This window comes from Haliotis cracherodii, unplaced genomic scaffold (assembly GCF_022045235.1).
Source record: "Haliotis cracherodii isolate W230 unplaced genomic scaffold, xgHalCrac1.p SCAF_10, whole genome shotgun sequence".
Lineage (NCBI taxonomy): Eukaryota > Metazoa > Mollusca > Gastropoda > Lepetellida > Haliotidae > Haliotis > Haliotis cracherodii.
Window position 1 is genome coordinate 8,208,930 of NW_027266265.1, and position 144,179 is coordinate 8,353,108.

The 144,179-nt window shown below is 40.8% G+C and overlaps 4 protein-coding genes and 1 pseudogene across 4 annotated transcripts; 2 read left to right on the plus strand and 3 right to left on the minus strand.

Annotated features, from left to right (window-relative positions):
- Positions 1-14,691: 14,691 nt before the first annotated feature.
- On the minus strand, positions 14,692-31,039 carry LOC139454031 (ras-related protein Rab-2). Its single transcript, XM_071235515.1, has 8 exons — positions 30,942-31,039; positions 27,564-27,635; positions 25,860-25,927; positions 19,521-19,603; positions 18,452-18,544; positions 17,742-17,853; positions 17,513-17,581; positions 14,692-16,746 (listed from the first exon to the last, which is right to left on the minus strand). Exons 1-8 carry the CDS (start codon positions 30,985-30,987, stop codon positions 16,651-16,653), a joined length of 639 nt encoding a protein of 212 aa, XP_071091616.1. The 5' UTR covers positions 30,988-31,039; the 3' UTR covers positions 14,692-16,650.
- Positions 31,040-33,626: 2,587 nt separating this feature from the next.
- LOC139454032 (exocyst complex component 2-like) lies at positions 33,627-73,237 on the plus strand. The gene is made up of 29 exons (XM_071235516.1): positions 33,627-33,700; positions 36,874-37,026; positions 38,308-38,478; positions 38,676-38,811; positions 39,244-39,287; positions 40,086-40,155; positions 41,734-41,858; positions 45,075-45,146; positions 47,313-47,458; positions 49,663-49,744; positions 50,324-50,426; positions 51,008-51,120; positions 54,080-54,157; positions 56,035-56,079; positions 56,896-57,026; positions 58,193-58,243; positions 58,899-59,068; positions 60,264-60,385; positions 61,708-61,781; positions 63,306-63,389; positions 63,871-63,995; positions 64,823-64,895; positions 65,944-66,060; positions 66,756-66,897; positions 68,503-68,558; positions 68,708-68,830; positions 70,848-70,909; positions 71,306-71,362; positions 71,813-73,237. The coding sequence occupies exons 2-29, from the start codon at positions 36,912-36,914 to the stop codon at positions 71,913-71,915; spliced, it is 2,790 nt and encodes a 929-aa protein (XP_071091617.1). The 5' UTR covers positions 33,627-33,700; positions 36,874-36,911; the 3' UTR covers positions 71,916-73,237.
- Positions 73,238-74,420: 1,183 nt separating this feature from the next.
- LOC139454033 (HEAT repeat-containing protein 3-like) lies at positions 74,421-96,391 on the minus strand. Its single transcript, XM_071235518.1, has 17 exons — positions 96,147-96,391; positions 92,984-93,156; positions 91,532-91,619; positions 90,504-90,607; positions 87,640-87,749; positions 86,345-86,485; positions 85,827-85,957; positions 85,227-85,271; positions 84,781-84,877; positions 84,060-84,151; positions 82,185-82,247; positions 81,604-81,686; positions 81,024-81,160; positions 79,479-79,564; positions 78,678-78,827; positions 77,732-77,905; positions 74,421-76,940 (listed from the first exon to the last, which is right to left on the minus strand). Exons 1-17 carry the CDS (start codon positions 96,282-96,284, stop codon positions 76,842-76,844), a joined length of 1,911 nt encoding a protein of 636 aa, XP_071091619.1. The 5' UTR covers positions 96,285-96,391; the 3' UTR covers positions 74,421-76,841.
- Positions 96,392-105,263: 8,872 nt separating this feature from the next.
- Positions 105,264-106,356, plus strand: LOC139447387 (UDP-glucuronosyltransferase 2B4-like; annotated as a pseudogene).
- A 15,059-nt stretch (positions 106,357-121,415) lies between these two features.
- LOC139446103 (proline-rich transmembrane protein 3-like) lies at positions 121,416-129,336 on the minus strand. The gene is made up of 2 exons (XM_071227384.1): positions 128,235-129,336; positions 121,416-121,828 (listed from the first exon to the last, which is right to left on the minus strand). The coding sequence occupies exons 1-2, from the start codon at positions 129,334-129,336 to the stop codon at positions 121,416-121,418; spliced, it is 1,515 nt and encodes a 504-aa protein (XP_071083485.1).
- Positions 129,337-144,179: the final 14,843 nt, after the last annotated feature.

Here is a 144,179-nt window from a genome sequence, read left to right on the forward strand (position 1 = left end):
CGTCATCTGTCCATAAAAATAATCACACTGTCTTTGTTGAATTGTGCGAATATGAGACATACTTACGTTACATCTCTCTATATTATATTTTATACAATTGCTTTTAAAATTACAAGAAACTGTTACATCGTGGTTAAAGATAACCGTTGTCCATTTCAGTTGTTTTCACATTTTGTAAACCCATGCCCAGAAAATTCCAACCCATAAAGGCCTCAGAGCGTGTCATCACACATCCAGTGCCAAGTCCCCAAGCAGTGTGATCCTGGCCACACAAATCCTCGCCTTGCGAAGAGAACAAAAACAACCGTTTCATATCTAATATATTTTGTAAAACTTTATATTTGCTTTATTTTAAGATAGATTTTTCAAGAATTTAAATTAACCTATGACCAACTCTATATAAAATTAAAACATTTATGTTTTCTTCGTAAAATCTCAATGGCTGATTAAATAACAAGATCATTAATATTGAAACTCCCCAAAATTATCGGCTCACCCAAGGGTGAATTGTTTGTGAATACATTTATAAGTGTTTTATATAGCCAACGAAGTAATTATCGAAAAATGAAATTATTACACGTGTATCGCATAACATGTATAGTTGTAGACCCACTTGTAGAATGTTCTATATTTAAAAAAATCTGATATGGCTTATAGTCCATTTGTCTATATTTACGTAAGTGATGACGTTATGCGTTGTTAGAGCTGTTCAGGACGGCAGGACATTGTAATTTGTCAACCACACTTGTGTCCCAATATTCAATTCCATATTTAAAACTGAAACTGTAAACTAGGACACACATTTTGATTAATGAACATAAAACTGTCAATAGTATTATATTCAGACGGATATACTAGTTAAGCACATTGCATATATTGAAATCAGTACCCATTAGGTGTATGGTGGCATGTTGTTTTACGTCGCAGTCGCAATTTTACAGCTATATGACGGGAACTGGTCCACTTCAGGGGCATCTTCCCAAGGCACGAGCTGCCCACTATATCCTATTTATCAAGACCGCCTCCGTGGTCTAGTGGTAGAGCGTCCGTCCGGACAGCGGAAGGTCAGGGGTTCGATCCCTGGTCGCGTCATACCAAAATACGTTAAAATATGGTACTTGTTGTTACCCTGTCTGGCGCTCGGCATTAAGGGGCTAAAACAAAGACTGGTCGGCTCGGAGTCAGAATACTGTGTCTGAGTTGAGTATTCATGGTAAACTGCGGCATGGTATCTCAGTGAGCTGGCACTATAAATCGGCATCAGTCTGGACTAGTACAAGCAGACACACACGCGTGCATGCACGTCGCTATATGAGTGCAATAATCTTGGACCCGATGTTAAACCCAATTTCAACTCACCTCACCTATTTATCAAAGTCTAGCTTCCACTTTGATGGGTAGATGGGTATGGTGTGGTGTGTGTGTGTGTGTGTGTGTGTGTGTGTGTGTGTGTGTGCTAGGCCGTACTAATGCCAATTTTATAGTGCCAATCCACTGAGATACCATGCCGCAGGTTAAGACGGATACCCCACACAGACACCGTATATTGACTCCGTGGGGACCAGACCTTGTTTTATCCCAACCGACAACTAGGACTGAGGGTAACAACAAATACCATCTTTTGACGTCTTTTCGTCGAAGCACCGACCTTCCGCTCCCCGGGGAGACGCTCTATCAACAAGATGCGTACACTAGGGGTTATTTCCCAAAATGACGACTTTAGTCGTGGAAAAGTTAATCTAGCTGAGTATGAATAGTATTTACTTGGCTGTCCTGGTCGAATACTTGAGCATAGGGTGTTGGGTTACCTGCTCCAGATTCGACCTAATGTATACCTTTGTGAGAGTCGTCTGCTCTATTGCGGGGAATGGTAGGCACAGCGGACTATGGTGTGCCGAGTTGTGTCCCTTAGCTTTCAGGATACGCTAATCGTTGGTTCAAATCCGAATTTCTCCCCGGTTATGATCCATGGTAAGTCAGCACCCTACCAGTACATGGACTTCATAAACGTCCTAAATACCACGCCTTGCTACGACTGGGATTACCTACTATATTAAGCTGACACGTCATGAAATATTACTGACACATTTCCTATAGGCTGTGTAAAAACTGTTGACACATACACTGGGATTTATTTGCTGGTTTATTTTGAAACTGGAATTTGAATACTGAAATCTTATGATTTTAAAAATGGTGTCAGCTAGGTGCATAAGTATTGCCACCCACTGTTGTCTAATATCCCGTCGAAAATATGTCATTGTCAGCGATACAGATAAACACACTTTGTGTAGAGGTTATGTTCGCGTACGATGTTGACAGCAATTGTTTGACCCCATTCTACAGTGCGAGGCGTTTTCTGACTGCTTGGGCTCTGCTCACATATCTCTGCCTGAGGCGTTCTGTAACTCAGGATTTTACATCCGCTTCAAATGACACTGTTTCAGTGTCTGTTTTGGGGGTGGGGAGCGACGGTCCCCTTTTAAAATACACACATGGGCCTCAATGGCGAGAAACACATTTTATCTTTGTATTATTGACGAAACAGATGAGGGCATCAGTATCAGTGGTTGCAATAACCAGCCTCACCCTCACCCTCACCCTCACTCCCACCCTCACTCCCACCCCCACCTCACCCGCACCCTCACCCTCACCTCACTCTCATGCACTCCCACCCCAAACCCCAACCAATTCTTGATCCACATCTGAACGACACAGAATTTCATTACTTATTACCGATCAAAAAGATAAATGCTTTAGTTAGATATGTTCTTAGACTGAGGGATATGTATACATGCGAACTATTTTCTTTGGAACACGTTGTAATGCCACAATAACGCAATACACTTTACTGTTTTGATTTAAGGATTGTGATAAACCAAATAATAACTAACTTTTTACTCAAGTTCCATTCACACCACTACCCCTCACCATCCTATGTCCCGACCCCAATTCCACGTCTCTGCAGTGGCCCAGGGAACGTGGCTGATGGGTTGATACAAGGGATCCCTGGGGAGACGATTGGCTGGGCAGAGGCAGGAAATTGGTGAATGGCAATGAAGCTGCTTCAACAGCCCCTAAATAGAAAACTACTCTTTTATTGATATGTTTGGCACTTTATCACGATTATTTCCATAAGCTGTTTTATACAATTCATTTTATTTAACAGCAAATATAGATTACAAATCGCAAACAATCTATATTTCCATTGTTAATTAATAGGCCGTTTCTTTATACACTTTTTACTTATTTACATGGGGATTAACACGCGCGTGGACATCAATCATTCATTCATGTGGCAGATCACAGAGGCTAGTTAGCCGTATCTTTTCTCAGCACAAATCCTACAACTGCTTATTCCTTGCTTCTGTGGATACGTTATACATGGTCCACATATGTGCTGCCCCTCCCCCGTTATGGGTAGTACACACATTCCAATTATCTACGTAGGGTAAGTTAAAGGGAGGCTTTAGGTTCTGGCAAATTGGCAGCCTCAGCTAATTTGATTCAAGTCCAATACAACATTGAGAAAGATATTTCAAGACAGTAATCAGCAGAAATTCTATGGAGCTTGGATGCTGTACCATACACTTTTCAACAATGAGGAGAAGTTTTCACTTTAAATTAGTTTTATGCTTAACACTTTAATGTTTGAGACCATGTACTTTTCTACACTGTTATATAATATATGAGCTTTAATAGTTTATGCATACACGATATATGCAGTATGCTTGCACACTAAACATGCTAGAATGAATGTGGGTGTGGGTGTAGGCGTGGGTGCGGGTGTGGGTGTGGGTGTGGGTGTGGGTGTGAGAAGTATGTTATTTTTTGTAAACAATCTCAAGATGTACTGATAAGTTGTGTAATATTGTTTTCATGTCATGGGCTTTCTAGTAACCCGGACGGAAATCTGTTGTATGTAACTGGTACTTCTTTTTATTAACAATAAAAGAAAAAAAATATTCAAGTCCTTAAACGTCTGATTCCGTCTGTAAACGCACATTTTATGAATTATATGACAAATGCTGCGTCCTTAGTATGACCTTAACTTCTTTGCTCATCGACCCGCGAAGATCCGGGTAGGGAATAGGTCTTCAGCAACCCATGCTTGTGGTAAGAGGTGACTATGCTTGTCATAAAAGGCGACTAACTGGATCGGGTGGTCAGGCTCGCTGACTTGGTTGATGCATGTCATCGTATCCAAATTGCCTAGATTGATCCTCATGATGTCAATCACAGGATTGTCTTGTCCAGACTCGGTTATTCACGTACCACCGTCTTATAGATGTAACATTGCTTAGCGCGGCGTTAAACAACAAACAGACACAATTCTTTGCCCATCCTGATAAAAAAGATTCACACACGTGTGTTTTAGTCTAAACCATATCAGAAGTGTGTAATACTGATCCAATAGGGATTTCTACATGAGTTGCTAGTCCCAATAGGGGTCACTATATGTGTAGCTTACCGGGTAGACCAACACAGATCTCTACATGCGTTGCTAATCCCATTAGGGGTCACTATATGTGTAGCTTACTCCAACACAGATCTCTACATGAATTGCCAGTCCCATTGGGGGTCACTTTATGTGTAGTTTACCGGGTACTCCAACACAGATCTCTACATGAGTTGCTAGTCCCATTAGGGGTGACCATATGTGTAGCTTATTCCAGCACGGATCTCAAGGCGAGGTGCCAGTCCCATTAGGGGTCACTATATGTGTAGCTTACTCCAACATAGATCTCTACATGAGTTGCCAGTCCCATTAGGGGTCACCATATGTGTAGCTTACTCCAACACAGATCTCTACATGAGTTGCTAGTCCCATTAGGGGTCACTATATGTGTAGCTTACTCCAACACTAACCTCTACATGAGTTGCCAGTCCCATTAGGGGTCACTATATGTGTAGCTTACTCCAACACAGATCTCTACATGAGTTGCTAGTCCCATTAGGGGTCACTATATGTGTAGCTTACTCCAACACAGATCTCTACATGAGTTGCTAGTCCCATTAGGGGTCACTATATGTGTAGCTTACTCCAACACAGACCTCTACATGAGTTGCCAGTCCCATTAGGGGTCACTATATGTGTAGCTTACTCCAACACTAACCTCTACATGAGTTGCCAGTCCCATTAGGGGTCACTATATGTGTAGCTTACTCCAACACAGATCTCTACATGAGTTGCTAGTCCCAATAGGGGTCACTATATGTATAGCTTACTCCAACACAGACCTCTACATGAGTTGCCAGTCCAATTAGGGGTCACTATATGTGTAGCTTACTCCAACACAGACCTCTACATGAGTTGCTAGTCCCAAAAAGGGTCACCATATGTGTAGCTTATTCCAGCACGGATCTCAAGGCGAGGTGCCAGTCCCATTAGGGGTCACTATATGTGTAGCTTACTCCAACATAGATCTCTACATGAGTTGCCAGTCCCATTAGGGGTCACTATATGTGTAGCTTATTCCAACACAGACCTCTACATGAGTTGCTAGTCCCATTAGGGGTCACCATATGTGTAGCTTATTCCAACACAGACCTCTACATGAGTTGCCAGTCCCACATTAGGGGTCACTAAATATGTAGCTTATTCCAACACGGATCTCTACATGAGTTGCTAGTCCCATTAGGGGTCACTAAATATGTAGCTTACTCCAACACAGATCTCTACATGAGTTGCTAGTCCCATTAGGGGTCACCATATGTGTAGCTTACCGGTGACTCCAACATAGATCTCTACATGAGTTGCTAATCCCACTTGGGGTCACTATATGTTTAGCTTATTCCAACACAGACCTCTACATGAGTTGCCAGTCCCACATTAGGGGTCACTATATGTGTAGCTTATTTGAACACGGATCTCAAGGCGAGGTGCCAGTCCCATTAGGGGTCACTATATGTGTAGCTTACTCCAACACTGACCTCCAAATGAGTGGCCAGTCCCATTAGGGGTGTGTAGCTTTCTTTAACATGGATCACTACATTTCTTGACAGTCTCTTGCCCCTCAGTTAAAACATATCATAACATCTGATTTAGCATCATAACATTTGATGTAGCATCATAACATTTGATGTAGCATCATAACATCTGATTTAGCATCATAACATTTGATGTAGCATCATAACATTTGATTCAGTATCATAACATCTGAGTTAGCACACAGAGTGGTGTTTTAAGAACTTAAATCAAACTGGCTGGGACTGCCAACTGGCCAGAGCCACATCCCCTTAAACACATCAGTAAACTTTAATTGTAGTATTCATTCTGTATTTACTGAAAAATAGTTTGTATTTTTAGTCAAAGAAAAGGTTTCATAGAAAAGAGTTGCATGTCTTGAACACATATGATTAATTCTATCAACACACACACAGAGCCCTAGTTATAGCAACAGCTTCAGGAATCTCTATGAAACACTGATGGAAATGTGTCAAGTGATTTACCGTATTCGACTTAATAAGCGCCCACGGCGGTATTTGCTAATATAATGGCAAGTGAACAATACCAATTAGCACCCCGATCGATCCGATTGATCAATGTTCACAAGATTTATTTATTCGCGTACATTATGCACACGTTTTATATGCACCCTTAATTATGGGCAATTAAATTCTAGAAAAATATATCTGTCGTACATAAACATTTTAGGCTGTCAGAATAACCCACGAAATTTATCTTTCAACTCTTTTTCACCAAAATAATATTCTAATAAGAGCCCCCTAATTCTAATTTTGAGAGTGCCCTGGGCGCTTATTACGTCGAATATGGTAATATAAAAAGAATCAGAATTGTGAGGACCAAATTAATATTTTTCCTGAACTGTCCCAGGCTCTTAACATTGCAGTGAGGATGTAGTCAAGTTCTTAGTAAGCTATTTTTTAAATGTAGCTTTCATAAACAACATAATACACAAAAATGTTCCTATATTTTAGGTCAAAACATTAGAAATTTTGATCATTTTGGAAACATTTCTATTTTGGATTGTTTATTTTATTTTGTCCATTTCAATATTTCTCGAATGTCAACCCAAATCTATTTAAGTGTAGTCTTTGTTAATAAGATTAAGAAATTCCTAGCAAGATGTGTATCTTATATTAACAGGTATATTATTGTTACATGTTGATTCCCTAATTGAAACAATATGTAAACCCAGAATCTGTATGTAAAAGAAGTTAGTGTCAAACCAACAAACAACCAACAAATGGTATACAATCAACAATTGTATTACAAAATTAACTAGGTTTACAAATCAATAGAAATTACTGCACAGCAATTACAATGGCAGCACACAAGAAGGTGTTGGTACAATATTCAGTGGCAGTAAAATTTGTGAGCGCAGTGGAAATGACAATGACAAGAAAAATAATCATCTCACTGTAACAGTGGTCAAGCTTCAGAGATAGGCCTTGGCTGAACACAAGAGTAAAAAGTGATCTTCACACGAAAGCTGGTCTTGATGTAATGTCAGATGGAATGTGAGATGAGACAGGCACCCACCTGCTCCACTTATATAATCTAACTAGCTTCCAGCACATTCTACACAGTGCTAGACCAGTCCAGTGTAACTAGAACATCACAAAATATTCCAAATGTTTCTATAGCGCTTGACATCCATCCATGCTACTCCAGAAGTTTAAATTCAAGCATCTAAATATAATAACTTCCTCACCACTGATTAACATTACATAATACTTCATTCTGACAACTAATCATTGTACAAATTCAATGCAATGAACTTCTACTGAATCTCAACAGAAACAATGTAATCATTGTTTAACAACACATTACACTGCCATATAACACTCACCCTTCGGAGTAAGAAAGTCTGAACATAGTGAGAACTTGTTTTTCCTGATAAAATTACAAAAACTGCTATGTACAGTAAATAATAGTAAACATCATACATGATAATTATGAAAAATGTTTACAAAAATGCACATCATGTTTGCAGTCAGAACTGATCACATTCAACAAACGCAGCAATAACATTGTCTTTGATACACTTGATGTCCAAATCAAATTCTTGCAAAGACAGGTTCCAGCCCATTAGGCGTTGGTTTTTGTTCTTCATTTTATGAAGAATAGTCAGTGGATTGTGGTCAGTGTACACTTGAATGGGAAACAAAGTCGTACCCAATTCCACTTCAAATTGTTGCAAAGCTAACAATAGAGAAAGAGCTTCTCTTTTAATGGCGGAATACTTTCTCTGATGTTTTGTCAAAAATTTTGAATAATAACAAACAGGATGATCCTAGACTAATGCATCTTCCTGTAACAGGATAGCTCCAGCACCAAAGCCACTGGTGTTTGGAGAACAGGAGAATTCATGAGAATTGCTATAATTTTCCTCAAAAGCTGCCTGACAATTGCACTCCCGAGTAAGTTTCATCTTTTAACCCGGCAAATTAGCGAGAGGGGTTACCACATGTGAGAAATTTTTTACCAAATTTACGGTAGTAACCAGCCATACCCAGAAACGTATAAGTTCTTTCTGGTTTTGTGGAACTTGGATTATTGAAATGGCTTCCACCTTTGCTTGTACAGGCTGACCCTGACCCTGGCCCATGCCATGACCTTTATAGTATACATGTGCCAGTGCAAATTCACATGTCACTAATTTACAGTCAACTTGACTTCAGTGAGTCCATCGAAGAAGGCACGGATCCTCTTCAGGTGTTCGTCCCACTCTGTGGAATGACTGATGACATCGTCAACGTAGGCTTCGACACCCTCAAGATTGGCTGTAATCTCATTGATGAGACTCTGAAAGGCGGCTGGAATGGCATGAGACCAAATGGCATCACTTTGTATTGATAAAGCCCATCTAAAGTCACTAAAGCCGATACCCGCTTGGCAAACTCAGTCAGTGCCAATACCCCTTCAGTAAGTCAAACTTGCTGACATACTTGGTATGCCCAATTCTATCAATGCAGTCATCGATTCTTGGTATTGGGTAAGAGTCAGTTTTAGAAACAGAGTTCACGTTTCAGTACAACATCTGTAACTACCACCAAGCTTTGGCCAGTTGAAACTTGTCACTATGATTTGGTTCAATAATATCATTGTCCAGCATTAGGGCTGGGACGTGTCCAAATTTACTACCCGGCCCTTCCTGGGTACTCACTGCAGGTCTCAAGAGTTGGGAACAAAATGTCTGATTGGGAATTGTTTTATCACAGCCCTGGCCAAGACTATTTAGATACATGTATCAAACGATCAGTACACTAAAGTTGACTGAAGCTTTATCTTTACTCAGATATATACAAGTCAAAAGGAATGTGTGCATTGTCAGAAAAAAATTGCAAACATTAGCGACTTGTGGTGTAATGAGCTATAGTGAGTTTTTGTCATAACTGACTAAACCACGGGTCTGGATAGTCCTGTGGGTACCCGTGTCCTACTCAGGACCCACCCGACCCGAGTACCCGAGTAACCCATCCCAGCCCTATCCAGCATGTACTTAATTTCCTTCTTCAGGGCTTCAAGCTTGATTGGATTCATCCGGAGGGATGTTGTTTCACAGGCACAGAGTCACCTACATCTTCATCATGACACACAATGTCTGTACGGCCAGGTACGTCCATGAACAAGTGAGCTAACTCTTGAATAAGTCGACACTTGAGCCTTTTGCTCAGATGACAAACGACCGTACTTAGCATCCATGTTAGCTGAAATTTCAGAATTGTTTAGCTTTGAGCCTGCATAATCAGCAATGCCATCACACTTGACAAAGTCTCAGTTCTCATCAGTATCACACCCTCATACAATATCCACAGGCTAAACAGGAGCAACACACTCAGTAGGTACATTGTCATTTTTTCATGATACTTTCCAATCATATTGACATGACAAAGCTGTGTCCTTTATGACGGCCTGGTGTTTGTACAACATAGTCAGTATCACTGACTTTTCTGTCAATAACATACGGACCATGGCACCTAGCACGTAATGGTTGACTAGGAATTGGCAAAAACACTTAGACTTTATCACCAGGACTGAAATTTCTATTTTGCGACTTTTTGTCATAAAGTTCTTTCAAGTTGTCCTGGGATTCCTTAGAGTTATCCTCAGCTACTTCACACGGTCTTGACAGCCTAGCCCGAAATGATGAGGCATACTCCATCAAACCCATTTCAACCCTATCATTAAGCCAATGTTCCTCTAAGTGCTTTAAAGGTCCATGAACAGTATGCACAAAGACAAGGTCAAATCCACAAACACCTAGGAACTCCTGAACTGACTCCCTCACAGCAAACAACAAATGAAGAATGACTTCATCCCAAGTCCTTTTCATATTCTTAAGACTCTGATGAAATCTCTCTGAAGCTCCTTGAGATTCAGGATGATAAGCACTAGACTAATCTGAGTTATGCCTAACTGGTGGATAGCCTCTTTAGGGAAAATACCTGACATGAAATTAGAGCCCTGATCTGAATGGATAGTCCTAGGCAAATCAACTATGTTGAAGAACTTTACAGAAGCCTTTATACTAACCTGGGCTGTAATTTTCTGTAAAGGAATAGCCCCTGGAAACCTTGTTGAGCACACATGATAGTAAGCATGTACTGATTTCCTGACTTAGTTTAGGCAAAGGGCCAACACAATCAATGATGACCCTGCTGAAAGGTTCTTCAAAAGCTGGAATGGGTTTCCAAGGTGTGTCTAACATACACATATTACATTATAAGCTGTTTTTATGCTTATTCGGAAAGCAGTACGAGGGGTGTTCATTAAAGATTTCGCCTGACCCACTTCCGATGGACCTAGTGGAATGAAACTTGGCATTGGTATTAGTCTTTCTCCAAATAGGAACCACCAAGAGTTACACACTTCTCCCATCGTTTTATGCACCTATGGAGACCTCACTTGTAAAAGCCCTCATTTTGCGTCTCAAACCAGGCTTGACTTCAGAAATCAGTGTTTCATCATCTGTGAAACGTTTTCCCTTCAAAAATGACTTCATGGTTGGAAAGAGGTGGAAGTCAGATGGTGCAAGGTCAGGAGAGTAGGGAGGATGGGGAAGGATTTCATAGCCACAGGACCGTGCTTCTGTCTGGGCAACATGAGAGTTGTGTACTGGAGCATTGTCTTGCAGGAGACAGCATGCCGAGCCTCTTAAGCTTGATAGCGTCCCGCAATTTCCGCAGCAGTGAAGCATAATAATGTAATTGTGGTACCCTTTGCCAAAAGTCCATCATCACTACTCCGTGCTGGTCCCAAAACACCGTGAGCATGACCTTGCCTGCAGAGGGTTGGACACGTGCCTTCTTTGGGGGTGGTGACTCCACATGCTTCCATTGCATCAACTGAACTTTAGTCTCAGGATTATAGTGATGGACCCATGTTTCATCCTTTGAGCAATTGACTCGTTCCTGCTTTAGGAAAGGTGTGAGCAACCTGGGAATCCATCGTGCAGACACCTTATGCATGTTCAAATTGTCATGGATGATTTTTTCCACAGACCCTACACTGATCTTGACATCTTGTGCTAACTGGCAAACAGTTATACGTCGGTCTGCCAAAATGGCTGTCTCCACTTGATGGATAGTGTCCTCATCAATGGCTGAATGGGGGCGACCAGGAATGGCAGCTGTTTCCACAGATGTCCGACCACACTTGAACTGGCGATGCCAGTGTTTAACAACGTCATATGATGGGGCATCTTCCCCATAAGTTGCTTTCATTTCATCGAAAGTTTCTTTTGGTGTGCGACCTTTCAAATATAAAAACCTGATCACTGCTCGGTATTCTACTGGCTCCATTGTCACACCCTACCCGATCATAACACCTGTAAAAGTGGTAAGATTAATAGTTCGGTGCTGCAAATTCAGACATAACCCATTGATACATGTATCATTACACATGTGAAATTTCAACCAAATATGATAACCCTAAGTGGTTTAGGGGAAATCTTTAATGAACACCCCTCATATGTCAAAAGGTTGATGTGAAGGGTGTTTCTTTTGTAAATGTAATTTGACAAAACAAAAGTTTGCCACCATGGTGATGCCTGGCATAAAAGTTTTCTTGCATTGAAGTGACAAAACTGCAAAAGGTAGAGGATGTTAAGTTCTTGTCCCCTAACATCAGATAAATCACAGCAGTCATGACTGCTTTGTGTTTACTTCCACTGATTTTCTGAACTGGGTAACTGTTAAAAATCCAATGTCAAGGATATTTAAACAAGAGTCATCAGAAAGATGACATATCCCCCCAGCAGCTGTCTGTAAAGTAACCACTTGTTAATGTGCAATTCTCTATGTAATGAGTCAACAGTTGAATGTTCTTTAAGAAGCATACATTGTTTACCCACTGAATGGTTTTCGAATTCTGGCCCGGAAACGAACCCGTTCCCCAAAGGAGTCTAGGTTCAACTTCTTTCCATAAAAATTTTAAAAAATAAAAATTATCAAAAGGCACCACTTCAGTATGTGCCTGATAGTTTTGCCAAGTTTCGATCAAATACACTGAATGGTTTTGGAATTCTGCCCCAGAAACGAACCCCATTCCCAATTGAGTATGTCCAACTTCATTCCATAAAAATTGAAAAAAATAAAAATTCGTAATTTTTTTTTTTATCAAAAGGCACTACTTCAGTATGTGCCTGATAGCTTTGCCAAATTTCGATCAAATACACTGAATGGTTTTCGAATCCTGCCCCGGAAACGAACCCCATCCCCAATTGAGTCTATGTCCAACTTCATTCCATAAAAATTAAAAAAAATAAAAATAAGAAAAATCCCAAAATATCAAAAGGCACCACTTCAGTATATGCCTGACAGATTTGCCAAGTTTCAATCAAATACGCTGAATGGTTTTGGAATTCTGCCCCGGAAACGAACCCTATCCCCAATTGAGTCTATCTCCCACTTCATTCCATAAAAATTTTAAAAAATTAAATTAGAAAAATCCCAAAATATCAAAAGGCGCCACTTCAGCATGTGCCTGATAGATTTGTCAAGTTTCAATCAAATACACTGAATGGTTTTGGAATTCTGCCCCGGAAAAGGAAATGATTACGGACGGACAGACGGACAGACTGGCTGATCGCTATATTCCCCCTGCATTATATGCCGAGGGGATAAAAATCTAACAGTACAAATTTTGCATGAGTCTTCATCAACCAAGGCCCTCTAAATGAAGAAAATGTAAAACATTGTTGATCACTTACCAGGAAAATGCCTCAACATAATGAAGTGGTGAGGAACCTTATATTAATGCTCTACCATGCACACCACCATAGGAAGGGTTTGTGATTGCCCATATACAACAAGTATGGATTACTCCTGGCTGCATGTCTTATGGCGACATATTCCCTACCAAGCTCAGATCCTAACTAATGGACCTTGAGTTTTAGGGTTGGTTTTGTGTTTTTACGCTGCACTCAGCAATATTCCAGCACTATGATGGCGGTCTGTAAATAATTGAGTCTGGACCAGACAATCCAGTGATCGACATCATGAGCATTGATCCACACAATTGAGATGCAATGACATGCATCAACAAAGTCAGCGAGTCTGACCAGCCGATCCCATTAGTCGCCTCTTACAAGTGAGTGAGTTGGGTAAAACACCGCTTTGAGAAGAATTCCCTGAAGAAGCCTGAAGTGATGCTGGTCACAAATGTTTACCACTTTGGTGAAACCCACAAGCACAGATATGGTGCTAACAGACATAGAAACATAATCAGGTTAACCTGGATTCGAACCCACAAAGGTTTCTGGCGAGCCAGTGAGACCCATTTTGTTTGAGGTGGTGAAGGTCAACGACAACAAAAAATCTTCAGCTTATTGTTTGTTAGTTTGTTGTTTAAAACCACACTCAGCAATATTTAACCTATATAACTGCAGTCTGTAAATAATTGAGTCTGGACCAGACAATCCAATGATAGATATCATGAGCATCGATCTTCACATTTGGTATAAGATGACATACATTTACCTGGTCAGCGAGCCTGACCACCCGATCCAGTTAGTCGCCTCTTGTGACAAGCATTATCACCTTTTATGACAAGCATGGGTAGCTGAAGACCTTTTTTAACTCGGATCTCTTCAGCTTATTGTCGTCCAGGGTAACCTGATTGCCCAATTGTCCACAACATTCTGCAGTCCATACCCTTACTTACACAGCAGCTGACCAATGCTTTTTCAGCCAGGCTCATGCCCATTATGAACCAACAGGCAATTAAGATCACTTCACATGAACCAAATAGGGCATTCTAAGGGAACTCAGGTGTCCATTGTCAGCAGAATCTACCATTGAATTACCATTTCACAAGCTTATATCAGTTATATTAATTTCAGTTAGCTGTGTTGTGTCAGCTTGATGTGAGAGGAAAGCCTGAAGTGATGCAGGTCATAGAGGAATACCACTTTAGTGAAAAAACACAGGCATGGTATATTGCCTTGACATGCATGAGAGTCCAAGGCACACACATTGTTTAGTGAAGGTGGCACTGTCTACCTTCAAGGCAACACTAATATCAGTAACATCCAGTTCCATGACTTTAAACATCATGTTCATTAATTAATTGACTTTGACTGAACATTGAGTACAACCATACACTCAAAGTTTAAGTTCTTCAATGCTCAAACTACACATGCCATCACTACATCATTGTATCACTGCATCTGGGTGATGATTCTATCCATACTGCGGTACAAGAAAGAAGACTCAAACAATGAATTCACCAAGGACACCCTTTATTGCCTTCACAACATAGTGCACCACCTATCAGGTTTGGAGGACAGAGTTGTCTCCCTTACCTGCCTACTCGCAGATGTTGTCAGTCTCGGTGCAATCACACAGTTAACGTCAACATACAATAATAATCAGTAAATTACAGGAATACGGGACAATAAATATTGCAGAGTGATCTCCCCTACTTCCTACAGATCTACAAGAATATATGTTGTGCTGGAACTGGTTTTTCTCTCCTCAGGCCTTGCAATTTTTCCATAAACCTTTCTCACAACCAAAGACCTTGTTATTCATAATTTAACAGGGAATAACCATAAGAAAATTTTGGACTTGCATGAAATTCTTAAAGGCATGCTAATAACCCAAAATGTTAAATGATCAAAGATTCAAAATAATTTCTACAAAGGACTACATTTCTTCCTTCGATGAGACAAGAGTAAAGGCCTGAAGAGGGTAGGACCATATTGAGAGCAAAGTGTTTGTTTACATATGCTTAAAGCTTGCCGAGGGCGAACAGGAAGGAAGATTAAGGTATCCACTGGTACATCAAAATTAGCACTTTTCTGGATTTCATGAAATAAATAATCAAATTAATTTGCCTCTTACTATCACCAAAACAAATGATGATAAATAACTTTGCAAAGTTTGCTGCTTTTAGTTGGAGTCTTTGCTAATAACATCTTATATCAAGCATGTTCAAAGCTTGAGGTAAATATGGAAACTAGTTAAAGGTCAGAACTTTCACTTACACCCAAGCAAACAGTTGCATTTGTATGATGAAGCATACTTTTGTTTCCATTCTCAGCAGTTGACAAAGTTCCTTTAAAGTGACTTGATAAATTGTGGTATACATGTTCTAGGTAAATCTTCCATGATCGCTCAGCTGATATTGGAATGCATTGTATACTACATGCTTCAGGCATTCTGTACAGCAAATAGACAAAGCATAGACAAAGCATATACATAAACAGTGTTACAGTCACATAGGCTTGTGACATACTTCCATTGCTGTGACGTCACAACATCGGGAGTGTATCAATCACATTGCAGAAAGAAAAATAGTCTTTAATGTGGAGGGCATGCACACGAGAACAGACATACCTGACATGATAACAGTAATAGTTCTCTTTAAACTGTTTTCCCCTTTAAAGTTATTAAGGTAAGACAAATACATGGCAGTACAAAGGTATCAACTGTCCATCATGACGTTGAAAGAGTGTTTCTTGTTGAATGATTTGCTCCATAGTATTCAACCTGTATTAGTTCAGCAGACAATTGTTTTAGGAGAATGTCCTACAACGACATAATGATTACACTTTGTGCATATACCACAAACACCATAATGTTATCTTGTTAGGTTGCAGAAATGTATTGAAACTCTGCCAGTGCCATCTCAAAAATTTACCATTTGTCAATGAAAAACACAAGATTTCAAAAAAGTGTTAAAATTACTGTAACTTGAAATTCTCAACTCAGTTCTAATAAATATTTGAAATGTTCAGACAATGATGATTACATGTTAGTCCCGTCATGAAGATGTTTGCTAATAGGTTCAAGAGATCGGAAATGATAAAACCATATAACTAAAAAGAGGTACAGAAAACAATGTTAGCAATGAAAGACTTACAAATGAGTTACAAAAACTCGTGAAACCACTAAGCAGTGTTCTTCAAAACACAAATAAAAATGACAGTAACATGCCAGGTGTCACTAACAACAACTGGGTCTATATTCATGACAGAATGAAATATGAAACAAGTTATACTTTAAAAGAAATGCATAACACAAAAGTTGTCTATATATATTTTACAGGCTCAGACATACAGAAATATTTTACAATTATCGAAGATTCAACCATCCCATGGTGACTCAATGATAGGGTGTTGTCTCCCTTTCTTAAATATACTCGTTCGGCAATCAGCTTTGTCCATGTTGTGTTTGTCCTCAGCAGCATCCGCCTCCCTGTCCCCCGCCTCCGCCACTGGAGGGCATACTTTGGTTGGTCGGTGAGTGCTGGGGGCCAATCTTGATACCATTTGCCTGAAAGTGAATAATAATAATTTCACTTAAAATGCATCAAATTCTATTCGCCAAGTGAATGATTATGGCGCTACGTTATTATCCTAGTCAATGGATCAGTGTGCACTCAAATTTTATTCCCAGATCCCTGGTGAGTAAATACCATCTCTTCCTTCCTGTACCCATTCACTGCTGGGTGAACAGAACATCTTTGGAACAAAGTCACTTTCTTAAGGAGACACCACATGTTACAAGTGCCCAAAGCCCTGGAGACATGTGACGATCCGGGGTGGAATAGATCTTCAGCAACCCAAGCTTGCCATAAAAGGCGACTATGCTTGTCGTAAGAGGCGACTAACGGGATTCGGTAGTCAGGCTCGCTGACTTGGTTGTGCATGTCATCGATCCCAATTGCTACCGTCAAATAGCTGGAATATTGCTGAGTGCAGAGTTAAACAACCAACCAAAGCCCTGGATACTACCTGGATACTACCAGGTGTCTTTTTGTTGAACATGGTCACCCATCCACCTACTCTCCACGACTAATGTTACCTTATTGAGCTATATTTGTGACCTGTACGCAGTACACAGGTACATATGCCATCACATCCATAAACATTTAGCATTGAGACCAAGCCGTCACATCCCCATGTAATAGAAATTATGATATATAAATAATTACACATAAAAATTATTCATGGAACATAAATATACTTGGATGAATTTGTTTAGGCCTTTGTTTTGAAAGAGAAATAGCATGATTGGCATATCTTCACAAGACAATTACCTCATTATTAATATCAAAGACACCATCTTGGATTTTCTGATAGATTTCCTTCGCTGTGTTGATGAAAGCCTGAAAAAAGAATACCGTAATTGGATTACTCAAATTTTATGAGCTGAATAAGCAAAGCTTCAAGATAATTTATCAATGCTCCATTCTTCATCTCTGAAATGGATACACAATAAACATTACAATCAAACTTATAAAGAATAGTAATGTGAAATGCACCCACCTCTTCTACATTGGCAGCTGTCTTGGCAGATGTTTCCATGAAGATGAGGCCATGTTCCCGGGCAAATGCTTCACCTTCTTCCTTCTTAACCTCTCGCCTTGCTTCAAGGTCACTGAAATGGGCAGACATTACTTATCATAGCCTACAGTAACTGTGTACCAAACATTGTATGAAAATGACTTATGTTAGGATTAATCATAAGATTTTATCCAGCTGTCAGATTTTGAATATTCACAATGTTCTCTTAGTGTTAAATAATCTGAAGTGTTGCTGTACTTAAATACAAACTTGAAAATTAAGCACGGTTTTCAAAATCTGCTCCAGAAACGAGCGCTATCACCATTTTCAGTCTAAGTCAAAGTTGTTGCCAATGAAACTCGAAAACTTTTTTCAAACCAAACCAAGCCCAAACTATCAATAGGCACCACAAGACCTATCAATGTACCAAGATTACTGAAGAAAAATTGAACAGTTTTCAAGATCTGCTCTTAAATGAGCACTACCATCATTATCAGTGTAAGTTGTTGCAATGGAAACTCGAAAAAATATTTTTGAAAATCCCAAACTATCAAAAGGCATCAGTTCACCACCAGACCCATCTATGTACCAAGATTGGTGAAGAAATGTTGTACAGTTTTCACGATCTGCTCCGGAAACTACATCTTACACGGAGCCCCTGCAAAAAAATGTCTTGAGGAAAGATGCATTACCTTTTGTTTCCTATCAACATGATGACCATATTGGAGTTGGAGTGCTGTCTGGCATCTTCCAACCATGTTGTCAAGTGGTTAAATGTATCACGTCTGTAACAGAGATGGTGAAACACTATATAATACTGTCATATATCAGACCAAGTGACCTATTAATGCCCTTCCGAAGTACCTTGTTCACAAGAGCAGCCCTCATAGAGATATATCCTAATGACTGTAGCCCTTTGTAGGTATGTGGTCTACCATGGTACCAAACATGGTACCCCATGACTGAAGCCTTTAATAAGCATATCATATACCCAAGTAAACCACAAAGATATCCACCAGTTCCTGTATCCCTCTCAAGGCTTTGTAAGGATGTTTAATACCCTGGTACCCAACACAGGTGAGGTGAAATGCAAACATTATTGCACTTTTATAGCATTGTGCATATATGTATTGTGGTGTGTGTGTGTTTGGCTGCTTGTACTTGTCCGGACTAATGCCGATTTTTTAGTCTACTGGGATACCATGCCCCAGTTTGGCATGAATACCCCCTCAGACAGTATACTGACTCTGAGCCGTCCAGTCCTTGTTTTAGTGCCAAACATCAAGACAGGGTAACAAGAAGTACCATCTTTAAATGCCTTTTGATGAGACGTGGCCAATGATCCAACCACCGACCTTCCGCTCTCCAGGCAGACCCTCTACCACTAGACCATGGAGGCAGTAGGGTACCAAATATAGATCTACCCCCACAATGATAGGCCTTTATAAAAGGCTATCTACCATGGTACCCTCATGTAGATCTACCCTAACAAGGATAGCCCACAAGGAAGTAGTGTACCAAGGTTTTACCTTGACCTACAATTAATAATTTCAAGGGTCCTTAGAGGAAATAAGAATCCTGTTAACTTAAGAAATGGTGTAGTGTACGCTAAGAATAAATAATTACTTTAATTACAGGTACTTTATGTTTCTTGCAGAGAATTTGGTACAATGGATATCATTGCGAGTCCCTCGTGACGCAACAAATATCATGTTTGTGCGTACTGGACACACATTTCCGCATTGCGTAAAACAGGTATACCTGGTGATGTCGTAGACTAGCAATGCACCAGCTGCACCTCTGTAGTAAGATCTTGTAATGGACCGGAAGGACTCTTGACCAGCCTGGTAAAATACAAATAATATTAATAATGCTGTGCTCATACACTTAAAATATACAAGCAGGTTTGTTTGTGTGTTGTTTAACGCTGCACTCAGCAATATTCCAGCTAAATGATGGTTGTCTGCAAATAATCGAGCCTGGACCAGATAATTCAGTGATTGACATCATGAGCATCGATCTACCAAATTGTGATACAAAGATATACATCAACCAAGTGACAGAGCCTGTTAGTCGCCTCTTACGACAAGCATAGGTTGCTGAAGACCAATCATAACCCAGATTTTAACGGGTAACAAGCAGGGAAGATAATAGACAACTGCTGTCCTTTTTCTACTACCTAGTGGCTATGATAACCATCAGGATCTTGCATATCATGGTATATAGATATCTTCATCTTGAATCGCAATGCTAGTAAAATCCTAGAGCTGTGTGAAAGCTTGCTGAAGAAGTTGTTCCAACTGGTTGTGTGGCTAATCCCATCACACAGCTCCCAAGTGCCCACAGAAGTAAATAACGTCAAGTATCATCACATTACTGCTAGATGATAACATCTGAAGACATCGTTGGGAGGCAGCTCTGCAATGGGTTGGCCACTTAGGCAAATAAATGCAGGATAAGTATACAAACATGAAAAATACCAAGGATTTTACTAGAATTTTTAACTTATCCTGCATTACTCCTTAATATATATTCATGGTCTGCATCTTCAGACACTCTATAGACTGCACCAATCAGCAACAGCGATGTCCAGCATCAATCGATCATTCCCGTTGGCCAGGAAGGATAGAGTCAGGTATGAGTGATGTCCAGGTATCATCTCAGTAAAATCTAATACTGATATACCGAGCCAATGCGTGCAGCATGTAACCTTCTAGTCTAGGGTGACAAGCACTGGAGAGGTCGAAAGGTCCAGACATGAGGAAGCGTCAGTAGCGTCGTGTTGCGGTGACCTGATGGGTAACCACCTAAGGGCAAAACCTGTGGATGCCTTCCACATCATCAAGGACAACTTTTCGCAGTGAGTGGCTGAAGGCCAGAAGCAGCCTTCCATGATGGCGGGTATGGAGCAGTTGCTATGGTGGAGGTGACCGACCAGATCATACGAGGGTTGTTGGCTTTAGAGGATCCAGTCTTGCGGGCTTGTAGGTTTGAAGGATGAGGACGTGATGCCTCAGGGCGATCGTGTTGCGGCTGACACCGGCCTGCGATTTTGAAGATACAATGTTTTCCCCGGCAATTTTTCGAGTGTCGGACGAAGCATCACACTGCCCGTACCGGACATAGTAGGAGCTCTTGTTCGTCTTCAATCCCAACTATCAAAGATAGAGGCGGGACAGTGAAAGAATCTATCCTGTAAGTCCTGGGAATTAATTCTTGGCAATGGAGTCCCAGCACAGCCCAAGATGAAACAGCTCAAATCTAACCAGGGTGATGTAGTTCACTCACATGTTCTGCTGTTGCCAGAGCCGAGAGGAAGACTGTCGTCTCGGTGAGGTTGTAGTAAGATGCCTCTCAGTAGGTTAAGCATCACATTCAGATCCCACACTGGAGCCTGGATAAGGTGTTTAGGTGCCAGCTGGAAGGACGGGTTCCGCATCCTGGAGACGCCATGAGCGCTGGTGATGTCGTGTAGCTGTGTGTAGGATTAAGTGTGTGTCATGGAGGCACCACTAAGGTCCACTGTGTCATGGAGGCACCACTGAGGTCCACTGAGGCTGGAGATGCTGATAAGCACTGATAAGGCTATAGGCACTGATAAGCACGACTGGAGGCACCAAAGGAGCTGAGAACCGAGGCATGGTTCGTTGGAACATGGACTGAATGTCGTGAAATCATGTTGGATCAACGGAGGGGGTGAGACGCCGGGAGATGCTGCACCAGTGGTGTCGTGGAGAGCTGGTAAGACGCAGGTAGAGGGAAGCTCAGTGCAAACAGTGCCACGCTAGGCATCGCTGTGGAAGATTAAGTGAATATCAGCGAACGTGGATGATGGCACCTGTGATGTATCAACGACGACAGGAAGAGACTGTATCGGTGGGGAGGAGGTGGGGATCATCCCTGAAGAAGATATGGGTGTGGAGGTGAGACCCCGTGCCTGCTGTGTCTGCTGTTTGCGTGATACATGCAGGTGTTTGGAAAAAGCTGTAGGGAATAGGAGCAGACAAACTTTACACCTAAGTGTCTGGGCACAGATGGTGGCGCAAATCAGACAGAGGATGTGGGTCCCACCCTGATAGCAGAGTGTAATCAGTTCCCACCAGATTATGTATGCTATAATCATTATCCAAAACCATGTGGGTTTATGAAAAACAAATTTACGGAAGCAACACAAAAAACACCAGTTTATTAAAGATATCGCTAGAGTAAATAAATTGCAATACCAAGCCCTATAATGAATACAGAATGTATGACACGACAATAAGTGACGAGGTGAATTCAAAATGGTAAACACCACACCAGGCAATAGATATTAATGCTAAAGCATAAATCATATGAAAGATATGAAGTCACAAACCATAGGCACAATAACAATACCCAAGAATTACGATAAGGGTTGAAACACACAAAGGATTCAACAGCATATGCAGAGACTCAAAAACAGGTCTTGTCTCTGGGCTTGACAACGGTAATGTGATGATACGTGACATCATCACTTCCGTAGTCACATGGGAGCTGTGTGATGGGATTAGCCACCAACAACTTCTTCAGCAAGACCTAACACAGCTCTTCTGTCAAGAACAAGCAGTAGATGCATGAAGTATTGATGCAGTTGATAAGTTGAAAAATGTTACAATTTACTAGAGTGGTTATTAGACACAATTATTTTTTTCACACAGGAAAAGATTTCTAATATAACATTCTTAAATGTTGCAAAAGTAATAGACTGATCTAAGACTGCAAAGGTTTTTTTACTTCTTTTGAAAATAAAATGATGTAAAATTGATGAAATATTCTAATATTGTCAGTCAGTAATAGAGGGCTCATTTATGTCTGCAGATCAATACAACTCTAGTATACGCATAATATCCACATATCTTATTTAAAATTAACAGGATTGTCAGACCCACAAAAATAAAAATAAAACAGTCACATTTCATGGCTTACTGTACGAAGGTAAGCACGACTTAGCGCGACAACACAGACCGTGCAATACATCATATCATATCAGCTATTCAGCAGAGCCAGTAATCCCTACAGCCCTACCAATATCAAAATACATCGTAAGTGATCTGGTCATGAATAGGTAGATCAATACCCAATCGGACCAGCATCAGACAAGCTTGGGGAATTCTGAGTGACTCGTCCACTTTATGAAACCTACTACATCTGTCAGTGCATGGTCATTGGGACCAAAAATGTCTTACTACACTGACTCTTCCCCAGTACAAATTCTTATATGATTCAAATCAATGAAACTACATAAAATTCTTAGGAAAAAAAGAATGATTCATGTTAAAAATGATATTTCTCATGTTCCAGGCAGTTTCATCATATTCACATGGAAATATTAGCTGTAGTTTCATGTTTACTGCCATCTTTGACGCTTCAAGAAAACACACCTGTGCCTAATAAACATATGCCAATGTACCACTGACATTACCACGCCTATTAATATCATTTGACACTCCTTAGCCATCATGTTCCATGAATAAACTAGCTGCACATGTTGATTTGTCTCCAAATGAGTCACTGACCTTTCTGTGAGTCATAAGTGTAACAAGTGTCACAAGAAAATATTTATCATAAATGTGGTTGAAAAAGTTGCTTCTAACACATAAAAATACAGTTTGACATTAGAAAAAATATATAAACTTGGTTCAAATCTTTTAATGCCTCTCATCATGCTCATAATAAATCTGTCTATATGTTCCTGTACAACCTCTACATGTCGGAGAAAACAACCACTTTTCACTCAAGTCGTCCAAATAATGATAACCTTAAAATAGAAAGCCATTCAAGAGGGGCAATTTGTGTTTGTTGCGTTTGAAATATATACTAGTACTAATTTCCTTTTAGTGTTAAAAAGATGCCATAGTGTCATGACTTTCACTGATGTTTCCAAACTTCTCATATTGAATCCAACAGTAACTAATATTTTCAACCATGTCTAGAGTTTGTCTTAACAACTGCATCATGGGGTACACAGTTAATTATTGGTCAGGGTCAAAGTATGTATCATGTGTCAGACATCCTGATATAAATTTCATCCTGGCTCGATTACAGGACGTTCAATATCATAATAGTTATGGTGTGAATCTGAAACATGAAATGTGTGCCAAACTGACAAAAAAAAAATGCTACAATTTACTTCCTCCCAGCGAAATGCCAGAATAATTGCTGCCACAGCTCAAAAACATTACTTCACAATACGTCATTATCAACATGTTTATCATACTAAATATGTCATAAATCATAAATTAGGTCTGACAAAAAAGATTGATACTCAGAATTATTGTTGACGAGAAGAAATATTAACGATTGTTGATAGTAAAATTGTCTTTGATAATATCTTAAAAAATATATTGTGATGAAATAAAGTTTAGATTTACCAAAACAGACTTGTTATTGTCAATAATGTTTTAGATTTACCAAAACAGACTTGCTATTGTCAATTATGTTTTTGTTGTCTCTCAAATGTACCCAAAGTAATCCATGCATAAATGTGGCACCACTCACCAATGGGGTGAAATATATTGATTTCTTTCAGATTTTCCCCCGGCATATTTGCTCAAAGTTACTAATCCGATATTTATCCATAATTGATCGCTGTTTAGTTAACAATCTCTATGATCTGTATCAATATCCAGCCCTATTATAATTAAACAAGCATTATTTGGCCACAGAAATTCCAAAGCATGCCCGAAAAGAGAAGATAAGAATTATGAGATCAGGAAAGATGTCTGCCATCCCAGCATCAACAGCTGGGGTGATGTGACAGGTTGAGCGTGAAGTTGACAATGAGGACGTGTGACTATTGATCAATGGATACACATACACACGACACAGTTCAAACTAAGGAACAATCTTGGGTTGAAATATCAGATTAGCAGCAAACACCATGGTTCCTGCGAGTGGCAAGCCATGGCCAAATGACCACCTAAACTCAATACCGTTAACTGCATTGCCACATGCTTGGGGAGTTTTAAAGCATAAAATAATCATGGTAAAATTTGTAGGCAATGTTGTATCCGCCTTTACTTTACGCAGATGGAATATTATGGCAACTTTCAGTCCCATGATATCCACCATCAGTACTCTTGCTTGAGCTATTGCGTATTTACTCATATTTACTCCTTCTAATTCAGTATTTGCATTTTCCTTGGGTAATAAATATATCTTTACTCCCTTGAGTCCAGCTTGAGTGTTTTTTAACCAATGAGTTATAAATCTCCTTCAGATAATTCTGCTTAAAATGCTGACTTGTAATTTGCACCTGTTCACAGGAAGCCATAATGTGCTGTATAAGCTTACAACACCAATACATGCCATTTAATGTTACGCTATTTTGTCTTATTCACTGAGTTGAGTTCACATGTGTTGCTTGCATTCGATCAATATGTATATAAGACTTGTAAAGAAATACTGATACGCAAGCTGAAAAGCTACATTGGGTAATTATGCAGTGTTGTTATACTACAGTACTGGGCTTTATTAAATTGTTCATCGTGTGTACTTGAACACAAGCAGCTCAAAATTGATTAGGTGATGGTGATTGTTTTTCGCATATTTTAAACGGATACACAGCTCATCTTGAGCTCAGAATTATAAACTGAAACTTGACAACATAAATTGACTGACAAGTGGATGCCTAATCATTCATGATGATAATATACTACATCTGGTATAAAAACCTTTAAGACTAAAATTCCAAACTTGTCTCATGGAATCATTTTCAGTAAATTGTGGTGTAAATGGACTAATTTAGATGATCTCACTAACCTACAGACACAAATTTACTTGACTCATGGCCAGCTGATTTCTGTTCTAGGAAGTTAAGGTTAGTAACTTGCACTAAATACTGGTCATTGATCTCTTTTTAAAATTGGCAAACCTAATTAAATCTTACATTTATTTAGTGGAGTGCTTAGGTATATTGAGGTGTTCCTGACCATGTCTTTCTTTACCATGTTTACACAAGCATACATATAACACAAACCAGTTAATAGTCTCATGTTTCCTGTCACCATGTTACAGTTATGGTAATGATGAGACTACAGAATACTGATTGAATCTATACATGCTAAGCATTATACTTACTGTATCCCATATTTGCAATTTGATTTGTTTCCCATCGATGGTAATCATACGAGCACCAAACTCAACACCTATGAAAGAAAAAGACTCTTGAAAATACATGATTCAAATTCAAATGCATGAGAAAACAACAGATTTTCATTAACGTGGAGACACAGAAAACAGGCAAACACGTATTCATCACAATGTGAAATGTAGCAGTGCCAGACTACCACCTACCTGGATCCAAATGACAACACATAAGACCAGTGTTACACCAAGGCCCTTTATTTTTATGTTACAAAAAATGAATATGTACGTAAATGAGTCACTTTTGATGTTGTTTGAGGTCACAAAACAATATTCAAGTCAAAGGTGATCATGTGTAAATAACTGTGGCAGGGCCAATTAAACAAGTGACTGATATCATGAACAATGATCCATGTCATCATGGTATGACAACTAAGTTACCAAGTCTAACCAGCTGATCCATTAAGTTGTGTTGTATGATGCTGTTGTTCTTTTAATTGTTGTTTCACGCCACACTCAGCAATATTCCAGCTTTATGACGGTGGTCTGTAAACAATCGAGTCCGGACCAGACAATCCAGTGATTGACATCATGAACATCAATCCATGCCATTCGGATATGATAACAAGTATCAAGCAAGTCAGTGAGCCTGTTAGTCGCCTCTTACAACAAGCATAGTCGCCTTTTACGGAAAGTATGGGTTGCTCGGCCAATCTCACAATCTTTGCCTTGTCTCGCACATTGCAATGATACAAGTTGATACAAGTTGTTTACCGTTCATATTGTAAAAATATATATCCATTATGTTTTCGCCGTTAACTGTCACATTCAATGTGAATGTAGTCTACTTACATGAAAATATCGATCGATAATGGTAGTAACAGACGCAATGAGAGAAGAGCCAATCACAATTCATTACACAAGTACAGAGTGATTCAGTGGCATTGATTGGTCATGTTGCTTAAAATACGGAAAACGAGAGTTTTGACCAGCACTACGCACATTCATGCAAATATAGATACACATTCAAGCCAGATTAATTGGTTTGATACGGTTACTTGATCCGAATCAAAAGGAATGACCGCCGTGTTGTGACAGCAACTACATGTGAGTTGACAGTCAAATTGGATTGCCCACTAATTAAGAAAATAAACTTCGCTTGTGGTTCTCTTTTATTGCATGCATGCGCTTCTAAGATCAAAGGATGTATAGTGTGAAAAGTTAACTAGTAGAACAATCATATTTCCGGGACTTGCTGCGGATGTTTTCAAACAGATTATTAGAACTCCATTCAGCGATAAACGGTTTATTATGCAATGAAAAGCGTTATGTGCAAATGAACAACGAACAACGAACAACAATACAATCACGGCTGTGTAAAACTCTCAGTATTAAAAGTGTTCATAAATTTTGGGAGCCATGCGACACCGCGCGTAGTAACTGAGGTAGCGCTTTATCGAAGAGCCCAATAGCGAGGGATCTCTGTATAGCAAAATAATCTTCATTTAATAACAAACAGTATGGATTCATGGTACACACACAATGAGGTATGTGTTTGCTTGTATTTCAAAACAGGCTGTTCAGACTGCATTCACTTATCATATAAAACAGAATTTATCAAAGAAATGTTTGCATGAACATGCTCCATGACACTGACTAGTGAGTTCTAGAAAAGTATCAGCAGTGGGATCTGTTTACCTATGGTCAAGTCATGCACAGGCTGGAACCTCTTGTCTGTGAACTGGAGTAACAGGCAGGATTTTCCAACACCTGAAAAGAAATATCAAAAACTTGATTTGACACATTAGTTTTTCCTATGTTGACCTTTTTTACATCTTTCAAAGAAATTAATAGAACATAAATAACCAAAACGTTAAACAAGCAAACTATTAGCATTATACCTTTGTGTATAACGATCTACATTTGATCAGTTATAACAGCATGAATGTACACAATACATATGAATAATTTAATAATACTACAGGGAAATCGTACAAGGAATTCACCAGAACAGGATAAACATCTATGTATGACAATAAAATGGATTCAACATTACCAAATTGGAATGACATCATACAGATCTTTATCATGTTCATCAGAACATGCCCATACAAACAGATAAGCTATAGCTGTACTATCACAGTCAGCACATGGTCAGCAAGCCCAACTTAAAACAGCTGTCCTTATAATGAAAACATGATCACTCACATTACAGATCATATCCAAATCTTCCATACAATATTCTCACTTATATATTACAATATCCACATTGTTCTTCTTTTCCATGCACCTAATGTAAGCTGGCAAAGTGTTTTCATTTCAGTTACGATCTATTTACATTTATCATGACCAGTGCCCGAAATAATTGCCTGCCCATGGCTGATAACTGTTCTGTCGGGCTGCATGTAATTTTCCTCTACCTGCCTCAACTGTCTGACAGATATTTTAAGCCAACTTATGTATTCAGTTTCATTTTAACTCCTTGTAGATTGTCAAGTAACTGTTAGCATTACTAAAACGGAATCAAGACATGATTTGTCTCTTATTTCTTGTGATTTTTTTCATATCTATAATGACTGAATGCGGACAGGTAACTTTGAAGATTGGCAGGCAACATTTATGGTTCACCTGCCATGCGGTCTTGTTGGGTTTTAAAATGATTTCAAACACTGATCATGACGCTTAATATCTATTCACATGGCTGTTTATATTTACAGTATCAGTTTGACAGTGTTAGAAATTAAGAATGATAGTCAAGGGATAATTGTCAATGTCATAACTCTGATGTTAAAAGGCAAAGTTTTCAGGAGTCCCTAGATCAAAATGCCAGTGATAATTCTAGAGTGGGGCCGTGTTCTTTTCGTCCCTAAATTTTAAAAAAGGTCCACATTTTAACATTCTGATGTATGGGCAAGTGTGGGTGTACCTCTGGAACATATGAAAGTTTCACACAAAGGCCCATGTCAGAAAATTCTTAGAGTGAACCCTGAAATACTAAAGCAAGCAAACCTAAAGGACCCCAGAAACCCTTAATTTCTAACAATAACACATATGGCTGATTTTTAATACTACAAAAGTAAATTTTCATTCAAGTTCAATGATTCCTCTTTATACCATGGATTTGCTTCATCATGAATAAAGGACAAATAGATCTTAGCCATTACTAAGCAACCATGAAACATACCTGGTTTTCTCTATCCTAATAAGTATCAAACATGATGTTGACAATGAGCATTATAATAGATGACAACTTCTTTATTATACAGAAATATTTCAGGACTACACAAGAAGTAGCCCTCAAACATTTTTAATCCACAATAATATTCCTTGTCATGATTAATCCAACTTCAAAAAGACTATAAAGACTCTCAAACAAGATTTTGAAAATCCTGAATAACACATTAAGCTTACAATTCAATTTCACACCAATTTGTGACCAACTATGTTAATACAGCAATCTTCATGATTGAAGCAATAGCAAATATCGACTTGATATAATAATAATTTTAAACCAAGAACCATCAGGCCTGACTCTTACAGTAACAACTGTTGTTTTTTTAACTTACTGAATAAATTTATCACTAAACAAGCCTCAAAATCTGACCATAAGCAAATCAATGTAAAACTGTAAAAGGTAAAAACAAGTTATTTTCAGTGAACATTGTAACTACTGCTTGGGATTTGTATATCCACAAACATTAGAGAAGGAAAGTATGACTATGCATGTGCTTGTTTGAGCATGATGACTGGATGGCAATGTCACATCTGTAAACTATAGAGCATGTAACAACAGTTAATAACCATAAAATCAGCTGTCTGTAAAACAGCATGGTGTATACATATGTATACGGTGTAAATAACTTGATAAAATAAGAAATGTTACCAGTATTCTTCTGGTTATCCTTTTTTGTCTCAAATACAGCTGGAAAAACATATAATGCAGTAGCACATAACCACATTTAAATGATTATAGATGTGTTTTATAACTTCACCACCTTGACAACTATTAAACCAAAATATCACACACCATATTCATTAGACATTACAACATGTACAAGGAGATAAGAAGAATATCTGAGGAGTGTCTTTTCCATGATTTTTCTAACCTTTCGCAGTGAGCATATATGTATATTAGAACTTTAATGCAAGCCAAAACAGTGATCTGTTCCCTTAATTACACTCGTCACAGTCATGACACACCTTATGGTTTATAAAAGCAAAGCAACTTTGTTGTAACTGAGATCAGAAAAGGAGGGTCTTTCATGTTGTGATAGAATTTTCTTTCTGAGGTATAGTGTCAATGATATTTGACAAGATATCTGTAAAGAGGAAAACAGTTTACAGACATTCAGAACTGGGAACAAACAAATCATGTTCTAGATATGTGGAAGGATTTATTGTCCTATAAAACAGATCTTGCCTCACATTCAGCCTTTTCCAACTGGTTGTACGATAACTTGTTTACAGTTACCCAGTCGTTTTTGTAACAGTTGACTGAGCACCAGTAAACCACTGGCCACAAAGGATCTACATATTCTGGTTCATCATTGATACATAGGCCTAGACATAGATACACTACCTAAGTAAATCACATTATTAACCCAACACCTAACACAACCTAGTGGAATAGTTGCATACATATTAACCATGTTCAGTGGCACAGTCCATTTTTAACATATGACTCGTTTTCACATGTAGCGATATGACACTTTCTGAACTGTGGTCTGTAGATTGGTCCATATCTCATTATGATCGGCTAATTTGCATTGCTTGGAAAAAGACTTCACGACGCCAAACGAAATAACCAGTTCACTCATTTATTAAAGCACTGTTTCTCAAGTAATAAACAAACGTTTGCATGGCGACATGACGTTAAGTTGAAACGCAATGCGGAAGTTTGTACACATGTCGAAACTGTGAACCAAAACATTACACATCGCCATTTTGGATCATGGATGCTCTGGTAGAGAATATAATCGACGCAGTACAACGCGAACAGAAGCTACAATCAGGAAAATTAGAACGCATATTAGCTGACATATTGCTGTGAAACCAACGATTGAACAAGAGTCTTACCTGTGTCCCCTATAATGATATACTTGAATAAATATGCGTACGACATCTTGGGCGAAATGTAGTGAATGTGTTGATGATGTCAACGCCACGTGACGTCACCAAATCCACCGGAAGTAACATTATCACGTGACACGCGCAGTTGGCATTAATAAATACCTTCGATAGATTGGAGCAATGGATACAATATAAAATTTTATTACTTTTGCAACCAGTGAAATGCGCCATAAGCGTCGATCGAGGCGAGTGTACCAATAACTTCAATTGGTACAAAAAAAACTTGATTTACATACCGATGTATATATAATTACAATATCAACTGTATTCAATGATAGTTAGTTTCTATTATAAAACAGGTGACCATTTAACTCTATTCCACCAAAATGGATGTAACAAAATTATCGACATAATTCTATACATCTTCAAACAACTTTAGTAGGGCATTAAGTTGCATTATTTCAATATGTAGAGCAAACTCAAAATTAAAGTTCAGTGTGTTAAGTAAGTGTTTAGGTTAATTGTGCGAACAGCGTCACTTATATCCCATCCGCAATGATATGTTGATATATGTATGGCAATATTGAATTCTTGCTCAATTTTAACCGGTTAATTTGAAAACGACTTAAGCTCGCCCCACACTCCTACTGTGTAGGTGAACGATCGATTTTTCTAATATTATTAATGAAAGGACATACATGAAATTTGATCTAAGAGTTTTCCTTTACAATCAGGCGGGTTGACAAAAGCAGCACCATGGCAACAGTGAGTGATAATTCACACCGTTGAACCACAATTATGGATTTGAATTTACAAAACGTTATTGCACAAGTAAAACATTCCCAGACAGGTTAAAGTCATGGCCATAATTTTATCTACATCAATGTATTAAAGCTCAGCAAAGTTTCCGCTATACGAGGGCCGTTTGTAAATACTCGAGTCTGGACCAGACAAACCAGTGATTGATATTATGAGCAACCAGATACAATGACCAATCAGCCAAATCTCAGCGCCCAAATTAAGGGTTGTTTTTTCACTGTCGCTTAAGACAGTACCCATGAAAACCCAAAGGTAGAAAAACTTATCAACTTTCAACTTATAGTGAAGCATTGTCGTGGAAAGTATTTGGTTGTGAAATGAACCGTTGCAAGGTGTATGCTACATCTTTAGCAAGAGGATACGGTTGGGGGTGAGCGTGGGCGCGGTATTTTTCAAGTGGGTGCACAGAAGATAGTAGAAGGAATGGACTTAATTCCCGAAACAAATTGTGTCTGTTAGCCATTAATTAGTAAATTAGTTGTTACGTGACACCAAATGATTTAGTTGTATTTGTCTTTTTTATACATCAGCATCATTATTATGTTCATAACGGTAGAGCGTCCGCCCGGAGAGCGGAATGTCCGGGGTTCGATCCCCGACCGCGTCATACCAAAAGACGTTAAAAGCTGGTACTTGTTGTTACCCTGTCTGGCACTCGGCATTAAGGGGCTGAAACAAGGTCTGGTCGGCTCGGAGTCAGTATACTGTGTCTGAGTGGGGTATTCATGTTAAACTGCGGCATGGTATCTCAGTGTGCTAGCACTATAAATCGGCATCAGTCCGGACTAGTACAAACAGCCACACAAACACACACACGTACATGCACGTCGCTATATAAGTGCGATAATCTTGGACGTGACGTTAAACCCCATTTCACCTCACATCACATAACGATGACTGCTATTCACTTTATCTTTGTTACAAAGTCGTTGTACGTTTTATGCATATAAGTAGAGCGAGTGGTGGTTTACACTGCGTTTAGCAATATCCCATGCAGCCATATCACGGCGGGGGGACACCTGAAATCGGCATCACACATTCTAACCATATGCGGAATCGAACTCAGGTTTTTGGTGACGCGCCAACGCATAAGACTCTGCAAGTACTGATGAAAACGGACCAGCTTGAGACTGAAATGCTGCTGCTGTAAAACCACTGGTGTTCAAAATAGTGACACATGGACTGCAGCTTGAGGTTGAAGGCCTTATTTTGTAGTTTCATTGGGTGTGCATTTATCATTATCATGGCCATTTTGACTTTTAACCTGTGACCGTTAAGACTTTTTGTTGGCCATTTTGGCAATGGGTTTGTAGCCGTTTGGAGTTTTTGTGCCCGTCTTGACTTTGAAGTTTGGAGGCCGCCCTGACGTGAGGCCGTTTTGACTAAAACTCCTTCAACATTCCAACGCCGCGTGTTATGGGTTTATGGGCTAATCACACCACGGACCTATATAACGAACAACTGTAAACCATTTTACTCACTTATAAAAGACAACTTTATCCTAAAAAGAAGAAGACATCATCTGAGTATTTACAACGTCTATGTGACGCCACACCTCACGTTTTAGCGCGAGTAGTCGCGATAAACATATACCCTCCCCAAAACATATGATGTCCAAAAACATATATATATATATGATCCGACGATATATAACATGAAGATGTGAGAAATATGTCCGGTTTAGAACTCAACGGCTACGTTTTAGGCTTTAAACTAATGCAGTCTTTGCATCTTGCTGTGAGTAGAACGAACGATATAATTGTTTTGTTTATTTTTGACTGGCAAATTTGTCGAATCGCCTCTGAACGCTGATGCCTTTACGACGTTTCATTCAGTTTGTCTCCACGCACTTGTCGATTTAGAGTTACTCCCCTTCTCATGAGCGCCGCCTACTCCGGACATCGAAGGTGTTGATGTTTCTCTGACAGAAGACACAAGGTGTTATGGTATGCTTATTAATGTGAACGCATGGATATGATATCGCTGTTAGCTATGCCAAAAAATGGGAAGACTTTCGTCCTCGACAATGCCTTAAATTTGCAATGCGATTTATTATCACTCACTTGGATAAATCATATGTATACTATAGGCACAGAGACTTAGATCTATAGTACAGTATCGCATTCTCAGTTGATATTAGAATGTAAATAGCTTTCTCAGACAGACAGATTTTGATTCATTCATGTATATGATTATATTTTCTTCTTTATATTAACTATCACTTTTTTACATTATCACATTGTTTATCTTCATTGGATGAAAATTTAATACAAATATAGTGATGTCAGCCTCCATTTGTATACTGAGTGAGTGAGTTGTGTTTAACACCGCTTTTAACAGTATTCCAGTTATATCACGGTGTGTCAGCTTAATGTGGGAGGAAAGCCTGAAGTGATGCAGGTCTCAGATGTATACCACTATGGTGAAACCCATGAGCACGGGTATGGTGCTGACAAACCTAGAAACATTATTTGGGTGAACCGGATTCGAACCCACAATCATAGGTTTCTGGCGTGCCCAACGCCGAAGACCTGGGTTCGATTCCTGACATGGGTACAATGTGTGAAGCCCATTTCTGGTGTCCCCCGCTGTGATATTGCTGGAATATTGCTAAAAGCGGCGTAAAACCATACTCACTCACTCATTGGCGTGCCCAAGGGACTCAACTCTGCACAACGAATTGCAGCACCCCAGATACCTGTGCCCCCTCATACTGAAGATAGAATCAAAACAATAACCCGATACAATCTAGTAAAGAAATGTTGATTGTATTTATTCTTGTTACATTTTTAGTCGGTCATTCATTAATACAAGTCTGAAATAACATTTGTGTGATACATGCCCAAATTGACATTATTTAATGAATCTATTTAAGAGGAATGTTCTATGCTACACAGTCTGTTGCCCATTCCCAGAACACAGAACCATTTAACTAATATTATATACCTATGTCTGTGAGTTTTTTGGTATAGAATATTAGATACATGTCCTGTGACCAGGCTTTTAGACTGGATGTTCTCAGAAGTGCCATGTCTGAAACTGAGACATTGTCTCTGTGTAGCACCCGACTCCGCTGTAGTTGTTTTGGATGTCTATCTTGATGCAACTCTCAAACTCACCAAACTTAACGGGGCCTAATTAGTATGTTCATGTTAAAAAGTGATGATAACTGGAGCAAAATGCTGGGTAAACCCACTATTTACATGACTACCCTGTCTGGTAACATTAAGGGAGGGAACTCATTTTTGTTGTAGTATTCTGAAATTTGGTCACTACTCATACAGCCATTAAAGTGATAACATTTTCTTCTACTTTAATAACCATATGTACACCCACATCTTAGTTTACACTGAACTGCAACACAGGGATGTGATAGAATCAACATTGATATTCAAACTCAAAACTGAAGATCATTATATTTTTGGCCAAGTCAAACTGGTTATTGACTGTTTTGATTCTATTTAACAGGACATGGTGTATATAGAAATAGAAAAGTTCCAATATTAATGAAGAAATGTTAGAATAAAATTCCTGCACAGCATAATAATTATTTATGTGCCATTCAAGAAACATCAAGAGTCATCTCGATAATGATACCAGTTTCGAGATGTTGATGAATTCCACAAAAAGATTTTTGCCAAGGGGCTTGACTTACTGATTGATATGTCACTCAAACCAAATTTAAAGAGTATTCAAATCTGATTGATGGATAACAGAAAAAGACCTTTACAGGCCAACATGCAGAATTTGGAAGATAGTTGTCACTGACTGGACAGTTTTCCGATATAGATCGATAAATGTGAAAAAAATGTGAGACAAGGAAGGTCATACTAGATTGAGGATATTCTGGAACGTATGTCATAATCTGCATTTATAAATAATCAATAGATATCTTGCAAATAGGTTTCCTAAAAATATACTAGGGTCGAAATAGAGTATGATTGGAAAAACATCAACAGATACAGGTTGTTATACATTATACAGTTTAATTTTACACACTAAGTAGTGTCTTGATAACTTTAAATAAACTGGCTGAGACTGCCAATTTTCCCTAGCCTAGTCCCTCCTAAGATCTAATTGATCTTGGCCAATAAAGTGGTGACTATTTAATGACTTCTGTTGTTAAATAATAATGAAAGGATAACAAGGAAGGTGTTATGTTATGCAGGGTTGAATGTTTTGTTCAGGAGTCCATGGGTACCTTGAAATACTTCACCTTTTTAATAATTGGCTTAACAGTGTTTGAAATTAAGCATGAAATCAAAGGGTCCTTGTCATAAACGTAATGTTGAAAGGTAAAATTTAAGGGGTCCCTAGGTTCCACTACTATTGGAGCAAACCATGGGGACCATAGACTCTCCTTAATTTAAAACAACTCGATTCACCAGTTCAATGATGACATGTCTCGGGAATCAATATCGCGAAATCAAATCAATATCATCTAATACATCTAATGCCCAACTTCTGTCCCAGAAAACATGTTCTCTCCTGACACCATTTCTGTTAATAATTTCTATAAGGAATGCATGTGTCGCCATGATGGTTTGAATTCGCGAGGTCGTAACTATATTAGGAGAGCCCTAGGGCTGTCGTAGATTTAGGGTGATTTTACGACGTAGTGTAAACTAAGAGGTCTTTGTGAAACGGCCTTAAAAGTAATGACATGGTTTACAACGTGGTTTAGGGGGTCGTAGCGCTAAGAGGCTTTTGTGAAACGGCACCCTGTTTATCCAATCTGTCTGACATTGAAATTTCTTTAGAAAGTCACATTTTCATAATGTTACATTATGTTTATCATATTATATTTCATAATGATATCACATAATTATTATTTTAGCAGAGGTCATGTCAGGACCTTGGGACAGGGGTAGTCTGTTCTCTAAGCGCCGCGATTCGCTTTGCAGACTTGTGTCCCTTGATTGAGGGTTCGAATCATGGTTCACCTTGATAATGTTTCTAGGTTTGTCAGCTTTCCTCCCATATTCTTCTGACAGGCAGTGATAAAACTGGAGTACTGTCCAAAGCAGCATTAAATCCAACTCACTCACTCATGTCAGGACCTACATTTTCATAAGAGTTTTTAAAACTGTTTGTTGCCATGCTTTCATTCTTCCTCAAGTGATGAGACAGCAAGGGAGATAATCATTGTCATCAAGCATGCCGGGAGACTCTGCCCCGCTTGTTACGGGGGTTTCCCCAAAGGAGGGTCCCCCAGGAACTCGGATAACCATCAGGGGAGAGAACCTAGGAATTGATCCTAAAGATTTCATCGGTAAGTTTTCTTAAATTTTCCATTTTCCGTAAAACATAAGAAAAAAATAACTGAACACTGCAGTGAGTTCCTGAATGAGGCAGTGTTTGGGTAGACTTGTGGTGGAAGCATTGGCTCACCACACTTCTGACCTTGGTTCAATGTCCAACAAATTGTTTTGTTTCTTGCCTCGATATTGCTGGAATATTGCTGGAAAAAACATCTTCACTCACTCATTCTTTAATAAGGGACCACATTTCATGATTGTGTGTGTGTGTCTTCATACTCTGATTATTATTTTTATGGATCAGTGTTTACATCTTAGACTGCTGGTTTGTCTGCATGAAGTCAGATTTCACTTTATATATTGCTGTTGATTGCTGTTGCAGCAAACAGATTCACACAATCACACTACATTTTAGACATACAAAGTCACTAGGGATCTCTGGGCCGAGATGGTCCTCATTATCCCATAGAGGTGTGCTGTTTGACTGGTATATCTCGATTTGAAATACTAATGAATGCATATCACAGTATGCTTGGAAAATACTGGTATATTGCATTTTTCAAAATCATACTGTTTTCATCTTGTTAGTCAAGTTTACATAAGTGACAATTAAGATGAAAAATTATGTGATTCAGAAATTAGCAACTAATTCATGTGATCAAAAAGTGAAACTTTTCGCCTCCAGCTTCCTGTATATAATGTGTCTTTTAAGCATGCATTGTAACCATAGCAACATTTAACAAAATGGCTGATGAGCGCAGGCAATATATTTTGGTACATATAGCAGTACATGAGTCATTAAGTCAGGCCAACACCCATGACTAAAATTCACACAATCACACTGAATTTAAGACATCCTTCTGAAGGAGAAGGTCCCCAATATACCATGCTTGCTGTAACATCTAATATGAGTGGTGGTTAAAATGTCTGGCTGATTGTATGTTGTTTTCTGGATGCATGGATCATAGCTCATGATGTGACCTCTCCAGACTAGCCTCTTTTCCCCAGTAGAACATATGGGGCAGCTGGGTAGCCAAGTGGTTAAAGCATTCGCTAGTCACGCTGAAGACCTGGGTTTGATTCCTGACATGGGTACAATGTGTGAAGCCCATTTCACTCACTCACCCACCCACTCACCCACCCATCCAACAACCCACCCACTCACTCACTCACTCACTCACTCACTCACTCACTCACTCACTCACTCACTCACTCACTCACTGAACAAGCTGTTGATATTGTGTTGTTGTTCCAAATCCGACTTATTATTACGTGAGCTATGCCTGTTTTCCTAGCTCTGAGGATTTGTGGGATGGATTGCATCCTGTCTGCTGAGTGGAAGACCTCCAGCAAGATCATTGCTCGCACTGGTCCGGGAAAAGGCAAGGGAGATGTGATTGTCGTCACTCGCAGTGGTGGAATTGGTAGCTGTACTGTGGGATTTCGAGGATATTTTTTGCAGACAGGTGAATAACACAGCATTTTTGTTTATTAAAGTGATTCTGTTTGAAAAAAAAAATGAAATATTGGTTCCCAACCAAAAGAAAAAAATATGATGGAGAGTTCTCAAGGCTCAGAAATGGAATTTCCCAGTTAAATTCCTGGTATCGATGACCATATGAACAGGGGTTTCTGGCTACCATAATATTTTGTTTGTTTGAAGGCCCTCTTCAAGAAACGGCACTTTGGACTGATGAATCTCAGACAGTTCCCTCCAATCTCCGTCATGGTCGTGCATCGTCTCCTCTCACAGACCGAGAGGAAGATGATCCCCTTGGCATCTCAGATGAGGGGGAAAGGTACGTAACAATTTTTTAAATTTATTTTTTTAAGCATCAGCAAAACAACTGGAGACTGGAATGAATCGGTCATAATGTGGACAGTGGTCATGATTAATGGATGAATTAACATACAACCACAACTGCTCTTGATACTGTAGGTACAGTGAATATTATTGTGCATCCCTAGGGACGCAGTAAATACTTTTTTTCTGTATCCATTCTCAACATTTGTGCATACTGGAATCACATTTGTGCATCGCGTAAAACCCTTCTGTTATGAAAAAAGTTCATGCCTTTTGTTTCCTTTACATATTTTTGACCCAACCCTCCCTCTATTCTGAAACGTTGTCCCAATTTGTTCACTGGAATGAACGTATGAAGGGCCATACCATCATCAGCTGGAACAAACTCTGAGACTTCCCCACCCACTCACACTTGCATCCATTTCAGAAACAAGATTTCTGAGGAAGACCTGTTGGAGATGTTTCCTGAGGGTGAGTAGCCTATTTTGACTGTGTTCAGAATTGTTTGTCAAGATCTTGCAGGTCATGTCTAGTGCCCATCTTAGCATTAAATTCAGTCTCATATCTTAGGACTCCTGCACTCAGCGTCAAGCCTTCTACATTTTTTGGTATGAGTGAGTGAAGTATTCAGACCAGCATATCTGATTTCTGATTTCAAAAATGAATATAATCTGAAAGTTCCAAATGCAAAAAATAAAGATTCACTATTATATTGTTGTGGATATTGTGTACATCATGTAGTTTCTGAGTGGGATGGCATCTGCACCCAAAAGGTTGTACTAGCAAGTGTATGTTTGATTTCTGTGACAGTTTCTTTCTGCTAAAATCAAAATCTCCGAATCAAGGTGGTAAAGAAATGAAACTGAATTGTTTTAGAAAGCATCCTTCATTTTGATTGGGTGGTTTGGGTCCGCTCAGGGTTCACCAGGGGAAACAATTTGTTTGAATGAGCTTGTCGTGCAGTCAAACTTGGAATATGGCTTGGCTGTATGTGTGTACACTGACAATGGTCATTATCAACCACAGGTTAACTAGCCTAGACACTATTTTTTGCATACAAGGCTGATATTGCTGTAATGTTAGCAATATTGCATACATGTTTTATAGTTTCTTTGCCTTTAATCTTTGTCAGGTCTTTTGAGACAGCATTAATTTCTACTTGCGTATAATCCACATTACTCACACCTGGTTAATATCATTTATAATGCATTTGCATATCCATATATGTTTTTTTTTGACAATTCTATAAAGTTTTTCTTTTCAATTCAGCATCAGGGAATATTTCATTAGAAAACTTTACACCGGAGTGGTACTTGCTGGAAAACCACCAAAATGCAAGGTATTGTTACAGCTATATACATGTAGTATGTTTACTTCAATTCAAAATATAACAATCTTTGTGATATTTACATGTAGACAAGATACATGGTTTGAAAAATAAAATATTTCAAATGATTAATTTCATTTGTTGGAATGTATATTTGGGACCATTTCGATTTCAATATTATGCTTTCTCTTCTTGTCTTATGTTCTATTTATATTTGAGTGGCACAAAAAGGAATTTTCATAAATTACAAAATAAAATTTTATTAAAATTTGAATGGAGGTGAAACACTTTATAAGTTCAAAATATTTCTGACCATAACAAAAGTTGAAACAAATCTCATGCCCACTACACTGGCAGTTTAAACCCTGTAGAAATGTTCATATGAAAATTGTTTGCCACATCGCAAAATAACATTAATTCTGTATTTTTAAGGGGTGTTCGGGTAGCCTAGTTTGCTCGTCACCCCGAAGACCCGGGTTCGATTCCCGACATGGGTACAATGTGTGAAGCCCATTTCCGGTGTCCCCCGCCGTGATATTGCTGGAATATTGCTTAAAGCGGCATAAAACCATACTCGCTCAATCTCTATTTTTTATGCCATCTGGAAATAAAAATGATCATTGAATGTGTTTCATGGTATATATGAAACTGATAAGCTGCAATTAAAAATTATATTGTTTAGATGTCTTCAGCCTGGAATATGTCTGTATTAGGGCTGGGACCATACTCCAACTGTATCATGATACCTTACTCACAATCCCATATGTATCACGATACTAGCATGTGCTCTTATCTTTGGTGCGCAAGCCATCTTTTTCATAGAGAGGATGGTCAAATACCTGGCACACTGATGATTTACAGTTGGCAGTGTGAAGTATGTCACAACAAATGAAAATATGTATGTTTTCACAATTAGCATTTAGTGGAACAGTTATTAAAGCGAACATATAAGGTCAGAATCGATATTTTTCACTTAGTGTGCAACTGTGAAAAATGGTGATCCACTGATGCATTGGTGTATCTTCCCACCACTAGTCTGTAGATGTGTATACTAGATGTGTATGTACTAGGGCTGGGACAGGTTACTCGGGTACCCGGGTCGGATGGGTACTGAGTAGGACCCGGGTACCCACAGGACTACCCGGACCCGTGATTAGTCATGTGATCTATTGTTTAATGACAGAAAATATCTAAATTCTATGGTTACACTACAAGTCACAAATGTTTGCATTTCTTTCTGACTATGCACCATTTTTTCTGACTTTTCATATCTTTTAATAAAGATATAACTTGAGTCAACTTCAGTGCATAACCAGAATGTTTAATACATGTATCTAAATATGTTTTGCCAGTGCTCTGTTAAAAAATACCCAATCAGACATTTTGTACTTATCTCTTGAGACCTACAGTGGGTACCCGGGTAGGGTCGGGTAATAGGGGTGTGGGTACCCGGATAGGGTCGGGTAATAGGGTGGGTGGGTACCCGGGTAGGGTCGGGTAATAGGGGGGTGGGTACCCGGGTAGTAAATTCGGACTCGTCCCAGCCCTAGTATGTACAGTAAAGAATATGTGTGTATCTTTCCTTGTTAGTTTTGAAGACCTGAAGGCAGGGCTAGCTCATATGCAGCGTAAAGCTAGCCAGCGATCTGAGGGGCCAATTGCAATTGTGCGATCCAACCTTACAGCCATCTTAGATTGCCTTGAAAGTTTGTCATGTAAGTTGGTAAGAATATAACTGAACCTTTTGTGAGGTCCTATGCTTTCATATAAGCAGAGTTTACCCTGGCGTCTCAGGTAGCACGCTTTACTTGATTTAATTTCCAAGAATGTCACTACTGTCATATAGCAAGGTAGACACAATTTTATGGATAACAACTTCTTTAATACTGTAAAAAGCGACATTTCAGTATAGATCCTTATACTGTTGCAACGGTATAAGGATCAAAACCGAAACGTCGCTTTTTACAGTATTATAGAAGTTGTTATCCATAAAATTGTGTCTACCTTGTCATCCGTCAACTTCTAAGTAATGCCTATCAAACAATTTACCGTCATATAATTGCCTTAAATCTAATACAGCTTTAGTCTACAATTTGCTGTTTCACAGGACTCAATGTTAATCATTTGCCTCCAGTCAGTTTGAATGCATGAAGGACGTAATACCTGGTGTCCCTGTACAACTGGGTATCACAATGCCCTCTGGGAGGCCTTTGTTGAACAGGCCCCATGCTTGCTGTGGTAGGCGATTAGGATGGGCGTTAGAAGGCTGACCAGCTGAATATTGATATCACCTGGAGCAGTGGCCACCTGGTCAGACCATCTGTCAGGTGTGGCCAGTCCACTGTGTGGTCTTTGTTACACCTGTATAATGCACAATGCAAATGCAATCAGCCATTGATCTACCTGCCTCACACCTGGTTATGAAATGCAGTTCCAAATAAAGCTGGTAATGAGATGGGGAAATTATGTAGTTCATACATGTTTTGTTTTGGTTATTCTGTGTCCAGGTAAAATCCCGTACTGTCAACTTCCCACACTGTCAAATCCCAACATGACCTTTCCCTGCGAAAAGTGAGAAATACCCCACCACTCACATGGTTTACTGTTTTTCACAGAGTTGTCTGTTTCTCGTTGTTGTGGGCAAATATTGATCTTGACTGCGTGGGGTAATGTCCGTGAGGGGAAGTGTTAATGTCGGTATATGACAGCGTGGGGTTATGTCTGTGAGGGGGAGTGGTGATGTCGGTATATGACAGCGTGGGGTTATGTCCATGAGGGGGAGTGTTGATGTCGGTATATGACAGTGTGGGGTTATGTCTGTGAGGGGGAGTGTTGATGTCGGTATATGACAGCGTGGGGTTATGTCTGTGAGGGGGAGTGTTGATGTCGGTTTATGACAGTGTGGGGTTATGTCTGTGAGGGGGAGAGTTGATGTCGGTATATGACAGTGTGGGGTTATGTCTGTGAGGGGGAGTGTTGATGTCGGTATATGACAGTGTGGGGTTATGTCTGTGAGGGGGAGAGTTGATGTCGGTATATGACAGTGTGGGGTTATGTCTGTGAGGGGGAGTGTTGATGTCGGTATATGACAGCGCGGGGTTATGTCTGTGAGGGGGAGTGTCGATGTCGGTATATGACAGTGTGGGGTTATGTCTGTGAGGGGGAGAGTTGATGTCGGTATATGACAGTGTGGGGTTATGTCTGTGAGGGGGAGTGTTGATGTTGGTCTGTGACAGTGTGGGGTTGTGTCTGTGTGGGGAAGTGTCAGTGTCAGTATAGGGATATATCCAAGTGGGTGAACGGGAATTTGTCCAGCCTTGCTTAAAGGACGATATTCGGCCTAAAATCTACATCAATTCTTGTTGCTATTGTCATAACTAATATTATGTGGACAGATGTTGAGGAAGATGCTTTCATGTTTAGTTTGACAATATTGTATTGGGTGTCATGTCAAATTACCTCTGTAATAATAAGATAAGAAATGTAAGAGAATCCCAATTTTGAACAAAATAATGATTTTTTTCTCGAATTTGCCTGCCAAGGGCAATTACTTTGGAATTGTAGATACAGTAGTTCCCTGGGAAATGTCGATGTTGGTCCTTGTCTTTCCTCTGTCAAAAACCTATGCGTTTGCTGCATGTAAATGTATTTTGGAATTGTTTTCAGTATATTTTATTCTTAGTAATCTGATTATGCAGAGTTTGGACTAGTGGATAAAAGGCGCAGACTGTTTTAGTGTGAGGTATTGTTTTGAGTGGGGAAATGTCAATGTGTTCGTGTGAGGTGATGTCTGAGTGGGGAAATGTCAATGTGGGTACATGTTCGTGTGAGTTGATGTCTGAGTGGGGAAATGTGGGTACATGTTCGTGTGAGGTGATGTCTGAGTAGGGAAATGTCAATGTGGGTACATGTTCGTGTGAGTTGATGTCTGAGTGGGGAAATGTGGGTACATGTTAGTGTGAGGTGATGTCTGAGTGGGGAAATGTCAATGTGGGTACATGTTTGTGTGAGTTGATGTCTGAGTGGGGAAATGTGGTACATGTTTGTTTGAGGTGATGTCTGAGAGGGGAAATGTGGGTACATGTTAGTGTGAGGTGATGTCTGAGTGGGGAAATGTGGGTACATGTTAGTGTGAGGTGATGTCTGAGTGGGGAAATGTGGGTACATGTTAGTGTGAGGTGATGTCTGAGTGGGGAAATGTGGGTCCATGTTAGTGTGAGGTGATGTCTGAGTGGGGAAATGTCAATGTGGGTACATGTTCGTGTGAGTTGATGTCTGAGTGGGGAAATGTGGGTACATGTTTGTTTGAGGTGATGTCTGAGTGGTGAAATGTGGGTACATGTTTGTGTGAAGTGATGTCTGAGTGGGGAAATGTGGGTACATGTTAGTGTGAGGTGATGTCTGAGTGGGGAAATGTGGGTACATGTTAGTGTGAGGTGATGTCAGTGGGGAAATGTCAATGTGGGTACATGTTAGTGTGATGTGATGTCTGAGTGGGGAAATTTGGGTACATGTTCGTGTGAAGTGATGTCTGAGTGGGGAAATGTGGGTACACGTTAGTTTGAGGTGATGTCAGTGGGGAAATGTCAATGTGGGTACATGTTCGTGTGAAGTGATGTCTGAGTGGGGAAATGTGGGTACATGTTAGTGTGAGGTGATGTCAGTGGGGAAATGTCAATGTGGGTACATGTTAGTGTGAGGTGATGTCTGAGTGGGGAAATGTGGGTACATGTTCGTGTGAGGTGATGTCTGAGTGGGGATATGGCAGACTGGGCAAATACCTCTGCTGCACTCAGTAATTCTATATGATGCACTTATGAGTGATTTAATTATATAATAATTGGTTAGTGTTTGTTGAGAAATAAGCTGAAAAATTAGAAGACTGTAAGAACCCTCAGTATTAGACTAATAAGGGCCACATTATGTTTCAGCTATGTATGAGAAATTCTCCACAGATGATATTCGTGGTGACTGCATGAACTCCTATGCCGTGCTGCTGATGCGTGAGTACTTCATTCAGATAAGTCTTGTGTGGATTCCAGGCTAAATAGGTCCCCAGCAACCTAGGCTTGTCTCCCTGTGGGGATTCCAAGCTAGACTAGGTCCCCAGCAACCCAGGCTTGTCTCCCTGTGGAGATTCCAGGCTAAATAAGTCATTAGCAACCTAGTCTTGTCTCCCTGTGTGGATTCCAGGCTAAATAGGTCCCCGGCAACCTAGGCTTGTCTCCCTGTGTGGATTCCAGGCTAAATAGGTCCTGAGCAACCTAGGCTTGTCTCCCTGTGAGAATTCCAGGCTAAATAGGTCCCCAGCAACCTAGGCTTGGTCCCTGTTGGGATTCCAGGCTAAATAGGTCCTGAGAAACCTTGGCTTGTCTCCCTGTGGGGATTCCAGGCTAAATAGGTCCCCGGCAACCTAGGCTTGTCTCCCTGTTGGGATTCCAGGCTAAGTAGGTCCTGAGCAACCTTGGCTTGTCTCCCTGTGAGGATTCCAGGCTAAATAGGTCCTGAGCAACCTTGGCTTGTCTCCCTGTTGGGATTCCAGGCTAAATAGGTCCCCAGCAACCTTGGCTTGTCTCCCTATGTGGATTCCAGGCTAAATAGGTCCCCGGCAACCTAGGCTTGTCTCCCTGTGAGGATTCCAGGCTAAATAGGTCCTGAGCAACCTTGGCTTGTCTCCCTGTTGGGATTCCAGGCTAAATAGGTCCCCGGCAACCTAGGCTTGTCTCCCTGTTGGGATTCCAGGCTAAGTAGGTCCTGAGCAACCTTGGCTTGTCTCCCTGTGAGGATTCCAGGCTAAATAGGTCCTGAGCAACCTTGGCTTGTCTCCCTGTTGGGATTCCAGGCTAAATAGGTCCCCAGCAACCTTGGCTTGTCTCCCTATGTGGATTCCAGGCTAAATAGGTCCCCGGCAACCTAGGCTTGTCTCCCTGTGAGGATTCCAGGCTAAATAGGTCCTGAGCAACCTTGGCTTGTCTCCCTGTTGGGATTCCAGGCTAAATAGGTCCCCGGCAACCTAGGCTTGTCTCCCTGTTGGGATTCCAGTCTAAATAGGTCCTGAGCAACCTTGGCTTGTCTCCCTGTGAGGATTCCAGCCTAAATAGGTCCCCAGCAACTTTGGCTTGTGTCCCTGTGACGATTCCAGACTAAATAGGTCCCAGAAAATCTCGGCTTGTCTCCCTGTGAGGATTCCAGCCTAAATAGGTCCCAGACAATCTCAGCTTGTCTCCCTGTGGGGATTTTGGGGTAAATAAATCCCCAATCTTGTTTATTAACTGGCTGCTGTCATGTTGCTGGAATGTTGCAGTGTGACGTACAAATCACTGGATTGTCTGGTCCATACTTGATTATTAACAGAAGTGTTTTTTTTCTTTTCGTCAGGACTTTGAGTAATGGTTTAAATATTGTGACAGTTTTCAAATTTCCTTCTCCAAAACAAACACTTGTTACTTGGTGCAGATTTACTAGTCTTAAGAAATAGAGAAATAAATTTATGCCTGCTTGTCATCATATTTTGATGGTGGTATTATTTTGGCAATTAGTTAATTCCGCCTCTAGCAACCAATTCATTGTTCACAAAGAAAGTATTTTGACAGGCATTTTTGAGGCTCTTTTTTAATACATCAAAGTGCCTGCCATAGCGTGCAACATTTAAATAATCAAGTCTGACTAGACAAACCAGTGATTGATATTACATGCAATCAGCCAAGTCCACTGAACCACTTGATCCTCTTCTGACAAGCATAGATTTCTGGGGACCTATTCAAACTGGGATTTCCCACAGGTTTGAAAATTCTAGACAGACCAAAGACGTTCTGTAACAGTTGACCTCTGTTTGGATTCTGTAATGTTGCAGACATCAACCTTAAACAATACTCAACCCGTGAAGACTCGAGGTAGAATAGGTCTTCATAAGGCGACTATGCTTGTTGTAAGAGGTAACTAACATGTTCGTGTGGTCAGGCTCGCTGACTTGGTTGATGCATGTCATCGTATCGCAATTTCGTGGATCGGTGCTCATGATGTCAATCACAGGATTGTCTTGTCCAGACTCGATTACTTTTCAGACCGCCGTCATATAGCTGGAATATTGTTTAGTGCAGCGTTAAACAACAAATAAACAAACAACTAAAACAATACTCACTGCTATGACTGTTGATGTTTGACACCAGAGGCCAAGTCGTGTGCGGACGGGCTGTTCCAGGAGGTGCTGGGGAGGAAGGACAAGGCCGACTCCACCAGGAGCGCCCTCAGCGTCCTGCAGAAGTTCAAGTTCCTCTTCTACCTGCCTCTCAACATGGAGAGAAACATACAGAGGGTGGGTGTTCACGATGTACCATACACTAGTGCACCTACCAGAAACCAGGATTTATGAAAACAAAACATGCTCTTCTTTTTTCTTTATATGTCAAAAAGTGTTTTGTATTGTCTTGATCATTTTATGGATGGTTACCATGAAAACACAGGCATGATTTCTCCCAGGGCAACACAGGCAGTGATAAGATGACTGCCGAATTTTCTTGAGTATAGTGCGCACCCATGTATAATGTGCACCCCCCTCTAGCGGGTTCAATATTTTTGAAAAAAAGAAATTTGAATATTATGCGCAGAAAATAATTACACCGTACCCCTTCAACGAAGTCCTGCAAACGAACGGGTGATGAGAAACTTCTTCAGTACAAATTCGAAATTTGAGATTAAAAATCACCAGACATGTTGATTTACCGTTTAAATTGTATTTTTTGTTCAGCTAGGCATTGTTTTATATCTTGGGATTAAGATTACCTTGTGTATTTTCTCGTAAACTAAACCGGACACAGCAATCAGCTGTACACACGTTTTCTTGGAATCTACTGGTGATTCGGTCAAGACACACCCAATGATATAACTTTACAGTATTTTAATGCAAGGATCAGCAAAAGTTGTATCTGAAACTATTTTTTTATCAGGAATAATATATTCCAATATCTTGTTAATTTAGATGCAGCTTTTACTAAACATATTTCAAATAATCATAACCCTAAGCGAAGCAGCTGATCGCTATTGCCGGGTATTATTTTTTTATACCAGTCACTGTCAAGGCTCCCGTGCACGTGATCGTGTGATCGCGAGAACTATGTGTTGACATAGAATCGTCCAACAAAAACAAATATGACTTTTAACGAATTAAAGTATAGCATTTATGATATATATATCCATTCTCTGTCAACTAAAGTTCGTTTCAAGGCGTCATTAGCGGTAATCTGACCGTGGTTGCTGTTGATAATGGTGAGTTGTGCGATCTTCCGATCGCTTCACACACGATTTCGCCGAAATTGATTAAAACAATATTTTAAGGAATTTTGAATAAAATTAATGAAATATGTTACAAACACAAGTCCAGATATACAAAGAACACTTATCATAGCCAGACAGTGAATAATTTGCAGTGACATGAATAATTTGCAAACTTCTGTATGGATTTGTTGACATGGTATTTCCGGTGTTACATGCTCACGGTAATGTCTTTCCATGGAGGGAAAAAACATCAAAACTCATTAATTCTTGTATAATGTGCACCCCCTTCTACACAGCTGTGTTTTTTGGATAAAAAGTGTGCACTATACTCAAGAAAATACGGTAGTAAGATTTCTCCCAGGGCGACACAGGCAGTGATAAGATGACTAGTAGGATTTCTCCCAGGACGACACAGGCAGTGACAAGATGACTAGTAGGATTTCTCCCAGGACGACACAGGCAGTGATAAGATGACTAGTAGGATTTCTCCCAGGACGACACAGGCAGTGATAAGATGACTAGTAGGATTTCTCCCAGGACGACACAGGCAGTGATAAGATGACTAGTAGGGTTTCTCCCAGGACGACACAGGCAGTGATAAGATGACTAGTAGGATTTCTCCCAGGACGACACAGGCAGTGACAAGGTGACTAGTAGGGTTTCTCCCAGGACAACACAGGCAGTGACAAGGTGACTAGTAGGATTTCTCCCAGGACGACACAGGCAGTGACAGGGTGACTAGTAGGATTTCTCCCAGGACGACACAGGCAGTGACAAGGTGACTAGTAGGGTTTCTCCCAGGACAACACAGGCAGTGACAAGGTGACTAGTAGGGTTTCTCCCAGGACAACACAGGCAGTGACAAGGTGACTAGTAGGGTTTCTCCCAGGACAACACAGGCAGTGATAAGATGACTAGTAGGATTTCTCCCAGGACAACACAGGCAGTGACAAGGTGACTAGTAGGATTTCTCCCAGGACAACACAGGCAGTGACAAGGTGACTAGTAGGATTTCTCCCAGGACGACACAGGCAGTGACAAGGTGACTAGTAGGATTTCTCCCAGGACGACACAGGCAGTGACAAGGTGACTAGTAGGATTTCTCCCAGGACAACACAGGCAGTGACAAGGTGACTAGTAGGATTTCTCCCAGGACGACACAGGCAGTGACAAGGTGACTAGTAGGATTTCTCCCAGGACAACACAGGCAGTGATAAGATCAACAGTTAATGTTTTTGGTTTCAGGGCGACTACAACATTGTGATCAACGACTACGAGAAGGCTAAATCTCTGTTTGCAGACACTGAAGTTGGTGTGTTTAAGAAAGGTAAGGTTCCTATTCTGTATCAATTGTGTGTCACATTTGGGCTAGAATTGGTTCTGTAAATAGATGTGCTGTTATACAAAACTGTTCTATGTTCTGCAGTGTACACCGAGTCTGTTCTATGTTCTGCAGTGCACACCTAGTCTGTTCTATGTTCTGCAGTGTACACCTAGTCTGTTCTATGTTCTGCAGTGTACACCGAGTCTGTTCTATGTTCTGCAGTGTACACCGAGTCTGTTCTATGTTCTGCAGTGTACACCTAGTCTGTTCTATGTTCTGCAGTGTACACCAAGTCTGTTCTATGTTCTGCAGTGTACACCTAGTCTGTTCTATGTTCTGCAGTGTACACCTAGTCTGTTCTATGTTCTGCAGTGTACACCTAGTCTGTTCTATGTTCTGCAGTGTACACCTAGTCTGTTCTATGTTCTGCAGTGTACACCTAGTCTGTTCTATGTTCTGCAGTGTACACCTAGTCTGTTCTATGTTCTGCAGTGTACACCTAGTCTGTTCTATGTTCTGCAGTGTACACCTAGTCTGTTCTATGTTCTGCAGTGTACACCTAGTCTGTTCTTTGTTCTGCAGTGTACCAGCAGGTGGAGAAGAGGATCAGTGAGTTCCGAAAGATGCTGCACAGCAAGCTGCTGGAGCCGACCATCAGCCTGGAGGAGCAGAAGAAACTCATCAGGTCAGCCCATACATCCTCCCACACCTGGAGTAGCTCATGGTTGGGGTGGGTGTTGGAGGTGGATGTTTGAGAGATGGGGGGATGGGGATGGGTATAGTCTGTCCTCTTACCTGATGCTGGTCTTTGTCAGGATTCAGGGGAATAGTAGATCCCCTTAAGTGATGCTTGTCTCTCTCTGGGAATTCAGGTATAGTAGATCCCCTTACGTGATGCTTGTCTCTCTGTGGGTATTTAGGGGAATAGTCTGTCCCCTCACCTCAAGCCTGTCCCAGTGCCTTTATGTTAAGCATACTGAATCTTCATACATTTGAAAAGGTGATTGGGCATACTAAATGAGAACATATTACAACAGTTTGACAAAATTATTTACTGAATACAAATTGCCAAATTACAAGATGTACCCCAACTTTTCCAAAAAGCTGTATCCATGCTTGAGCATGTGTGCCACTGACAATTACCCTATAGTGAAAGGACTGCCTGGTCTGTGTATTACTTGCGAGAGCTGGTTTTTGTGGTCTAAGGTTGGAGAGAGGGGAGTTGTTATGTGGTGGATAGCTACTTATGCAGAACCTATACTACAGATACCTGATCAGCCTAGAGTATAATGGAGACCCGGCCTGGGAGTGTCTGATGAAGCAGCAGAACTGGTTGATCGGACTGCTGCATGAGTGTAAGGAGGACCACCTAGAGGCAGGTAGGTACCTCACTGTCCAAGCCTGCCCTTGTGTCTGTATACTGGGGCCACACTGCTATAAGCCTGTCCTTGTGTCTGTATACTGGGGCCACACTGGTATAAGCCTGCCCTTGTGTCTGTATACTGGGGCCACACTGTTGTAAGCCTGTCCTTGTGTCTGTATACTGGGGCCACACTGGTATAAGCCTGTCCTTGTGTCTGTATACTGGGGCCACACTGGTATAAGCCTGTCCTTGTGTCTGTATACTGGGGCCACACTGCTATAAGCCTGTCCTTTTGTCTGTATACTGGGGCCACACTGGTATAAGCCTGTCCTTGTGTCTGTATACTGGGGCCACACTGGTATAAGCCTGTCCCTGTGTCTGTATACTGGGGCCACACTGGTATAAGCCTGTCCTTGTGTCTGTATACTGAGGCCACACTGCTATAAGCCTGTCCTTGTGTCTGTATACTGGGGCCACACTGGTATAAGCCTGTCCTTTTGTCTGTATACTGGGGCCACACTGGTATAAGCCTGTCCTTGTGTCTGTATACTGGGGCCACACTGGTATAAGCCTGTCCTTGTGTCTGTATACTGGGGCCACACTGGTATAAGCCTGTCCTTGTGTCTGTATACTGGGGCCACACTGGTATAAGCCTGTCCTTGTGTCTGTATACTGGGGCCACACTGGTATAAGCCTGTCCTTGTGTCTGTATACTGGGGCCACACTGGTATAAGCCTGTTCTTGTGTCTGTATACTGGGGCCACACTGGTATAAGCCTGTCCTTGTGTCTGTATACTGGGGCCACACTGCTATAAGCCTGTCCTTGTGTCTGTATACTGGGGCCACACTGGTATAAGCCTGTCCCTGTGTCTGTATACTGGGGCCACACTGGTATAAGCCTGTCCTTGTATGTGAATACTGGGGCCACACTGGTATAAGCCTGCCCTTGTATCTAAATACTGGGGCCACACTGCTATAAGCCTGTCCTTGTATCTAAATACTGAGGCCACACTGGTATAAGCTTGTCCTTGTATCTAAATACTGGGGCCACACTGGTATAAGCCTGTCCTTGTATCTGTATACTGGGACCACACTGGTATAAGCCTGTCCTTGTGTCTGAATACTGGGACCACACTGGTATAAGCCTGTCCTTGTATCTAAATACTGGGGCCTGACATAAGCCTGTCCTTGTGTCTAAATACTGGGGCCACACTGCTATAAGCCTGTCCTTGTATGTGAATACTAGGGCCACACTGCTATAAGCCTGTCCTTGTATCTGAATACTGGGGTAACACTGGTATAAGCCTGCCCTTGTATCTTAATACTGGGGTCTGACATAAGCCTGTCCTTGTATCTAAATACTGGGGCCACACTGCTATAAGCCTGTCCTTGTATCTGAATACTGGGACCACACTGGTATAAGCCTGTCCTTGTATCTAAATACTGGGGCCTCACATAAGCCTGTCCTTGTATCTAAATACTGGGGCCACACTGGTATAAGCCTGTCCTTGTATCTAAATACTGGGGCCTCACATAAGCCTGTCCTTGTATCTAAATACTGGGGCCACACTGGTATAAGCCTGTCCTTGTATCTGAATACTGGGGCCACACTGGTATAAGCCCGTCCTTGTATCTGAATACTGGGGCCACACTGGTATAAGCCCGTCCTTGTATCTGAATACTGGGGCCACACTGGTATAAGCCTGTCCTTGTATCTGAATACTGGGGCCACACTGTTATAAGCCTGTCCTTGTATCTAAATACTGGGGCCACACTGGTATAAGCCTGTCCTTGTATCTAAATACTGAGGCCTCACATAAGCCTGTCCTTGTATCTAAATACTGGGGCCTCACATAAGCCTGTCCTTGTATCTAAATACTGGGCCCACACTGGTATAAGCCTGTCCTTGTATCTGAATACTGGGGCCACACTGGTATAAGCCCGTCCTTGTATATGTATACTGGGGTAACACTGGTATAAGCCTGTCCTTGTATCTAAATACTGGGGCCACACTGGTATAAGCCCGTCCTTGTATATGTATACTGGGGTAACACTGGTATAAGCCTGTCCTTGTATCTAAATACTGAGGCCTCACATAAGCCTGTCCTTGTATCTAAATACTGGGGCCTCACATAAGCCTGTCCTTGTATCTAAATACTGGGGCCACACTGGTATAAGCCTGTCCTTGTATCTAAATACTGGGGCCACACTGGTATAAGCCTGTCCTTGTATCTAAATACTGGGGCCTGACATAAGCCTGTTATTTTTCAGTTTCAGTGACTGTTTCATTGAATTTGACTTGGGGGCTTCTGATTTAGAATAGGTCCCCAACAACTTATGCTGGACATATGAGGCAACCAGATGGATCGGGTGGTCAGATCGGGTGGTCAGACACAGTGATTTGGAGGATTATGTGTCATCGTATCCCGACGACGTTGCTCACAACATCGTTCAATGGATTGTCTGGTCTAAGCTTGATTTTATATTGTTGGAATATTGTGGGCATTAACCAAAAATAAACAAAAGCAAGATTAAATAAGTCGGCTGAATTGTTTTGCTGTGATTTTCAATTAGAATCTCAAATCATTGGCAGAATAATGTTCACCTCGTCTACAGAAATTATTCTTTTTTGTTCATAAGATGTCACATACTCATTACAGGAAGCACTAAAAACGTGGAATTGTGGGATTGACTTTTGATATCACATTTCAATTATTTTAACCTTGAATGTAATGAGTATTTTTACCTAATGGCCACCCATCCTACAACAGAAATCTAGCGGGTGGTTAACTGTCTTATAGGTATTCATGTTAAACTGCGGCATGATATCTCAGTGGGCTGGCACTATAAATCGGCAATATAAGTGCGACGTTAAACATTTCACCTCACCTTAACTGACGTATAATTATCATTTATAATAAAGGTGGCTATGACAAGCAAAGTGGTGTGGAGATATCTGTATTTGTATCCTTCAGACAAGGCCTCTGACTGGGACATGGATATGGCATCTGGCAGACTGCGAGTTCCTCTCGGTACATCCAACTTCAAGTCCAGTAAGTTATGAGGTGCCTTCTACCCAGCCATTGCTACTCAGTTAATGATGGTACGATGCAGCATATTTGCTGGGTATCAGGGAAATGTTAGGCACACGACCACTCACTCAAACACTCTGCCCAACGTTAACGATGTATGGCAAGTAGCTATTTTCCTGTTTGAAACAGTGTGAGTTAACTGTCACCATTTGTTTGAATGCTTTGTAATACAAGTCATTTTCCCAGAAGTGTTCGAAAAATAAAGTGATGCACTAACAAGGAGATAAGAATCATGTGTGCTCAGATTTGTGTTTTTTTCAGTATTGATGACCCGTAATTTGTTAGTTAGAGGTTTCAAATGTTAAACTCTCTGGGCATCAAATTCTCAATAAAACCTATAAATCTGAAATATTTATCATCACTGTAAATTTAAGAAGTTATCAGTCATTTTCTGAAGCACTCTCTTTCAATGGAAACTGTCATGTTTGTGAGACAGACATAACATCACTCTGGAATGCTATGACATCACCATGGAATGTGATGACATCACTCTGGAATGCTATGACATCACCATGGAATGCTATGACATCACCATGGAATGTGATGACATCACCATGGAATGTGATGACATCACTCTGGAATGCTATGACATCACCATGGAATGCTATGACATCATGATACAGTGGATGACATCACATGCTTCTGTAATAACTGAACTCTGCTGACTAGCAGAATTTGAGAAAAATCCAACTAAATTGAAGTAGTTCTGATAAATACTGATCCAACCTATTACATGTATTTAATTACCAGTAATGTGGTATTCATTTTGCCAAGCCGAATGGCATGTTTTCTGATATGGTATTGAGAAACAGGTTACTTGTCCAGGAATGTATTCATAAGCAGAGGAAAGTGCAAAAGATGACCAGGCTTCGAATCCCGTTTAATGAAAGTTTCAACCAATCAGATTGCAGCACACACGTCCCTTGATTTCACACTAAAATCTATGCTGTCAGATGTGCAGATGCATCCTCCATTGTCCACGGTAGCATATCTCCATTCTTTGATGATACATGACCTGGACCCATCTTCCTAATCACTAACCTCGCACAGAATTTCTTTTGCTCTTAAGTTTGAAATCAACAGCCAATCAAATGGACTCTTCTGAAAGCAGACCGCCACCATGGTCTAATGGTAGAGCAGACAGTCTGGGGTTCGATCCCCGGCCGTGTCATACCAAAAGATGTTAAAAAGATGGTACTTGTTGTTACCCTGTCTGGTGCTCGGATTAAGGGGATAAAACAAGAACTGGTCGGCTCGGCTTGGTATCTGATCTCAGTGGGCTAGCAATATAAAATCGGCATTAGTCCGGACTAGTACAAGCAGCTACACACACACGTGCATGCAAGTCACTATATCAGTGCAATAATCTTGAACACGTTGTTAGACCCCATTTCACCTCACCCACCTCTGTATTTGAGATGGTATGCCCCCAGTGAAGATCCGATTAGCATTGGTCTTTGGTGGTCAGAGTCCCTTTTTGGTTGATGCATGTCATCGTATCCCAATTGCGTATATTGATACTCATATTATCAATCACTGGATTGTGGTGTCCAGATTCAGTTATTTACAGACCGCCATCATTTAGCTGGAAATTTGTTGAGTGCAGCGTTAAACAAAAAAACCCAACAACAAACAAACAAGATTGCATATCAGGTCCTCTAAACTTCTTCTTTCCAAAATGAACAAACACTAATATGATTGAATGGCTATTTAGCAAAGTGTCCATCGAATCAGGCTCAAAATTGGGATGAATGGGTCAAAGGTATAAGAATATGGAATTTGGAGATAAGATTGCTGAGGATGCTGTGATGCTGTGATGATGTGATGATGTGTTGCAGGCGTGTCCAGGGAATCAAGTTTCACTTCCTCATCTGATCAACCAGGTAAGGCTTGTGTCAAAAGTTAAATTAGTTAAAATTGATTTAGTTTTAATTTTGAACACACAAATATTTCAAACTTTTCATATAGAATCATAGCATTATTGTGCCATCAATCTATCCATCCATCCATCCATCTCAGACTTGAGGCAGGATAAGCCACATAGATTTTGATAGGCTAAGTTACATGATGAAACTGATGCATGGCTGTTACAGTGAGCACAAGCCTGATGTGTGTTATGGTTGATAAAGTCCTGATGTATTACGTCTAGGGGTGTAACACTGAACAAACCACTGATGCCTTGTAACTGTTTGTGGTCCAATACTAATATATCAGTACAAGTGTGAATAAATCTACAATTGTTGCAACAGTATGGTGATAGTACAATTGCTGCAACAGTATGGTGATAGTACAAGTGTTGCAACAATATGGTGATAGTACAAGTGTTGCAACAGTATGGTGATAGTACAATTGCTGCAACAGTATGGTGATAGTACAAGTGTTGCAACAATATGGTGATAGTACAAGTGTTGCAACAATATGGTGATAGTACAAGTGTTGCAAGAGTATGGTGATAGTACAATTGTTGCAACAATATGGTGATAGTACAAGTGTTGCAACAGTATGGTGATGGTACAATTGTTGCAACAGCATGGTGATAGTGTTATGACCTATTGCACATAGTTGTACAACGTTTGATCCAGGGTCAGTGTTTGACCAGTGTCGACCTCACTGACCACCTCACTGACCACCTCACTGACCACCTCACTGACCACCTCACTGACCACCTCACTGACCATGCAGACCTTGCCTTTTGTCAGGGGTCAAGTTCCGGACCCCCCAGAAAGTGTTGTACATCGAGGACCTCACAGACATCATGATGGACAACTTCCCCGACTTCTGGAAACTGGGACAGGCATACTTCACAGGGGACTTTATGCTGAAACTTGAGGTAGGAATATAACCAACAGATGCAGTTATAGAAGTCCATTGCTTTCATTGTTCCCCATGTTCTACATACATACCTATATTTAATCGGCATATGGTCTCTTATATGGTGTACGAAAGTGCTGCTTGTTAGTTTTGCGTATGTTCTGCCCTGTTCTAAGTAGGTTAGTTACATATCACTGCATATTGCAATGTAGTCACTGTGTATATTACCATATGACTTATTAAATGGTACTCCGTGGTAGAGGGCCTCAGGTGGCCTAATCATCATAGGTGCCACAAGTTGCTGTGCAGAGTTGTTGCCCTTAAGCATGCCAGGACCCTATGATTGAGGTTTCAAATCTGAGATTCCTCTTAGATTACCGGTAGATTTCTAAGTTTGTCAGCACCATTACAATGGGGTTTCATCAAAGTGGTAAGTGTCTAAGATCTGCATCACTTCAGGTTTTCTTCCCACATTATGTTGACATGCTGTGATGTGACTAAAATACTGCTCAAAGCAGCATTAATGAAACTCACTTGTCTGTAGTAGACACTAGAGATGATATAACAAATTGATGGTTATTCTTTGATGATTTTTCTGTTTGATTGAATATTGCCCAGGGTTTCAACCATGTCTTGAAATTGTTAAATATTAGTAGTACTTTGCAATTGTTCTTGTACAAGTTGAAGTTCTCATTACCTGCTGCAGACCTAGTTAGAATAGGTCCCAGTACTCAGCTGCATGTCATGCTTATCATAGAGACCCCTGAAAATCTGGATTAGAATTGTTCTTCAGCAACCCATGTTTATTGTAAGAAGCGACTAACGGGATCGGATGGTCAGACTCGCTGACTTGGTTGATGCATGTCATCGTATCCTAATTGTATAGATTGGTGCTCACTATGTCAATCACTGGATTGTCTAGTCAGACTTGATATTTGCAGACCTCCATCATACAGCTGAGATATTGCTGAGTGCAGTGTTAAACAACAAACAAATCCCGAACCCTTATCACAAGAGACAACAAAATTGTTTAGGTACTTAGGATCTGAGAGGTGGTAGATTGTATGTCATCGTTACCCAGCAGGGAGGGACTTAACATGCCGCCATCATATTGTTGTAATATTGTTGACTGCAGCATTAAACAAACAAAATACAAGTCTTATCATGCTTATGAATCTATTTCAGAGCTCTGAGAAGGGGTTTAAGATAGATACAAGTAAACATTCAAAATTAAAGGTAAGTTTACAATAAGTCTGTTATGTATAAGCACATGTCAATTATTATAGCCAAGCAAATGAGCCAGTGTTAAGGTCAGATGTCATTTGGGCTTAAAAAAGAAGAAGAAAGAATTGGTTCTCAGGCAATGACTTTTGAATATATAGTGCGGGCGGCAGTGTTGTCTTTGTTTGTTCGAACTAGTATGTACCCAGATAAACACATGTGTAACCAAATAAACAGGTGTGTACAGTCAACCTTGGAAAGGGCCTCCCTACATAAATGTATTCCTTGATGAGTAAAATACAGGAATACAGTATTTGACAACTTTTGGAATTTTTTTCCTTAAAAAAAAAAAAAAAAAAAATGGAAATAAAAATGAAACATGTGGCGAACTTTATGATGATGCGGGCAGTGCCTGAGAAAAGGCTTAAATGTGCTTTGATTCTTGTTTTGAGTTCATGACTTTGACTAGTATTGATGAATTTAGACATATATGTCCATAATTCACCAGTTAAGCTTGTGGAAAGGATTTTCCTTTGACATTTTACAGATACAAAAAAGGCTCATTACCTGAAATCCATTCAACCTGTCAGTCTGTTGTGTAATGGGGCACAGGTGGCCCAGTCATCTATTGAAGAAACAGATTACAGGTGATGACTTCCTGTTTTTGCAGCAAATGATTGCAGAAATTATTGGCTTGTTTGCCAACCTTGTCCGAGCTGCCTTCCTGCCTGGGTCGCTGGAGAATATTGGCAAGACAGAGAGGGAGACATTGGGGGTGTGGTCAGTCACGCCTCTTGATGTCCCAGGGGCATGGCTGCCCCACAGTGTCAGGCAAATCAGGTAGCCAAGACATTTTATGTATTAATCAATGCCAAGGAAAGTGTATTTGTAATAAATGCAGTACCAATGGAACAATATCAGTTTAAAGACATTTTTCAGTATTGACATTCTGGATTTTGGTGTTGGTAGATGGTTTCACTGTACCTGTTTCACACTGTGTCCGAGTGTGTCTGACTGTGTCACACTGTGTCCAACTGTGTCACACTGTATCTGTGTCACTCTGTGTCCGACTGTGTCACACTGTGTCCAACTGTGTCACACTGTGTCCAACTGCGTCACACTGTATCTTTGTCACTCTGTGTCCGACTGTGTCACACTGTGTCCGACTGTGTCACACTGTGTCCGACTGTGTCCAACTGTGTCACACTGTATCTTTGTCACTCTGTGTCCGACTGTGTCACTCTGTGTCCGACTGTGTCACACTGTGTCCGACTGTGTCACACTGTGCCCAACTGTGTCCAACTGTGTCACACTGTATCTTTGTCACTCTGTGTCCGACTGTGTCACACTGTGTCCAACTGTGTCCAACTGCGTCACACTGTATCTTTGTCACTCTGTGTCCGACTGTGTCACACTGTGTCACACTGTGTCACACTGTGTCCAACTGTGTCCAACTGTGTCACACTGTATCTGTGTCACTCTGTGTCTGACTGTGTCCATCTGTGTCCGACTGTACCTGTGTCACTCTGTGTCCGACTGTGTCTGACTGTTTACACACTGTACCTGACTGTCACACTGTATCCAACTGTGACACCTGTGTCCAACTGTGTCACACTGTATCTGACTGTCACACTGTGTCCGACTGTGTCACACTATCGTCATGATATGGCTGAAATATTGCCGATGTGACGTAAAGCATAAACTCACTCACTCACTGTGTCCCACTGTATCTGACTGTCACACACTGTGTCTAACTGTGTCCCACTGTATCTGACTGTGACACACTGTATCTGACTGTGTCACACTGTATCTTACTGTGTCACACTGTGTCTGTCTGTGTCACACGGTGTCTATCTGTGTCCCACTGTATCTGACTGTGACACACTGTATCTGACTGTGTCACACTGTATCTGACTGTGTCATGCTGTATCTGACTGTGTCACACTGTATCTGACTGTGTCATGCTGTATCTGACTGTGTCACGCTGTATCTGACTGTGTCACATGGTATCTGACTGTTTCACTGTCTGTTTCAGATCCTGTGCATCATCTCTCTCCAACCTGGACACACTCGGCAACTCGATGAACTCACTACAGGAACTGGCCTTTGACCTCCGCACCAACTGCATGTTCACCCTCCTTAAACAGGCGATATCAGGTGTGTGTGTGTGTTTGAGTGTGGGTCTGTGTCTGTGTCTGTGTCTGTGTCTGTGTCTGTGTCTGTGTCTGTGTGTTTAGTGTGTCAGGATTAACTGGAAGGGAGGGACTTGTTTATCATCAATATTTTCTGATGGTGTTTACTAGTTGTGGACAAAGCCTGACTAATGTGGATCAGGTAGAAGCAATGTCCGGGAACTGAGCGTTGAGCCCATTCTTGAAGTCCCTAATTTATACCTGTGTCTGTTTCTGTTACATTCTTCTTCATCATATAGGCTAAATACAGTATGGTACAAGTTATTATTGCATGACCTGTGAAGTGTTTCCCACTGTGATGTTGTGGGAATATTGCTAAAAGTGGCATATTGTTTGATCACCCATGGGGATTCCTGGTTACAATTGGTCCCCAGCAACCTATGCTGGTTGTAAGAGGCGACCAAATGGATTGGTTGGAAAGACTCGGTGTCTTGGCTGATGGCTTACCCCAATGGTGTGGATAGTTGTTCACAATATATATCACTAGATGTTTTGGTCCAGACTTGATTATTTACTGGCAACCGTGATAGGGCTGGAACATTGCTGAGTGCAGAGTTAGACAACAACCGGGGTAGATGTTTTTTTTATGCATCCCTTGTTAGGTTTTATACCATGAGCCAAACCCGTCTACAAGGAATTTATCTTACCAACATATTTAATATGACATTGTTAAAGAATTTAGCAAATTCAAAATTGATAGAAAACAGCTGTTTGATTAAGCTGAGGTTAAATTGTGCTATGTCACGTGACTTCCATTGACTTGGAAAAGGCGCGCCGGAGGCTCATGGTATAAAACATAACGAGGGAAGCATAAAACCCCATGTACCCCGAGTGATCCTGCTACAATGAATTTATCTTACTGACATGTTTTAACAGGACATTTTAAAAGAATAAACACAAATTCAAATTTGATAGACAACAGCTGTTTGATTGAGCTGAGGTTATTTTGTGCTATGTCACGTGACTTCCATTGACTTGGAAAAAGCGTGCAGCTTTTAGCTTTGAAGCCGGGTATAAGGGATTTATTCTGCCTCTCAGAAATCCTAATGCAGCCTGACTTGTTTGTGGTGGGGTATAAGGGATTTATTCTGCCTCTCAGATATCCTAATGCAGCCTGACTTGTTTGTGGTGGGGTATAAGGGATTTATTCTCCCGCTGAGAAATTTATTCCCCTCCATGGCGGAATACATAGTACAATGTATTTTATCAAGATCATGTGGATGCACGTGATTATGTTCGTGAACTTCTAGAATGCCACTGAAAGACCTCTCCACCCACATGTTACAGATGTGAAGTTGCTACACACGAAGGAGGTGTGGGCAGTGGACACAGACGATGAGTACGGCGGCACAACCCAATTGGTAAGGAGAAAACATACCTGTCAACTCTCACGCATCTCGCGTGAGTCTCACGCATTTATCTCGCTCACACGCAAGGTTAGGAAATTCTTACGCATTCATATAAAATTCAAAAACAGTTTTCGCCCCCTCCCCCCCCCCCCCCCAAGGCTTAGTCCTGGACACAGCGGAGCTTGCAGCTCCTGTACCTTGGCTTCTCACGCATTTAGACATCCAGGGGTTGACAGCTATGAGAAAAACATTTTGTCAGGAGAGTGTATCAAGTTTATTACACATTACTAACCGCATGGCTTCAGGGGGCAATATGTCAGCTCTGCATTGGTCATTATCCTGCGTCTGATTGTAACCCAGAGCAGCCTGGTTCCAGGACTCTTAGTGATATGTGGGGAGGTGGGGTAGCCTAGTGGTTAAAGTGTTCTCTTGTCACACTGAAGGCCTGGGTTTGATTCCCCACAAGGGTACAATAATGGTACATGTCTGGTGAACCAAGCTGTGATACTGCTGGAATATTGTAAATACAGTCTAAGTCCAAACTCTGTCACTTAGTGATGTGTTTAAGCCTATGTTCAGGAAGGACAACTCTACCAGCAGAACCATTGAGGGCATTGGTGGATTGACAGATGTGTGATTGTCACAGTGTGGAAACACATTAATACAGTACAGTAGAACATGGATATAACAAACTACAAGGGATCATAGAAATCAGTTCGTTATATACGTTGTTCGTTATATATACGTTTTCGCTCAGAAACGTCCGTCGTCTTGGCTAAAACAAAATAAATACACATACACATTTATACATGTTTCCTCCCGCATCTACCGGTGATTCAGTTAAAAAGTACCAAAATTGTAATGCAATGGTTGGAAGAAATTGTATCTGAAGTTATTTTATCAGAATAATATATTCCAATATCAATGAAATTAATGTAAACATTATTGAATGAAATTTGTTTGTTTTACAGAGCAGATTAGTCCAATTACATGGACAATTAAGATTAACATAATGCAAGTTTAACAAGGTTGGTCCGTCACCGCTGATTGTGTTGATTCACCGCGATTGTGTTGATTCGCGTCTGATTGCTTACAGCCAATTGTCAGTGACAGTTGACACTGAGTGAGATTTCTCAGTTTGCTATACACGTCACTTATTAGTGGTAGATTGGCTTGTTGGGGATCAGATATAAGTTCGCTATATCCGTTAGTTTGCTGTAGAGAGTTCGTTATGTACATAAATTATATATGATAATATATAGGAGATTAATTGGGGATGTTTTAACAGTTCATTGTATCCGTTTGTTCGCTCTATCTGTGTTCTACTGTACTTGGTCTGTTGTTCATACACTATATGTAAATCTCATAACAGGAGCCTGATGCTTTGACTATTCTGTTATACTGTGTGTAACTACTTCAACACAAATATTGTCCATATCTGTATCAGTTAACATGAAATATTTTATGAGTTGAAATGAATCGGTCTATTTTTCAAAGGGACACAGATTAGTACCAGGTGTGCAATGTTTGTTTCAGCCTGCATTGTTTGAGAACATTGTGAATGAGGCGGTGCAGCATCTACACGAGGTGGTCGTTCTCAACAAGCCGGGGGAACCAGAGGTAGGCATGTCTAGCCATGCAGGGGATAAGTACATCACATACAGGATAAGTACATTACATACAGGATAAGTACATCACATACAGGATAAGTACATCACATACAGCCTTTCTGTTACGGTTTTAGACAAGTTGAGCCAAGCAACTTAAAACAGAAATGATTTAGATTTATTTGCCTGGGCCCCATTCCACAAAGCGATCTTACAGCTAAGGTGATCGTAACTCCCATACTTCATCATAGGCCTACGATCAACATAGCACTAAGATCACTTTGAACGGGGCCCTGATCTTTTTCATTAGCAAAAGATTATTAAACCATAAATATATAAGTGTGACCTAATGCTTCCTGGGAGTACCAAGAAGATGGTGGAAGAGATGTTGGAAACTAGGGATGCAGTCCATTTTCTATATGAACGGGGTCTTAAGGTGAAGATTACACTTTTTCCCTCACTTGGTGGGGTAATGCCTGGTGTTGGTGTTGTAGATATTCAGTCAGCGGCCAATCCAGAAGGAAGCAACCTCCCTGTGCACTCAGCTGCTGCAGGCCTTCTCCCAGTGTATGGAGCAGCTCGCATTCAGCCCCCCACTGCACAAGATGGAGACTCACAGGTGGGTCTTAGTGGAGAGGTCAAATGTGAGTCAATTGTCTGAACATCGTGTGAGTGTGAGTCACAATGATGGTGGAGAGTGCAAACGTTAGTCAGCGTCTCAACATCGTGAATACACACACAAGTCCTAGTGATGGTGGAGAGGTCAAATGTGAGTCAATTGTCTCAACATTGTGTGAGTGTGAGTCACAATGATGGTGGAGAGTGCAAACGTTAGTCAGCGTCTCAACATCGTGAATACACACACAAGTCCTAGTGATGGTGGAGAGGTCAAATGTGAGTCAATTGTCTCAACATTGTGTGAGTGTGAGTCACAATGATGGTGGAGAGTGCAAACGTTAGTCAGCGTCTCAACATCGTGAATACACACACAAGTCCTAGTGATGGTGGAGAGCTTCAACGTGAGTCAGTGTCTCAACATTGTGGACACACACGTGTGTCCTAGTGATGGTGGAGAGATTTAAGGAGTCAACGAAGACATGTGAGTCGTTGTCACAGTCCCTCATAACGATCCTGGTTAGAATTGGTCTTCATGCTTCTCATAACAGATTAAAGGGATCAGGTGGAGAGACTCGTTGATTTGGATGATGGATGTCATTATATCCCAACTGAGTAGATCATTACTCATGATGTCAGTCACTGGATTGTCTGGTCCAGACTCAAATATTTACAGGCTGCTGTCATATAGCTGGAGTTTTGCTGAGTGAGGCATTACACAACAAACAAACAAACAAACAAACAAACAAACAAACAAACAAACAAACATACATACATACACAACATTGCTGCAGTCATGTTTGACCATGACAGTGTGTTCTCATCCAACAGTGTTACATCGATGAGGAATGCGACTGGCCTGGACTTGATGATGGACCAGTTTGAAGATCCAATCCCATCATTAGTGAGTGGATTCTTTCTGACAGTGTCAAATTGATGTAATCCTTTCCAATATATATCTCAGATAATAATAACACTCCCAAATTAAAAATTACTTATTTAGACTCATACTGATCATACTGCTAAGTAGAAAAATATTCAGATGTTTCTAACAAGATCACCTGAAGACAAGCAAGCAATGTGAAAGTCAGCTTATATTTGTTAGTCACATCCCAGTGGTTATAAGTAGCCAAAATGAAACCCAAGAAAGTGTTTGCTATCTAAGTCATAGTGGAGGTGACCTGTGAAGATCCAGGTTAGAATTGGTCTTCAGCAACCCATGTTTGTCGTAAGAGGCGACTAACGACATCAGGTAGTCATCATATCTCAAGTGCGTAGGTCGTTGCTCATGGATCAGTCAAGGTATGGTCTGGTCCAAACTTGATTATTTACAGACTGCTGTCACAGAGCTGGAATATTGCTGAGACTGGCATTAAAGAAACAAAAAACATAATGAAGGCAAAGTTTCTTACCTGACACAATTTTGCCATACTGTCTGTGTACCAGTACTACATTTAATACTACACCAGCGAGACTGTCTATGGTCTCCAGCGAGGTATGTTAATGCTCACCTTTCTGCTGAATATCGTATTCAGTTATCAGTGTTACATAATGTGTATGTGGTATGAGTAAGTAATTTATCGTATTTCAACACTTTTCTTTAAATGTTTGTGTTTTGTATCCTAGAAATGTTAAAGGTTCCTACAGCTGGTTGTAAACCATTGCTTCTTTAAGAAAAGGTTAACTTCAAGCCCAATGCAAGCTGATTTGTTTAGTCTGTCTGTTATGGATTGGTGTTGCAGGACATAGGCTGTTATAGACAGTGAGACTGTTGTTGGCTGTGCGAGAGTCTGTTATGGAATGGTGTTGCAGGACATAGACTGTTATAGACAGTGAGACTGTTGTTGGCAGTGCAAGAGTCTGTTATGGAATGGTGTTGCAGGACATAGACTGTTATAGACAGTGAGACTGTTGTTGGCTGTGTGAGAGTCTGTTATGGAATCGTGTTGCAGGACAAGCGCCTGGTGATCATGCTGAGCAACTGCATCCACACCTGTGAACGGGTCATTCCCCGGATCACCGAGAACCTCAACAAGCATGGCTATGTGGAAATGGAGAAGGCCTCGAAGGTAGGATGGCTGTCTTGATACACTCCTGGTGGACATACATGCAATGATGCATCAGTGTCAACACCTAGATCGGGATGTGTGCAGGCAGGGTATATGTACTTATGATAGGGTTAATCAGATATGCAGACAATGTATCCCAACGAAATGCGAGTAGCATAGTGTACATAGATGTGATACTGTTGCAGTGCACTCTCTTCCCTCAAAGAAGACCACTTTTGTGGTCGGGTGGTGAAGCATCTGCCCTAAGGCTGGGGTTCGATCCCTGTCTGCGTCATACCAAAAGATGTCAAAAGATAGTATTTGTTGTTACCATGCCTGATGCTTGGCATTAAGGGGCCAAAACAAGGACTGGTTGCCTTGGAGTCAGTATACTGTGTCCCAGTTGGATATTCATGTTAAACTGCAGCATGGTGTCTCGGTGAGCTAGCACTATTAATGTAGTCAGGACTAGTACAAGCAGCCACACACACACCTTCATTCACTTCACTATCTAAGTGCAATAATATTGAATGCAATGTTAAACCCCATTTCACCTCATCTCACCTCCCTGATTCATTGTGGTCACATTGCAGGTTTTGTCATTGATTCTGTATTGTTGACTACTTGTTTATCTGTTGCAGACCTGAGCACAGTTGTTGGTACTTGTGTTATAATAACAAGGAATATATGATCTGATGCTGTGTGTGATGTTGCAGGCTGCACAGGAAACGTATCGCGATCTGGACAGGAAGCTGTTCGAGGCGTACATCGAGCAGAAGTCTGACCCTATTGTGGGAGCTATGGAACCAAACATGTACCGCGGGGGCTTTGAGTGGAAGCATTGGAAAAAGCCAACAGGTTTGTCAGTGATATGTAGAGGATATAGTATTCATGTGCTTTTGAATTGAACTGGTTGACATACATTACACGTACATGAGTTACTCTGCACCTTGAAAACTTTGAAGGACTGGTTGCCTTGGAATCAGCATGCTGTGTCTGAGTGGCATATCCATGTTAAACTGCGGAAGTTGCTATGGAAGTGCAGCAATCTTGAACCCCATATTAAACCTGTCACCTCACCTTTTGGGGATGGAAAACAAGGTCACCAAGAACAAAGATGCTGTCCAACACAGTTTGCACCTGTCAAAACAGCTTGATCAACCTGTGTAGACTAACTGACCACACTTGATACGGAACTTGGTGGGAAGCACTGTCTAAACCTTTCACTAAATTACATGATTATTGACCTGGTTGAAAAAATGGGGGGATATAGAGATCACCATGTTAGGCAGCCGTCCGTCAGCCGTCAGTTTTCCGATTCTGGAGCAGAACTCCAAAACTGTTAGATCCGTGAAGATCCGGGGTAGAATAGGTCTTCAGCAACCCATGCTTGCCGTAAAAGGTGACTATGCTTGTCGTAAGAGGCGACTAATGGGATTGGGTTGTCAGGATGGCTGACTTGGTTGATGCATGTCATTGTATCCCAATTGTGTGGATCGATGCTCATGATATCAATCACTGGATTGCCTTGTCCAGACCCGATTATTTACAGACCTTCATCATATAGCTTGATAATTGCTGGGTGTGACGTTAAACAACAAACCACACCAAAACCAAAACTGTTAAATATATTTTGTTGAAAGAATCTATACAGATCAGACTAGTGGGGGAGTGGTGCCTTTTGATGATTTGGGATTTAAAACAAAACAAAATAATTTCCCCTTTGAGAAGTTGGAATTATACTGATAATGAGGATAGTGCTCCTTTACGGAGCAGAACTGCAAAACCATTGAATATTTCTTGTTGAAACTTGCACTACAGATCAATCTAGATGTGAACTGGTGCCTTTTGATAATTTGTGATTTTGAAAATACTGAAAAGCATTATTCTTTTCTTTACTGATCTGAATGTATCCAATGGCAATGAACCCGAAGTGGGGTAACCAAACTCCATTTCCGAATTGCCTCAGACCAGGGGGATATGCCATGTGTTGATGACTCTTTTTTATTGGGAGTTTTGTTATGTATGTCATTATTTCCGCCCATATGCAGTGAACCCCACAATATACTCCAATGTGTCCAGATAAGAATAAGTCACTGTATTAATGTGAGCAAGGGGGCGGTCGGGTAGCCTAGTGGTTAAAGCCTTCGCTCGTCACGCCGAAGACCCGGGTTCGAATCCCGACATGGGTACAATGTGTGAAGCCCATTTCTGGTGTCCCCCCGCCATGATATTGCTGGAATATTGCTAAAAGCGGCGTAAAACCAAACTCACTCACTGAATGTGAGCAGGTGAGACTCACAAATTTTTTGCATTAATTTCATGATTTACAGTGTAACATGTTCCAAGTTCCGACAAGTGGAATGCTTATATTGTTTCTGCCAGGTCAACATGTGGCAATGATATATAGAGATTGTCATAGAGGTTCTGTCCGCTGTTCAGGTGTCTGTGATTGTGTTACAGGTGTGAGGCATTACCTGAAGGAAATCCTAATGAGTATGATTGAAGTGCATGCAGAGGTAAGTAACCATTGAGATACCTGATACTGCCTCGAACATAACTTATGTTCTTACAGTGACTGTGATAAAGCTGTCAATATCTATACAGGAATTTTGTCTGAAATGATTAAGACAAGTAAACTGACCCCACACATTGTCTTGTTGGGCAGGTGTTCAGCATATCTCCGATATTTGTGGTGCGAGTGATGACAAAGATCGCAGAGTCTGTGTGCGAGGAGATGTCCCGTCTCATCCACTGCAGCCCGGGCTTCAACAACAACGGCGCTATACAGGTAACCATGGTTACTGTGCTTGTGAAAGAAGGAAGGGAGGAGCGAAGGATGAATTAATCAAGCTGTCAGCTGTCACTACCTGGCTGTATCACTGAGGCCTGCAGTCTGGACCAGGCAAATCAGCTAAATGGCATCAGCAGCTTGAGGCCTATTATTGTTATCCCCTGGCATATAATGTGGGGGGATACAGTCGAGGCCTTGTCTGTCTGTCTATCCGTCTGTCTGTCCGTCCATAATCATTTCGTTTCTGGAGTGTAACCTGAAAACAGTTCGATATTTTTCAACAAAAATTGGTAGATATATCAAACAGATCCTGAAGTGGTGCCTTTTCCTATTTGCGGATTTTTGGCATTTATATTTTTCTTGATTTCCATGGAAACAATTTGGACTTAGTTTTATAAAAGGGGCAGATTTGTTTCCGGAGCGCAACTTGAAAAAACTTTCATTTTGTTTCAACCTGTAACAGAGGCAGGTGTTGTTTCCGGCCCAAAACTAAAACACTAGGTATTCAACATTTTTCATCAAACTTGGTACATGTATTAATAAATGGCTGAAGTGTTGCCTTTTGCTATTTAGGAATTTTAAAAAAAAGAAGTTTTTCCAGTTATCAAGGCAACTAGTTTGACTTTGACTCTTTTATAGTGGTGTGTTTGTCCAGACCATATCTCTAAAACTAATAGGTACTCTTTCTTGAAACTGTGCACACTCAGAGACCATGCTGTCAACTGGTTCCTTTTGCTATATAGGGAGTTTTAGAATTTATATTTTTTCTGTGTCCATGGCAACAACTTTGATTTTGACTCTGTTCATAGTGGTGTGTACCTGACATAGAAATACAAAGTTAGGAATCCCAATTCCATCGTATTGTTTTGATAGTTCAGTAACTAGATCTACACTTGTTTAGGGACAGACACATACCAGTAAGTTAGAAATTCTCTTATCAAGTTGGATGACTTTTGTGGGGGCTGGGGGGATTTGTCATCTTCTGATGACTCTTTTTTTTGTTATTGGTACAATATTTTTTCTTCTAAAATTCAATGTAGGTGGTCAGAAACTCAAAAAAGAATACTTCAACTTCTTGATTCCTGCCGCTACAGAATGTAAATAAACAAGCAGTTGTAACATGAAAAGATACCGAAAGATGACTCATTGGTTTTTTTTGGTTAGAATGTTTACTTTTATGTATTATTCGCCATTTTTATGAACAGCGGGATGAAATCTTGTGGGTTATTCATTTGACCTAATTGTAAAACTGTTGACAGATTTTCTTTTTTCTGATCATGTTCTTTTTAGTTGGTTGGTCTCATAAACCAACAGAAAATAATATCCGGCCTTATCTGATATTGCCTGAACCCTGTGGGAATGTGGGTTAGCATAGTTCCAACTCTGAGACTAATGATTGGGTCAGGTGGCCATTGTACGGCAGTGTGGGAGGATGCTCACAATGTCAACCACTGGTCCAGACACAATTACTTACAGGCCGCCATCATATAGCTGGAATAGTGCTGAGTGGTGTGTTAGCAACAAACAAATTGGACTGCATTGTAGAAATTTGGTTATATGATTATAATTAGACTCCAGATCGAGATTTGTGATTTAAAAATATTGTGCAGACCGGCAGTGTTTTTTTGTTTTTTGATGTTGTTCAAATGGGTATGTAACCAAGCTTTGCTTACAATAATCTTGGTGAAATCATGGTGTTCTTAAGTATTGTAGCATGTCACTGCCAGGTGCATGTGTTCAAGATTGGGAATAGTAAGATTTTTTTATTTAAAAAAAATATGGAAATAAAAACGAAATGTGAGTTGACTTTATGATGATGGGGACGGTGAGTGAGAACCAAGATTATATTTTTTTTAGCCTTATGTTTTTACTTTATTGATGGTATTATTCAAGCTTTCACTTTTTTCTTATCTTAGTTTTTGTATATGGCAGCTTTTTCTGTCTATTAGCTGTGACATGTATATATCATTTAGAAGTGTCTGCAGTCCATCAAGATAATACGAACCTGTTTCAGGCAAGACTGGAGTTATATGCACTTCAAGACACAGTGGATGTTTACAAGACGGACAAAATCAGGTAGGTGATCATCCCATGTTGCCACAGATTACAGATATGCTGACATAACTCTGTCAACGAATTTAACACTCAACCTGTGTGTTCACACAGCAAGCAGGAAAAGAATACATATCCATCACTATAGCAATGATATCGATGTATAGAGAATCTCACGTAAGTGACTTTTCATAATAAAAATATCAACATGAGTCAGTAAGTGTTTAAAAGTGTTTAGAGATTAGTGATTAACGTGTATGAAAACAGTCACCCCCATCTCATTTGTAGCATCCTATATTCAGCTCCTTTTCAGGGACTTAAGGGCTCCCTTATAGTTGTTTTTTATTCAACTTTATACGTAACTTTATTTTATGGGAAGATATGTCAGTCTGAACATTGCCTTTTTCTAACTCCCAACAGCAAGAGTTTCAAGGAGGCCCTTGCCTGTGTTCCCCAGCTGTCTGGACAAGACAAGCAGTGAGTGATGTGTCACATTATGATGTTAATGACCGTTTGTTTGTTGTTTAATGTCACACTCAGAAATATTCCGGCTGTATGATGCAGTATGTAAAAAATTGTGTCTGGACCAGACATTCTAGTGATTGACATCATGAGCGTCAATCTATGCAATTGGGATATGTTGACAAGTCTGCAAGCCTGACCACCTCTTACGACAAGCTGAAGACGAATTTTAACCTGGATCTGTAGGGGTGTTGATGAGCGGTCAGACTTGGTACAAGTTCAATTCATTTCACACAACCAGCACTTTGTCTTCCAACTCTAACTTTACGACAAATGCCAGAGGCTATATGCTCATCAGAATTTTATCCCCTACATACTGAAGTTAAGAATTCAAAATTTTGATTCCTCTTAGAAACCCTTGATCCTCATATGATTGTCCTTCTCCAAAATGTATTTCTGTTGCAGATTCATGGAACAACTTCTGAACAAATTCAAATCCCACATGAAGTTCCAGCTGATGTGTTTTCAAAATGAAAGTACAGTGGGGTCCACTGTGATCAATGATTGAAGTGAGCTGGGACAAAGTTGAACTTTCAAGAGACAAGAATAATTTGATGAGCCACTCACAAGACACAATCCACACAGAACTAAGACATACTGGTCGCAACCTATACGGGAACAAAATAGAATGGGAAGAACTTGTTTCTTACACATTGTGGGTCTATCCTGAATGTGCCAATGTGGTGATACAGCAAATACAACCCTTGGGCTTCAAAAAATAAATAGATTGGTTCTCAGGCAATGGCTTTTGAATATATAGTGGGGGTGTGTGTTTTGTTGTTGTTGAAACTAGTATTTGACCAAATAAACAGTAGTGTACCATCAACCACAGAAAGGGCCTCCCTACATAACTTTATTCCTTGATGAATAAATACTGGAATACAGTATTTGACTAGCGTTGGACTTTAGGATTGTTATTTTTTTGGAAACAGAAATAAAAAAGAAACATGTAGCAAACTTTATGATGAGTGCCTGAGAACCAACACTTTATTTTTTTAAGTCTTGTGTGATCATTTTATGGTGGCATGCAGTACAAGTGGTTTATTTACTGTAACAGTAATTCCTTGTTCCCTAAGCCGCACTGTTTATATTTTATGGTTTACAGATTCTTCAATTAACATGGGTGGCATATTCGCCATATTACGTGCCCTGCTCCAATCAGTGCCCTCTCCACCCCCTCCCTTCGTGTCCAACAAACGCGGGGCGGTCGGGTAGCCTAGTGATTAAAGCGTTCGCTCGTCACGCCGAAGACCCGGGTTCGATTCCCGACATGGGTACAATGTGTGAAGCCCATTTCTGGTGTCCCCCGCCGTGATATTGCTGGAATATTGCTGAAAGCGGCGTAAAACCAAACTCACTCACTCAAACAAATGTTTCAAGTTTGTTGCTTGGGTCACAAGGTATTCAATAGAGTAAGATGTATGGATGTCCACAAAGGCCTTCTTCCCATATGCAGTGCATTTGACCAATTACAGATGGCAAACAAAATAAATCCTAAATTATTTGACCGTATGGTTGAATCTGAAAAAAATTAAAAAATTAAAAGTGTGGCATGATGATAATGTGCAGTTTTATAAGCCTGAATCTGCTACATTGATGGAAGGGATGCTTGTGTCAGTGGTCTGAAACTGTGAGACTCACATTCCAATGTCATGTGCACTGCTTCCCAGGATACGTTCCTCTCCTAGGACAACTGTTGTGATGGTGGTCATAGCTGAATGTCCTCATCTCGTACTTCACGCTGCCATAACTTGTTGAATTGGATCCAAAATGTAAATATATCATGTCAGTGTGGATATGTGCAATATCAAAATCATAAATAAAACATTCATACACACATTTTGTTTTCAGTGTTCCCTCTGGGGCCTACATGCCATGAGGTATCTTATTGTTTAAGGCCACACTTAGCAGTGATCCAGCAGTGGCCTGTATATAATCAAGTCTGGACCAGACACCGGTAATTTGGAGTATTTTTAATATATTTGTTTCTTTGTTGTTTAAGGCCACACTCAGTAATATTCCAGCGGTCTGTAAATAATGGCCCAGAGAATCTAGTGATTGATATCATGAGCATCAATCAACGCAATGGGGATACGATGACATGCATCAACCAAGTCGACAAGCCTGACCACCCGATCTTAGTCGCCTGTAACTGCAAGCACAGGTTGCTGAAGACTTGTTGCTGATCAGTGAAGGATGAAACAAGATATGACCATATCACTGCATTATGCACTTAGCAACATCCCACCTATGATGGCGGCCTGTAAATAATCAAGTCTGGACCAGACTTTACAGTGATTGATATTATGGGCAACAATCCAAGCTGTAAGGTACAATGATAATCAACCAAATCACCGAGCCTGACCACACTACTCATTAAGTCGCCTCTTATGACCAGCATAGGTTGCTAGGAGCTAGTCTAACCCAGAATCCCTACAGGTGCTGGCAGATAGTAAATTAAGAATTTATATAGCGCATTTCCCAATTAACAGCTGCTCAAATGTGCTTAGATCATGACTGATCTAGTCAAAGGCTCTCTTGAAGAGACAGGTTTTGAGTGTCTTTTAAAGTGTGTCAGATTTCTGTTTCTTGGATTTCTTGTGGCAGGTTGTTCCCTAGCAATGGGTCAACATGTTGAAATGACCTATCGTCATGTTTGGTATGTAATGGTGTGTTCACTAACTGGGGTCAATTTGAAATCCTCCCATCCCATTGTTAATGAGACAATACAAAACACATTGGGAAAGGTCATCAATATGTCCATGAGACAATACAAAACACATTGGGAAAGATCATCAATATGTCCATGAGACAATACAAAACACATTGGGAAAGATCATCAATATGTCCATGAGACAATACAAAACACATTGGGAAAGATCATCAATATGTCCATGAGACAATACAAAACACATTGGGAAAGATCATCAATATGTCCATGAGACAATACAAAACACATTGAGAAAGATCATCAATATGTCCATGAGACAATACAAAACACATTGGGAAAGGTTTTATTGCATTCACAAAACAATTCCTATACATGGTTCATGTACAAAGGATCCAGTGTAATGCTTCCCAAGGGAATGGCAACATCCTTACCCCTCGAGTTAACTGAACTGTCAACCTTAAATTGCATCCTTAAAGCAGGCACGCAGTCTGTAAATACCACTGGCTCGTACATGCTGCATGAGACACTCGTAGCATGCCCCCAGTCTGTAAATACCACTGAAAATTATGGAGAACATGCAAGTCGTGATCTATGATTTCTTGGTTTACAGTTAAAAAAAATATAGTCCCGTTTGGTAGGATAAAAAATAGAATTCAAGAACACTGTTAGTTAAGCTTGTCTCGTCGGTCTTGCTGTTTAACCTCTTGTTCATCACACAAGTAAATTTTCAAAAAACAACGCGCCTAATCATGCTAATTAGGTTTCAGAGCTTGATCAGTTTTGACTTAGCTGATAGACCCTAAGGCATTACCAGTACCTCAAATCACATTACGAGTGTATGCGTAAAAACAATGCTAACAAGATAAAATTGTAAAACCATCAATCCATACTGTAATAATACATTCGTTGAAGATTATCAACTGCAAGGCCATTTCATAAAAGAGATTATTTTCAGAATAATGCTAACGATTAATGCCCTTCCTGTACAAGTATGGAGACATGCGGTGCCAACGGTCCCTGACATAACACGAATCAAAGACAAATAAAATTGGTGGCCTGAATTGTCCAGCTCCGTTTCCCTGACCAGAATGTAAGGCAACAGTGGACAATTATGACGATTCTGTACACAGAGTGGCATAGGGTTGATTCCCTCTGAATGGACCGCCTCGGTGTGCCGGTGGATAGCATCTGCCCAGAGAAAAGGTTGGTGGTTCAATCGCCTGTCCGCATCATACCAAATGATGTTAATAGATGTATTTGTTACCCTGCCTTTTGCTTGGCCTTAAGGTGATTAAACAATGATTGGTCAGGTTGGAGTTGGTATACTGGGTCTGAGAAGGGTTTGCATGTTAAACTGCACCATGGTATCTCAAGAATGCTAGCACTTTGAAACCAGCTTTAGTCTGGGCTAGTACAAGCAGCCATACAGACACATCCATGCATGTTCTTCTAGAAGTTAATTAATCTTAAATGCGATATTAACCCCCATTTCAGCTCAACCACCATGAAGGACTTGTCATTCAGATAGGTCTAGAAACATTTACCACAATCCCCCAAATCTTGAAGGTCTAGCTCTCGTTCCACAAAGCAAGGACTGTCAACGGTAACATATTATGCATACCTGTCAGTTGGACGATCAGAAAATACACTACACCTCTAAATACACATGGTCCTATGTCAATACTTGGTTGGGTCTTAAGTAAATCACTATTTCTTATACTAAATGAAAACACTATTTATGCACAGACCCTAACATGACTGACATGACTGAGATCATTTCATGACTTCATGACTTTCGTCCTTTTATAGAAAACAACCATATGAAACATAGATTAGCAGATATTCAGGTTCACACTTTCCCTTAAAAATAAATATTTCAATGCAAATATGCAGCCACTGAAGTGATTAATCATTTTCCATTATGTGCAGAGCGAGCAAATCGTTACTTTCAGCACTTACTATAAAAAAGCCATAGCCTTAATGGGATGTTTTTACAGTAAGTTTTCACAAAGAATAATTACAGAAGTGATGAAAATGTCGGCATCAGAAATGAAATAATGGGTCATGGTTACCGGACACACAAGTACTTGTTTGTCTGAAGACTACTTTTTTGGAGTCATCACAACCTATTACTGGATCAGGTCTATCATTGACATTTACAGGTTGTCATGGAGACACAAGTTATAGGCACTTCAACCCCTGTATTGCTTTTCCTCAACATTTCAAGGCAACCTCATTAAGATAGATGGACAAGAAGTATAACTGATATATTGTGTAGAAAGTGAGCAAGTGTGAACAGTATTTCAGTTATATCACAGCATGTCCCATTGGTGCGAGAATAACGCCCGAAGTGATGCAGGTCTCAGGCGTTTACCACTTTGGTGAAACCCATGAGCACGGGTATGGTGATGACACACCCAGCAACATTATCAGGGAAGACTTGGATTCGAATCCACGATCGTAATTTCCTGGCACACTTATACCTTAAGAACACAGAAGAAAAATCAATATATCTGGTGTCTATCTGCTGATGGATCCTACAGTACCCTCAGTGAGGTATTCATGAATGTATAGTTTATATGTTTGTTTGTTAAACACAGCACTGAGCAATATTCCAGCTACAAGATGGTATAGTTAATAAGACAATCCTGTGTCTGTGAAAGACTCTCTCCACAGGGAATCTTAGCATACTTTTTAAATGATATTAGTAAGATTCTGCAATAAGTTTTGTCATGCATCAATAGATTTGACTGTGGTGATGTTTCAGCGTGAGGCCTTGTAGTCGATGAATCGTTTCAGATTGGTACGGACCATGCTGATGAGAGCCTGGTGTTCTCCAAGTCTCCCTCGTTCGCTGTTGATCTGCAGCAGAAAAAGAAATGGATGACCAAGAACACAACTTCATAACAGCTCTCAACACACATAGTTCCACATTTGCATACATCTTTGTTTCTTGTTTAACACCACACTCAGCAACATTCCAACAAAATTAAGATGTCCTGTAAATAATCGAATCTGGACCAGACAATCCAGTGATTATATTGTGAACAACGATCCACACTGTCGGAGTACAATGACATGCCATCATCCAAGTCGCCGAGCCTGTCCACCCAATCCATTTGGTCGCTTTTCTTGACAATGATACATTGCTGGGGATCAAATCTAACCAGGATTCCTCCAAGGGGTGCATATTATGAATCATTAATGATGATAGGTACGTTAACAAGCAAGTGAGTTAGTGAGAGATTTAACCCCACTTTGAGCATATCAGCTAGATGTTGGAGGAAAGCCTAAAGTGATGCAGGTCTAGGGTATTTACCACCATTTTGCTGACCAACCTAGAAACATGGTCAGACTGAATCTGGGAATGATCATAGGATTCTGGCGTGCATAAGGGACATAACTCTGACCGTCAATTGAAATGTCAGAGATGACAGACCTGGAAAGTACTTTAACAAATAATACATCCACAGCGGAGCTGAACCAGTTGGATGTGAACTGGGAATCAGATTATTCGCAAGATCAACCAGAGCAACATCCAAAGCTAACCAGGGGTTCCAAGTGGTTTTGTTTTGTTTTATTAATGTTGCACTCAGCAATATTCCAGCTATATAATCAAGTCGGGTTTGATTGTGTATTCATTGTATATTCACCCGTGATGTCAGCATAGGTCTGAAGTTCCTCAGCTTTTCAACCAGGGCTATCTCCCGGACGATAGGGTCAATATGATCCTCTGCAAAGACGTCAAATACCGAGTCCAAGGCCTCCGCCACTACCCAGAGTTCCAAGTCACGTCCAATCACCTCCAACAGGAAATGTCCTATGTCCTGGCAATCGCAATGTTCAGTCATACAGTCAAATGTGTTTTGTCCGAGGTGGGTAAGTGAGGGAATGAGTGGATATTGTTTAACACCAAATTCAGCAATACGCCAGCCATTTCAAGGTCTGGTTTGAAATTAACATAAATCCGCTAGTCCGCAACAAGGAAGGACTTGGGACTACCACTCTAATCAATAGGTAGATGGCAACTCTGTCCAGATCATTGACGCAGACTAGTGAAACTAAATTTATCAATTTCTAACCCAAATAAGATATTCCATCACTGACCAGATAAACCAGTGGTTGAAAGAATGAGAAACATTTGAAGCCCCACGATAAAGCAAATGGCCATGAAGGCCTTTTCTGCCCTGTAATATGCATAATAACTCCCCCAACCCTCCCTTACCCAGATATACAAACATCTGAGTACCCCTTTTCCTTGACAGAAGAATATGGTGTCAGCACTATGTCCACTAATGCATCCCCATTGGTCTAAAAAGTTGGATATCTGTTATTTAAAGGGTGACTGGGCCTTTAACTGTTTGAGAGTCTCAGCAAATTCTGATTCAAGAGCCTTTAACTCCACTTTGTCTCCCAGTTCAGGAAAGAGGCCAAGACCATGGTCCACAAACTGATTGTAGCGACTTAAAGTCGGTCTTAAAGTGTGGATTGTGATGATCGTCTTAGCGCCATGATTGCTCTGTGTAAGGGCCCCTGGACCCACTTGAACGTTAAGGTATGGGAGTTGAGATCATCTCAGTGCAAGTGGGTTCGTCCTACCTTCAGCAGAGGGTGTGGTGATGTTAGTTTGGCCAGAAGTCCGCCAATAGTGGCCACGCAGCGAACAGCGTTCACCCGGACATTGGCGTTCCCGTCCTGGTGGCTCAGGGCGAACAGGAACTGCAGGTCAGCAATTGTTATCTCAGAGAACTGAAACAAGAATGAGTAAGTGAGTGAGTTAGTGGAGCTTCTTCAAAGCCAGTCAGCAATATTCTAGCTGCATCATCACCATCATCATCATCATCATCATCATCATCATCATCAATGTAACTGTTCAATAAATGAGTCATACATTTCATACTGCATACATGACCAGTGTCTGAAACTCAGCAGATAAAACTGAGAGCCTTAAGGGCCAGCACATTTAAAAAAACTGTAGGCCCAAACATGTCAGCTGAAGCAGGGAGACATACCCTTGCAATATAAATTACAAAACACAAGTCCACCAGAAGCTTTTACTGCTATCACACCAAGTTCCCAGAGACGCTGTGGTGATAGATGAAGCCTACATTTATCAGGAAATTATCAGCTTGTTAAGCATCTTTACGACTACATATCAATTGAAAGGTCTAATCCTACTGTTTATAAAAATGAAAGTAATATTTATCACATTACTTAAATAATGCTTAATAAATAAATACTGAAATAAACTGCAGGGTGTAAGGGCCTGCTGAAATTTAAAACTATCAGCCTGAGAACAAATCTGTCGGCCTTGAGCCTACGGGCCGATGTCTATTTTGAACACTGTACATGACACAAGCAGCCATTAACACCGAATGTGAAGACTATCCCTGCCATCACCTTGGGAGAGTGAAGCTGGGCCAGTTTCTGCATGACTGCTCTCATGGCACTGGTCACTGCTTCCAGTAGGTCAAGGTGAGACTTGGCTGAAACAGAGGGTGTGATCTATCACACATCATTCAATACAGGTGATGTCAAATGGGATTTATCACTGGTGTGCGTGTGTGTGTGCGTGCGCGTGTGTGCATTTTTCATTCATTATAGGCAGCATAATACAAGAGTAAGAAAACATACAACTTTATGGACATCAACTTCTGGCTTATTGCATTAGCCATGTTGAAATGTAGAATCTACATCGAAACGTTGCTAATGCAACAAGAGTTTGCCACTAACGTGGCTATATCCCCCGCCCCTGTTGCAGAATTTATGACATAATTAAATCTTAACAAACCTAAACAAATCTTAAGTCCATCTTGTTGCCATGGAAACGGAAAAAATAAAAATTTCTAAAATTTCTAAATAGCAAAAGGCACCAGTTCAGCATGTACTTAACAGACCTGCAAAGTTTCATGAAAAAATATTGAACGATTTCTGAGTTATGCTACGGAAGCGAAATGTGACAGACGGACAGACGGAGCCTGTTTCTATATCCCCAGCCAACTTTGTTGGACGGGGGACAACAAACCAGAAGTTGTCATCCACAACATTGTATGTTATCTCATTTACTCACCAACTTCAAGAGTAGCAAACAAACAGTTGGCTGTTCATTATCACTGTCTTAATTACTTGTTTCGCAGTTTTGTTGTTTTGTACTTTGGACCAGACCAACCTGTGATTGATATAATGAGCACTGTCCCATACGGTAGAGGAATGATGACACGCAATCAACAAAGTCACTGAGACTGAGAGTTGATCCATTTCGTCCCCATTTAACCAGAAGTGAGGGAAATAAATACTTCTTAGCATACAGGGAGGTAGGTTCTACATCTCTTTCAGCAGAATTCCAGAAAATGATGGACTGGCACAAGCTAACACGTTAACCACTAGGCGACCCCTCCATGTAGCAATAACCACCTTGTGTTGAGTTGTAGAGCTGCCCAACCACGTACCCTCCACCAAGAACCACCTTGTGCTGAGTTGGAGATCTGCCCCACCAGGAACCCTCCACCAAGAACCACCTGGTTGTGCTACCCACCTTGTGTTGAGTCGGAGAGCTGCACCACCAAGAACCACCTGGTTGTGCTACCTACCTTGTGCTGAAATGGAGAGCTGCACCAACTCGTACCCTCCACCAAGAACCACCTGGTTGTGCTACCTACCTTGTGCTGAAATGGAGAGCTGCACCACCTCGTACCCTCCATATAGAGCCACCCGGTTGTGCTACCCACCTTGTGCTGAGTTGGAGAGCTGCACCACCAAGAACCACCTGGTTGTGCTACCCACCTTGTGCTGAGTAGGAGAGCTGCACCACCAAGAACCACCTGGTTGTGTACCCACCTTGTGCTGAGTTGGAGAGCTGCACCACCAAGAACCACCTGGTTGTGTACCCACCTTGTGCTGAGTTGGAGAGCTGCACCACCAAGAACCACCTGGTTGTGTACCCACCTTGTGCTGAGTTGGAGAGCTGCACCAGCCCGTCCCACATCTTGTGCAGTGGCAGCAGCCCACCCAGAGCATCGTCGGACATGGTGTTTAGGATGTTGTTGACACACAGCAGCGCATGGGTCTGGACTCGCAGCAGACTACACAAACACCACACTCACTTATATTTATTTACACATCTTTAATTGAGATGGATAATGATATCATTCACAGTTGCTGACTGAAAATAATGAACTTGGCTGAAACGGGATATCTGACAAAAATATTTTCTTCTGTTGGTTGGTTGGTTTGTTGTTTTTATGCCACACTCAGCAATATTCCAGCTATATGACGGCGGTCTGTAAATAATCAAGTCTGGACCAGACAATCCAGTGATTGATATCATGAGCATCGATCCACACAATTGGGATCGATGACATGCTTCAACCAAATCAGCAAGCGTGACCACCCGATCCCGTTAGTCACCTCTTACGACAAGCATAGTCGCCTTTTACAGCAAGCGTGGGTTTCTGAAGACCTATTCTATCCCGAATCTTCACATGTCAGAATATAAAGAATGTTGCAAAATCATTCGTTTATCTACCTGTTAGCTATTTTCTTGCCCCCGACACAGTTGTTGAGCACAAGCTGTTTGCTCTCCTCTACAGGTTGGGCCTTGTTCAAAACCTGAGAGATTAACATCAACACATTTATTTAATTAGTAATAACATTAAAATACTAATACAATCATAATTATCATCAAAAGATCTATTCCATTGTCACCATAATCACCAACACTGAAGACGACCATGTTGTTATTCTAAGGACAAGGTCACTGCTATCCCGCACAATGGTAAATACTTGTGAATACATCAACCCATTTTCAGTCTAAGACAGAGTTGTTGCCATGGAAACTCGAAAAATATATTTGTAAAACCCCCAACCTATCAAAAGGCACCAGTTCAGCACAAGACCTATCTATGTGCCATGCTTAGTGAAGAAATATTGTATGGTTTTCAAGATCTGCACGGAAACGACATCTTGCATGGACAGTGTCCATTTTATACAACCTGCCAACCCCCAGCCTACAAAATAGGATCAGTACCATCCTTGACCTTCAAATCACTTAGATGTTATGTTATTGCAAGGTACAAATGGAGGGAGAGGCTCCAAGGGAATGCTTACCTTCGTGAGGATATCGTTGTTCAGCAGGGCGCCCTGAATCTCAGTTGGCACGCACAGAGGGCTCTGACACAAACAATACATGCACATATAACCTTTCTATCCTGTGGGAAATTTATTGTCTTTGCTGATCTCAGTTTAATTGTAATGTTTTTGATATCAACACACAACAGTACATAATGATATGGGTATATTACAAGCAGGGCTTCAACTGAGTATTTGAAGAAGTGTTAGTTTCAAGACTCAAGTCCCAAGCTCCTCACAGTGATAGTCCGTTCGGGGGTGCTCTCTACACTATCACTGCCACCAGTCAAAACTACCCACTGTGATAGGTGGCCCCAACCATGCTTGGAGTTGAACTCGTAACCGAATGACCGTTATGTTCACAATCAAGTGACGACAGTCGTGATGCTGAATACACTTACCGCTGATAAATTACTTTCTTTGTTTGTCAATGTGAATTTCTATTTCATTAAAAGTATCATCTTTAACTGATATAGTAAGAATGTAAGGGAGAAGTTGGTTGATTTTCCCTTAGTCTGCAATCTCGAACCAATCTGATCATTAAAACAACAAAGTAAATTCATCTGGAAAACATGGTCAGTCGTAAACCTTTTCAAAATGAAATATGATAGCATTCTCAAAGACATAAATAAAAGTATAAATGTTACTAATATGGGGTTAGAGGGCAAATTTCAAGATTCTTGTAATGGCCGCGCCCACACTGGTGACAGTGATGTTACCAAGAGTGTAACGAAGGTGTCAGGCACTGGGAAGGAGCTTGCTCAAGTCCTAGTCAAGGGGAGATCACTCTAACTGCATATTTATGTTTAAGAACATGTAACAGATACATGTTATACATGTGTGGTGTTTGTTGTTTTTATCTTGTCTCTCTTCATATTGAATTGGACCACCTCAGTGTATAGTATATCCCTGGAGAGTGAATGCCAGGTCGGTGGTTTGATCCCATGGCCACGTCATTTTTAGATGTAAAAACAGAACTCCCTGCCTGGTGCTTGGCATAAGGGGATGAAAGAATTATTGGTTGGCTCACAGTCAGTATACTGTATCTGAGTCGGGTATCCATGTTAAACTGTGGCATGATATCTCTGTGGGCTCGCACAAAAAACAACGGCATGAGTCTGGATTAGGATAAGCAGTCACACTCACACCTGCTCGCATGTTGCTATATAAGTGCAATAATCTTGCTATTATTGCTATATACTGGCATGTGTTTGAAAGCTCAAATATCAATTGCATTTCAAGTTAAGAGGGTTCATTAATGCATTGTATCTCTTCTTTGCATATTTCACATTTTACTGCTCAGTCCTTTAGTCAACTGTTCAAACTGAATTTTGTTCAAGAAATATTAACTTAAAAATTAAGAAATACTTTAACCAATATTTAAAAGTAGTAGTTGAGCAGAATATTTAGACATGTGAGATCTATGTAAATACTACTAAATTGCATATGTAACCTAAAAAATCCTTTCTGTTATGCAATTTCATTGGATTGACTGTTCTGTCTTTAACCAATCAAATAAGAGCTTGGATTCACAGTAAACCTCCTGCAGCAAACCTATGTCATATCAATCCATCAGCTTTGTCTCGGGAGTCAACCAGTTTCAAAAACACTGACTGCAGCAAGAATTTTGCCAAAGTAGATAAAACGATTGTATTTGTTGCAAGTAATAGTTGATTATGTCAGTGATGGCTTCATAATAGCCTACCAAGCCTAACAATAGCACATACCAATGGCTGTAACAAGTCATAACACATGTGTTTAATAACAGCTTATCTAATATTTGATATACATATTATTGATATACATGAGATAAAGTAGAATTAGTAAATAAAGGTGAATATCTTCTGTACTTACACATTCCTCACTGGCGTCTTCCCCCATGCTGATGTCAACCGCCATCTCATCAGAGGAGCCAGAGTCGATGCTGACGTCCTCCCAGTCATCATCTGTGACAGACACAACTTTGAGCAATGTATTGCTTGGAAAATGATGCTGGGACTACTTTGCTGGGAAAGACCCTGGGAACACCACCCTGGAAACACGACCCTGTGAACACGACCCTGTGAACACGACCCTGGAAACACGATCCTGGGAACACGATCCTGGGAACACGACCCTGGATACACAAATCTGGGAACAAGACCCTGGGAACACATATCTGGGCACACAAATAGGGAAACATGACCCTAGGAACACAACCCTGGGAACACAAATCTGGGAACAAGACGATGGGAACACGACCCTTGGAACACAACCCTGTGAAAGCGACCCTTCGAAAACGACCCTGGGAAGACAATGCTGGCAACACATTGCTGGCAACACAATACTTGCAACACAATACTAGCAACACAATACTTGATCAGAAAGCTGCAACACAACCCTGAGAACATGATGTTGAGAAGACAATGCTTGGAACACAATGATGAGCAACACAATTTATTATCCCACAGAAATGATATAATATCATTTAAATAGCTTTCTGATGCATTCAAAGATTTATCTGGAAACTGAAACCAACCTATCCCTGCAGACACAGCTAACCTGGAACAACCCTTCCCGTCTAGACAAGACTTACCCCCAGCACAGCACAGGTTGGCGATGATCTCGAGGCTTGTCTGCTGAGCTGAGAGGATCTGGTCGACCTCCTTCAGTTTACCTCGAGGCTCAGCGCCCTGACAACAGACACAACGTGCTAGATTATCACCTCACTACATTCAACAATATACTACCTGCCAAATTATAGTTTTGAATTGCACATACCAGTTTAGGCTGAGATGTCTGAATCATGTTGATTTCTGTATCATAATACTGAATGTTGATATTAGGTATCAAATTTACTAACATAGCCTCCCCCCCTGGGAATTCTGAGTTAGAAATGGGCCCTAGCAATCCATGCTGGATAGAGACAGACAGACAGACAGACAGACAGACAGACAGACAGACAGAGAGACACAGATACAGACAGACAAATAGTGTGTTTCAATCATTCCTTATAACCACAAATAATATATTGCTAGTTACCCTTTGGTGTGCAATACTGGCCTCATCACTACTCCCAGCACCATTCTGCAATATGAGAACATGCAACACACGATAAATATTAAATGCATGTTACCATGGTTACAACTTAGTTTGAAATAGTCACACAGACATACCTTTTCACATCCCTTGGGACTCGCAGTGCAAATGTATTTATGTCCACTTTATCTCTTTATGCATACTGGACATAATATTTTGCATCTGGTGAAGCCCTGTCTGAGTGTCCTTATGCTACCAGGCATTCAAAGTTGTATTTGAAACAGTATGGAACAAGACAAGTCACGTACAAAACATGGGACATATTTTGACGCTTCTTGAAAGAACCCTGAAACTGACTGTCATTCAAACTGGAACATATGAGCAAGTGAGTTGGGTTTAACCCCGCTATTAACACTATTCCAGTTATATCATGGTGTGTCAGCTTAATGTGGGAGGAAAGCCCGAAGTGATGCAGGTCTCGGACGTTTACCACTGCCCCCTGGAACATATGAACATTGGTGACCAATGGGTCCAGGGTATATCTCCATATTTATGAGTAGACAATCAAGGATTTGAACCACACACAGAAACACCATCTCCTACCATACAGCCATTCTGTGTTGCCTCCCCGATGAGGTTGGTGACGTCCACTGCCAGAACAGTGGCTAGTGTGTGGACGAGGGTCGCCATCGGAGTCTGGGGCTGCAGTGGGTTGCTGACATTGATCAGGATCCCTGCAAGGTTTCATACAGATCTGCATCACTGGGAACTAATTACAACAGGGTGAGACACAGCCATTACTGTTACATGTCTCCAAAAGTCTAGTTTTAACATTTTGTCTGAACACATTCAGGTGTCATTACTGGCGGGAACAAGCATGTGAAGTTTCAGCTTGACTGGTCTAGTGGTTTCAGAGGAAGAAGTTTACTGTGCAGGGAAATGTATTTAGAAAGAATTTCCAGGTCCAGGTTGTCAAAGGAGGACGTATTGGCCCAGGGCAGGAAAATGCAGCAGGCGAAAGTCACAGTTTTAATTATCTTTTTCATCACATTTTCAACAAAAATGGCTGAGGAGTGGCCATAATCAGCTTTTTCAATTGGGCTGCCTGGATATCCACCCACCTGTCACAAGTGTGCTTAGCTGGATACTATCTGCTGATTCAACCGGTGTCATCAACTGGCTGAGCAGTGCTAATGTACCCCCCGTCTGACAATACTCGGCAGCCATCTTGTTGTTTTCTGTCACTGCATGGAGACATTGAGCTGAAAACCCAACCATATCATCATCATCATCATCATCATATGAGCATGGGTAAGTTCTGGTGTCATGGATGTGTATGAGTGTGTGTGTTTGTACTCAATGCATACACTGATAACTAATAATCTTCCTGACATCGGTCCTGTACCTACTGCTATGACTGACATAGACCATGTACCTACCTACTGCTATGGCTGACATAGGCCATGTACCTACCTACTGCTATGACTGACATAGACCATGTACCTACCTACTGCTATGACTGACATAGACCATGTACCTACCTACTGCTATGACTGACATAGACCATGTACCTACCTACTGCTATGACTGACATAGACCATGTACCTACCTACTGCTATGGCTGACATAGGCCATGTACCTATCTACTGCTATGACTGACATAGACCATGTACCTACCTACTGCTATGACTGACATAGACCATGTACCTACCTACTGCTATGACTGACATAGACCATGTACCTCTCTACTGCTATGGCTGACATAGACCATGTACCTACCTACTGCTATGACTGACATAGACCATGTACCTACCTACTGCTATGACTGACATAGACCATGTACCTACCTACTGCTATGGCTGACATTGACCATGTACCAATCTACTACTATGACTGACATAGACCATGTACCTACCTACTGCTATGACTGACATAGACCATGTACCTACCTACTGCTATGGCTGACATAGGCCATGTACCTATCTACTATGGCTGACATAGACCATGTACCTATCTACCATGGCTGACATAGACCATGTACCTACCTACTATGGCTGACATAGACCATGTACCTCTCTACTGCTATGGCTGACATAGACCATGTACCTACCTACTGCTATGGCTGACAAAGACCATGTACCTACCGACTGCTATGGCTGACATAGACCATGTACCTACCGACTGCTATGGCTGACAAAGACCATGTACCTACCAACTGCTATGACTGACATAGACCATGTACCTACCTACAGCTATGGCTGACATAGACCATGTACCTACCAACTGCTATGGCTGACATAGACCATGTACCTACCTACTGCTATGGCTGACAAAGACCATGTACCTACCAACTGCTATGACTGACATAGACCATGTACCTACCTACTGCTATGGCTGACATAGACCATGTACCTACCAACTGCTATGGCTGTAGAGAAGCCATATAGCTGATGCTGCAGGCAAGGCAACAGGTACTGCACCAAGGTTTCCTTGTTGAACACACTCACTGCTAGGTCACTGCTCTCACTGCAACACAAGCCATCCTCCTCACAACATCAATCTGGGACAATACAGTCAGGATCATGAACACATGATTCCAGAGATGCCAACCGTTAATGAAGCTCTGGAGTAATCAGAGGGTCAAAAAGTACATTTTCATGTGAAAAACAGAAATGATAACAGTACCATGATGCAGGTTTTCGCTTTGATATTTTTGTTAGATCTACACATAAGTGAAACATGTGTAAATAGTGTAAACTTAGTCCCAATATCATAACAATTACACCAAAATCATAATGGTTGGCCTCTCTGTGATTGATTCATTTGGTACATTAGAAGTCATAATAGTTAGTCGAGGGACAATGTTTACAGAACAGTTTAGAATGATACATGATGTATATATTTGGTTTCAATGATCTCATTGTTTGCTAAATAGCATAAAATGTGACCCAGGAGTTGAAAAATTATTAAAAATGTTACTTGACCAAGGGCAAGTATGACCAACATTCTCACTTGCCCTATTTTAAAATGGACTAGCCCCAAATCAAGCTAATAAATTCAGTAAAATGTTACTGCTGCAGGACTGAGTATAAAATTCTGAAATTTGAACATCCATCAATAAACATTCTCTTGCGATTGCAAGCGTGTATGTTTGGGTACTTGGAACAAATGGTGCACTTCATGACTTTCGCTGTGTCATCATACGCAACCCAAGGAAACTGGTCTTTCCACCCAGCGATGAATGTTCGTTTTCGTTAACATTCGTCATACTTCTTATTCTTCATAACAATTACACCAAAGAAGTCATAATAGTTAGTCGAGGGACAATGTTTACAGAACAGTTTAGAATGATACATGATGTATATATTTGGTTTCAATGATCTCATTGTTTGCTAAATAGCATAAAATGTGACCCAGGGGTTGAAAAATTATTAAAAATGTTACTTGACCAAGGGCAAGTATGACCAACATTCTCACTTGCCCTATTTTAAAATGGACTAGCCCCAAATCAAGCTAATAAATTCAGTAAAATGTTACTGCTGCAGGACTGAGTATAAAATTCTGAAATTTGAACATCCATCAATAAACATTCTCTTGCGATTGCAAGCGTGTATGTTTGGGTACTTGGAACAAATGGTGCACTTCATGACTTTCGCTGTGTCATCATACGCAACCCAAGGAAACTGGTCTTTCCACCCAGCGATGAATGTTCATTTTCGTTAACATTCGTCATACTTCTTATTCTTTGCCGATGTACAACTTTCGGAATTTCCCTCTGCCTTCCTTTTAAGTTGGTCCCCACCGCCAAAGAAACTTAAAATAGACCGCTGAGACATGATCGGCCATGTGCGGTACTGGCAATATATATTGTTATTGCAGATACCCCTCTGGGTGCTAATGAGGCAAAGGGAGGCTACTCTGTCCTTTACTAGCTTACTCATTTGAAACAACAGATTTACGACAGTGATCCCTCGCTATTGCACTCTTCAATATAGCGCTAACTCGGTTATTGTGTGCGGTAACACGTGGTTCCAAAAACTTATATACACTTTTAGTAAACTCAAGTCACTGACACGATGTCATTTCCCCATCGCAAAAACATTACCACCTGCACGCAACACCGGAAATACCAATCAACAAATTCCGCAATTAAATCCTATTATTACTATCTGGTTATAAAAAAAACACGTTTGTACCTTGACATATGTTTGTAGCATAATTTATTAATTTTATTTAAAATTTCATTCAATACAGTTTAGATCAATTTTGCCGAAATCGTGCGTAAAGGGGTCGATAGATCGCACAACTTGCCGTTATTTACAGCAACCACAGTCAGCGCCTCGAATGAACTTTAGTTGACAACGAAAAGAAACACATATTAAATAAATGCCATACTTTCACTCGTTAAAAGTCCCGTTTGTTGTAGTTCGACAAAATTATATTTCATCAAAGCTAGGCCTAACGAAGCATCTAAAGTCGGAAAATGTTTCAACGTTGCGTTACAATTTCCAAGAAATTCCATTTCCAAGAAACATGTGCCATATATGGAAGTGTTACTACGATTTAACAATGAAACAAGCCTGGTTCTCGTTGTTGACCTGCCTGACATCGAAATGTATTAATCCCATTGGTTCACTGGCGTAGCTGTATGCAAATTACATTGTCAGTCTCGGACACTAACAAAATATTAGCCAATCAAATACCGTAACATGATCACATGATTACATTCGCGTGAAACTTGACCCAGTTCATTTTGTGTGTTCTACTTGTCCACGGGCATGCTAGAAAACGTATATTACACGCCCGACATCTAAACCTTACTTGGCACGGGCGTCGGGCAATGGTATTTTTCAAGCCCTGTGACCGCATGAACCAGGCCCTGATGTCATACTACACCTGGAGCAAACAGTGAGTGAGTGAGTGAGTGAGTATGGTTTTACACCGCTTTTAGCAATATTCCAGCAATATCACGGCTGGGGACACCAGAAATGGGCTTCACACATTGTGCCCATGTCAGGATTCGAACCCGGGTCTTCGGCATGGCGTGCGAACGCTTTAATCACTAGGCTACCCAACCGCCCCCCTGGAGCAAACAAATATGGGGAGGTAGGTAGGGAATATATATACCATTCTAAATATAACTGATGTCCTGACAACTACTTACAGACATAATAAACATTTAAGGGTCACAGGTAGCATGATGGGTTCACTGAACTATTGGAAACACGCATCCTTTTTGGCCTTACTTTCAAATTAGACTCCAACGGACAGGCATCTTACCAAATATTCCACAGCAGGTGCACTGCCTCTGCAAAGATGTTCTCAGATGTGTCATCATGTTTCACAGTCTTCTCCTTCTTGTCTGGAAGCCAGCCTACACCATACTGAAGACAGACATCTGTGTGTACTAGTGGAACATATTCAAACACATTCTCATACATGTCATAAGCATGGATGCAAGGATCAGATCACGGGATCATGTTTTGGTTATTGTTTACGCCACACTCAGCAATATTCCAGCAGTATGACTCTGGTCTATAAATAATCAAGTTTAGACCAGACAATCCGGTGACTGACATCACAAGCATCATTCTACGCTATTGGAATATGATAACATGCATCAACAAAGCCAGAGAGTCTGACCAACGGATCCGGTTAGCTGCATCTTAGAACAACCATGGGTTGCTGAAGATCAATTCTAACCTGGATCTCCACGGGTCAGGCATCATGCCCTGTGTGTTACCCCTGTGATGAAGGTAGTCATATTTCAGGAAGGTACTAGTAATGTTGCTTATATATGTACAGTACGGTATGTAAACATGTGTGATCGACTTAACACAAAAACTGATGTTTAGGGGGCCTTGGGCTAAAGACTTAATATGGTCAGAAATTGTAACTGCATGAGTGACCTAAGAATGTAAACATGACCACATCAAACATGACCACATCAAACCTGACCATCTTCCATCCATAGTGCCAGTACTGCCTTGGATTTGTTTGCTTGTTTGTTTGTTGTTTACCACCGCACTCTGCAATATTCCTGCTATATGATGGTAGTCTGCAAATAATCAAGTCTGGGCCAGACAATCCAGTGACTGATATCATGAGCATCGATCTACACATCTAGGAAATGATGACATGCATCAACCAAAACCGTGAGTCTGACCCACGATCCCATTAGTCGCCTCTTACGACACTTTTTACGGCAAGCATGGGTTGCTAAGACCTATTCTACCCCGGAATCTTCACGGGTGGAGGGGCCTTGGATGAAACGTTGGGGAGTACATAATGACCGAAGTCTGGCTCACCTTCTGGAAGAGAAGGACAAGAGGCGTCAGGACGTCCTTCTGCACCATCTCCTCGCAGACCTCATGGCCGCCGCTTACACTCAGGTTTCTGCAGACACATGAAAGATCAAAACAGTTGCCTCATCATTTTCTGTGCGTGTAAAAGTGTACTACCAAGCTGCATTGAGGAGTTTTAAGTTTGTATCTTCAAGGATAATAAAATGTTATGCAAAGTTCTTTTACTAAAAATCAATTATTCGACTGTAACCATGGCAACATGTCATTCCGTGTCTCAGACTAATGGACCCTTAGCTGTGTATAAAACTTCTAGTGACACATGTCTCATCTCAAAACTTCTAGCGACACATGTCTCAACTCAAAACTTCTAGCGACACATGTCTTACCTCAAAGCTCCTAGCAACACATGTCTTAGCTCAAAGCTCCTTGCGACACATGTCTTACCTCAAAGCTCCTAGCAACACATGTCTTAGCTCAAAGCTCCTTGCGACACATGTCTTACCTCAAAGCTCCTAGCGACACATGTCTTACCTTAAAGCTCCTAGCGACACATGTCTCATCTCAAAACTTCTAGCGACAAATGTCTCAACTCAAAGCTCCTATTGACACATGTCTTACCTCAAAGCTCCTTGCGACAAATGTCTCAACTCAAAGCTCCTATCGACACATGTCTTATCTCAAAGCTCCTAGCAACACATGTCTTACCTCAAAGCTCCTTGCGACACATGTCTCACCTCAAAGCTCCTATCAACACATGTCTCACCTCAAAACTTCTAGCGACACGTCTCACCTCAAAACTTCTAGCGACACGTCTCACCTCAAAACTTCTAGTGACACATGTCTTATCTCAAAGCTCCTAGCGACACATGTCTCACCTCAAAACTTCTAGCGACACATGTCTCATCACAAAACTTCTAGCAACACATGTCTCATCTCAAAGCTTCTATCGACAGATGTCTTATCTCAAAACTTCTAGCGACACATGTCTCATCTCAAAACTTCTAGCGACAAATGTCTCAACTCAAAGCTCCTATCGACACATGTCTTACCTCAAAGCTCCTTGCGACAAATGTCTCAACTCAAAGCTCCTATCGACACATGTCTCATCTCAAAGCTCCTAGCAACACATGTCTTACCTCAAAGCTCCTAGCGACACATGTCTCACCTCAAAACTTCTAGCGACACATGTCTCACCTCAAAACTTCTAGCGACACATGTCTTACCTCAAAGCTCCTAGCGACACATGTCTCAACTCAAAGCTCCTAGCGACACATGTCTCACCTCAAAGCTCCTAGCGACACATGTCTCACCTCAAAGCTCCTAGCGACACATGTCTCACCTCAAAACTTCTAGCGACACATGTCTTACCTCAAAGCTCCTAGCAACACATGTCTTAGCTCAAAGCTCCTTGCGACACATGTCTTACCTCAAAGCTCCTAGCGACACATGTCTTACCTCAAAGCTCCTAGCGACACATGTCTGATATGGGGACTAGGATCGACAATCAAAGGAGCGACAATCTTGACAATGTTGTGTTGTAGTAGTAGAGGTATAACTTCCGGCTGGCTGACCAGGTTGGCTAGGGTGGAACAGCCACACTCCCGGGTCTCCACGTTCACACTCTGAAGCTGCAACAACCAATATTGTATGAATAAACAGGCAAACATTCAGACCAACAAATGTTCCCTGAGAGTCTAGCTAGGTACTCAGATAAAGTGCTCTGGTCAGGAATGTCACAGAGGGGAGATAACTCTATAGACAGATGCATATCGCTTTAATCCAGCAGAGAACATGAGTGAGTTTTTGCTGCCTTTCGCAATATTCTTGCCGTGTCATGATGGTGGACACTTTACACATTTTACCCATGTGGAGAATTAAACCCTGCTCTTTGCTGCGATGTGACAATGACTAACCACTGGGATGCCCTGCTATAATCTAGTTAAAAACAAGGAAGACACTGATCATAATCAGTTGATATTTCCATGAAACTGTGATAATTTTCAATTTTAAACAATATGTTCGGAAAAATGAGAATTTACCGATATCCCCTTCCCTATAATTAGGAACACAACATTGTGGAGTACATGCTTACTCTTTCATCAGGTGAAGGAGATGAAGGAGATGAAGGAGTAGGCATTATAAAGAAGTTGACATCCATAAATTCTCTCTCTTTTGTGTATCACTTCTAAATGCTATTCAAATACTTAATATGGTCTGAAATTGTAACTGCATGAGTGACCTAAGAATGTGAACATGACCACATCAAACCTGACCAGCTTCCATCCATAGTGCCAGTAGTGCCTTGGAATTGTTTGGTTGTTTGTTTATACTTTAATTGTTTATTTGTTTGTTGTTTAATGCCGCCCTCAGGAATATTCCAGCTATATGACAGTAGCCTGTAAATAATCAAGTCTGGACCAGACAATCCAGGGATTGACATCATGTGCATCGGGCCACGAATTTGGGATACCATAACATGCATCAACCAAGTCAGCAAGCCGGACCAACCGATCCTGTTAGTTGCCACCTTATGACAAGCATAGTCACCTTTCACAGCAAGCATGGGCTGCTGAAGACCTATTCTACCCCGGATCTTTTACGGGTCTACTACCCTGGAAATCATGTTCAAGCAGTCGGGTGAACAGCAAGCCATGTGGACAGATAACCCTTCAGTATGAACGACACAAGCATCTACTACACAGTCTAGACACTGGCAGAAGGGTGCTAACCTGTATTCTATCGCTTTCAATTCTCTTTTTTTCAACTAACCCCTCCAACCCAAACAGATTTATGCAAATTAACAAGTCTTGACTGCTGAACAAGAAATGGCAACGTGTTATTAATTTGAGTAACCAGTACTGATATCATATCATGACGTTAAATTCCTTGTGTTTTTTTTTCATGGTTGGAAAGATGGTACCCATTTCCTTTCTGCCCCTTCATATACCTTGTAAGGATTGGGAAGGAAATTAGTATTATGATATTATTTACAAAATGTCTTTAATACTATGGGCCCAAAATCGAACAATTCTTCATACCTTCAACATGTTCAAACCACCTAATATCTGACGCAATGAGGTCTATTTAATTTAAAACCATTAACATTCTGAAACATGCTTCATTAATTTGATTATATTCAACAATTATTTGATAGTGACAAGCAAACTAATTATTTCTTCTAAAACAACTTAAGTTGAAGGCTTCATCATGTTCATATTTTGTTGTTTCATGATGAAAAAGGTTTTGTGGAAAATAAATTTATGGACTTTTTTAAAAAGCCTGATTACGAAAAGAAATACTCTAAAGTCTAGATTAGGCTGTGGACTGGCAGCAAATCTCCTTAGACCCCACGACACTCCTTCCTTCTGACTCTACCCCCTCAATACATCGTCAGTCACTTTTGTAACATGTTGATGACGGTTGGAATTTATTAACAATGAGGTATTTGCAAACATCCTCAGGTCCGTCTCGTGTTCATCCAGGGTATCTATGTCTAAAAACAACCGGGATATTCAACAAAACTAAGAAATGATTCAAAAATGAAATATTGCAAATTAGTTGGGATATGATATACACAATGAATAAAACTTTGACTGGCGGATTATATCCCGATGTGCGGTTATACTTGACCAGCTATACTTTATTGTTTAATGCAGCTCTCTGAAATATTCAATATATATGTTCCCCTACCCTGATAGCCAACTGTCAATAACATAGGGTATGGTTGGGAGGGGAGGGGTTTCAGGGATTGACTTTTCTAGCTTATATGCTAAAAAGAAGGACTGTAAACAATCGCTTCTAGATCAGACAATTCAGTGAAGTATATACGTCTTTAGGATAACGAACTATGCCATTGGGGTAAGACGACATGCAATCAAACAAGTCGGCCAGTCTGACCAATTTTTTAACCGACCCATAGAGTCTGTTCTAACACCCAGCACAGATTTCTAGACTCTGTTCTAATCAGGAGACCACCTCCATGGTCTAGTGGTAGAGCGTCCGCCTGGAGAGCGGAAGGTCCCAGGTTCGATCCCCAGCCGTGGTCTAGTGGTTGAGTGTCTGGCTGTGTCATACCAAAAGACATTAAAAGATGGTACTTGTTCAGTTGTTGTTACCCTGTCTGGCGCTCGGCATTAAGGGCTAAAACAAGAACATGTCGGCTTGGAGTCAGTGTACTGTGTCTGAGTGGGATATTCATGTTAAACTGGTGCATGGTTTCCCGTTAGCTAGCACTATAAATCGGCATCAGTCCGGACTAGTACAAGCAGCCACACAAACACACACACGTACATGCACGTCGCTATATAAGTGCAATAATCTTGGAAGCGACGTTAACCCCATTTCACCTCACCTCTAATCAGGAATCCCCATGAGATTTCTTGACCTGAGCCGAGAGACGCGATGGCGTTCAACAGTCAAAGACATGACCCTATATTACGGCCAACCTCCAGCACACCAACCTTCATAAATCCTATTTAGACTTTGGTGGTCAATTACCCCTCGTGTTTTCCTCCGACCTTGGCATTGCATCCTATTTACCGACTGTGTCATGGTTGATTGCTGAAAACCAAAACAATGTCTACGCGTAATGGCAGAATTCTTTTACTTAGTTACTCACCTGCTCGATGACATCAGAAACAGTGCCATGTGCATTCGGAACAAAATTCTCAATTTCCGTTTCAATCTCCTTCACACTTGTTAATCCCGTTGGTTCAGCCTTAGCAGCTCTGAATTTCTTTTTCTTCGACTTGCCCATTTTCAATATGATCAGAAATTTGCATGACAGGGTTGAGAAAATCTCCAAGTGTCATTTCATGTTTATAAACAACCACATGGACAGCTGGTCGCCGCCATCTTCCCGACGTAAAAGGACCGTCATGTAAAGCGGGACTTCCGTAAACAAGCCGCAGTTTAGTACTAGACTTCCTTCCAGTTTTAAACTGGTTACACTGTTTGCATGCGCAGATAGCCATGCGAAAAGAATTACCAGTCGATGTCAATTTCTAAAATTATCTTTTACAATATCTCTTTCGGCACGCAAATACTCTTTTTGATAGTGATGTCTTTTTTCATTAATTTGTTTGACAATATCACTACTGCTTGTATGTATTGCCCATGTGCCTGTAGTGATATCAGTACTGCTTGTATTTATAGCTCATGTGCCTGTAGTGATATCAATACTGCATGTATTTATAACACACGTGCCTGTAGTGATATCAGAACTGTATGTATTTATAACACATGTGCCTGTAGTGGTATCAATACTGCATGTTTTTATAACTCATGTGTCTGCAGTGATATCAATACTGTATGTCTTTATAGATCATGTGTCTGCAGTGATATCAGTACTGCTTGTATTTATAACTCATGCGTCTGCAGTGATATCAGTACTGCATGTCTTTCTAGCTCATGTGTCTGTAGTGATATCAGTACTGCATGTCTTTATAGTTCATGTGTCTGCAGTGATATCAGTACTGCGTGTCTTTATAGCTCATGTGTCTTCCGTGATATCAGAACTGCGTGTCTTTATAGCTCATGTGTCTGCAGTGATATCAGCACTGTATGTCTTTCTAGCTCATGTGTCTTCAGCGATATCAGTACTGCATGTCTTTATAGCTCATGTGTCTGCAGTGATATTAGTACTGTATGTCTTTATAGCTCATGTGTCTGCAGTGATATCAGTACTGCATGTCTTTATAGCTCATGTGCATTTAGTGATATCAGTACTGTATGTCTTTCTAGCTCATGTGTCTGCAGTGATATATATACTGTAAGTCTTTCTAGCTCATGTGTCTGCAGTGATATCAGTACTGTAAGTCTTTGTAGCTCATGTGTCTGCAGTGATATCAGTACTGTAAGTCTTTATAGCTCATGTGTCTGCAGTGATATCAGTACTGTAAGTCTTTATAGCTCATGTGTCTGCAGTGATATCAGTACTGCATGTATTTATGGCTCATGTGTCTGTAGTGATATAAGTACTGCATGTATTTATAGCTAATGTGTAGTGATAACATTACGCTCAGGCGTATGAAGTTATATCGGACCACGAGTTGCCGAGCTGTCTAATGCGTTGCACAGATCTGAGCTTCGAAGGCGTGCCAAACGTCCACGATCACAGGTTCGAATCCCAGTTGTTTCTGGGTTTGTCAGCATCAGACCGTGCTTGTGGGTTTCTTCGTGGAAGTAAACCTCTATCAAATTAATCACTTCAGGATTTCCTCCCACATAAAGCTGATACGTCGTGAAAAAGCATATTGTTAAAAGCAGCGATGGTAATATGATTTCTGTCAATGTTTTCTCTCTCACGTGTCTGTAGTAAGGTGCAAGTACCAATAGATAATTTTTACATGTTCGGCTTGGTCTTTGTTTTGTTAAAAAATCTTTGGTTTAAGTTTAATAATTCAAAGACACTGATTAGTACCGACTTCTTATTTTACGTGCGCTTCGTCCATTATTTCTGTCGAAGTGTAAAATATTCCTTATTTTCTTATCTGCCCTCGCTTATTTTACAGGAGTGAGTGAGTGAGCGAGTGGCATGTATGGAGCAGATCAATAATTACTATTTGAATATGAGGGATCAAATCCGGGATTTGAAACCATAATCAGTCGCTCCTGACAGCCAAGGGCACTGATCTAACGCCATTCCCCGGACTGGTTGTTGCCTTTGTTATTGTTTTTTCCCCTTGAGTACCCGGATGATACGCAACGCAACTGAGCGTGACCAGATACTGGGCTACCGTCTGCAAGGACTGCTAAATAAACTGGAGGCAAGATTTGTTTTACGCATTTTTGGACACTGATTGGTTAACTGTGATCTATAAAGATTTCGACAAAGGGCGCATGTTAATTAATTTCTTCAGCCTAAACAAACAGACAAAAAGAACGGCGGAGCTCATCGGATGTCGTCATTTGGAAATACCCCAGATGGTTATAGTTTAATACTAAAAAATAGTATCCATGCAGTGAAAGCATTTTCGGATTTCGGATTGCGTCGATAATACGAGTACTACTCCCTTGTTGTCATCCACGTTTTCTGGTATAACCCTACACTTGTGTATTTGTCGTCATTCACTTGATGCTCAGTTAATGAATTTATTACAGGTACAATTAGTGGTAGCACCACTTAGATAACCTGACAAAGGTTCCCATTTGGCATTTATTCTGTCTAGGGTACTTATTCAATCTAAATCCAGGTTTGAAGTGAGGTGAAATGTGTGCTATGTAATATGCACGTGGCAGACCAGCAAGAGGTGAATGATCAATTGATTTACTTTTTTTGTAAATCAACGGATCGTTCCAAGTCATCAAAGGATTAACAGTAAATACGTTGATTGATTAATCACTGTTATCTTGCACAGTGGATATGTCAAAAGTGAGTGTTTACATGTCTAGGTTTACTAAAACAAAGGGAATACACTCATGTCATGGCGTGAAGTGCCGATGTAAAAACAACATACTTTGTTCAAAGGGTTAACTGATAATACGTTAATTGATTGCTCACTGTTATCTATCGCTCAATGGATTTTTTAGGAACCGTGGACGTTATGAAAATTGTTGTCACGTCGGCTTTCTCAGCCGACCCTTGAGACTTGACACCGATGTGAAACACCTGAAACAATCTAAGTGATCAGCTGAGAAACGAACACGGGTTATAATATCCCGAAACGATATATATCTTTTAAAATATTTGATTGTTACAGAGACACGTGACATCGAATAAGTTTCTTTGTACAGCTGCAGACAAGTGGGATATTGGTCCTTTGTGTGGATATTCACGGATACATTCCTCGAACAAGGAAGCTGCCTAAAATTTATACACATAAATTTGGTAGGTTGTAATTATGATATTTGCATTTTGTTTTCATTCATTTGCTGTAGCATTGAACCGATTCGTTCTTGTTCCTCTACGTCTTGGTTGAGAAATTCTTCAATGCGCGATAGACGTTGTTTTCAGAAGTCTTTTCCTTTGTGAGCGTGTATATATTACCGTCAATTTGTAAAATGTGATTCTCTCAGGCAATTTATAAGATGTATAAATATTTCAGTCAATTTGACTGAAACATCTGTCCAGATTGACTAAAATTGATTAAGACGATCAAAAGGGCCTAAAAACATCACAACAGATTATTATGTAGGATTAGAAGCCAAACAACATAGAAATGTACATTTTAACGTAACATTTTCAGTCTCTTGGTGATGACATTAAACATCAAAATGTTTGGAATTCGTTATCATAATAATACAGATAGAAATGTTTTTCAGTCACTTTGTAAAATAACTGAATATTGAGGCGTTTAGTAAATTTTAAAACGTTACACATTTTGACTGTAAAAAAATATACACACTATAAAAAAAACAATGCTCAGGTGAAATATATACTTTGTGTTGCAAGTAAAAATAGTGTAAACGAAAATCGCAAAATTACCAAGCAAGTGACTTATCAAAACTTCGTCACCATTACTGATGCTACCCACAAATATACATACATTTCCTTATTATCTCGAAAAGTGTATTTCATTTTGTTGATCAATGTGACCATACGCCCTTATTACCACCCATAAAAGTGACTAATGCGCTTACGAATGGCGCAGCAGAGGTCGCGAACTAGTCTAGATTTCTGCTATACATCCGGGTACTCACTGGGAAAAAACAATAACAAAGGCAACAATCATTCCCGGGGAATTGCTTTAGATCAGTGCCCCTTTAAGCACGAAACAGCCATTCCACCACACAGGCGCCAGTAAACTCAGCTCTGCATCTCAAATCTGTACCTGATGTACTTGTACATTTCAAGGCTGAAGATAACGTCTTCTATCAAGGAACAACTTTGGTGGCACGCGTGTACAACGCACAGGTCACACGTCCGGTGAAGTTAAGCACGTCGGTCGCGGAGAGTAGGTGGATGGGTGGCCGTGTTCGGCAGCCGGACTCCTGAGAGATTATTGGGCTTCGCCCCACACTGAAGCACATGTTTGTCCATAGGCAAGTGACTTTATTCGAAGAATGAAATGAAAATGTGACTGATAACTGACGCCTCACAGGCAACTTCGACTGAATACTCCCCAGGGAGCTGAGAATGAAACTCGCGTGACACTGATCTATTGCCCGGGGTAATAATCATGCATCTCTTGCGGGGTGAGGCTTTACTAAGCGGTGAAAATCTCATAAACGATTGTAAATAGTGAACTCCATATTCTGGTTTTATATTTGATGTCATATAATTGCTTTCGTATATGTTACTTACTATACTCTCCAAAAAATAAAAGTAGTAAATTCGTAAATGTCGGACAGTTATGCCGACATCTATACAAAATTAATACCAAATATGAACTGGTCATTTTTGCATGGATTAGGATTGATTTGTGGAAAAATTAGGTATTGCAGACCTTTGGTGAAAAGATGGAAATGTCGAAAAAATACAACCACGCAGCACAGATTCATACGAGACTTACGTGACCACCCCGGCCACCTCTACAACTACGGCAAATACCAGGATTGCGTAGGATGTCAGCTCAGACAGTGAGGAAACGTTTACGCGCTGAAGGTATTCGCACTCGATGACCAGTTCGAGGTGTCCTTTGACGAACCTGCATCGTGGGCTGCGACGTCAGTGGTGTCAAGGTCACAGAGTATGGCCACAACTGCGTTGGTTACAAGTTTATTCAGTGACGAGTCACGTTTTATGCGCCGCCTTGCGGATGGCAGACGCGCTTACATGCAACATGGGCAACGTTAAGCAGGGAACTGCATTCAGGAAGTGAACAGATTTGGTAGTGGTAGTGCGATGATGTGGGCGGAAATCTCCTACACTGGTCGAACAGGCTTGGTGCAAGCTCGGGGGAATTAAACGGCACAACCTTACACGAATAAAATTCTTCGGTGGTACGTCCTTCCCATTATGCAACTAGTGAACGGCATCACAAGGCAAGACTGACAAACAGGATTTTTCAGGAATCAGAACATCCATGTCCCGCCACTATCCCCTCAGGTCTTCAGATTTAAACCCAATCAACATTTATGGGATGCACTGGATCAACGACTGCGAGCACATCAGCAACGTTTACTACCACAGAACCCTCGACAGTTGGCACAAGCACTGCAGGCAGAGCGGGTGAACATTCCCCAGGCAACAATTCGGGATCTGATTGCTTCCAAGTTTTGGATTCTGATGGTGGCTATACAGGATATTGTGGACAGATAACCTTCACCTTGAAAGTCTACTGTTCCATATGAGCCATATGCACCTGAGTTAATGACAATGTGTGCCAATTTTGGACAATCGAGTACCATCTGTAGATTTATATGATATATAAGATATACATCTAAAATTACCTTTGTGGTATATTTACTATGTACTATATTGCAACAAAGCTGAACATATGTTTTATATCTAAAATCATATATATGATTTATAAAGGTTTTGGGGAATAGAAGACCATAGATGTGTAAATTCATAAAAACATATATGTTTTCAAGCAATGAGATAACTTCACTTCCGAACTTCCGCGTTGTAGGAATATCCTTATAGGCATCCCGGACGTTCAGAATGAACCGGTTGTTAATACAGTTACAGTTATACTTGCCTGTGGAAACAAAGGTTCAAGATTCTGTACCTTGCCTCTGCATATTTTACCAAGGTTGGAAAGAAGATGAGATTTGAATTTTCTGAGCCTGTTTAAGAGGCATTGTTCCTTGTCCCGTATACACAAAATGACACCATAAATCCATGAGTATTAATAACGAAGGAGGGTAAAACATATTCACCCTCCCAAAAACACATTACTGTTTATCATTTCCAATAACCATACACACAGTAATAGGCAAACAGTTGATACATTACACTGACGGACAAGAGAAACCAATTGTAACTTTCACTTTAGGTGATCTTAGATGTTGCTTCTCTGAGTTTAAGCTTCACACATTTAAAAACAACTTCGTTCTAATTGAGGTACCAGTCACTTGTAAAGTGGTGAACTTTCACAAAATGTTGACACACCCGTGTGCGAGTGTATTTTATATTATTTGTTTGATGTCCTATGGGTGGAATAGTGAGAAACATTTTCACAACAGACAAATCCCTGCACACCGTCCAGGGAGCTGATAATGAAAATCTTATCCCTTCACAACCTCCAGGGCACTGAAAATGCTAATCTTATCCCTACACAATCTCCAGGGCACTGAAAATGCAAATCTTATCCCTACACAATCTCCAGGGCACTGAAAATACAAATCTCATCCCAACACAATCTCCAGGGCACTGAGAATGCAAATGTTATTAATAATCTTCAGGGCACTGAGAATGCTAATCTTATCCCTACACAATCTCCAGGGCACTGAAAATACAAATCTCATCCCAACACAATCTCCAGGGCACTGAGAATGCTAATGTTATTAATAATCTCCAGGGCACTGAAAATGCAAATCTTATCCCAACACAATCTCCAGGGCACTGAAAATGCAAATCTTATCCCTTCACAATCTCCAGGGCACTGAGAATGCTAATGTTATCCCTACACAATCTCCAGGGCACTGAAAATACAAATCTCATCCCAACACAATCTCCAGGGCACTGAAAATGCAAATCTTATCCCTACACAATCTCCAGGGCACTGAAAATGCAAATCTTATCCCTTCACAATCTCCAGGGCACTGAATATGCAAATCTGATCCCTACACAATCTCCAGGGCACTGAAAATGCAAACGTTATCCTTACGTGATCTCCAGGGCACTGAGAATGCTAATGTTATCCCTACACAATCTCCAGGGCACTGAAAATACAAATCTCATCCCAACACAATCTCCAGGGCACTGAAAATGCAAATCTTATCCCTACACAATCTCCAGGGCACTGAAAATGCAAATCTTATCCCTTCACAATCTCCAGGGCACTGAATATGCAAATCTCATCCCAACACAAATCTCCAGGGCACTCAAAATGCAAATGTTATTAATAATCTCTAGGGCACTGAGAATGCAAATGTTATCCCTACACAATCTCCAGGGCACTGAAAATGCAAATCTTATCCCTAAACAATCGTCAGGGAGCTGAAAATACAAATCTGATCCCTACACAATCTCCAGGGCACTGAGAATGCTAATCTTATCCCTACACACTCTCCAGGGCACTGAAAATACAAATCTCATCCCAACACAATCTCCAGGGCACTGAGAATACTAATGTTATTAATAATCTCCAGGGCACTGAAAATGCAAATCTTATCCCTACACAATCTCCAGGGCACTGGCAATGCAAATCTTATCCCAACACAATCTCCAGGGCACTGAGAATGCTAATGTTATCCCTTCACAATCTCCAGGTCACTGAGAATGCAATCTTATACGACACACTCTCCAGGGCACCGAGGATGAAATCTAATCCCTACACAATCTCCAGGGCACGGAGCTGAGATATTGTCTCTACACCACCTCCAGGTTACTGAAAATGCAGATTATATCCTTACGCATGCTCCCGAGAGCTAAGAATGCAAGTCTTACCCTACACACTCTCCGGGTAGCTGAGAATGCGATTTGAATATTTACTGATCTCTTGTGCGGGTAATAAATAATTATATGGAACATTTAAAGACATTTATTATTTTCATAATTATAATTGTTATTAAAGACCATTTTTCGACTCCCATGATGCTTAATACGATGGCATCACCAACCTTCACGTCCTTTGTTAACTGGATGCAAATAACAGTCAGGTCTATTTTGAAAGGCAACACATTTATTACAATTATCAGGTTTGCAATTTTCCCATCGTCATAATATGTCCCTTAATTAACTAGCTAGTTCACAATGTTCATTATAACCTACTGATAGTAGTGAGAGTGTCATTAAAATTGTAACCAACATTTACTTATTGATATCAGCGACAACCATTCACATTATTTGAAACATTTCATTACCACACATTTAATAAACGATGCTTTGTTTGACTGTGATGACCGCATGTATCTGGCTACAGACAATATTGAAAGTGCTACATGCGCCTGGTTCACCATGACATATTCAAATGACAATAAGACGCCTATTGTTGAATAGAAGCGGACTGCGGTATCTCATAATGACTACGGTCAGTGAAAGCTGTCAGTGACAGCTCACGTGCTTCAAAAGTATCGTCCTTGCTTCAAAGGTAAGTTGTGTTGGGAGGCAATGTTTTGTTGTAGCGTGGGTCGAGGGTGTGTTCTCCGTCGTTGTGTGAGGCAGACTGTTGTAGCGTTATGTGTGTGTGTGTGTGTGTGCGCGCGCGTGCGTGTGCGTGTTTGTGTGCGTGCGTGTGCGCGTGTGCGCGTGTGCGTCTGTGTACCGTCCAAACCCGGATACGTGGACTATAGTTCCACTCTATCCTTTCAAATTCGAGCAAACATGTATGTGTTTACCATCATTGGCAATGGACATGTACTGTGATCGTTACCGTGCTGTTCAAAGATCTTCAAATGATGGTTAAGGTGAAATACATGCTGTGGCGTACCGATGTTCTTGTTTCCTTTGCCTGTTCTCCATGTATGCTTACTATTGTTTGACTTCTGTATATTAGCTGAAATGGTTTCTCAATAGTTGTAGAACACATTCATACAGTTTCTTTTAATCTACACCTGTTATCCTTTCTGTTGTCTCTGCAGTTAATTTCCGAAATTATTTAATGCGTTTAAAATACACCAGTATTTTAAAAAAAATATTATATACATTTATATAACATTTATTTTCTTTGTATTTTCAGGGATAACAATGGACATCACCTTGTTATGCTTACTCTTGGCAGTGCAGCTGTGCTCATTATCGATGTGGAACGGGGTCAAAGATCCTCTATCTCCCTTTCCCGTTATACAGCCATGTTAAGCTTGGGCAATGGTTGACTGACGATCTCCACAAATATGGCCATGAACTATGGACAGCCTACCCCAAATATCTCAAGTCACTTGGTGTACCCCAGGACAAAAAGTACAACCTAATTCAATTAGAAAAACTTGGTGATGAAGACGTTGGGGAGACACTACGTAAAGTAAATGAAAAAAGTCTTACTAACAAAACTATACTTGAGAAATTCTTGCACACTGTTGAGAGTATTATTCCACCGGTTCATGAACAGTTGCGAGAAATAAATTCCAAAATGATGAAGGATGACGAGTTCCTTCAGGTCTTGAAAAGGCAACATTTTGACCTAGTGCTGGTCGGGGGAACCATGAGAGGAATGGAACTGCATCTGATTCCATACCATCTTGGCATTCCTTTCTGTTTCCTCAGCACAGACATCGACCCTTGGAGATCCGGCCTCCCTGTCAACCCATCACATACACCAATAACTGGATCGGAATTCACAGACAGGATGGATTTCTTTCAGCGTGTGCAGAACACATTGATGTATATGAGTCTGATGTTCGACAAGGACCTTTTCTTTGGCGACGACAGAGACAACTTTAAAGGCCCCGACGGTCACGCCGTTACTCCGGGCAGCGTCATGAGTCAAGCAAAGCTATGGCTAATTCAACATGATGTTTTGTTGGACTATCCTCGACCTAGCATGCCAAATGTCAAGTACATAGGCGATCTCTCTCTACGAAAAGCACAACCTTTAGCAAGGCAGTTTAAACAGTTTTATAATAGATCAATTAATGGTGTTGTTGTTATTTCGTTTGGAAGCTTTGTGAATCTAGAGCAGCCGCTTGTTCAAAAGCTCTTTACCGGTCTTTTGAAAACTCCTTATTCATATGTGATACGATTAAACGTTACTTCACCTGACAAACATAAATTTTTAACATCCTCTTTAACATCCTGCGATATCACACATATATACTTTTCCGTATCCGACTTCAAACAGTGAGTTAGTGAGTTGATTCTATTTAACGCCACACTCAGCATTGTTATATATGCTGTATATATGCGATATATGTTTATAACGAACTACGGTTATAACGAACTAAAATTTGTGGTCCCTTTGAGTTCGTTATAACCGTAGTTTACCGTTCACGCACGCACGCACGCACGCACACACGCACACACACATACACACATACACACACATTTTAGAGTTAAAAGTGAGAAAACAGATGTAAGAGAAGATCATTCTACATTACGAAGCGCTCGTAATATATATGTACACCTGCCTGAAATCAGAATTGCGCCCTGAACATGCACAAGAGTAGTATACTACTCAAAAGACGTTAAGGATCACCCGATTCTTTCATATTGGTAATGTTAATCCTTAACTTCTTTTGAGTAGTATATATACCAATGGTTATGTGAGTGTTGTGAGTTGTAAGGAGGAAATCCCGAAGTATCGCCTGTTTCAGATGTTTACCACGTACAAGGTCCTGGTGCCCACAGAAAAAAGGGTAATAAATTTGAATTTCAAACCAGTGATCAGCGCATCCTGGTACAGGTAAGGGAAATAATAAAATACCCTGCACACAGACCACCTAAGACCACTGAATTAGCCATGGTGAACCAACTAGAAGCGGTCCTTTTTTTCAAACATGACTTTAAAAGGATATAAAAGATCCGAGATAAACATGTATTTTTCCCTTGTCCATGGTGTGGGATTACAGTTTCTGATGGTTACAGTTTCTGATGGCTACAGTTTCTGATGGTTACAGTTCCTTGTGTTCGTGATGGTTACAGTTCGTGATGGTTACAGTTCGTGCTGGTCACAGTTTCTGATGGTTACAGTTTCTGATGGTTACAGTTCCTTGTGTTCGTGATGGTTACAGTTCCTTGTGTTCGTGATGGTTACAGTTCGTGATGGTTACAGTTTCTGATGGTCACAGTTTCTGATGGTTACAGATTCTGATGGTCACAGTTCCCGATGTCACACAGTGGCGACCTCTGACCTCCTGTTAAGTAGCTGGGTTGGTTCCCGGACCCCCCCTGGACTCCTGTGGCGGTAAACGGCTTCTCCGTCATCCTAACCTGCTCCTCTTCGAGGTGAAACATAACATGTTCAATCCTATCCAAGGCCAACGTGGTATGAAGTTCAATACGAGTACTGGAATATTCTGTGTCTCAAACAGACATATAACAGTAATAGGTAACTCCACCTTAGTGTTTATCTCAAACCAACTTGTAATGTACCAATATTTTCACTTCACAATCCCTTCGCCCATGACGTCAGGAATATCTTATTCATGATCATTTCAACACTATATGCTCATAAGCCAACACATGGCAATCTATACCAACATAAACTCAATTACTTCTATCATCATCATATTCTATTTCTTACATACAAAATAGCATACACATAATACAACCTTCAATATACTCTAATACATCATATATAAACTAATTATGCACTGAAGATAAAGAGTATAACAGAGTTCTTTGAACTACATTTAAAAGTGATACACATAAGGAAGAGAATATATGGATGTCAACTTCTTTATTATGAGGAACATAACATTTCAAGTAAATGAATGCCATGATACAGAGAGCATATATATGTACATATAAGGACAACAAAATTAATACGATAACACACTAACCAAGGGTGGAAACTAACAAAGGGTGGAAACTAACACAAGGTGGAAACTAACTCAAGGTGGAAACTAACACAAGGTGGAAACTAACAAGGGAAGTAGAAGTAGAAATAAGTAGAAATTAAAATGACCAAATGCCAGCTACAACCATTATATTGAAGGACATTTTGAACCAGGTAATGTTTACCTATATGTCGCAACAACACAATTCTGGCATGTTTAGTAATTACAGATTAGCTGACATATGCTGTTGCTATGCTGTTGCTATAAGGGAGTAACCGTCAAACTGTAAGGGAGTAACCGTCAAACTGTAAGGGAGTAACCGTCAAACTGTAAGGGAGTAACCGTCAAACTGTAAGGGAGTAACTGTCAAACTATAAGGGAGTAACTGTCAAACTGTTAGGGAGTAACTGTAAGCTAATCTACATCTCCTAGTATCTGCATACGAAGCAATCAGTTTCTTTATGGGAACATTATAACACGTTATAAAAAGTTTCTTATTTCTGTACGTTACGCCGGTTCAAAAGGTTATGGAAGAAATGTTTGGTTATTTTGTAGTGGAATTCGACCATATTGTTACAGCCTTGCATTATTCCGAGATAAAAGAAATATATCAAAAGTATATTTTAATTTTTTTCGGTACAAATAAATAAAGCCTCCCGTTCAACGAATGTTAAACAATTACTGTAATTTCAGGTAAAAGTATCATGTGTCGAAGACGTTTACATTAATATATTTCTCAAAACGAAAATTTGAGTGTCGCCTTAAAAATACATATAGTCGACCCTTTACAATGGTATCCACACTGAATACTTTACCCGAAAAAGTAAAATGTATATATACATTTATGTAATCTGTCTGTCTGTCTGTCTGTCTGTCTGTCTGTAATCTAACTAAAGTAAACAAAAGTTGATATGCATGTATCTTTCTAGTCAAATAAACAATATATGAGTTATTTGTGTCTAAAATATATCTTATAGGCAACATTGGCAAATATTCTCATTGTAAATTATTTCAGTCTTGCATTGCACATTTTCGTCATACACCGATAATTCAATACAATAATCTATACAACTATACACGTATATACAAGTACAGTATTACACTGCCGTACGTACACATGAAAACAATGTAATGTAATCACCTGTCTGAACTTTTTTCGTTAATGATAGCCACACCTGTCATTATTCACGGAAATATCAATGTATTATTTGTTCAAACACAATATCTTAAATCTTCTTTAAGGAAAGATGTTAATTATAAAAAGTCTGATAGAAGCTCTTTGCTCATACATTCTTTAAAGTATAAACAGCGACGTATTACTATATCACTGCCTGTTGTATTGACAAAGGAACGCAAACCTATTATTTGTCTCAGCTAAAAAGGCATTGTTAATGAAGACTTCGGTAAAAAAACATATCATATTTGGTAAGCGATACGACACCACTCCCAATATTATTCACAGAAACTGTCTGAGACACACGGTTCTAATATAGAACCATCATCAATCATATTGGATAGAAATTCTCATCGCAGGCGCATGGTCAATACTTATGCCACTGCCTCATCATTAATTCAATTAGGTCGTCAAAGAACATCTTTGAACGATGAGAAAGCTCGAAGAAATAATCACGGTTACAATATATATATTATTTGTTATTGTACTGATCAGGTTACTAGAGTACTCCGTGGTCAATGACAGCATACATATGTTATTGTCCTGGGCCAACTTGCACAAAACGATCTTAGCGCTAAGACTATTGTAAGCCTATGTTAAAGTATGGGAGTTAATATCATCTTAGCACTAAGATCGCTTTGTGCACGTGGGCCCTGATCAGGTTACTAGAGAAGTCCATGGTCTATGACAGTTTACATGTGTTATTGTCCTGATCAGGTTACTAGAGTACTGCGTGGTCAATGACAGTAAACATGTGTTATTGTCCTGATCAGGTTACTAGAGTACTGCCTGGTCTATGACAGTAAACATGTGTTATTGTCCTGATCAGGTTACTAGAGTACTCCGTGGTCTATGACAGTAAACATGTGTTATTGTCCTGATCAGGTTACTACAGTACTGCGTGGTCAATGACAGTTTACATGTGTTATTGTCCTGATCAGGTTACTAGTGAGTGAGTGAGTAAATGTTGCTTTAAGCCGCATCAGCAATATTCCAGCTATTCGCGGCTAGAAGATCAGGTTACTAGAGTACTCCGTGGTCTATGACAGTTTACATGTGTTATTGTCCTGATCAGGTTACTAGAATACTCTGTGGTCTATGACAGTATACATATGTTATTGTCCTGGTCAGGTTACTAGAGTACTCCGTGGTCTATGACAGTTTACATGTGTTATTGTCCTGGTCAGGTTACTAGAGTACACTGTGGTCTATGACAGTATACATGTGTTATTGTCCTGATCAGGTTACTAGAGTACTCCGTGGTCTATGACAGTTTACATGTGTTATTGTCCTGATCAGGTTACTAGAGTACTCCGTGGTCTATGACAGTATACATGTGTTATTGTCCTGGTCAGGTTACTAGAGTACACTGTGGTCTATGACAGTATACATGTGTTATTGTCCTGATCAGGTTACTAGAGACTTGGTGGTCTATGACAGTTTACATGTGTTATTGTCCTGATCAGGTTACTAGAGTTCTCCGTGGTCTATGACAGTTTACATGTGTTATTGTCCTGATCAGGTTACTAGAGTACTCTGTGGTCTATGACAGTTTACATGTGTTATTGTCCTGATCAGGTTACTAGAGTACTCCGTGGTCTATGACAGTTTACATGTGTTATTGTCCTGATCAGGTTACTAGAGTACTATGTGGTCTATGACAGTATACATGTGTTATTGTCCTGATCAGTTACTAGAGTACTCCGTGGTCTATGACAGTATACATATGTTATTGTCCTGATCAGGTTACTAGAGTACTGCGTGGTCTATGACAGTATACATGTGTTATTGTCCTGATCAGGTTACTAGAGACTTTGTGGTCTATGACAGTTTACATGTGTTATTGTCCTGATCAGGTTACTAGAGTACTCTGTGGTCTATGACAGTTTACATGTGTTATTGTCCTGATCAGTTACTAGAGTACTGCGTGGTCTATGACAGTATACCTGTGTTATTGTCCTGATCAGGTTACTAGAGTACTGCGTGGTCTATGACAGTATACATGTGTTATTGTCCTGATCAGGTTACTAGAGACTTTGTGGTCTATGACAGTTTACATGTGTTATTGTCCTGATCAGGTTACTAGAGTACTCTGTGGTCTATGACAGTTTACATGTGTTATTGTCCTGATCAGGTTACTAGAGTACTATGTGGTCTATGACAGTATACATGTGTTATTGTCCTGATCAGTTACTAGAGTACTGCGTGGTCTATGACAGTATACATATGTTATTGTCCTGATCAGGTTACTAGAGTACTGCGTGGTCTATGACAGTATACATGTGTTATTGTCCTGATCAGGTTACTAGAGACTTTGTGGTCTATGACAGTTTACATGTGTTATTGTCCTGATCAGGTTACTAGAGTACTGCGTGGTCTATGACAGTATACATGTGTTATTGTCCTGATCAGGTTACTAGAGTACTCTGTGGTCTATGACAGTTTACATGTGTTATTGTCCTGATCAGGTTACTAGAGAAGTCCATGGTCTATGATAGTTTACATATGTTATTGTCCTGATCAGGTTACTAGAGTACTCCGTGGTCTATGACAGTTTACATGTGTTATTGTCCTGATCAGGTTATTAGAGTACTGCGTGGTCTATGACAGTATACATATGTTATTGTCCTGGTCAGGTTACTAGAGTACTCCGTGGTCTATGACAGTTTACATGTGTTATTGTCCTGATCAGGTTACTAGAGAAGTCCATGGTCTATGACAGTTTACATGTGTTATTGTCCTGATCAGGTTACTAGAGTACTCTGTGGTCTATGACAGTTTACATGTGTTATTGTCCTGATCAGGTTACTAGAGAAGTCCATGGTCTATGATAGTTTACATATGTTATTGTCCTGATCAGGTTACTAGAGTACTCCGTGGTCTATGACAGTTTACATGTGTTATTGTCCTGATCAGGTTATTAGAGTACTGCGTGGTCTATGACAGTATACATATGTTATTGTCCTGGTCAGGTTACTAGAGTACTACGTGGTCTATGACAGTTTACATGTGTTATTGTCCTGATCAGGTTACTAGAGAAGTCCATGGTCTATGACAGTTTACATGTGTTATTGTCCTGATCAGGTTACTAGAGTACTCCGTGGTCTATGACAGTATACATATGTTATCGTCCTGATCAGGTTACTAGAGTACTCCGTGGTCTATGACAGTTTACATGTGTTATTGTCCTGATCAGGTTACTAGAGTACTCTGTGGTCTATGACAGTATACATGTGTCATTGTCCTGATCAGGTTACTACAGTACTGCGTGGTCGTTGACAGTATTCCTGTGTTATTGTCCTGATCAGGTTTCTAGAGTACTCTGTGGTCTATGACAGTATACATGTGTTATTGTCCTGATCAGGTTACTAGAGAAGTCCATGGTCTATGACAGTATACATGTGTTATTGTCCTGATCAGTTACTAGAGTACTGCGTGGTCTATGACAGTATACATGTGTCATTGTCCTGATCAGGTTACTAGAGAACTCCGTGGTCTATGACAGTATACATGTGTTATTGTCCTGATCAGTTACTAGAGTACTGCGTGGTCTATGACAGTATACATGTGTTATTGTCCTGATCAGTTACTAGAGTACTGCGTGGTCTATGACAGTATACATGTGTCATTGTCCTGATCAGTTACTAGAGTACTGCGTGGTCTATGACAGTATACATGTGTTATTGTCCTGATCAGGTTACTAGAGTACTGCGTGGTCTATGACAGTATACCTGTGTTATTGTCCTGATCAGGTTACTAGAGTACTCTGTGGTCTATGACAGTTTACATGTGTTAATGTCCTGATCAGGTTACTAGAGTACTCTGTGGTCTATGACAGTTTACATGTGTTATTGTCCTGATCAGGTTACTAGAGTACACTGTGGTCTATGACAGTATACATGTGTTAATGTCCTGATCAGGTTACTAGAGTACTCTGTGGTCTATGACAGTTTACATGTGTTATTGTCCTGATCAGGTTACTAGAGTACACTGTGGTCTATGACAGTATACATGTGTTATTGTCCTGATCAGGTTACTAGAGTACTGCGTGGTCTATGACAGTATACATGTGTTATTGTCCTGATCAGGTTACTAGAGTACTCCGTGGTCTAGTGGAAGAGCGTCTGCCCGGAGAAAGGGAGGTCAATGTTTCGATCCCCTGTCTGTGCCATAACAATAGTGAGTGAGTGAGTGAGTGAGTTGGGTTTAACGCCGTTTTTAACAGTATTCCAGTTACATCACGGCGTGTCAGCTCAATGTGGCAGGAAAGCCCGAGGTGATGCAGGTCTCAGACGTTTACCACTTCGGTGAAACCCACGAGCACGGGCATTGTGCTGACAACCCTAGAAACATAATCAGAGCGAACCGGGGTTCGAACCCACAATCATAGGTTTCTGGCGTGCCCAAGGGACGCAACTCTGCACAGCGAATCGCGGCGCCTCAGACGACTGGGCCACCCGTGTCCCCGGTTGAAGATGAAACAAACAAGAAATGGTTATTCGATGGTGATCTATTTGATACCGGTGTCATTGTTGAGTTTTGGATCTTTGGGTTTACAGCGTTTCGGCGACTGTTTTCAGCCGAGTAACGTTTTGATAACGTTCGTATTGTTTTGGTCAAATCCAATTTTCAAGTGTATACTTTCTTTTGCGCGGCAGTGTAGTTACCATACAGGGAGACAATCAAAATTATAATTTATATAAATAATTCACGCTAATATCAATGCACGTAATATCAATGAAGTATCACATCCTACTGATCTGAACAGCGAAGTCTCGGAGATGAGGGAGGTGGGATTAGCGAGCACGGTGTCTAAGCTCATGGTGGGATGGTAGCCTGCTGAGACCCAGGTTGTAGATGTGTAGCCATACCAAGACACTTGACCAGCGGATCCTGCTCCACAAAGAGACATTATTCTGCACAGGAACTGCGCTACATTAAACTACTTGGCAATTGAGTAAGTTTTCCCAAACGCCGCTTCCAACAGTATTCCGCTTATATTACGCCTCGTCAGCTTAAAGTGGGATGATAGCCCGAGGTGATGCAGGTCTCAGATATTTGCCATTTAGTGAAACCAACAAGCACGGATATGGTGCTGACAAACCTAGAAACATCGTCGGGGCAAACCGGAATTCGAACCCACAATCGTAAGATCTTGCGTACCTAAGGGATGCAACTCTGCACAGTGAATTGCGGCACCTGAGGCGACTGGGTCACCCGTGCCTCATGTTCTAAAGGTATGGTTTGTGATATAAATGGTCAAATAGCAAAGAGAAGATTCACCGAATAACATCACCTGTAAAATATTACTACATAATACAAACGAGGTCTTCTTGATCGACAGCAAACGAGCCTTTTAATACGTTCATGCAGAAACTCGTCCTGTTACCCCTCTCGGCGGATGATTGGTTGTGTCGTTGTTTGTTTGTGTTTGTTTGTTTAACGCCGCACTCAGCTATAATCCAACGATATGACGGCGGTCTGCAAATAATCGATATAATTGGACAAGACAATCCAGTGATTGATACCATGAGTAGCGATCCACGCAATCGGGACACGATGACATGCATCATCCAAGTTTGCGAGCCTGGCCACCCGATCCCGTTAGTCGCCTCTTACGGCAAGCATGCTGAAGTTGTTGAAGATCTATTCTGTACCCGGACCTTCACGGGTCTTTAGTTTGTATTTAAGAAATATACGTTTCGTGGTCGTTGTTTATCGTACAATAAAACAGTGCAGGGAGAATAAACCATGAGGGTCGCAGCCCCGAGTGGTTTATTCTCCCTGCGTTATTTTATTGTACGATAAACAACGACCGCGAGTCGTTTATGTTTTAGATGAGATATAAACATTATTTACAGCCTTATGGTTGACGGAATCTGGGGCTACCAAAGAAGGGAAAGCGTAGAAAGTGCCCACCGCAAGTTTTGTAAATTGTTGTTACATATTGGATATAGATCATCTAATGCTGCTGTCTATGGCGAATGCCTATTTTGTAAGAACTACAAATATTGGTCAAGATTGCTTCATATGGACTTTAACAGCTATCCACATAATCGTTATGAACACACAATGCCATTTAGAAATTGGTCAAATGTAACAAATGTATATTTGTGATAACACTTTCTTTGTAAAGTACTGATGCTCGTACTTTCTAAATGGCATTGTGTGTTCATAGCTTTCGGCCATGGGAGCAGTACCAATTTACAATAATTATTGTCAGAGGGGTACACAAAGTACGTGATCTAGACTACAAGTTGTCGGAATTTAGTTTTTGTGGAAGCCTTGGTGGCTGAGTGGGTTAGGTCGCTAACTTTGTGTAATGGCGATTAGGTGCCTCACTCTGGCAGCGTGGGTTCAAATCCCGGACGGGACTCAACCCCAAAAAGTGCGAGAACCTGTACTTTACAAAGAAAGTGTTAACCCAAATATAACATGTGTTACACATAATTGTTATCTCTTTTTATTAGGTAATGTTGACAGGAAACGCCTCAATTGGGCCACACAATATTATTATTTAACTACAGTTGTGGTATCGCTTGGATTTCACAGGATGTTGGTGATCCAAAGCTATTTATCACCCAGTTGAAAGAAAGAGTATACAACTATTCTTTTCAAGAATGGCACGCGTCCATAGACTTTTTATAAGACTCAGAAATCATTGTTAGATTGTGATAAATAATTGTCTCTTCAAATGCCCTGGGAGTACAAACGTCTTGGAACAAAGGTTAGAATTGGCTGTAATTCTTTGGGTGTGCAGCAACTACGTAGGGGTGTATCAACAATGACTGATGATAATGTTCTGTGTAAACAATGTAATGCAACTGAAGATGAAATTCATGTTGTATATGTCTGTGAACATTATGAAGATGAGCTGAAACTGTTATTACCAAAATTGTCAAATAAGTAGTATTATTCACTTAAAAGCCTTTATACCTCGTCAGATATTAATGTTTTATTGCCATTTACCAAGTCCTTAACACTTGTCTTTTTAAGAACTATTCCTCTTAATAAGTAATTTTGATAATTTAAGTCTGTTTGGCAACTAAAACTATGAAGTAAAAACTTATGTTCTTCAGGTCATGTGACCTTTGATGCAAATAAACCTGTCTGTCTGTCTTAGAGGATGGTGATAAAAAGTGCAAGCTTCAAAAATATTTACCCAAAATTTAATAATGATGACTCCCTCAACAATAGAATCCGATCTCGGCAATGTCGGACAAGTCCATTTTTATGCACAAGTGGGTATTTCCCGCATATTCTCACAATACTCGCGTCGATTACATGTAACCATTGTTCATTCTTCATTATTCTTTGCAATTTATCGCGCAGCTATCTTATATAAAGTAATATAGAACGAAGCGTGTTTATATTCACGATACACCATTGTTCTATAATGACGTCATTTCTGGAGATTCGAAAATGCAACTTGATGACGTCATATATTGGACGACGTTATTTTTTAGAGGGGAGTGTATAGTAAGTTGTTACTCATAGATTTAGCTGGGCCACGCAGCTAAACGCAGTGGCCGAACGATCGCATCCAAAAGCGGGAGAAATATGACAATCGGTGTTAGGAGAAAGGGTACAGATAATCGATGTGAGAACTGTGAGAATATGCGGGAAGTACCAAGCGTAACCCACCTGTTCGTAAAATGGACTTGTCCGACATTTCCGAGGTCGGATTCTATTCAGGGGGTTATCATTATTAACATGTGGGTAAATATTTGTTAAACTTGTACAATTTATTAAAATCCTTAATGAGACTGTACATAATGTTTATATCTCACATAAGAAATACGACTCGTGGTCGTTGTTTATCGTACAATATAACACTGTAGAGAGATTAAACCACTCGTCTTTTATTTCTTAAATTGAGGTCTTGTGTAAATCTCACAAATATAACAGTCTTGGCGTATATATTCTCATGATCACATGAGAAAAATAAAAAACATATTTTGGAAACTAAAACTGAAATTATAATACTTCATAGTCACAACGGTAGATTGGAAATTGCTGTCTTCCCCGAAGGCTAATATTTTGGCAAAATTGTGGAATATGGAAGTCGCACTATATAATAATTCAATAATTCGTTGTTGATCAAAACTTGAAATATCTAACTTAGCTAGTCTAATTAACATTGCAAACCTGATGGGATCACAACCGGTTTCACGGTCGGGCCTTTATGTTTTAAATACAAACCCTGATCGAGGATTTGTATCATATCAAATGACATCAGTGGTATAGTGAACAGCATATAAGTATATATACACGAATACAAATGTACATACATGTGAAACATATAACATATTAGTACAAATAAATAAATAAATAAATAAATAAATAAATAAATAAATAAATAAATAAACAAACAAACAAACAAACAAACAAACAAACAAACAAACAAATAAATAAATAAATAAATACTGACAAATATACATATCAACAACAACCATCAATTACATATAGCATGGGTAGGTTTTCATAGTATTGTCAACTTTCAATCACATTATTCGCTATTTCTGTCTGTAGCATCTCTGTCATCGTCAGTGTTCAACGTTGAACTAAACTGTCGGGCAAAAGAAAGTATCCACTTGAACATTGGATTTGACCAAAACATTACAAACGTTATCAAAACGTTATAAGACGGAGAAAACACTGTAAACGTAAGGGTCAAAACACATCTATGATACCCGTATCAAATATATCACATCATATAACATTTCTTATCTGATTCATGTTTAGCCACCATCGAACATGGGTGTATACTTTGAAATTGCCTGGGCGTTTTTAACAAAATATAGTTCATAGAATATTATATCTCTTCTCAAACTAAATCGCAACATGTGTATAATATCTATGTATAAGTGTTACCAGTTTAACGTTCGTGAAAAGTTTGTGAAGTGTAGCTATTTATCACATTTCACGAACAAATAGTTCATGGTATATTTGTAATATCTCCCGCCTGCAGGATCAAAGGTATAAGCTTTTGAAATGGTGTATGTTTTCTAGGCATGGTCTAAATTCTCAAACTATCGGGGTTAAAACTGAATGCGCATGCTTGTATTCAAGGAGCCTAAAACAAAAATATTGCAAAATCTGGAATGGCCGGAAACACTCGTACAATCTCATACAAGTCCATTTGTGTTCGTGGCTGACAAGGGTCGGTGGAAAAGTTCTCACTGAGGTGCTTTGCCTCCACGAGGGAGTATCCATTTAATTTCTATGGGGAGGGAGATTTGTGTAATGAATACAGTATACTACGGTTATAACGAACTCAAATGGACCACTTAGTTCGTTATAACCGTAGTTCGTTATAGGCATATATACAACATCTGTACAGCAAATGGCCGTGACCAAAAATTAAGTTCGTAATATCCGTCAGTTCGTTATAACCGTAGTTCGTTATAGGCATATATACATCATCTATACAGCAAATGGCCGTGACCAAAAATTAAGTTCGTAATATCCGTCAGTTCGTTATAACCGTAGTTCGTTATAGGCTTATATACAACATCTATACGGCAAATGGCCGTGACCAAAAATTAAGTTCGTAATATCCGTCAGTTGGTTATAATTTTACTGTAATTTGTTCAGAAATAAGCCCAAAGTAAATAGTTTGTTGGCATTGGTGGAAAAAAATGAATGATTGGTATTGGGGAGAATACCCCAAAGTAAACGTTGTGTTAACAGTACAAATGAATAAATCGTTTGATGGTGCTCAGTAGGTATGTAGTTTGCTGGATGCCGCATGGGGAAACAAGAGATTGTTCTCATTTCCCACCCACTCCATACAAATCAAAGGGATCCCTTCCATGTCACCGTACCAGGCATGTGTGCATGCATCAGGCTTAACTATAGTTGCCCAAGGCGCCCTTGACCATCATTGGTATAAGTTTGTGTAAATATTAGTATGGTAATAAAACAAAATGGCTTCACTTTAATTAATAGTGGAAGCATTGATAGTAATTTCGAACCGCCTCTGTGTTACGTTAGGTTTCAATCTACTTCTTGTTATTCGTGGATTTGACCAAACCTAACAAACATGATCCAATCGCTACTAGGCTGAAAGACCTGTGAAGATCCAGGGAAGAATTGGTCTTCAGCAACCCACGCTTGCCGTAAAAGGCGACTATGCTTGTCGTAAGAGGCGACTAACGGGATCGGGGGATCAGGCTTGCTGCCTTGGTTGATGCATGTCATCGATCTCATTTGCGTGGATCGATGCTCACGATGTCAATCACTGGATTGTCCAGACTCGATTATCTGCAGACCGCCGTCATATAGCTGTAATATTGCTGAGTGCGGCGTTCAACAACAAAGAAAAACAAATCATGATGACAATCAGTGGATTGTCTGGTCCAGACTCGATTATTTACAGACCACCGTCATATAGCTGTAATATTGCTGAGTGCGGCGTTAAACAACAAAGAAAAACAAATCATGATGACAATCAGTGGATTGTCTGGTCCAGACTCGATTATTTACACACCGCCGTCATATAGCTGAAATATTGCTGAGTCCGGCGTTAAACAAAATAAAACAAAAAAAACTAGGCTGAAAACAGTCGACGAAACAGGGCAAACATAAGGTCAAATACATAACCACCGAACAACCATTTCGTTTTTGCTTAATCTTTAGCCACTATCAAACATGGGTGTATTGGCCTACTTTCTTTTGCCCAGCAGTTTATTTTGGATGGAATAACATTTGTCACCAACGCCCGACCAATACACATAGCTGTCAACCCAGATGTGACTTGTGTGAATTAACTGACGGAAATATATTTACATTCATGATCAACATTCGTCACAAACCCGTACTGGGGTGTGCTGATAACATGCATGTGCAACAGATATTAATCACCTAAACATGAATCTATCTCGGCACACCCTGCCCGTGTGAGCACATATGCTGTTGGTGATTTTGGGACAGAGTTGGAGTAGCTTTCTGGTACGTTCCTGTAGCACAGCGGTCCTACAACATATACATCTCACCGGCAAAAATCACCCACTTAGCATTACTCTTCTGGAAGGTAGGCTTGACACTGCTGATAGTTCTGATAGTCATAAACCAATCGTGGCGCTACGGTTGTCTCATTCTCATTAACGTCAAATATTTTGCTCCGATATCAAAACTGAGATACCTGAGAAATCATCCACCAAAGGCCCTGCTCTTTAACACTACGCGAATTTTACCGCTCAATGTACGTGGAAGGTAAGTGGGTTCTTGAGCCAAGCAGATGTCAGCTTTTTTTAAATTTCAGTTTCATTTCTGTACCACTTCCAATCAGAATTTCGATTTATGAAAACCCCCACGCAACACAAAATTTAAAATATTCCTTTGGTAGTATACAACTTTGGTTGTAGTTGTCATGGCGCTCAGAAACGACAGGGTGTATGTAATATTAACGATATATCATAGCGCGGCCTTTATTGTGTCCATTCGGTTCTGACCTTTCATGTTCGTTCTTGAGAAAAAGAAATATGACGTGCTGCTCTGTATGGTCTGCTCGTTCGTGTTGAGAATGTAGAATTCTCGGCGTAGATTGGTTGATCAGAAAGTTGACCGAACACGACCTCATATAGTTCGTCAGATCATTACACAGAGGGGTAGCGCATCAGAATAGGAAAATTATAACTTAACTAGATTGTGGCTGACGTAGGAATGAATATGAGTGTGTTCGTGGATATAAATCTAATCTCCAAACATACCAACATACATCTTGCCGTGGCAAAGGCGTTAACTATAGTCCAGTTTCTACCCTTGCCGATCTAAACTGGAATTTCCAGGCTCGATCGTAGTGCCACCAGTGGCTATTATCAGAGTTATGTCCCTTCTATGTCCCTCCTACTGACCAATCAGATACCGATTCTCATATCACTTGCAATTGCTTCAAACAAAATGGCGGCGCACAGTCAAGACGATCTGATCGGTAATGGAGATCTATATTTTAATGAAACGGGCCTTATCTCACGAAGTCCATCAAATCACTTTGCAATTCTTTCAGTCGACCGAGATCTGCACGTTGAAATCCATGTTGTTTACGAACCGGATGTCTAGTGCGTCACGCGATTTTGATTGGACTATGCATAGACTCATTAGTCCAGCCAAAATGTAACTCCGGAATTCCAGCCTAGTTCGGCGATGGTGGAAACTGGACTTTTACAGTCAGCTAACGCATTTGCCTCGGGAAGATGACCAACATAAGATACCAACTCAGATGTAGACTCAACAATTCTCGTCGCGAAGCCGATCAGTATCTGTTGTCGATACCCAGGCCACGTTTTTCGGTGCATGTGTGGTCGTCTCCGTCCACTGGGGATCGGAGATCTCCTTCCCATGTGGAGAAGTGTTGATGCTGTTGGACTTCCTGGGACACAGATGGGAGAAGTAGCCAATGAGTGTCTTCGTCGGCGAAGTCTTTATGAAGATGGTCAGCACCACCAGGGATGCCGCTATCTCCTCCAACCTGAGGACTGTTTGCAACCCCCACCACGGCCATGACTCGACGAAGCTCTTGGTGCTGAAGACGCCAAAGTCGGAGACGGCGGAGTAGAGGTTAGTGACACAGATGGAGAAAGAGATGAAGGCGGAGATGTAGATTGTCTTGGTCAGTCGCAGAAGTCGCAGGGTTTGTTCGTCTGAAACGCAAATATAACATATCAATGAACATCTTATACGGATTTTCGATTAATATTATCTGTTTGTATTTAATGGCAGAACCCTTTTGAGCAGCTCATTACGGATCAACTGATGGAAAATGGCATGAATATCAGAAAATAGTTCTTAGTGGTGGACGATGTGATCCGAATGTCGGCAAAAAGGTGTATGTGTTACAGTCCCATCAGCAGTGGAAGATAATTGTTACTACGCTATCAGCAGTGGAAGATAATTGTTACTACGCCATCAACAGTGGAAGATAATTGTTACTACACCATCAGCAGTGGGAGATAATTGTTACTACGCTATCAGCAGTGGAAGATAATTGTTACTACGCCATCAACAGTGGAAGATAATTGTTACTACGCCATCAGCAGTGGGAGATAATTGTTACTACGCCATCAACAGTGGAAGATAATTGTTACTACGCCATCAACAGTGGAAGATAATTGTTACAACTGCATCAACAGTAGGAGATAATTGTTACTACGTCATACACAATGGAAGATAATTGTTACTACACCATCAACACTGGAAGATAATTGTCACTACACCACCAACAGTGGAAGATAATTGTTACTACGCCATCAACACTGGAAGACAATTGTTACTACGTCATCAACACTGGAAGATAATTGTTACTACGCCATCAACACTGGAAGATAATTGTTATAGTCTGTATGTTTGTGTGTGTGTAACGTTGGGGGGTGGGGGGGGGGGGGGGGGGCGTATAGAGTGAACGAAAGTTCTCTCAAACTGCTCTGTACCGCCAGGGTGAACACGGCGTTACAGTCTGTATGTGTGTTCATCCTGTCAGTACAGTGCAGTGTCAGAGAACTTTCGTTCACTCTATACGGGCCCTCTACACACATACAGACAATAACGCAAGACAGATAATCCCTTTTAATTCGTGCTGAGCTCCGGGTAGGTGAGGTAATCCAGTGATCTCACGTCGGTCCTGATCAGTCTTTACAGATACATGTATTGTAATCCTCAGACAAACACGATACCCCGCCGAAAGCATACATCACGCTTTGTGTGTTGTCCAAGAAAAACCGATGTGCAAACTTTTGTAAGAATCCGCTACGCGGACCCATACAGTTTGCATGCTGGCTTTTCGATTCATACCTCAATCAACCGAAAAAAATACACAGTCAATCCTTAAATGAAGAACTGATGAACTTCCTGGCCTCATTTACCCAGGCCGTGTCGTGCCAGAGATGAATATAGTGCCCCAGTGGAGAATGAGTGTTCCGAGTTGTACAGTTGCTGTGCTTTATGGTATATGGTTCCTGGTTCAAACGAACTATTTCTTTCAACACAACTGCAACAGAGCAACGGTCAGAACGTATCTGACATAATATCAATCAAAACACTAGCAGACGTGAGAGTCCGATAAAAATAATATCAATCACGAGCGGGTGTGGAAATCCGATAAGAACCATTCCTGGTAACCGGATAGATTTCAGGTCTAAGATCTTTGGACCGTGAAGATAGATCTTCAGCAACCCATGCTTGCCGTAAAAGGCGACGAACGGGATCGGGTGGTCAGGCTCGCTGACTTGGTTGATGCATTTCATAGTATCCAAATTGCGTGGATCGATGCTCATGATGTCAATCACTGGATCGTCTTGTCCAGACTCGATTATTTACAGACCGCCGTCATACAATATCATGAAAATCAGATCTTAGTACTCGCTATCTCTAAACATAGATCTGAGGACATCCCATTACGGGTCACGTCAGAACAACCTTTCATCCAACCAATCAGAGCGTCGCTTACAAGATCACAAAAGTAACAGTCGGAATGTATTTTCTAAGCATGCAATTATACCCATAGAAACTAGGCCATCTACAAGCCATTCCAGAATGTTCTTTTTATCAGTTTTAAATTATTAATCGAGAATACGTCAAAATATGTTTCAAAGCGTAGTCGCCAGTGTGAAACTAGTGCCATAAAGCTCGAGAAAGCTGTCTTATGATTGGCTAATGTCGATTTCTTGTCAGTCATTTCATTGGTCGGTCAAAGTTTGCGAAAGGTCTTTCTGACGTGACCCGTAATGGGATGTCCTTATAGTCCTCGGTAGCCTAAGATCTGATTTTAATGAGATTGGCCGTCATATTGCTGAGTGCGGCGTTAACCAACATTCAAACAAATCTAAGGTCTGTGGTTAGAATCCAACCACGAGTTTGAAAATGTTCTGTCTGCTTACGGTCATCCTCTGCGACCAAGGTTCAGATATCAGCCCTATCACAATCCTTTTCTACCCGAAATTAGGACACGTTTGGCCAAGTTGTCTTAGGCGTCGCAAATCTCTCAGCACAGGTGTACCTGATTCATGGTTCAAATCAAGATTCGCACCGATTCTTACCCTTGGTTTGGACGCAACATTCTCGTGCTATATAGTACTAAGTTCGTATGTTACACTGAAGAGAATGTCTATGTCAGTTTGTCTCTAACCTCTAAACCTCATTGATTGACGAGTGGTGATACATTTGATATCAAAAGACACGAGGGTAAGATTCTTTTTACCATCCAGCATCATTCATCACTCATTTGGTGATACATTTGGATCAAAATAACCCGTTAACTAAAAATACCTTTTCGAAATTACAAAATGTCTCTTCTCCAAAACCAGGGCACAAATCAGTACATCGTGGCTTACATATAGGCTAGATTTTTGTCTTCACAATGCGTCTTATATAAAGCGGAGATAATCATATCTATATTATCTCACCGCCTTACGGGATAAATGTCCGGATAACGCATTGCTTATTTAAAACGTCCTACATTGTCATGCATGCATTTATTCACACGATATGCGGATCGCCTGATGGATAATCAACTTTCGCTCACTGTAACTTCTTGAGAATTGAATCACGCCATGCTAACGTTTCACAATCCCCGCTCCCTCGCGGTCACGGATGTACCAACACGCCACCTAGTGAGTAAAAATGTTACAACGCGCCACCTGGTGGGAAGGAACAATAATCTTCATTGCCCACTTTGAATGTTTCGGCGGTAGGGTCACATAATGTTGGCGATTGTCGTAACATCTGACCGCGGTTGCGTCTCATTTTGCCGCAGGGGTCTACGACTGGTAACATTAGGGACATACGTTGGGTTTATTGAATGTTAAGCAGCATAAACATCCTCGTTGCAGTCGAAGTTGTTGTATGTCTGACAGGAACTTGATCCGATTTATTGCAAAACCAGGGGGTAGGTGTCAGCCATGATGGATTAGGCACGTGACCATGACGTAATACGTGGATATAGTTATCTGTTGATATACATAATACCTCAACTTCCACTCTGATTCTTACCGCATTGTCTCATTTGTCGAGAACCGGCATACGCTTAAACACATACATGTAGTTATATCAATGACGAAGCGTTTATGATGAATAATTCATCGATGCAAATGTGTCCCAGAAATAAAGTTACCTCACTTAGAAACATAATATATTTAACAAACATAAATAAAATCCAAAAGGAGCCCAGAACAAAGTCTAGAGCTGAGATAGATCTAGACTTGCCAAATCATTCTAGACGAGATGGACTCGTTTTGCAGTTTATTTTCTAGGGTCTGGGAGACCCAAGACTAGTGAACTGCGATAGTAAAAGAAATGCGTTAGGCTTAATACCTGTTTATTCAGATGACTGAAGATTTAAACTGAAATTTTCATTTTTTATATATGAATGATAAAATGAAAATTTCAATCATCTGAATACATCTTACACAATCAAAGTATATTAGTTTTCTCTCATTACAATTGTGTCAAAGTATCTCTCTTGAACCCGAAAGTACATTATTAATTTAGATATAGGTGCTAAGAGTCGTCTGTAAATTAAGATTTTCATTACATAATCTTAAATCTTAAGGTAAATACGGGACTTGACTGTAAGTCTCGGAAATGTTGGACAACGGAATATTCATCTTCACTATTTCAAATTGTAACTTGGGGGTCTTGATGATGGATTTGCAGTCAGCACTACAGGACTTAAAATTATGAATTATAGAATTAAAAACCGAATAATCATCAGTGATACCCACACAGGTTTCTCTCGTGATGTTTGCATAAACAAGGTATGTCTTGTCAGGAGCGAGGTATCTACCACATTATGATTACTGTATCTTGGGAATATGAGGCACAATGTTGTCGAATGGGTCTTCTCAGCAATGTTGTTGCTTACTGTTTCACCATGTTTTCTCTTCCGTGATTGAGGTGAATGAATAATATATAGTTCTACAACGAGAGATCTACAATAGCACATGTACGCCCACGTGACACGGCGATGTTTGTTTGTTGTTTAATGCCGCACTCAGCACTATTCCAGCTATATGACGGCGGTCTGTAAATAATCGAGTCTGGACCAGACAATCCAGGGATTGATATAATGAACATCGATCCGTGCGATTTAGATATGATGACATGCATCAACCAAGTCAGCGAGCTTGACCACCCGATCCCGTTAGTTGCCTCTTACGAAAAGCATAGTCGCCTCTTACGACAAGCATGGGTCGCCGAAGACCAATTATCTCCCGGATCTACACAGGTTCTATACGGCGATGGACACAGGTGGTCATCATTGGCACTGTCCAGTAACACCTTATATATGTTACTCGTTCATTTTCCTGATCTGTAGACCTTGACCATTGTGTATATTCATGAAATTACTGCCGTTAAATTTTATTATTGCCATGTAGACACGTAACAGAAAATTATTGTTTGATAACACCATATGACTTTGCGAATTTATGTTGTAGTTTGAATCAGCTGGCTGTCGATATCACAATGACTTGTTCCCTACAATATACACGCTCTAGTGCTGTAAAACAGTGCTTCCAATCAACAGTCATCTTAAAGTACCGCTCTAAAATGTGAAGAGCAATGTAGTTGCTTGGCTGCATGGCGATAGAATGTTGACGTAACAGCTGGACGTAACATAAAGACGCTGGTCAAGTGGTCCACGATTCATTGCTTTCGTAATTAAATACTGATCAACCCTCTCATGTTTTGGTACATAGCGGTAGAGGGCTATTGTCTGTCAATAAGGGGGGTGGGTGGGGTGGTTGGGTGGGTGGGTGGGTGGGGGGGGGGGGGGGGGGGAGTGTAACAGGCAATTCGAACTTAAAATAATGTATTTTACTTGGCATTGCTAAAAAAAAGTATATACCACGAACGATGTACAAAACCGCACTGAAAACTGTATCTTCACTCCAGCTTGATAAGGGTGTAAGAATCTACATCGAAACGTCACTATATGCAATAAACCAGAAGGTCTTATCCATAATGTTGTACGTTTTCTTACTTCTTCACGGAAAAGTTTATTAATTTTACTGGTACCCTAACTATGACTATTATCATCACCGATATGCTGAGTGTGGCGTTGTACGAAAAACAAACTGTGACTATTGCTTTTACCGCAATTGACGTGGGGTAAACTAGTGGCCTACGTATTCGCTCGTCACCCGTCGTTATATGGCTAGAACATTGCTAAAGTGGGGTATGAAACGTATGTAGCTGTTTCCTTAGTTGTAGCATTGATAATCCATCACATTTTCTTATATTTATCGAACACACGTTATCATTTCGATTGGGAACATGGATAATAAGTAATTGGCAAGTAGACCAGAGATGGGCATTTCTTGGTGCCTTCTTATATCTGCCCAATGACACTCTCGTGTGACCAACAAGTGAAGCTTTGTTTGTTTGTTTGTTGTTTTACGCCGCACTCAGCAATTTTCCAGCTATATGACGGCGGTCTGTAAATAATCGCGTCTGGACCAGACAATCCAGTGATTGACATCATGCGCATCGATCCACGCAATTAAGATACGATGACATGCATCAACCAAGTCAGCGAACCTGACCACCCGATCCCGTTAGTCGTCTCTTACGACAAGCATAGTCGCCTTTAACGGCAAGCATGGGTTATTGAAGACCTATTCTACCCCGGATCTTCACGGGTCACAAGTGAAGCGTTGGATGAGGAACATTAGGTTGGCCGGACACTTGAGTAACATGCTCCGTGTGCTCACCTTTTCCAGACAATGCCTGACATTGTGATCAGATTGTTGTGACCTATCAGTGATTGAGTTAATCAATTTGGTTTAAGACCGTTTTGAACAGTATTTCATTCATAGCATTGTGTGTCAGCTTAAGCCCAAGTGATGCAGGATGTTTACCACTGGACGAACCCACGAGCACGGGTATGGTGCTGACAAACCTAGAAACATAATCAGAGCGAAACGGGATTCGAACCCACGATCATTGGTTTCTCGTGACCCTAAGGGATGCAACTCTGCACAACGAATAGTGACGCCTAAGACGACTGGGCCACCAGTGCCCCCAATGTGACCTATCAGACTACCCAAGACTTACCTTTAACTCCATCAGACGCGCTGAGATTCCTCTTGATCATGTAACCTGCATAGGTGAATCCTATAGCCAGGGCCAGGCCATAGATGACGAACAGAATCTGACAGAACACAAGAAGAGCCTTGACCTGGGCGCCGAAAAACATGACGAGGACGTCAACGACGGATACGATCATGAGGTGGAGGGTCGTGATGAGGATGATGTTACTGAGCTTCTGAAATTTCGGGGGAGCGATGTCCATCTTTGTAGTGTCTAACAGGATGAGGAGCACTATACTAAACGACGCGGTCAGTCCAGGAAATCCCACTGACCAAAGCATGTGTGAAAGGAGGAAAGGGACTGATTTCGTAGAAGAATAAGGGTCCATGAATAGAGTCAGTGCTCGAGTTCCTCCAAAGAAACTGATCATCGCATTCAGAGCAATGGTTGTCTTGCTTCTACGCTGACCCTTGTTACCCGCGAACATCGCGGAGATTAGGAGTATACCGAATAACATCAGAAGTATGTACATGAGTCCGAAGATGTATACATGCAGAGGCCATGCCTCGCCCCAATCCTGGTATGACTGTTGCCAGTTCGGGCCCGGTTCGGGCCATACTTCTGCCTCAGCTACTGGCTCGGTGTATGGTTCGGGACTGGTCAATTCTGATTCTGGAATGGTGAACTCTGATTCTGGTGTATAGAATTCAGAAAACGGTTCTGACGTCGAGTTAAATTCTGGTTCAGGACGGAAAAGCTCCGAGAATGGTTCCGATGAGACATTGTATTCTGGTTCAGGGCTCAGATATTCCGACAAAGGTTCAGATGTGGAATTGTACTCTGGTTCCGGGGTCAGATATTCTGACAAAGGTTCAGATGTGGAATTGTATTCTGGTTCCGGGCTCAGATATTCCGACAAAGGTTCAGATGTGGAACTGTACTCTGGTTCAGGGCTCAGATATTCCGACAAAGGTTCAGATGTGGAATTGTATTCTGGTTCCGGACTGAGATATTCAGACTCGGGTTCTGGTGAAGAACTTATGTATTCTGACACTGATTCCGGTTCCGACGTTGTTTCAGATTCCGGAGTAGAGGAATACTCGCTTTCGGGCTCCGGAGAGGTCATTTTGGTTATTTGATTAAGAATAGACGAATAATGTCCGAGTGATCACTCCAAACAGGGCGGCCCTTTACTTGATAAGTCAAACGGAATCAACACGATAGTAATATTGTGTTTTTGTCAGAATTCCCTATTCAATCACACCACTTCCAACACAAGGATTATGTCTATTATGTTCTCGCCAAGCGTAACTATTCACAAATCCTAATCCTTTTCCTTATTCCTTGGCTCCCTCCTGCTTCTGTTCGTCTTCCGAAGACAAGAGCTACACAAGTCAACGTAAGTCAATGCAGATATAGATGCACCAATACATCGCAACTTAGTCTGTTAACTATCCGCATGTCCCCATTCAGTGAAATTGTTTTCAAATCACACGGAGTCGACCTCGTAACGTTGCAACACTGGCAGATGACACCATGGGAGGTTATGCGAAGGGTCTGACAGACAATGACAGTTCCTTATGAATACAGATCATGAACTGTCTGTATATGTTCCAGAAGTACTTTACATCATATTACAAGCGGTAACACTGGCCGCGTGATGCAGTCGGTGCACTCACAAGCTCTGTCCTATCAGAATATGACGCACATTGTTTGCTGAGATTTATGGGTCTGTCAATGAGGCTTCCTTTCTTGTCCAGTCACTGATGTGACGCTGTTGAAGTAACATTCGGTAACATTCCTAGAAAGTACATCCGTTCCACTGTTCGCCTTCAAGCTCTCCGCCGACAATCCATCGTTCCTCTGAATACTCGGCACCTGAAATTAGATTATTTCAGCCATTTAAGAAGTTGTTTGTTCTTAAATCTACCGTAATCGTATACTAAATAAACAAATGAATAATGAAGAATATTGTCTGCAGTACGATATGGTGAATGAAATTCGTTGTTAATGGATTATTATGACAAAATTAAAAATCAGTTTTCTGACTTCACCTGATAATAAACATAGTGTCATTGTTAATAATATCACATGTCAACAAGGCTATGTCGGTGATGGACGGAGCAGTAGTCTGGTGGTCAAGGTGTTCGCTCGAAAGCCCGAGTTCGATTCCACCTTGTATCATCACTGTTTGATACTGATTCAGAAGCACATGGTAATGATCTGGTCGGAGTAGGACTCTGCTTCTATCGACATTCTTACATACACAGAGGTCTGTTCCCTCTAACATTAACTGACCCGTGAAGATCCGGGGTTGAATAGGTCTTCGGCAACCCATGCTTGCCGTAAAAGGCGACTTTGCTTGTGGTAGGAGTCGACTAACGGGATCGGGTGGTCACACTTGGTTGATGCATGTCATCGTATCCAAATTGCATGGATCGATGCTCATGATGTCAATCACTAGATTGTCTGGCCGATTATTTACAGACTGTCGTCATATAGCTGGAATATTGCTGAGTGCGGCGTTAAACAACAAACAAACAAATCTTACATTAACTTAAAACTGAAGACATAATCGGTCTACAAATTCTAACTACCCTTTCCCAACGCCACAACAAAATGGACACCACGCAGTCGTACCTGCACTTGATATTCTGGATGATTGTTTGCCCAGGCAGATGAACCATGACTGAAAATTGTCTCCGTAGAATAAAATACCCAAGGGACTGATAGTGGGTTTTATATTGAAGACGTGTTATATTCTTCGATTTCATTGGTCCAGAGGGCGTCCATGTGACCAATCCTAAGCGCGCCTTGGGACAAGATTGACTTCTACATTGATTACGTCGACTGACGCTTCACGACATCAAGCAGTGCCGGGGACCGGGGACATAGATCAGGGGTTGCCCCGTGCTGTGGCGTCACAGCTGAAGATATAAATTTATGTGCAGATAAAACTATTTTAGAATGGGCTATTCATCCTTTCTTCCACACCTTTTCATTCCCTCCTTCCTTCTTTTGCTTCCTTCAGAATAGGATGGATAGGATGTACAGAGATAACAATATAATGACTAAGCCAATTGGATTAACTGGGGAGATTTCTGTTAAGTGTAGTGGAGGTATAGTGATGACGAGGTGCTGGCTATTGTGACATAAGGCAATCAAGATGTCCATAGTGGTTGATGATGTGATTATAGCACAGTGAGAACACACTGGGTAGGTTTGTTTGCTTGTTTGTTGTTAAAAGCCGCACTCAGCAATATTCCAGCCATATGACGGCGGTCTGTAATTAATCGAGTCTGGACCAGAATCCAGTGGTTGACATCATGAGCATCGATCCACGCAATTGGGATACGATGACATGCATAAACCAAGTCAGCGAGACTGACCACCCGATCACGTTAGTCGCCTCTTCAAACAAGAATAGTCGCCTTTTGCGGCAAACATGGGTTGCTGAAGACCCATTCTACCCCGGATCTTCAGGGGTCCAATGGGTAGGTACATACCTTGGTCATACATTTCAAGGTTCAGAGATCGATGTTGCGATAATAACGAATGAAACAGTCATCGCATGTTGCACTGACTATATGCCACTCGACACATGCATTTCTAGGTGCAGGCCCTTCAAACCAAATAAGGGGGCACGGGTGGCCCAGTCGTCTAAAGCGCCGCGATTCCCTGTGCAGATTTGCGTACCTTGGACACTCCAGAAACCTATGATTTTGGGTTCAGTCCCCGTTCACCCCGATTATTTTTCTAGGTTTGTCAGCACCATATCCGTGCTCGTGGGTTTCACCAAAGTGGTAAACGTCTGAGACCTGCATCACTTCGGGCTTTCCTCCCACATTGAGCTGACACGCCGTGATATAACTGGAATACTGTTAAAAGCGGCGTTAAACCCAACTCACTCACTCACTCATACCAAATAACATCACCATAACCGCAGTGTGATGAACTGAATCATATGACATTGATTTCACCCCTTTTATAATTCCGTTTGATATTCATTTTACACGTATTGTGAATTAGGATTAACAAATTATGAGGTTAATACGTTGTCAAAATGTCAATGATACATAAAAAACTCTACATCGATCAATTACATGTCAATTAATGATATATTTCACACATCACTAATCCTATAAAAGTTCGCTAATGTTTTGATCGGACTGCTATCTAACCTAGCAAACTAGCTCTACTGTGCTGCTCAGGGTAGGGACGCGACAGGGAGCCTCATTAAGATTGATTTTCAAAAGATGTGGAGATGATTGTATTTTTTCTGGTCCGTGAAACTGAAGGTAGATTCGAGTAACTATAAATCACAATCACCTCCAACAATATATAGGATGGGCCTGGTTGTAAATACTGGATTTATCCTGGGTCAATGAATTATACACTATACCGTTTTGGAGTTAGTGCTGCTGTTGGCGTCGGTAGACGTTTTAATGTACATCTTTGATGATATTGTTTTAATGTGATTTATCTCATTTGGTGTATGTTTTTTTAAAAAAACCACATCGTTCAACTAATGTTGACTTTGTTTTACGTCTTTTGCTTCAAATTACATTCAATAAAGCGTTTCATATTTAATTTTTATTTTTGCCCCGTCATAATGTACTAATTATAAGTTACTTTTCAGTGTATCCTCGAATATCACAGATATTGATGTTATAAAATTACCGACCTTCTCCGACGGCCTTCGTGGTCTTGTGGTAGAGGGTCTGCTCGGTGGTTCGATTCCGATTGCGTCATATCAAATGACGTTGAAATGTGGTGTTTGTTGTTGCCGTGGCTGGCGCTCGGCATTAAGGAGATAAAACAAGGACAGGTCGGCTCTGAGTTGCACACACACACACGCGCACGCACGCACGCACGCACGCACGCACGCACGCACGCACACACTCATGCATGCACGTTGCTATATATATATGCAATAATCTTGAATGCGATGTTAAATCCCATTTGACCTCACCTTGTAACATTATCATTAAATGACAGAAGGCGGCCTAGAAACAATGGGCATTTTTCTAAAGAGACGATAGGAGCGCATTTGCATGCAATGGATTGGCAGAAATCAGGAGGAATTCCATCACCACTAATAAGCCTGAACAGTAAGAGCGACATTTGAACTGGGGTTTGGAGCATAGGAAATTCAATTGGGACAATGTCATGTTCTCCGATGAACGTTCAATGTGGTTGTATCCAAAGTGCTTAAGAATGTGGACCAAAGGTACAGAAAAAACCAACAATTTCCCAGCGTCCAAAGTACAGTCCTAAATTTCATGTTTGGGGTGCGGTGGCTGTGTTGGGTGCCATACCATTATGTTTTATTGAAGGTGACATGACAAGTGCCGTGTACACTGATATTCTACAGGGACATCTTCGTCCAACAGCACAAGTTTTGTGCGGCGACGGGTGGGTATTCCAGCAAGAGAATGATCCAAACCATAGAGCGAAGCATTCTCAGGAATGGTTCAACGAGCAAAATGTTTGACTCCTGGAATGGCCCAGCTACAGTCCGGACCTGAACCCAATTGAAACTGTTTGGGGAGTCATGACGGACAATATCAATAAAAAAAACACCTTACACTACGTGGTAGGATGTTGGGCCGATATGACTTATGATCTTCTAACTTGGCAATATGCCTCTCCGTATTGAAGCATGTATAAGAAAAGAGGTGGTCTGACAAAATATTGAACGGTTAGTTGTTTTGTATCTTTGTTGGACAAACCTATCTCTTGGTCTATGATTTAATCAATCTATAATTTAAAATGTTCTCATTCTTAACAATATCTGGTCAAACAATAAAGCCCGATAGAGAGCTTAAACAGCTCGTGTCTTGAAATTGACAGATAACAAATCAATAACACGTCCGTTTTAAGAACACTTTATCTTGAACAGTGTGGACATGATTTGTATTTTGTACTTCAAGTAAAATCACCACTATCCGAAAAAGGAAATTACTCGGAAACGCGATGTTGTCACGTTAATTGATTGGATTAGGGAATCACAGTTCTCAAATACTCTAAGCCTCTTATCACCCGAAAGCGGAACGTCTGTGTGTACGTATTCCCAGTAAATGATAACGCATATAGTTTTCTAGTCATCATCTTTAGGCACAAGGTACTCTTGACCGCAGTAGCTGTCGTCAACTGCCGCACAATTCAATGTGTCAAGTGAAATGTACATGCGTCTCTATCCAGTGATTCAGGTCAAGTGAAATGTACATAGCCTGACGGATATGGGAGAGTAGGGACAGACACGAATATCCGCATAGGATTAGCAGTTAAGTGAGTGGGTGAGTATGGTTTTACCCCGCTTTTAGCAATATTCCAGCAATATCACGGCGGGGACACCAGAAATGGGCGTGAGTGAGTGAGTGAGTGAGTGAGTATGGTTTTACGCCGCTTTTTGCAATATTCCAGCAATATCACGACGGGGGACACCAGTAATGGGCTTCATACATTGTACCCATGTCGGGAATCGAACCCGGGTCTTCGGCGTGACGAGCTAACGCTTTAACCACTAGGCCACCCGACCGCCCCAAGCAGTTTAGAGTTGCTTCATCGTCGGGTTTTGTTGATACGGATGGTTTGATACTATATTGGCTGCGGGGATGGAGGTTATTTTGGTGGGAGGAGAATGAGGGTGAGGGTGAGGGTGAGGGTGAGGGTGGGAAGACAAATACGTCACACTGGTAATGGTAATGATACTTATTATTATATCTTAAAATGTTATTGAGATTGATGGTGTGTTGTAGTAATAATTATTAACATAATTGGTAGTAGTAGTGGTGGTAGTAGTAGCAGCAATAGTAGTAGTAGTAGTAGTAGTAGTAGTAGTAGTAGTAGTAGTAGTGATAGTGGCGGTGGTAATACTAAGTAGTGCTAGTGTTGGCCTTAACTGTAATTATTACATATTACAACTTCATTATTACTATAAATATTATAATGTACAGCTTAAAATAAAAAAGAAATGCAGCAAACAGGGTTTTGGTGATCCTGGCACAGTCAGGCTGGTTATTATTATTATTATTATCATCATCATCATCATCATTATTATTATTGTTGTTGTTGTCATCATCATTATTGCATATCCTGAATAGGATACCATACTTACGTGTACACCCAAGCACCAACGACATAGCTTTGAAAACGCCACCGGTCTTATAATATAGTCCATATCCCAAAACATCCCATGTTCTGAAGCCTGTACATAGGTAGCTACCCCCCACCCACTGCCCACCACACCCTCCCAGTAGGTCACAAACTGGAGTCGGTGGTACGTGATTTGAAGCTGATTGTGTTGCAATCATCCACTAGTTGGTCTCCTCCAGACTCGAGGAATTACAGGCTGCCAAGGTTAGCTGTGATATTACCGTATGTATGTAAGAATGGTGTAAAACAACATTCACACACTCAATTCCTTCGCGGTGATGAAATGCACTGTCGCTTTAAATCTGTCAGATCAACGCCCCGCCAAATCAAATTATCATTCCCTTACCGGTATTAAAAATAAAAGTAATATTTATCACTCACCACACGTCACCACTTGAATATCGCCACACCCACTCTGCCGCTGCCAGGCTAGCTGTTTATATTAAGCGGAATAACACCAGTAGTACGTCGAGTTGTAAATATATAACCTTTAAACCTTCACACAATATAAATATAACTCAAAACAATATCTATAGCAATTAATGTTGTGGGCACAAAATGTTTCCTGCCAAAACACGTTCCTGGTTGATGATGCTGACAGTCACCTGACTTAACACAACAGTAAACTTCCTGGTATGATTGTAATGATACAATATATTCATGTGCAATAATATAATTCAAGATAAGTCACAATCCTTTCCATACCATCAAAGCAATGTTTGCATTAGGGCGTCTACATAAGATCAGCATTACAATTGATTGAAAGGAGAAATTACATTTATATCCAAGTTAAATAGAATTTGACTGCACGTAAAGTACGGATGGCCAACGTTGAATAATACTTTGGTCTGACAAATAAGGTTTTGATGGAATACAATATGCACATTGTTAATATGTAAATATAGGTTTCATCGAAAGCCCCTTTACGATATGATAACGAACACGCCAAAATTTGTATTTTGATAATGCACTCCGATTTTATTATGGAAAGCCGTGCATGTAGAAGCTCTCCCTGTTACCCATTCTCGGACGAGTGGTTGTTTGTTTGTTTTTTGTTTGTTTAACGCCGCACTCAGCTATATCCCATTTATATGACGGCGGTCTGTAAATAATCGAGCTTGGGCCACGAATTGGGATACGATGACATACATCAAACCAGTCAGCGAGCCTGACCACCCGATACTCTTATAACAAGCATAGTCGCCCCTTATGACAGGCATAGTCGCCCCTTATGACAGGCATAGTCGCCCCTTATGACAGGCATAGTCGCCCCTTATGACAGGCATAGTCGCCCCTTATGACAAGTATAGTCGCCCCTTATGGCAAGCATAGTCGCCCCTGCATGGTCGCCCCTGCATGGTCGCCCCTTATGAGAGGCATAGTCGCCCCTTATGACAGGCATAGTCGCCACTTATGACAGGCATAGTCGCCCCTTATGACAGGCATAGTCGCCCCTGCATGGCCTCCCCTTATGACAAGCATGGTCGCCCCTTATGACAGGCATAGTCGCCCCTTATGACAGGCATAGTCGCCCCTTATGACAAGCATGGTCGCCCCTTATGACAGGCATAGTCGCCCCTTATGACAGGCATAGTCGCCCCTTATGACAAGCATAGTCGCCCCTTATGGCAGGCTTAGTCGCCCCTTATGAGAGGCATAGTCGCCCCTGCATGGTCTCCCCTTATGGCAGGCATAGTCGCCCCTTATGACAGGCATAGTCGCCCCTTATGACAGGCATAGTCGCCCCTTATGACAAGCATAGTCGCCCCTTATGGCAGGCTTAGTCGCCCCTTATGAGAGGCATAGTCGCCCCTGCATGGTCTCCCCTTATGGCAGGCATAGTCGCCCCTTATGACAGGCATAGTCGCCCCTCATGACAAGCATAGTCGCCCCTTATGGCAGGCTTAGTCGCCCCTTATGAGAGGCATAGTCGCCCCTGCATGGTCTCCCCTTATGGCAGGCATAGTCGCCCCTTATGACAAGCATAGTCGCCCCTGCATGGTCTCCCCTTATGGCAGGCATAGTCGCCCCTTATGACAAGCATAGTCGCCCCTTATGACAAGCATAGTCGCCCCTGCATGGTCGCCCCTTATGGCAGGCATAGTCGCCCCTGCATGGTCGCCCCTTATGGCAGGCATAGTCGCCCCTTATGTCAAGCATGGTCGCCCCTTATGGCAGGCATAGTCGCCCCTTATGACAAACGTGTTGCTGAAAACCACATTTAACCCGAATAATGCCGGGACGGCCGTCGATTGAATGGAGTTTAGTTTATCGTCTCGCTGACGTCACTACGGCGTGTCAGCCGTGATGGCGGAGAACAGCAAAAGCCGACAGTGACGCAGGTAACAAACATTTCCCATCTTTACACGTCTACCAATGAGCACGGGTGTGGTGGTGACAAATTGGCTTATATGGGAATCGAATAAACTATCAGCCAGTGCTGGCACAACCAAGGGATGCAACATTTTGTTTGTTTGTTTGTTCTTTAACGCCGCACTCAGCAATATTCCAGCCATATGACAGCGGTCTGTAAATAATCGAGTCTGGACCAGACAATCCAGTGTTTCTCATCATGAGCATCGATCAACGCAATTGGGACACGATAACATGCATCAACCAAGTCCGCGAGCCTGACCACCCGATCCCGTTTGTCGCCTCATAGGACAAGCATAGTTGCCTTTTACGACAAGCATGGGTTGCTGAAGACCTTTTTTACCCCGGATCTTCACGGGTCTCAACATGAAAAGCCCACATTCAGACAGGACAGCAGCTCAAGAAGAAGTATTCAAATGAACTGAATGTATAACAGTTTTATTTGACATTTATATAACTTTATGCCGGTGAGGGAGTTGGGTTTAAAGCCGCTTTTAACATTATTCCAGTTATATCGCGGCGTATCAGCTTAATGTGGGAGGAAAGCTCGAATTGATGCAGGTGTCAGACGTTTACCACTTCTGTGAAACCAACGAGCACGGGTATGGTGCTGAAAAACCTAGAAACATAATCGGGGCGAACCGGGATTCGAACCCACAATCATACGTTTCTGGTGTGCCCAAGGGACGTAACTCTGCACAGCGAATCGCTGCGCCTTAGATGACTGGGCCACCCGTGCTCACGGAAAGAAAATGAAAGTAAAACGAGTATCCTTGGTCTATAATATGGTTCATGATGCGACAAGGCAGCTAGTTGCTAAAATCAGGTGTAAAGCGATCAAAAAGAATTAATGTCAACGCCCTGCTGACACACAATCTGGGTTGCTATTCGCAAAATATACTTACGCGAATTGTTTAGGCCGACGCACTGTGCAGCGCTGCTTGTGTGTGGGACAGCCTTTATCGATTTCTGAATTAATACAACTTACGTACAATCAAAGTGTTGTACACTGAAGTTCTTATTGTGAGTATCTGCCATACTGGTATATATGTCGACCCTTCAAGACCAATATCTTAGAACTGGTTTGACTCTAAGGAAATTACTCATCATTCAAAGCGTTTGTTCAGGTGAATGTTAGTTTTACGTTGACGCGTGTTGGTGCACATGCACTAACGTGCCTGATTCCGTTGATTGCTCTGCCACGGGAGCCACACCTGCTACGATGAGCATTGCTTGCTCTTCAAACGGAGAATGCTTTAGAAGAAAGCTGATGTTAAGATTTAACGTCATTTGTTGAAGTAAATAAGCAGTACCCATCTCATCAAACAAACATAAATACAGAAGCTATCAAAAACCTGACAGTTTCTGAGGAAGGCCAGCTCAAAAGCAACCAGAAGGCAACCTTTATAAGGCCGTTTGAACTTTGACAGTTTCTGAGTAGAGCTCAAAATAAACTTTGCGTAAAACCCACACAAAAGATAACATTAACGGAATTAATTTTAAGTTGTTTGCGTACAAAAACATACGAAAATTCTGTGCTTAACTGTGAGTGCACTGTGTGAGTCGGTTTGCGTGATGCACGTGAAATGTATTGCCTGGGCCATTTCTTTATGAATGCAAGTCCCCGGTGAGTAAACAGTTCATAATGGACCAACTGAAGCACATTTACTGTGTATCAATCACCTAAATATTCCTTGCACATGGCCATGGGCCTATTATGAGCAAATATTGTTCTGATCAATATGATAGATTTTTTATATCTGTTCGTTTCTTTTAACAAAAAGCAGCCAAATTACACCTACGTACAAAGCCTAGAATAATATAAAATGTACTGCATAGCAAGCATATTTCAAGTTTCATAAGAGGAAATAAATATTAGTCTTGATTTATGTAAATACTTTTTTTCAAAAAATCAATGTCATAAGAGTACATCCATTAGCCATTGGCGCAGGCTTCGAAACCTGCTGTCGTCACACGTTTTCTGTGAAATTGTTCTACCATCAAGGTAACTGATAGATCAAAAATAAAGTTTCTTCCTTATTGCTAATTAAGTAGGTTACACACGATCAAGGACACAGAAGCCATAGTTTAAAAGAAAATAGCATATACCAGGTGGTCATCGTCGCTAACTTGGTTTATGCATCTCTACCCGTGAAGATCCAGGTACGATTTGTCTTCAGCAACCCATGCTTGTCGTAAGAGGCGACTAAGGGGATCGGGTGGTCAGGCTCGCTGACATGGTTGATGTATGTCATCGTATCCCGTACATTGATGCTCATGATGTCAATCACTGAATTTTCTGGTCCAGACTCGATTATTTACAGACCGCTGTCATATTAACTGGAATATTGCTGAGTGCGGCGTAAAACAACAAACATTCAATGACGCATGTCACCGGAACCTAACTGCGTAGGTCAATGCTCATGGATGGCGTAAACACGGTTATTCAAGGACTTCCGTCACAACATACAACCAACATCCATCCACGGCAACCAAGGTTCAGATATCAGCTCAATCACATTGCTATTGACAAACAGAACAATATAATAGGAAATTGTCACTATCGTCAGTCTAACCTCTGTATTCCCTATAGAAGCCACGAGTGTATTCATATCACCTGTTAATTAATTAGTACTAAAAACATAAAGGACCCGAGACGTCACACACTATTTGTCATTCGGCCACATGATTGTGGCTTCGCTAGTAACAAAGGTAGATTATGTTCATGCAAGGGTAATGAGAGACCTGGCGACTGAAGCTATTGTACCTGTCATTAATGGGTATTTCATTATGTTGTGTAAGGCTGGTAATTCAGTCTTATCTTTGAAGTTCGGTGATAAGGAAATTAGATGGATATTTAATATTATCCCTGAACTTGCACAACAAGGTGGTTCACACAAAGAAGAGAAATACTACAGGACGTTATACGGCTGTACACAATACATATCAAGGTAATGGGATATTCCGTTTGATAAACATTAAACAAAATAATAACTTTTTGAACAATACGAGAAGGATACACGCAGAGTGTAATAATACTATCAGATGAAAGGAAGATAAAGAGTTTCTGTCAACATACATGAAAGAAAACATATGGAATATTGAAAATATGTTTTCAATCAATTTGTTTCATATCAACATCAAAGGTCATTGATTGAACAGGGTGATATATGTCTTTGCCGTGGCAGAACTGAAAAACCTTTTTTACTTTTGCTAAAACAACTCTTTTCTCATTTTAAATAATAGACGTTCATAACAGTCAGTATACTGTGTCCGAGTGGGGTATTCATGTTAAACTGCGACATGATATCTCAGTGAGCTAGCACTATAAATCAGCATCAGTCCGGACCAGTACAAGCAACCACACACACACATATACACGTGCATGCACGTCGCTATATAAGTGCAATAATCTTGGACGCGACGTTAAACCCCATTTCACCCCACCTCATCACTGACATGGGTAGGTACATGGCTGCTTTCAATATGAACCTGTTTCTAGCACGAGATCAAACTAGTCCGGTACAAAACGATCAGTCAACCAAAACAGAAATGCGCACTCTTTTCTTTATCGACGACCATATACAAATTATTATACTTAAGAGCTAATAAACTGTAGCCACTCATCTCTGCTCCAAATAGAAGGTCGTGCATCCCATCGCTGGCGAAATCATCCTACAAAGTGCAGCGTTCAGATGCCATCGGTCAAATAACTGTCATTATGTCACGACACTACCCATCATTATCCAGCAACGCGCAGCTTACGATGTACGGTAACAGCCGGTTATTTAGAGTTAATTACAAGGCACCAAGGTAGCAGAGATTGGTGCGTACGCTAGCATCGATGTGAGTGGATGATCATGTAGATTTCATGCACAAGGTACTCATATGCAGACATCAACAGGGGCGTTGAGTGTTGGTGAAGAGGACAAGACAGCAATTTTACTTCTTGGCGTAGGTGCATTGTTCTCTTAATAAGCTGTCATGGCTTCAGATAAAAAATGATAATTGGATTTATGGTTTACAAAACAGACGAAATATCTATAAAACAAATGGTAAATAGATTATAATTCCTGGTAGACATTGACGTATGGAAGCGTCCGATCTGAAGATATTGGTTAGGATGTCCGCTGATCTACTTATTTTCTAAGATAGGATTTTGTTTAATTTAAATTACGAATTACAAAAAGATAGGAGTTAGTGTGCAAGTTATTTTGCTAAAAGCGCTCATTATATACCACGTCAAACGCACACTTAACTGCAGAGCCATAAGGGGAAATCGATATAAAAGTATAATTATTAGCATGTCCCTTTTCAGAATATTTTAACCACGTGTGGATAAAGGTAGGTCAAATGAAAAACATTTTTTCTGTACGTTAGTGTGGAATTGTTTCAGTAAATGGCTAAATACGTTCACATTATGACGTCATGCTACGATGTTTCAATGCAGCGACGTCATAGTATAAAGAATGTTGAGGCGATACCTTTATTCAAGTTTGCCGTAAGCAAAACGCGACCTGTCGTAAATTTTGAATAAAATCACATTTTGCTTGTCATTTAAAGCTCTATGTTTGACTTTTAATCTATGATTTGCGGCTTCGTCGCTGTATTTTGTACATATACTGACTTCAAACGTATCGCAATAGAACTCCCGTTATACGAAAGTATACCGACCGACATCCTTAGGTGTTTAATACAATGAAACCCCGTTAATCGAAAAAACCCTAATGCGACAATGTTTGTCGTAAGAGGCGACTAACGGGCTCGGGCTCTCTGACTTGGTTGATAAATCTAAGAATTTAGTCATTTACACATCTAGACAAAGTAACGATAAACTAAATCTGCACCCTTAAAGATCCGGGTAGAGACTAGGCCTTCAGTAACCCATGCTTGCCGTAAGAGACGACTAATGGGATCGTTTGGTCAGGCTCGCATGTCATCGTATCCCAATTGCGTGGATCGATGCCCAGGGTAGAATAGGTCTTAAGCAACCCATGCTTGCCGTAAAAGGCGACCATGCTTGTCGTAAGAGGCGACTAACGGGATCGGGTGTTCAGGTTTGCTGACTTGGTTGATGCATGTCATCGTCTCCCAGTTGTGTGGATCGATCGATGCTCATGCGACCAATCACTGGATTGTCTAGTCCAGATTCAATTATTTACAGACCGCCGTCATATAAGCTGGAATACTGCTGAGTGTGGCGTAAAACAACAAACAAACAAACACATTCTACTCTCTACAGAATAACTGATTTGATGTAACCAGTCTTTAGCGCTTCGCTATCTCCGTCTCCCAATGATGATAATTTATTTTGGGGCAACGTTTTCCAGCTTTAAAAGTAAAAACATGATACAGTCAAAACTGATTTCGAAACACTGTGTCCGTCTCCCTACGATGATAATTTCTTTGGGGTTAAACTGATTTCCAAACCGTTCTGAAAGTTAGGCACATTTACGACCCCGAAATTTTTTGTTTCCTGCCAGGAGTAGGTTATAATTACCTGCATTACGAATTATTCCACGGCAACACCCTCCAACGTGTTTTCCTGTACAACAACCCTTGATTAACTGCGCAATAAGACCAACTCATGGACAATCAATCTTCATTTGCCGTTTACTTCATAAGACTTGTTAAGCGTATTTCACAAATCCTCAGGGATAAGATGGATGCCTTTAATTGTGCGCATACAACATCCGTGTAGACACTGTGGATATCAATATTGACATGTTTAGTTGTGTCTGTTATAACTCTTAAGGAAAGAGTCATGCTTCTTAATTTCATGATATAGAACAGCACGTTAATTCCGTAATCAGTCAAAGTGAGTGAGTTGGGTTTTTAACGCCGCTCTGTACAGTGTTCCAGTTATATCACGGCGTGTCAGCTTAATGTGGAAGGAAAGCCCGAAGTGATGCAGGTCTCAGACGTTTACCATTTCGGTGAAACCCATGAGCACGGTGCTGTCAAACCTAGAAACATAATCGGGGCGAACCGGGATTCGAACCCACAATCATAGGTTTCTAGCGTGCCCAAGGGACGCAACTCTGCACAGCGAATCGCGGCGCTTTTGACGACTGGGCCACCTGTGCCCCCAATTGTTTTTAGAAATGGTGGAATTGTATCGAGGCATCAAAATTGGATATATGGTGATAAGCATTTAAAAATTGCTAGTTATTATAAGTATTTAGGACTATTAATGTCCTCAAGGCTATATTTGTCCATGGCGGGTAAGACCTAAGAGCTTCAGGAATCAAAGGCAATGGGACGCAACTCTGCACAGCGAATCGCGGCGCCTTAGACGACTGGACCGCCCGTGCGCCGAAATCAGTCAAAGAAGAACGGATAGAGTAGCTTCAGTAACACCAGATACAAAATATTCTGAACGACAAAACTAGGATATATACTCATTAAAAACTGCACTACCATTGCATTAATTAAGAA

Coding starts and splice junctions, on each gene's coding strand:
- LOC139454032 (XM_071235516.1), top strand. CDS start 36,912: ATGCCGGGAGACTCTGCCCCGCTTGTTACGGGGGTTTCCCCAAAGGAG. Junction 40,156..41,733: donor GAAAACCACCAAAATGCAAG/GTATTGTTACAG, acceptor TTTCCTTGTTAG/TTTTGAAGACCTGAAGGCAG. Junction 66,061..66,755: donor AAATGGAGAAGGCCTCGAAG/GTAGGATGGCTG, acceptor GTGATGTTGCAG/GCTGCACAGGAAACGTATCG.
- LOC139446103 (XM_071227384.1), bottom strand. CDS start 129,336: ATGACCTCTCCGGAGCCCGAAAGCGAGTATTCCTCTACTCCGGAATCT. Junction 121,829..128,234: donor CGCGTCTGATGGAGTTAAAG/GTAAGTCTTGGG, acceptor TTTGCGTTTCAG/ACGAACAAACCCTGCGACTT.
- LOC139454031 (XM_071235515.1), bottom strand. CDS start 30,987: ATGTCGTACGCATATTTATTCAAGTATATCATTATAGGGGACACAG. Junction 19,604..25,859: donor AATTGCAAATATGGGATACA/GTAAGTATAATG, acceptor GTATTTTACCAG/GCTGGTCAAGAGTCCTTCCG. Junction 17,582..17,741: donor CAGCTGCCAATGTAGAAGAG/GTGGGTGCATTT, acceptor TTCTTTTTTCAG/GCTTTCATCAACACAGCGAA.
- LOC139454033 (XM_071235518.1), bottom strand. CDS start 96,284: ATGGGCAAGTCGAAGAAAAAGAAATTCAGAGCTGCTAAGGCTGAACCA. Junction 82,248..84,059: donor AAGACGCCAGTGAGGAATGT/GTAAGTACAGAA, acceptor TGTTTGTGTCAG/AGCCCTCTGTGCGTGCCAAC. Junction 81,687..82,184: donor ACAACGATATCCTCACGAAG/GTAAGCATTCCC, acceptor TTAATCTCTCAG/GTTTTGAACAAGGCCCAACC.